This window comes from Macrobrachium rosenbergii, chromosome 44 (assembly GCF_040412425.1).
Source record: "Macrobrachium rosenbergii isolate ZJJX-2024 chromosome 44, ASM4041242v1, whole genome shotgun sequence".
Lineage (NCBI taxonomy): Eukaryota > Metazoa > Arthropoda > Malacostraca > Decapoda > Palaemonidae > Macrobrachium > Macrobrachium rosenbergii.
In genome coordinates this window covers 26,988,390-27,132,568 of record NC_089784.1, presented here as the reverse complement: position 1 = coordinate 27,132,568, position 144,179 = coordinate 26,988,390, and the positions used below count along the sequence as shown (strand labels likewise).

Genomic DNA, 144,179 nt, shown 5'->3' with positions numbered 1-144,179 from the left:
TTTACAAAATCAAACAACTTATGGTATTGCTACAACTATCTACATTAAAGTACTTGGTGACTTAAATCCACACATCTCCCTCATGGAATTCAAACTGTAGATAAATTTGGTGCACAAATAGAGCTAACTGATAAGAGTAACATGTGATGAGTTCCAGTGCAGATGATACCAACAACATTTTGCAAGCATCCATACCACTATGTCATCAGTTGCCATCTTTTGATACATGCATGTAACATAGTATGGCATGTTTTTAATAATTCATATTCTAATGAATCATCACCAAATAAACTGCACATAAGATGCAGACTAGGGGAAATACACTTTGTATGCCTGAAAAATTCCATCATTCAAAGTTTTAAGATATAACTAACGACACTATAAATTCTATTAAAAATACTGCAGATAAGTGCATCCCAAATCCTCTAATAATAAAATCAGTTCCATGGTAGTCAGAAGAATGAAAAGAACTAACTACCAAACCTTCCATTAATGTTGCAAAATCTCTGCCACTTATACCCAACATACTGCCTTCTCTTATTTCTTTTTCACTGAATTTTCCCCTACCAGGGGAAGAATAGTTCAGTAGTGCCATTTCCCAATAAGTGGCTACCTTTACCCCTGTTGCATTAACAGTTGTCAAAAATGGGCACACCCCTGAGAACAAGCTTTTACATTAATGTTCCCTTTTGCTTGACCACACCAGGTATGCTAATTCTGTGGATCAAGATTATAACTGTATTAATATTAGGTATGTAGCTCAAACAGATCACTGAGACAAAAAAATACATGGTTGCTGAGGCATACTGTCCAATTTCACCCTACTTCACATTATAAAAGTAATCCAAACTATGCTTAAGTATAAGCAAGTTATCAGAAGAAAATAAAATGTAGCTGGTAAAAGGTGTGAGCACCAAGCTACATTGGAACCTTGGTTTTCGTAAGTAATCTTTCCAGAAAGTCTGACGAAAACTGAATCATACAAAAACTGAAGCAATAATTCCTGAAAGAAATAACGCAAATCCCATTAATCCGTTCCAGTCACCCAAAAAATATTAACAAAAAATATACATTTTATAAAGAATAACTATAGTTTTACTTACAGAAAACAATGAGGAATAAATATAAATGACAAATGAAATGGATAACTGAACATTAAAACATCACTTTTACTGAAGACTCTTGTTGGTGTATGGAAGACAGTGGGGAATAGAGAGGGAGGAGGAGTGGTTATTGTTTGGAAGGGGAATCCCCATCCATAAGGACTTCAGGTATCAAGGCCCTATTTGGGGTTACCTCCCTTCTTTGTTTTTTACTGGCACTAGGCTGAACTTGAATCACCAGACCCATGTTGCACAAAACAGATTTGCCTAAAATTGAACAAGGCATTGTCATTGAACATGTTGCAGACATGGCTTGCAACAGTTTTGTTAGGGTGATATTACTCCAGAAAACTTTGCAACTCACGCCACTTTGCACACATGTCCTTAATCACTGAAGAAGGCACATTATTCCCTCTCTCTTCCTCCTCCTCCTCCTCTGATTCCTCATCTTCCATCTGCTGCTGTTCCAGCTGATGGTCTTACAGCTCTTCAGTTGTAAGCTCTTCCCTGTGGTCATCCAACAACTCTTCCACATTGGCCACGCATACGCCACTTTCGAACTTTGCTACAAGTTCTTTCCTGAATTCAATCGTGTTTCTCATCTTCTTCATCGAAGGGCTGACACTCAGAACTTTCTATGGCCCCATGGTGACTTATTTAGCAGTCGCACTCAATCAAAAAGCGCAAAACACAACAGATTATTACAAACTGTTTCGGATGAACGTGTGGGGTGATGCTCACTCAACGAAAAACAAAGGCAGATAAAGTCATGAACGCTTGGTTTGCTTTGTGTGGCAAGAGGTCAGGCAGACAAGTTTGGGACAGAGCATTTCCAACCGTACAATAACCGAGTGGATATACGAAAACTGGGACAAAATTCCGACGAAAAAAGTTGACAAAGCAAATCGTACAAAAACTAGGACATACAAAAACAGAGGTTTGACACAAATGTTGATGAAGTGTGGAATTCTGCACAAAGCAATGAAATCACAAACTAACATGAAGCAACTAGACTACAAAAGAGCTAAATTCTCAGTGATCAAAAGGCTACTTACAGTTTACTGCATCCACGATTGGGTACTGGCAACAGTAACTGATAAATGCAGCAATCCCTCTTTTACAACTGACTAACAGAACTAAACTGAAAAAAAAAAAATTGAGAAAAGTTAAAAATTAATTCATAACAAGTGGTGTAATGATCCTCTGATAAATAAAGGCTTGGGAACAATGAACAGAATTCTAAACTTCACTGTGGGTTCACAAAAAAGTGAGTCATATGATTGAGACATACCTAGGAATCCATATGTCACAGGTGTGGTGAGACTGCCTCTGTTTGAGACAAAATATTGGTGAACCTAGGAACATTCTGGACATAAATAAAGGCATGTGTATGATCAATGTGGTTGTGATGAAAGCGTTTTAATTCCCAAACTCTGTGGTTAACAAAAAGTAAAATTTCAGTGGACCATTTCAAGCCAGTGAAGGCATGTAAATACACAGAACTCAGGAGTATTTCCTCATGAATTCCCCATACAGGATCACAAGAGCTTCAACAAAAAACTGAAGGAAAACACAGCAAAAAAATTATGTTCAACATAGCATATTCAAAACTTTTATTTGCATAAACTTTTACTTCATAATCATAGAAATATATAATTGATTTGTGGTAAGTAACACACAGTGAATAAGATTCTGGTATATAACATACCTAAACTATACCAACAAAGCTGCTTAAGTTTCTTCATAAAATGAAATACTATTATACAGCCTTTGCAGAGGGATGGTCAAAGTTTAAATCTTCACATACTACAAAAATCACATTCACCTCACAACACAAGAGATATTTAGTACACATATAATACAGGCTGCACTACAATAACACAAAATGGCATTGCACACTTCCTATGTACAGATTATAAAAATGAACAATAATTAATCATGTAATCTAATATTATTTAATGCCCTTAAATTCAGGTTTCATATCTGATCATGTTCATATTATGTACTATACATGGTCAATTACTGTACTATTACAGTTACCTGAACATACATATACTGATTTGGTTTTATATTGTATGTCACTGTACTCAAGGCAATGGAAAACTTTTAAACCAATTCTTGAAAAAAAAAAATAATAATCAGAATTATCAACTTAAAATGATCAAGTTTTCTTATTGCTTTCAAGTGCAGTTCCCTGAACATTTTTGCTAAATTCTAAAACATAAACTAGTGTATTAATCTTAGAAAAGTATCTAACATAAATTAATACTGTTTAAAAACTTTTGTTTGAAATACAAAACAAAAAATTCATTAGTAAAACCTGTTGAGTATCCACCTTCAGAAATCCATTGCTCAGGCAAATTTCCACTAAAGCCTTAAAAAACTAGTCAGCACAGTTTCAAGAACTGACAGTACTACATAATTCAAGATGCTTATTTGACCTGACAACATTTGGAAAGATAATACATTTCACAACTACTGTAATTATACCATTCAGGATGCAGACTTAACTTGTAATAGGTTTCACAAATAAACCAGTTTCCTTGGTTTCACAAACAAAAAATCTTGTTTCTCTGACTTTGACATACTACACCCCAAATTCATGATACTTTGAAGAAGGCACACTCGGCAACATTTGCAGATCAGCTGGATGGTATGCTGGTTTGGCTGTGTAACACATATTTGAGTGCCAGGAGTCTTGCACACATTTATGGCAAGTGTTGATCAATCATGGTAGAATATTACATTCAGTATGACTCTTCACCAGAATACTAAATGCTAGTACAACGTCTGACAAGAACAGTGCCAGCACTGAGAGTGGTACAGCTGGTAAGCATAAAGCTTGAAGAAGTTGGTTCTTAAAGTAATAATGAACTGATTAAATATTAAAAGGGCCAATAATATTGCTAAGGCACTAAGGCTTGTCTAATTGACCACATCTATATTCCTCCAGAGAAAAAATTCCACAGTTGCAACATGGCAGACTATCATCTTCAGCTATTAAAAGAATTACACAGCTACTTACAGCATCCTTGAAGAACACAGCAAGTATCCTTTTCATTCGGGCAGACGATATGAATAGAAGGCAGGCAGGCATCTCTACTCACATGATGATGTATTACTACCTTTGTTAAATGATTGCATGAGTGACCTATATTACAATAAAACCTTTGCTGCAGGTCATAGCTTGTGCAGAGATTATAAGCAGCATACTGATGTCCACTTTTAACATCAAACGGCACCGCAGTAAGTGCATATGGAGTTGTCAAGTTCATGGAGATCCTGCAACAAAAGATTCATGGCAAAAGACCTTTCTGAGCGATGTCAAACATGACATTCATTATCCATGAAGAAACTGCTACTCCAAGGTTTATGGGAGTCAAAGACATTACCACCCTCGAGTTGCTTTCCTACACAAAGGGCAGTATAAAAGCTAATGCTCCTTGCTATCATCTACAGAATCCAGCCCATTCAAGGTATTTTCAGGCAGAATCTTCACATCAACTGCAAATCTAACTCTCGAGTCAAAAACAAATCAACCACCATAGCTATTGGATGGGTAGGTTTCACCAGCAACACAACATCTGATAAAGCTTCCAGTCATCTCAAGGCCATGAAGCACTGGTGTGAGAACATCAAAATGTTCTTACCTCCTTTAGCCTAGGAGAGTGCATTATCCTAAATACCAAAGGAAGACAACAAGACAGTCCAGACCCTGATGGTTACCCTAACACCAACTAAAGGAAATCTGTTAGATCTTTTCAATTGAGGATGCATTCAACCACACTAGATGACTGAGATGAGCTACAACCTTCAATGATTATTGCAGGGTAAATGTGGCCTCAAGTGTGTACATGATCTTGTAAGCTTCCCTAAATTTTAAAAATGCTCTCAGGTTACTGTACAAGACATTGCAGATCTACTTGAAAGCCATGTGAGACACTAACCAATGTGAACTAGATGATGACTGAGCAGGAGCAAACTGTAGAACACAAAGAGTTTCAAAATAACTGAGGTAGAACTCTCCACAAGTTGGTCAAATGTCTTTGAAGCGTCCTTGGGTAATTTTAGGATGCCACTAACTACATAAAGTTGACCGTAACACTTCCTAGAGTTGTAATACAGTGCCTTCCCTCAATGAAGTTCTATGGATCTAACAAATCTTATCAGGATGATAAGCAATAAAAAGCCAGCAGACAACTACCCTCTCACTCTTCAAGCCATTTCCTCCTGTCCATCCCTCTTTGTCAACTTCCTACTCATCTATACACCCCAATTCCCACTTCCTTTTCGACAATGGCTGAAGGATTTTCTCCATATAACTGTAATTTGACATCCAGACATGCTGGATGTCAGAAATCCACCAACTGACAGTCCTCAACACATCCTTTTTTAAGAGAGCCTGATGCTCTTGAAAATGAAGAAAATAATAAAACTATAGCAAGAGAGAATTGTAGATAATTTGCCTGGACTGGACACTGACTGTGATGAGTACAATTCATTTCAATATTTTGTCAATTTTTTGCTTATTCTTAGTTGAATATATTGCATAATTATGTTCTGTTTGGTGTTTCATGTAAAAAAAAAAAAAAGTATTTAAATGTATTTACAGGCCCAAATTTATCAATACAGGCCAACGGGATGGGCACTTCCCATGACTTAAGAACTTATCCCTACATTTTACATCAAATGTGGCTGGATATACAAATTTTGGATATACAACTGGATATGACGAACACAACCAATCACATACCAAGGTCTGGCTGTAAACTAATTCTTCAAAATATACCATAATTAAATCTTAACCAAACCGTTAAACTTCATAAACTAATAACACATAAATATTCTAATACTAACATGTTTCTATTCTACCTCCTTAAATTATTGCACTACAAAAATAATTTTTAGATTTACATTATGCATTAAGTTGAAGAGAGAGAGAGAGAGAGAGAGAGAGAGAGAGAGAGAGAGAGAGAGAGAGAGAGAGAGAGAGAGAGAGAGAGAGAGAAACTGATTGATTTATGCTCATGAGGCAGGAAACATTTGCATCACAAAGACTGAAAGAATGTCATAAGAAAAAATGCCTATCAAAATTAACTTTTTATCTCCATGTTTAAAGAAAATCTAATAAACATTTAGTTACCACTACAGTTATCTACATTTGTAGCATAAAATAAATTGTATTTGAAATCAACTCGGGTCAAACTTAACTATGGGTACCATCATTTTGAACAAAATTCTGGTTGAAGAAAACATCTCACCACTAGTACTACTGATGAAAATACCCAATTTGCACCCCGTAAGATATAAAGCTTCTCTTACAGTTTACACACTCTAATGACCTAAAATCAAAGAATACCATTTGTGAACAGCAAAAGTTATAGTAAATTTTAAATGAGTAAGATATGATCATAATCCAGTCTAAATCAGCATTCAGTCATGTCTGCTGGCACAGGAACAGTAAAGCAAATCATTTTTATTTACTCCGCACTTTCAAAAACTGTCACATTCAAAACATACTCTGAGTATCATTAACACACATGCAAACTGTTAAGGGCGAAGGCAAATTCTGAAAACTTTTAATTATTTCTAGTCAAAATGTACTTCACAGTCCTGAAGAATCTTCAAGTAACATTTCAAAACATTTAAGGCATTAAACTTCATTACCATTTAATAATAGCCCCATTGACTATTTGCATATTCTGATAATACAGAAGGTAGTACAAGTGCAAAAGGTGGGTAGTAAAAGTGAAAACGATAGATTAAGATGAAAGCTGAGGCTATTCAATTATTCTAAATTGAGTTCTGTACTGAACCCAATTAGTTCAAAGAATATACAATAACAAGATATGACCTATACATAATTAAATGACCTGATGCAAAACAGAATATCTATTAAATAAAAAATATCTTCCGAGCTCAATCCCTGATACTGGTAAATTCTGATTAATGTTAGAAGAATAAATTCTTATAACAGTCTAAGAAATAATTTTGAATTATATTACCGCCTCTATATTTTATGAATTGCAGCTTGTCAGTGACGTAGAAAATTTGTTTATTCTCTACATCATAACTCCAAAAGTGAATAAGGCAGAATGGCAGAGTCAAACAGTGCTTTTCAGTGTGAATTCAAAGGACAATGCATTAGTTTTATATTTTTCCACTATATCAAATGAAAACTGAACACACTATTGACCTTAACAAATTAAATGCCACAAGCTATACAGCATCTGTAATCTCTGTGCTTTTGTGTCAATGACCTTTGGTGTTGACGTAAGAGTCTTCTGTCAAGTCAATCAAACTCGGCGCTTTTTAAATCACTCTTTCACTACTTTTGAACAACAAATATGTGAACCAATGCTTTAATGGAGCAATCTAAACAGCCATTCCCATAATTTTTTCACCACTCTGGCACTACAAATATAGGAAATCTAATCCTTCAGGCCAGCCCTATGAGAGCTGAAAGTCAGCTCAGTGGTCTGGTTAAACTACTTTACTAATAATAATAATAATAATAATAATAATAAATTCTGCTCAATAAACTCTTGCTAGGGAGTTACTGCTTATAGTGCCTTGCGTGACACACTGTACAGTATATGGTAATGAAATTCCTTTGTAGTAATCTTTTGGCCCACGCTGCATTGCTTTCTGCTTCTGACTCTTCAACAATGCCTGTCTGGTCTCTTCCCACTTCTCAGTCCTTCAGCCTTGCCTTACTTCAATTTTCAGCTCTCATTCAAGTACAAAGTCTTTGGATGAGCCATCTGAGTAAAGATGTGGCCTGATAGTCTTAATGCTCTCTTGTACTATATCATAATTAATAAGCTTTGCTTGTAAGGAAATCTATGAAATACCTCCCAGTCAGATGATTTTTAGAACTTTCAAAAACACTGCTGAAAATTATTCAGTTACAATATCTACATTAAAACTTCATACAAGTTTGGTTTCTGAATGAGAAATCAGTACAGCAATCAATTTATACAAGGCCAAACATTTATTTTTATGTCTCATAATTTGTATTGATTTTAATGGAAATGTTTAATTATTCATACATGTTAAAATGAATATTTTATGACCATAATAACAAGCAAAAAGCCCTCCATATGACAAAAATAAAAAGGTGGTTATATTTCATAAGTATGAACAAAACAGCTCATGTTTCCCTTACAGAACTCTATAATTCCATGTTAAATAAATTACTGTATAGTATAAAATGACTATGGGAACAAGATTAACCAGACAGAATACAATAAATACCCAAATTAATTCAAGACCTCTAATGCGTCCCTCGCAAATTTCACTCCCATTTGCGGTTTTGTTAATCTACTTTACATCAACAACACCACCATAGATTTTGGGAAGTTTTCAAGGAACAATCTAAACTGAAACAAGCAGCATTTCATTGTTCCTGTCACTTGGTTAGCCAAGTGATTCTAAATTAATGTCTGTGGAGCACAATAATAAAATGGGCTATAGAAACGTCAAACACTTTTGAAATCTGTACTAATAGAGTAAAGCCAATGACACTGATCGTACAAGCCAAGTGTACAAACCACTGTTTCAAGTATTTTCATGTAACAGTAATTTCAGGAAAGGCATGGTTAATGAATAACTACCAAATATCTGAAAACTGTAAGGAATTTTCATAATTCTCACCCAATTCATAAAGCATTGCTGGAATTTTAAAGAACACAATCAACAAATTTAACCATAAACACCATGAGTTTATTAACACTACTTTTAAAATTGTTTCAATGATGCCAAGAACATTTAAAAGAAACATTCCCTAAAATGTCAGCAAAATTTTCCTGAATCCGCTAAACATACTTTGAGTAAATGTGGCAATTTCTTCACATAATTTATGTGGAATACTATGCAGTGATAGACATATTTTACTTCCTTTAAATTTTGTGAACCATGAGATTTTAAGAAATAACTTATAATGGTCAGTAGAAGAACCTGTGTATGATCATGAAAACGAATACCAAATTTGTCATAATTACCTTTTGTCTTCTTTCTTAATATAATCAGAGTAATTTACAATACAGTCACCACCCTACTTATGAACATTCATGTTACAAACATTCAGAGATACAAACAGACAGGGTCACAAGTTAAAATTGTTTGGACCAACCCCCTTTGCCAACCACAGGTTCAAAGTTTGTTCTGCACGCCTATTCTGCTAATAAGAATATTTTGCAAAGAACAGAACACGAGGAAGAAGAACCTGTTCCTTTATCCCCTTCCTGATTATCCCGAGTAGTCTCGTGATTAACCACCATGTAGTCTTCTTACAATAACAAGAGCACTCGTTCATACTCGTAAAATATTCCTACTTATTTCTATCTTCCCACTTTACCTCGTTCTTTGATGAATTCTCATTTTTCTTCATTTCCTCTCCCAACAGGAAAAGTTTAGTTCGTATTTTCGTCAATAGATGGCAGTGTGCACTGTTTACTTTGTGAACTTCCAATGTTAGACACTGCTCCTGCAAAATTCTCTCCAAGTTAATAATTTTCAAAGCATGGAATAAATACTAAATTTTGAATGTTGAATGAGCCTGAATTTTTTCATCTTCTTTTTACCTTTCTATCATCCAAAGTAATTCTTTATAATACTGCATGATTTAAAAATACAGTGAAAATAGTATAATCTCTGACTCCTGAGTTAACTCGGGAACGTAAACATCAACAAAATTATACACTACATATTAAAAACCAACATATTAAAAACCTACTTACGAACAATTCAAGATATGAACACAGTCTGGAACTTAACTCATTCGTAAGTCAGGTAGTGACTGTACTGGAGTAGCTAGGAATCTGAGATATGCTGCTTCAAAATGAATTTCCTTTAGATTTCTAATTCCAAAGAACAAAATATTCATCCGTAAGTTAAAATTATCCAAAAACAACTCCTCACACCTATAAAATTAAACAAGTACTGCCTTAATAATCCACTGACATTTAATAAACTCCCTGAGCATTTCTGGTAAAATAAAGAATACAGTAGAAAGGTACCAAGATAAATGGAAATAAATCTTATGGGGTAAAATAAACTTTCACTACAAAAAGAGAGGATGGTACTGTTTTTTGCCCAGTCTCTTTCTACACATAGGACACTCTTTCTTTTTCTTCAAAGCCTCTTGCAAACAATCAGAACAAAACACATGACCACACACTGTTGAGCATAAATTTCGGGATGAACTTTGAATGGTTTTTACAGAGTCTAGGCAAATAGTGCATGAAAAAGTATGTTCTTCTGGTGATGGTGGCCTAGCTGTATTCATTCCTGAACTTGCAGTTGCCTGTGGAACAACACCAGTAGAGGATTTTGAGGTTGATGGCAAATCTAACATGCCTGAGATACCAGGATTACTAACATTACTAACATGCTCTAAAACTGTGCTCGGACAAAGAACATTAGAAAATTCACATTCAGCTTGCTGACCACAACTGGACTTATTCATATGCTCAGATTTGCATTCTTGGTTGTAATTTCCATTAGATGTTGAAGGATTTCCTACGTATGAGGGATGAGCAGTATCAGTACTACTACTAGGAAACCCTTGTGACTGGCTACCATACGAACCAGACAACTGTGTTAAAATACTCTGCAATGAGCTTTCCCAAGACTGGCTACTAATTCCACCTGAGCCTGTATACCACGAACTTTGAGAATGGTTTTCAAAGGTCGTATCAACTTGACTACAAGAGTTAGAATTAAAACCAGTATTATAACTAGTACTAGGAGTATGTGTTGACTGAAGAGTGGCTATGAAATCCACCAGGTCAGGTATCCTATTCCCAGAAGTGCTCGGAGTGACAGCTTGAAATGCGGAATTAGGATGCGTTGACACTGGGCTCTTGAAGTCAGTAGAGAACCCCTCAGTCTTCTGTAACAAAGAGTCCAAGTCGTTCATATTCAATCCATCATATGCAAGACTTGATGATGATGATGTATGACTAGTATTGGTGCTTCCATGCAATGGCACCCCTGAGGGAAAACCTGAATAAGAATTATTTGTAGTTCCCTTATGTAATGATAGCCCACTTGACATACTCATGTCTAATGGTGTATCAGAAAAGGGAGTTCCCACTTGTGCAGTTCCACCTAGTAATGAATTTGTGTCTCTATTATCAAAAGCCGACATCACTACACTAGTGGTACTTCCTGTTGACATTTCTGCACTGGAATGTCCACTTGGTTTTTTTTCATATGGCATACGTTGTCTATCATACATGTTAGCAAGGTCACTTGGTTCTACAGATGATGATTGCCAAGCTGCTTTCGGCAAACTGGCATACGACTCTAAAGCTCTCAACAAAGAAATCGTATCATCCTCCTCTTGTTTTACCGAAGCTCCAAGTGGGTTTGGTTTTGAAGTATTACCTATAAAAAAAAAACAAATATTAAGACTGGGTAAGTTTAGTGATCGGAAGCCCAAATGCCTGAACTTTTCACCAATAACCAAATTTCCAGTGATGACTTTTTCTCAAAATGCAATTTCCACTTGCAATATTTTGCTATATTTTCATAACTGAACATTAAAACTTACTTTAAAATGCCTAAGATCACAGCATACAATTTCTATATGTCATATATTACTGGTAGCAAGGTAAATGACAATGCAATGTGTCTTAAATGTACTATGATTCAATCATACTATAAGAGTATTTATATGGTAAAAGTAACATAATAACCAGGAATCAACACTACACAGAAATCACGAGATACATACTAAAATACATTTTTATGGAGCCCATGGGACAATACACAAATATGAGAGCTTTTAGAAACTGAAATTATTTTTTCAATACAAATCCAATATTTTTACATAGCCTATCCATGCATCTGTGCAAATTCCACATATACTTTCAAAGCAGAACAATAACATCATCAAAGTCATGAGAATTATATATTCATCTTACAAGAACTGGGGTTTTACTGAAAAATAAATCTCCTTTTTAAAACTGTCATTTCTTTCACCAAAAACTCATTACTTTTACCAAAGTAGCAACTTAGGAGGGTAGATTCTGAGCTGCTTGACCCACACTTAGCGAAAATCTTCTAAAGGACCAAACTATAGACAGGACAAGCTCTTGAATTAAACATGCAACCTAAAAAATCTCAGAGGACTAACAAGAAGGTTGTGGTTTTGTTTAACCTCCATGGGAAAGCAAGGACGCCCAACACTGGCTCATTGTGTTCCAAGAAATTTCCACCAGAGCATCTGCAGGAGCAACATCAAACTTGAGAAAAACATTTCTGTCTTACAGGGTGTTTTGGCTGTTTCTCTAAGCTAACATACCATAAATCCAGCTCATATCACTACAAGAGGCTTCATCTTGCTGTGAAATGAATAAACCATTTCTATGTTCACCAGAGTCATTTAGACTTCTTCCAGCTCATCTCCAAATCCAGCACACTTGGCTGGGGTAGCAAACTCTTTGCACTTCAAAGCAGGAAGAAGAGCGTGATGCCTGGCTGGGTCATAAAGACTGCCTTAAGATCCAGTCAAATGAAGAGGTGTGAGACACCACATGTGACTGGAAGCAAAACAGCTAGTGGAGTGGCAATGGTTTACAAGTGATGAGAGTCTCTGTGACAACTGGTATAAGCAGAAGAGTGGTGGGAGCTAGGATCATGGGTTGAGGCAGATGTTCCTGGGAACCAAAGGGTTATCAGAGCCAGAAGCCTCATGTTTGATCAAAGTGAAACTTCGGAGGGAATGATATCAATAAAAATTGGTAAGATGCTAACATCAGGTCTACTGGTACTAAGAGTGCAGGTTGAGGGGACAGCAAAATCTTGACTGTGACTCTTATGAGAAGAGTTATCTATGAGAGGCTGATGGGCATACTCGACCCAGACAAGAGTACCACAGCAAATGAATCTCTATCAATACTAGCCATGATGCTATGACAATGCTTAACTATGAAACCTGTACATCTGTGCAAAGATATGAGGGCAAACAGTGAGGGCAAACAGAACCAAACATACACCAAATTTACATAAACTTGCATGAAAGAGGCAACTAAGGGAATTAGATCAAACAAATGTATACACAGTAAACTATAAATATTAAATACAAATTCAAAAATGCTGTAATGAACAGAAGCAGGTGTCACATTGGAAACCATAGCAAAGCTGACACCTGGGCTGCAGCTGAAAACTGGATGTCAAGAAGACTCAGAAAGCAAGCAGCATGAAGCAGAAATATAAAAAGCTATAACTTGGGAGAGAATACTTGTCCATGTGAGGAGGACTCTGCAGCCTGCAGCTGGAACCAGGCAAAATAAAAATGCAAACGCAACTGGGCACACAAGACAAAAAATAGGAGATTGAAAGATAGATTTAGTTCTTGAGAAGAAACTGCTAACAAAATGCTGCATGTAAAAGAGTGGTAGAACACAAAGCCAAAGGCCTTAAACAGGGCATACTCTACAAGGAAGACTCAGAAGGTAATCACATGGAAACAGGAAAGCAGTAACCAGGAGGCAAGGCAAGATCACTGCTGACAATAGGATGACAACAGGTCAGCAAAGTAGAGTTGACTGCAGGAATATAAAAAGCTATAACTTGGGAGAGAATACTTGTCCATGTGAGGAGGACTCTGCAGCCTGCAGCTGGAACCAGGCAAAATAAAAATGCAAACGCAAAGTGAAACTTCAAGGGGTGGAGGATCAGCAGAAGCAAGGATGGCATTTGGAGGCAACAAAAAGAGAAAAGCGGTTTTGGGAAACCTTGGCTGGACACCCTCAGCTGTCAACAAGTTAGCAGACAGACAAAATTTGATAAATTTAACTCCCAAGGACTGAAAGGAATGTATGTGCCTGTACCAGCCTGCCTGACCACTTGATGTTTTTTCTTCTAAGGTGGAATGAGATGTCTGGAATTCATAAACAACACAAAAATAGGCTGTTACAATAACACGTTTGTGATGAAAATTGTATGCATAATACAAAAAAACTGGTCCAGGATGGGCTCCTGCCTTTTGGAAGGGTGCCACTTGGGGAGGAGCAATGATGCTATTTTTCAATAAATAGCTGCCCTAGAACAATCACCTGGACATATACTTAACCGTTATGTCTATAGAATAGACAAACTATTGTGGTAAGGCCCAATGCTGAAGGGAAGGTTTAACTTATTTGTCACCTTTAAGTAAATATTCTAAGCATAAAAAATTTAAAAGCTGGTGTCAGCAGATGGTGCAAGTCAGATAGGAATTATGCCTTACATACAAATTCTAATTTGTAACCCTAGCACTGAAACTTGAATGAATGGCAATTCAATCTTTATTTTTGGTCTGGTCACAAGAACTATTACAAAACACGGATTACCCATATATGCATATTTTGAATCTATTCTATATAAATTTGTTAACCCTTAAACGCCTGTTGGACGTAGCAAACGTCGACTAAAATTGTCTGTTGAATGCCGAGTGGACGTAGCAAATGTCGACTACAAAAAATTTCAACCTTCGGTCAACTTTGACTCGACCGAAATGGTCGAAAAACGCAATTGTAAGCTAAAACTCTTACATTCTAGTAATATTCAATCATGTACCTTCATTTTGCAACAAATTGGAAGTCTCTAGCACAATATTTCGATTTATGGTGAATTTTTGAAAAAACTTTTTCTTACGTCCGTGTGATAACTCGGCCGAAAATTTCAGAAATTCTTTTGTCATTTTGTCGTAATTTTTGCACTGTTATATATTAGCCGTTACATAAAGTTTTATATATGAAAATGTGCGCAATTTCATGTACAATACAACAGAAAATAACTCATGGTTGTAGCTTTTATCAGTTTTGAAATATTTTCATATAAATCACGATAACTGCCAAAATTTCAACCTTCGGTCAACTTTGACTCGACCGAAATGGTCAAAAAACGCAATTGTAAGCTAAAAATCTTACATTCTAGTAATATTCAATCATTTACCTTCATTTTGCAACCAATTGGAAGTCTCTAGCACAATATTTCGATTTATGGTGAATTTTTGAAAAAAACTTTTTCCTTACGTCCGCGCCAGAAATTCTTTCGTCACATTGTCGTAATGTTTGCACTGTTTTATATTAGTCGTTACATAAAGTTTTATATATGGAAATGTGCGCAATTTCATGTAGAATACAACAGAAAATAACTCATGGTTGTAGCTTTTATCAGTTTTGAAATATTTTCATATAAATCACGATAACTGCCAAAATTTCAAGCTTCGTCAACTTTAACTCGATCGAAATGGTCAAAAATGCAATTATAAGCTAAAACTCTTACATTCTAGTAATATTCAATCATGTACCTTCATTTTGCAATAAACTGGAAGTCTCTAGCACAATATTTCGATTTATGGTGAATTTCTGAAAAAAAAAAAAATTTTTCCTTACGTCTGCGCTGCGTAACTTTCGGCCGAACATCTCAGAAATTCTTTCGTCATGTTGTTGTAATGTTTGTATCGTTTACATTAGTCGTTACATAAACTTTTATATATGAAAATGTGTGCAATTTCATGTAGAATACAACAGAAATTAGCTCATGGTTGTAGCTTTTATCAGTTTTGAAATATTTTCACATAAATCACGATAACTGCCAAAATTTCAACCTTCAGTCAACTTTAACTCGACCAAAATGGTAAAAAAACGCAATTGTAAGCTAAAACTCTTACATTCTAGTAATATTCAATCGTTTACCTTCATTTTGCAATAAATTGGAAGTCTCTAGCACAATATTTCAATTTATGGTGAAATTTTTAAAAACATTTTCCACGCTCTTGCTGTAACTCGGCCGAACATCTCAGAAATTCTTTCGTCTCGTTGTCGTAATATTTGCACCGTTTTATATTAGTCGTTACATAAAGTTTTATAAATGAAAATGTGTGCAATTTCATTTACAATACAACAAAAAATAACTCATGGTTGTAGTTTTTATCAGTTTTGAAATATTTTCATATAAATCACGATAAATAGAAAAATTTGACTTTCGGTCAACTTTAACTCGACCGAAATGGTCGAAAACTGCAATTGTAAGCTAAAACACTTACAGTCTAGTAATATTCAATCAATTAGCTTCATTTTTCAACAAACGGGAAGTCTCTAGCACAATATTTCGATTTATGGTGAATTTTTGAAAAAAAAAAAAAAAATTTTTACGTCCATGGTTATTTAATTCATGCATCATTTTGTGATAATATTTTCTCTGTGTTGCTTTGATCGTTTTAAAATTTGTTATATACCAAAATCATCGCAATTTAGTGTACAATACAACTAAAAAAAATTAAGTCATTAGCTTTAACCGTTTTGCTTGCAGCGCGATTTGTATACAATTATATAGGAGTTTTTTTTTTCGCTGTCATATATTCCAATATTTATATATGATAATATTTTTTTTCATTTCTGATGGTTGCATACTAAACTTCAGGCAATGACAAAAAAAATTTGCCAAAAATTAACTCTTAATCTTAAAAACTAAGCGTGCTGTGATTTTTTGAAAAAAACTTTTTTTCTGCTTCGGCGCTAACTCACCGAACGCCGCAGGCATACAGGAGACGTTTTTGTAAATAGGGCTTCGGCGTTAAAGGGTTAAAATACATTACTCATTCAATTACACTGGCTACTGCACTATTCGTGTATAATACCTAGCTTTGCATGCCATAGTATTTGCAATAAACGCTCCCTTTTAATGGAATCACTGATGGTTAGTTATTTGCTGCTCGTGCAGCTCAGTTTCTTATCAACATTATCAATAATAAACTGCACCTACCTGCTATGAAAGCTAAGTTTTCTTAGATTTATAAACTTTTTTGGGAATATTTGGGACTGCATCCTTTCAATAGCTATCATTACTAATAGCTTACATTATGCCACTGTTGGAGATGGCAAATAGAAAACACTATATGCTCTCCTATAATAAAGCCTCTGGGTTTAAAAGATTTTTAAGGCTGGTTTAGCAGTCATTTAATCTTACCAGATGCTATTACTCGAATTTGTGGTAAATATTAAAACTAAACCAAGGTCAGTTTATAATTACAGTAATATGAAATAAAGCTGTTGAGACAAACCTATATTCCATATTTTTATTTGTGAAGATAATGAAAGATGTCTTGGCTAGGGGGAAAGAATATCAGTTTGGGAGTACACGAACAACAAATGAGACGTATAATTGCCTGATGGGGAAACCATGCCCCCTTATTTAGTCCAACAACTCAACTGTCAGATATAGGCCTTAAACTTGACTACAGCTCTGAATTTTGCTGTCAACTGAAATTCTGACATTTAGGCAAAGTCATTTGCCTCTATACCATATCAGTTACTAGATTTGTATATGTAGAGATGCATGTCATGATGGGTTTGGCATCTTAAGGCATTCATAACAGGACAAGGAGGGGAAAATGCAGCACAAAAAAGTAAGAAGCACCTAACTAATTAAGCTTATGCTAATTACAAGTCCACAACCTCAAAAGCTAAATTACAAATGTGAGAAAATTATAAAAACACTTAGTACCATTACCAAAATCTGCAGCAGACTGATGCTGAAACTGGGAATGTGTATAACCCGTGTTATCTGTATTTGGTGGCAAAAAAGTGAAGGATGAATTGTCTAAGTACTCCCGCTCCTGATGCATCCTCGAAGGCTCACAATAACCATTTTCCTCATTGCTTAAGTCTACAACTGGTGCAGCAGAGGCTTCGGACTGCACAAGGCTCTGGAAAAATATTCACAAAAATATTCATATTAGAAATGGCTAAAGGACAGATGAGCAAATAAAATTATTGCAAAAATTAAGTTGCAAGGGTAAAAACACTCAGTACATCTTACCAAATGCAGTTCCAGAAAAGCAAAGGCAGATTTTTTTTAAACTAACCTCATTTTTCAAGAATAACTTGGCATAATAAAAAAAAACAAAGACTGGCAATAATAATCAAATACTCTAATTATTCATAAATACAACACAATAATGAAAGTGATTCTGTACCAGTAATATTCAGGTACCAAAAATTGCATTATACAGTATTCTAATATTTTCATTATTCCCATTCCAAACCTCCTGAAATGTAAATTCTTACAGGAACCTCTTAATGTCCCAAGGCAGTTACATAACAGCTAACTACAATAGTCTACAAAATTAAACTTTTCCAAGCCTACATTTGCTCTCTTTTCCATGCCAGGGAAATCTGCTAAACAAGAATTCATATACTTCGCTAAGACAGGTTAATTTCCTTCCAAAAAATAAAGTTAAGGCTTACATAAGATGGGAAATAGGACTACACAAGATTAAGGACTATATTATAAATCATGGCACCTACCAGCAAGAAAATTTAAAAATCACTACAGCCATTAGCAATACAGATTTCAACACCCAAAATTAGGAAAAATTACACTATAGCCACGAAATAATCTGAAAGTTCAAGAAAAACCTTCTCTAATATTATAGAAAATGATAAGCAACAACAGAAAACTGAGGAGTGGAGATGATAAAATAAAATCATGGTAAATAGCAATACAGTACTGTAACTAAGAATGTATATGTTAAATTAATAAATAAAGACCATGCCTGTATACAAGTCAAGGAATATAAATTTTCATACTACTGTAAAATTTATTATTTGGATAATTACCTGCTGCTAAAGACAGCTTATATCTCCGCGCCGATAGGCGAGTCGGCATTCGAACAAAAGATCAAATGGCTGCTCAGATGACTGTCTAGTACACCTGTTCTCCACCAGGTGTGTTTTGAATGTTCTAGCTCTTGTCAGAATTCTCCTTGACAGCCAACTAAGTTGCTGGGAGGCTGGGTGGGTCTTCTTTAACAGTAGGTAAGTATCCAAATAATAAATTTTATTATGAATATTTTTATAATTTGGGATGAATCTTACCTACTGTTAAAGATAGCTGATTCCCACACTGAGAAGAGGATGGTGGTAGTGCAGTTAGACAAAACTGGCTCAGCCAATCAAGATAAAGGTCTCTTGCATGAAACCCGAAACATTCTTACCTCACCTGAATTCCTTTCTGGATCTTACTGCACCAGAAGTTGAAATCCATTCAGGGAACAAGGCTCAAAAAAATAAATACTTTTGTGATATAAAGGTACGTTCCTATGCAATGTATGTACCTTCATGCACCCCAAAATATTAAAACCTGGAATTTAAAGCAAAGAGCCTAGCAGATTGCTCTTTCTTTGATTCAGGGAAAGACTTGAATTGCTAATAGTAGTGGACTAAGGGCTTTACTGTTTTCTAATGCAATTCTGCAAACTTAAGGCAGTGAGTGGCCAAAACCAAATTGCACTTCAACTGCCTGCATTATGTAGTCCCATCCTCAAGACATTCTAGGTTTTCTAAAACCACAAAACAAAGATTAACTTTGCCTCCTCCAGGCTTAACCTTTGACAAAGACATGTAAGTTTTCTAAAATCACAAAACAAAAGGTTAACTTTGTCTCTTCCAGGCTTAACCTTTGACAAAGACATGTAAGTTTTCTAAAACCACAAAACAAAGGTTAACTTTGCCTCTTCCAGGCTTAACCTTTGACAAAGACATTTAAGTTTCTTAAAACCACAAAACAAAAGGTTAACTTTGCCTCCTCCAGGCTTAACCTTTGACAAAAACATGTAAGTTTTCTAAAACCACAAAACAAAAGGTTAACTTTGCCTCTTCCAGGCTTAACCTTTGACAAAGACATTTAAGTTTTCTAAAACCACGAAACAAAAGGTTAACTTTGCCTCCTCCAGGCTTAACCTTTGACAAAGATATCCTAGGTTTCTAAAATCACCAAACAAAAGGTTAACTGCCTCTTCCAGGCTTAACCTATTTAAGTAAGTTTTAATTGCCCCACCACAACAGAGAAGTATTTCCTCTTCTTCACCACCAAAGAGGTTAAATTGGAATTCTTACATTTCACGGAAAACTTTGCTTTATCATCATTCTTAGCTCTAAGGCAAAAAGGAGAATGCTTGCGATAAATTACTCTTTTAACTGCCGATAGTGCTAAATAAAAGTTTCGTAGTAAATAACCCACTGGAACTCATTCCAGAGACTCAAAAGAATCTGCAGATAAAATTTGGACCTCTGGTCTAAATTCCAGAGTCGAGTTCCCCTTAACCCTCACAATCCGGGCTAAAATACGCTTATGTAACATCTGAGACCGGGCTAAAATTGACTATTGCAAATTGGAGAAAAATACATATCTATGGAAAGGTAATAGCATGCACATGAACGTGGAACAAAAAAAAAAATTAAAAAAATTTTTGTACTTACCAGAGCGAGTTGATTATAAAGTGCTATAAGATGGATGAGCGGGAGACAGCTGACTGAAAAGAATTGGCCCGGCAAGGCCTTTTGTTTCCACACGCTCACAAACAATACCACGCAAAATAATGAATTCTAAAAGTTTGCACTTGTATACAACAAATATAATACAATAAAAGTTATTTACATGTAAGTTATTACCCGTAAAATGCAATGAAAATGAAACATACCCATAAATGTAAAAAAGTATATAAAAAAGTAATACTCAGGGAAAAAGTTATAAAGCCTTATATTTCTGCCCTTATCATTATGAAAAATATTAGTATTTATGAAAGACCCGTAATGTAATATGAAAACCCGTAATGTAAAGTAAAAGTTATTGAAAGTGAACAATACCCATCAAGTTATACCCATAAAATGCCAAGAAATTGAAAATATATATCGTCAATGTATGCCAACACATTTTCGACTCAATGAAAAGCTCTCTCTCTCTCTCTCTCTCTCTCTCTCTCTCTCTCTCTCTCTCATCATAAAGACTGTCAAGTGAATAATGTAAATGTAAAACAAAGTTTACTTGAAATAAAAAGTTATAAATTATTACCCGTAAAATGCAATGAAAATGAAACATACCCATAAATGTAAAAAAAAGTATATAAAAAGTAATACTGGAAAAAAAAGTTATCGAAAAGCCTTATATTTCTGCCCTTATCGTATGAAAAATATTAGTATTTATGAAAGACCCGTAATGTAATATGAAACCCGTAATGTAAAGTAAAAGTTATTGAAAGTGAACAATACCCATCAAGTTATACCGTAAAATGCCATGAAATTGAAATATATATCGTCAATGTATGCCAACACATTTCTCGACTCAATGAAAAGCTATCCATCTCTCTCTCTCTCTCTCTCTCTCTCTCTCTCTCTCTCTCTCTCTCTCTCTCTCATATAAAAGACTGTCAAGTGAATAATATACCCATAAAAGAAAAAGTGAATTACCAGGTAAATAAAAAACAAAGTTTACTTGAAATAAAAAGTTATGATAACATGTATTTTACTTGTATTTGCTCTCTCTCTCTCTCTCTCTCTCTCTCTCTTCTCTCTCTCTCTCTCTCTCTCTCTCTCTCTCTCTCTCTCTCTCTCTCTCTCTCCTAGAATTCATTGTAGCTGTGGTATATTTTGAAGCATGGCAAACATAGACCCACGCCACATGTTGGGCACCAGGTTGTGACCAACTTCCTCCGTCTTTCCTCAATGTTCTTTGTGTTAGCACATACGTGGCAGGTCCTCTGGCTCAGTTTTCCCTTTTGGGTTTCGGGAAGGCGGTCCAAGAAGTGGGTCTGGCACCATTGTCTGGGTGCCAGACGAGGCGCTTTCTGGTTGCTCGACAAATTTTCCCTTGGCTGTTCTCTGGAATTGGCCATATTTCGTCAAGAGCTGTTTACACGTTGAGTGAAAAGTAGCGCAGAGAAATTGACTGTTTTGTATGGAATTTGTACAGGTTATACGCATTCAGCATACAAACGTCTATGATGTGGAATAGGGCTTTCTTGTACCACTTCATTGTTCTCCAGTGCATGCCACGTATCCAATTTGCATATCAGATTTATCTACAAGACGCATGTTTTTCACGTAGTCCACAATCACATCTGGTTTTGTAAATGGTTTCACGTGTTCTGTAGTCCTGTTTCCCAGTGGATATCATTTGCCCAGTGTGAATCCCCGACAACAGATTGAATTCCTTCCGGTCCTTCCATTTCACAAGGAGATGATGAGCTTTCTTTCTGAAAACAGCCTCACCTCGTTTGATACCCTTTGGGAATTTGGGCATTCCTTTTCTATTGTCTCTGACCGTGCCAACCAACCCGGTGTTGTTGTCGTGGAGATAAGTACTTAGCCCCGGGCTGGTGTAGTAGTTATCAGTATACAGGATATGGCCTGCATTCCAATAGGGATCCATTAGCGTCTTCTAACGGCCCCTGAATGCCCCAAGGGATCATTAGCTGGGATGTCTAACGTCTGTCCCTGTATAAATGACAATGTCAAGAACATATCCCGTTTTACAGTCACAAATAACATATATTTTTATCCCAAAACGATGTCTTTTTGTTCTTATGTATTGCTTGAATATCAGTCTACCCTTGAATAACACTAAACTTTCATCCACAACAAGTTTTTGGAAGGGATAAAAATATTTTTGAATCTTTCCCATACCATTTCCAAGACATCTCTTATTTTCCACAGTCTATCATTACTATTTCTATCCCTCATCTCATTGTCTCAGAAATGCAAGAACCGATATATATCCTGATATCTGTCACGTGGCATGAATTTTCCATATATCGCGTATATATGTATGCATCTGTTGCCCAGTAATCCCTCATACGATGCTTGATGTATGAGGCATTAGTAACGTGAGAGCCAGGAACACTATCATTTCTTGGAGACAAACATCTACCCATTTCTTCATCTTCGATGTACCAGGAGGCCTGTCACGTGTGAGGAGCGAGTGATACCGATTGGTTTCATCGACCATGACTTGCACTATATCATCGTCGATGAATTTCCGAAAATAATCGGATTCTTCACTCATATTAGGGTCGAGGTCAAAATCTAGCGTCACTCCTGCTGAACCACCAAAAACATAATCATGAGGAACGAAATTACGCCCATCAGTCCACCCATCATCTTCTGTAGCCGCAGCCGACCCATGTGTTCGAACACCACGGCCGCTTCCCCTTCCCCCCGATGAACTGCGAGAGGAAGAGGATCCCACCCTCCCCCGTTGCCTGCGGCGTCGGCGAACGGACCCTCTGCCTCGGAGAATGTCTTCTTCATCATCAATTATTTCAGCTTGATAAGCATCACTGTCATCACTACTACTATCAGTTTCTTGCTGACGATATGTAGGATCATTCAGTTCCTCATCACCACTTTCATCAGCCCATCCCAAGCCTTCGAGAACGTCGTTCTCGTAATCAGACTCGCTCCCATAGCTATCACTATCGTGGAATTCTTCCAACAATTTCAAAGTTTCACTGATTTCTTTGGTCGTTAGGGACCTCTTTTACTACTAATTTTTTCTTACTAGTAGAAGGATCACTGACAAAAGTATCACTATCATCCGAGACGCTGTGGGCGCGCACCAAGACTGCGAAGTGCTTGGTTGGGGTCAGAAGAAATGATCCGCGACCCTCCATGGCCAATGCTTAGGGACTACTGATCGCTCTCATTCAGCTCTCAGAGGTGGTGTATGGTGATCTATGGGTTGCCAATTTGTCAAAAATACTCTAGAGGTGTGACTTGAGCAGAAAAATTGCGCCAATTCCATTCAAAACATTTGGCGTGGCGATTGAAATCTTTCAGGAAAGATACCGGACTCCGCCACAGAGTTAATTTAAATCTTTCAGGAAAGATACCCGGACTGTGGGGGTTAACGGAAGAATGAGACGCATCTACCGAGACAGGTAGAAAGCCCAAAAATCATTTGCTCTGAGACTACTAGGGCTCTCCTAGAGTCGTTAAGCAATTCTTGAACTTAAAATTTGCTCAATACTTCCTTAAGAGTAGTTAGAGGGGGAGAAAGGTCTATGAGTCTGAATCAGGCCAAACTTAAAAGCACAACATCCACTGCTCAAGGCTGAGGGCCCTCAATAGAGTACTAATTAACTGATCGTTCCTGTTCATCTGCATGCTAAGTCCACATTTGAACACTCCTCTACTCCCACAGCAACTGCCAAACTTGCAGATGTAATGGCCACTCTGTAAGTAGTTTTGTTCTCCCTGAATCCTCAACCGCAAAAAACATTGTCCTTCCGCAGAATGAACTATCAGACCAATATCGTTGTTCATTTTACTTAAAGAAGCAATCCTTCCACTATGACTTAGTTTCTGACCAGGGATAAACCTAGCAGGCATCTTCGATGGTCTTTCCACCACCCTGACGTCTTGTCAGCTTTACCAGGTGTAGTGCTGACCATTCTATGGTGTATGGAAGTGTAATGACACTTGTCAAAATTCTTTGTTTCGTGTCACATGAAAGAGGGGAAAAAACAAAAGCTGGATGTAGGCTTAGGAATAAAATAGTCGACTCTTAGTTTCAGCATCCCTCCTACACAGAAACTTGAGACAATGATGGTTCTGGATTACTTACAAGTTTAATGAACATTAGCTGTAAGTTGTAATCTCTTATGCTGAGACCATGTTTTGTAATTGAGCCTGATTACTCTAACAGATTCTCCAGTGAGGCCATGTTTCCTAACAAAGAAAGCCCTTACCGCATGGGAAGCTGCCTTAAAGGCTAAAATTCTTCAAGAAGCAAGTACCTATTTGTCTTTGGCAGACAAGCTTGCAAGTTGCAAGTATCATCTCCACATCACCAGATAAGAATGAGGAGTTAGGGAAGTCAACTGAAAATCAATAATGCAAAGAGACTGAGCCAAGTGAAACAATAGATCCTTGGCCTTTGGAATACTGTTGGCAGAGTTGGCCAACTTGATCCAGTTGACTCAGTAGAGAAGAATTCTTGCTCCTAAATTCAACATCATCTGCCTATAGATAAAACATTCCCTGTGAATACTTATAAAGGTGCTGTACAGTATATGAGCCAAAACAAAGAGCCTTGAACAGCAGTATCTTCTCTGTAAATACATCTTGAAGGAACTGTGTGACTGAGGATGTAATGGTAGGAGACAAATGTCTCCTGAACATTCACAAAAACATCTGATCCTTCTTTTGGAAAGTCACTAAAACCACGCTGGAAAACCCAAAAAACATGTCGACAGACATGTAAAGTTATTCAGTCCCAATGCATCCAACACTGGGCACCAATCTCTGGTTACTTAAACAGCTAGGAAAAAGTCAGAGGTAAAATCCTGTGAATTACCGCCTGTTCCATTTCATTCTCTTTAATTTACAACATCCTACTAAAGAATTAGAAACTTCTGCTGAAAAGGACAAAGGAACAGTTATAGGAGACTAAACCAATGGAGGGTAACCTAAAAGGAATCAAAACTCTCCTTCAGTGCCTCCATCACTTAACCCCTTACCAGACTAACCCAAGATATCTTGTGATCAGTGTTCTAAAAATTTTGAACTTACCACAAGATATCTCGTAAAAATGTTAAATGCTAATATAGGACTAATACGAGATGTCTCGTGATCCACAAGGTTGTTTTAAGGCTTCTTCAAGATATCTCGTGCTATATCATATGTTTGGCAGTGGTACTTGCTGCTGGAAGTCATGAGTTATCGAGAATGACTTTTTGTTTTTTTTTGCACTGACTACACATCATTGGTAGCACTTCAGTGGCCATCCTGGTCGTTTGTTTGTTTGTTTTTTGCTTCTTTTCGCCTGTTTTTAGGTAAGTTTGGTTGTTTTATTTGACATCTTAGACTCTTTATATGTTATATTATTGATTTACTACGCTGACGTCGTGTCCTTTGTTAGTCGCGACCATTTTGTGATACGTCAAGGGCAATTTTTTTTTCTTTTACGATGACGACGCACTATTACTAGCTCTCCAGTGATGACTTTGAGAATCTGTTTTGTTTCTTCTTTTTGACTGTTTTTAGGCAAGTTTGGTTGTTTTATTTGTCATTTTACACTGTTTATATGATATATTATTGATTTATTACATTGATGTCGTGTAATTTGTTAGTCTCTTGACTTTATTTATTTATTATTTTAGCCAAGTTATGGCAAGTTACCATGAAGACAGTGATATTGAAGAATACTGATCTTGAAACTGAAGAATACTGATCTTGAAACGCCTACTTTCAAAATTACTAAAACTAAGCATACGAGATATCTCGTGATAGACCAAAATAAGTATAATTTGTACGAGATAACTCATTGATGACCATAAAAAGGTCTCAAATTGAGTTTCTAAAAATCACTATTTTACATAAAATAATCATAATTTTATGCTGAAGTTACGAAGCATAGTGTCTAAACAATTTATATTTTCAATTAATTAAATAAAAATTGGAATCTTTTTTGACAAATTATGTTAAAAAATAGGTCCTTTAAGGGGTTAATGTTCTGCTCCTAAGTCTCTCCAAGCATGCCAGGGGGCCTGCAATTGGCAATCTACCAGAACCTGAGGGCTGAACTGATCCCCAAAAGGTACAAAATAAGACTTGTAACAATATATCCTCCCTTATCACCTAAAGCTCTGCAGCATAAGCCTTTACTACAGATAGGAGCATAAGCGTTCTCACTTCTTCCAAACTGAGTCAGCATAATCATGAGAATATTAGCCTGTATCATCAGAAATGGGTTTGACTGTGCAAGTTAAAAACTAATCTCTCTTCCTCACTAACTCCCACTGGCACCAAAAACACTTAAAGCTGGCTTCCCAAACTCCCTAAGCTGGAATCTCAAACTCTCTAAGCTGACACAGAGAAGAGCAATTATACAGTACTGAACGAAAGTTTAATAAAAGACAAACTTCAACAATCTAAACTAAGACTCTGTTTCAGCATGCCCACAGCACTTGTCTGTCTCGAGTTTGTCTCTTCAAAGGAAAGAGATACAGAAAACTGAATCTTCGACCGAAGATGGTTCAAGTTGCCAATTAAGCACCTGTATCACAATACGTGGTGCTCCGCGACTTCATAAAAAACCAGAAGACAAGTCCCTGCAGACTTAAAGGTACCTTTGTGCACCAGAGTATGAGAAAACTCACAAAACAAGCTCCAACTGAAGGAAAAAGCTTGGATTCTCTTTCTCCAAACACTTTAAGGGCGGCGAAATACTTGAAGACAATCGAGACTTATTCTTTACATGGTCTCTTTCCTCAACTAAATGAGGATACAACGAAGCACAACGCTCCAGCAAACGCCGATCACATGGAAAGAGATCCACCAATTCAAACCCTTCTTCCGCCAGAGGCCGACAGCGGGAGAAAGGAGGCGACATAAGGAAACAGCAGCAGAGTACCTGCATTGCATCCAAGACTCGATGAAAGGGAGACGGAAACACAGTCCGAAGCGACTCAGCTGAGTCCACACTAGTCAACTGAGCGAAAGAAAACAAGGCACCAAAGAAAATGGGAAATGTTGGGGGGGGGGGACAGGAGAGGGGATACAATGATTCTCCCACCTCGTCCGAAAGTGAGTCAACAAATTTGAGAGCATTCTCATATGACACATCCTTAGAAAGCTGAGTAGCTGGAATAATATCTAGCTTGGCAACAACAGTAGATACTGTAACCATAGTAAGTTTGGAAAGAGAAACATTAATCGAGATTCGCCGATAGCCAAAGAAAAAGCATGTAAAGAATGAACTAGTGCATTCCAATGGAGAAAGAGGAATAGGCTAGCAGACAAGGATTTAGAATGAGCAAAAGATGAAGAGATTGGTTAAACAATTGACTTGGTTGACATAACATCAGAATAAGTACAACTTACTATTTTAATAATAAAACTGTCTACTGTATACCTATAGAAATTAGTCCTATCGATGCTAACAACCTCATACCATGTGCCAATGACAGTAAAAGTCGCACACGTAGCAAAAATTAACGTTTCCCAAAACGATCTTTCTGCTAATGCAATACTGTATACGAGACTCAGAACGTGAAAAACGGAGAGGTAGGTGACAGAGGGCACAGAACCACATTGCCCCAAGAACCAACCGGTTCCCTGGCAGCAGACTCTTCCAACTGTCGCAGGGCAGTCCTAGGCTCAAGCTACAGAAAAGTGAGGGCACAAACACCTTACCTCATAAGGAACGCGAAATGATCGCACACTTGGTGGGGGACCTGCACTGGTTCCCTAGCCAATTCAGGCAAACCTTGTACTAACCAACACAAGGTTTACGTCCAGTTCTAAATTCTAAATAAGCTTTCCCTGAACCGAAAGGGGAGCAGAAGGTGGAGCTAAGATTAAGTCTCGGTACTAACTAAAGCATTAGCAAAGGGAAAGCCTGGACTCAGTATGGATAACTACAAACAAAGGACCTGGAGAGGGGGGAGAACTGACGGGTTGATAACCTGACCTAACTTACTGCTTTTGCTTCTCCAGAAGAAATGACAGGTTGATAACCTGATCTAACTAACTGCTTTTGCAATCTATCTGCTTCTCTTCTCTTCCTATACTAATGAACTTAAGCAGAAAGTCCTTCAAAAATCCCTACTTCCTCACATCTATTCTCAAGATTACACTTTATAACATTGCAGCCAGAGTAGCAATGTGTATCTCCTAAAAACTCAACATCCTGCTAACACAGTAATCATTCCTACAGAACCTGATGTTCTTAGCCATGATTCCAGTGAAGGCATCCTAAGAAAAATAAATGCACAGTACCTAATACCAGCAACCAGCCATGAAACACCAACGAGCGCCTATACACACTGGCGGCAAGGAGAATTCTGTCAAGAGCTAAAACATTCAAAACACACCTGGTGGAGAACTGATGTGCCAGACAGTCATCCCGACAGCCATTCAATCTTTTGTTTGAATGCGGACTTGCCTATCGGAGCAGTGACATAAGCTATTTTTAATAGTAGGTAAGATTCATCCCAAATAAAATGATTTTGTTGCAAATTGTATTTGGTTTCAAAATAAAAATTCCTAAAAGTTTATTTCCTTGATATAAAAGTAATTTCACGAAAAATCCTTTACGAGGACAAAAAAATCAGTACCTACATCACAAATCACTGCAGTGTCATCATCATCATCCCCTGTGAGATCAACTGTGATGCGTGTGGCAGACTTCAGCACTTTCACGACTTCAATGTCAGGTGAAGACGACCTAGACGCAAACCTTTCATCTTCAATTATGATATCAGAACCTGATTCCCCTTCATCCTCCTGATGGGAAAAGGAATGAGAATAATACAGTACCAAAGCGTAAGCACAGCTCATAATTTCTAGGACATAACCATCTGCATGAATTACTGTATGTAGATATACAAAAACATGAATAAATGATAAACTAAATTACCTTTCTTTTTTTCAATAGCTTCACAAAAAAGATATTCTTTTCTAATATCTGAAGTTTTTCTATCAACAGAGTAAAAGTTTGGTATTCAAAAAATTCTCCCTAAACATGTTTCATTCAGGTCAGCAGTCATAAAAAGCCTGAAGAAGTGTATATGTATGTAGTAACTTATAAAATATAACCCACTTAATACCTTCCAGTATGTTTACTATGAGAAAACATAATGATACAGAATATTCATACTGTACATCAGGGTATTACTTGGGTACATCTTGACTAAAATGATGTTACTTGTAGTCTCAATTTATCAACCTTGATCATTTTTATCTGACACGATAAATAACTACACTTTACTAAAAAATAACCCTGCCCTTACTTCAACCTTTAACACTCATCATTTATGTCATACTGCAGCTTCACACACTTTTTCTTGCATTACATATCGCCATAAATAGTCTACATCATCAGGAGTCTCCTTCCATTTCTGATGTCAGACTTTTAATGTTAAAAAGCCTGGTTGCAATAGCTGATGATTCCCTTCTATAGTACATGATTCTTTTAATTTTGTGCAAGTCATTTGACTCATGTTCACACATTCTTCCTTTTGCAATTCCTTCTCTTCCTCCATTAATCAAGGTAAGATTCCTTAGCTGCCCATCTTGTAAGCAACATGATTTTCATTAATACCTAACAGTTGACCCCCCCTATTTGCGGGGGTTAGGGACCACAACCACCTGCAATAAGCTGAAATCCGCAATAAGTTGGAACCCCCCCCTCCAAAAATGCTTATAACTGCCTATTTTCATAGTTCAAACACCAAATATACCTTTAACTATCATTCTAAACCAAATATATCTTAAACTACCATCCTAAAACACTTACATTTCAGTCATCTTACAACATTACCCTTAAAAATATATGGCTTACAGCTACCTGTGAAAACTACTCAAGTTCCCCCTATATTCAGGCACAGTCATTTTCTCTCATACCGTATTCAAGCCATCCTGTTTTCTTTTTACAACGCATAGGGTAAACACTGGGAATTCACAAGTAGAGATATGTAATGTACCTAAACATTTAAATATGCATTGAAAAAAATATTAGAAATGCAATCAACAGTGATAAAATATTCTCTTGTGTACTTACTGTGTTAATCATACTTATAAAAACAGTACAGTAAATCAAGAAAGGCAAAAAAAAAAAAAAAAAAAAAAATTGTAACATGTAAATTACATATGTATGAACACACTCATTCCACGGAGTTGTGAACTTCTTGAGTTTTAATTTTGTATTTTAATGTTCATGATAAAGTAATTCATATTTCATTAAAGGACATGTATATTGAGAGAGAGAGAGAGAGAGAGAGAGAGAGAGAGAGAGAGAGAGAGAGAGAGAGAGAGAGAGAGAGAGAGAGAGAGAGAGAGAGAACTGAGGTATATTTACATCAGTAAGACAAATCAGGAAACAGCTGTTCTGTGAATTTGAGGGATTTTGCTTTAAAAAAAAATGTTAGTTTACCTCTGTATACCCATTTTAGTTTTGTGTACAAAATTAAAAATAATTCCATTAATTTATTTATTTCTTTAAGCAACTAAAAATTTATTTTCCTAATTCTTTCAGTAGTAGGCTCAATCAGCTGATTCGGAGAACGTAAACATTACAAATGGCTGGACGATCGTTTTTTTTTTGTAATTATGATGATGATAATAGATCAATATAATTATACAGTATAAATGTATTCTATAAGTGAAATAACATTTTATTGATATTTTACTGTGTTTACATTAATATTAATATTTGAAAATTAGTAAATCATTGTAACGTACATATGTATGCACACACTCATTCCATGCCAACATGAACTTCTTGGAGTTTTAGTTTCGTATTTTTATGTTTATGATACAGTAATTCACATTCATTAAAGGATATACTGTAAAAACAGTATTGATGAGAGAGAGAGAGAGAGAGAGAGAGAGAGAGAGAGAGAGAGAGAGAGAGAGTGTACAGTATTCAAGCCATCCCCATTTTCTTTTTACAGTACACAAGAGAAACACTGAGAATTCACAAGTACGAGTTAAGCACTGTACCTAAATATTTAAATACGCAAAATATTTAAATATGCATTGAAAATACATTTTATTGATATTTTGCAACACCCCTGGTATTCATGGGGGATAGGGACCTCTAAAAACATAACTGATTATTTTAATAGTTCAAACACCAAATATATACCTTAAACTATCATTCTACACAGAAAATCTTAAACTATTATCTAAAACACTTTAATATTTCAAGGTCATATTACAACATTACTCTTTTAAAATATACTGTATAGCTTACACTTAAATGTGAAAACTATTCAAGTTACCCCTATTTTCATGTACATCCATTTTCTCTCATACTTTATACTATCATCCTATACAGAATATACCTTAAACTATTATCTAAAACACTTTAATATTATTTTAAGGTCATCTTAAAACATTACCCTTAAAACTATATGGCTTACAGCTAAGTGTGAAAACTATTCAAGTTTGACCCCTATTTTCAAGTACATCTATTTTCTCTCATACAGTACTGAAGCAGTCCAATTTTCTTTATACAAAGGCAAACACTGGGAAGTTAATTACTGTACTGTATACAGTGCCTTAATATTTAATATGCATTGAAAAAAAGAATGCATTTTATTGATAATTTGCTGTTTAAATTAATATTAATGTTTGAAAATTAGTATTTCATTTTTTATCATAAAAATGTTAGTCACAAAAATAACCTGAAAATACAGCAACTGGCAAATATTTCTCAACAAAAAAATCCGTGAATTACCAAATTTTTTGCGAACAATTCAGTAATAAGTTCGACAGAAAAATCCACGAATAGGTGAAGCTGCGAATCCTGAACCGGAAATAGGCAGGGATCGACTGTATTTAGACATGAAAATAACATGAAAATACAGTAATTAGTTAGTATTGCTATACAAAAAAAATCCACGAATTAGTGAATTTTCCACAATATTTTTGAAGATATACGTTTCACAGAAAAATCCGCAACTAACTGAAGCCACAAATGCTGAGCCGCAATATAGCTGGGGTCCACTAATGCTTCAATAACGGCAATTAACTAAATACAGGTATACAGATATTATAAATGTTAATGAAAGATACAGAACTCCAACAGTATATTAATATTTAAAATAACTACAGTGGAACCTGTACCCACGAGTGTATGGGGCCACAAGTAACTGGAGGGCTGAGCACTTTTATTTCATAAAATGTCGTCCCTACAAGCAATGATTGGGGCCATGAGCAGAACCACAAGTTGAATCGTCAGTCTGGTATCACAAACTTACAAAAAATTGCTTATGGCACATTGGCAGTTAATGGCTTGTTTTCAGTATTTTGCCAATAATAAAATATATATTGAAAACAAGCCGAATTATCAGTCTGTTATCACAAACTTACAAAAAAATTGCTTACGATACATTGACAGTCAGCCTGTCAGCTGATTACAATGAGTGGATGTAAACAAAATCATAGCACCGTCCTGGTGGCCTGTCGCAGTAACACATAAATGTTGTTTAATTACGGTAAATTTCATTTAGTTTCCTTTAAAGGGGAGTGTAAATTTACATATGATTTCATACTCTATTCCATTAACACAATTTACTGAAATAATTAGGTTTGTTTTTCAATGTTTTATTATTAGCCACAATTTTTGTGCCTACAAAGTATGCTCGCCCTAGCCTACGGCCCTTAGCCTAACATCTGTAATATAGCCACATTGGACGCTCGGCAGTTTTTTGATACAGTACATTTTAAAAATGGAAAAGTGCATTTAATACACTAGCAAATATGGTATTGCTCAATCAATACTACTTATATTGTTTTTTGTGGGGGTATTTTGGGGCCAGAAAATCAATTAATCCCTTTCCCATTACAGCACTCCTTATGGGATAAAGCATTTGTACCCACGAGCTCTTCCCTCCAACCAATCATGCTTGTGGGTACAAGTATCACTGTACTGTACATAAGATGCTAGTATGCAGAACTTACCACCTTAATACCACTGTTCTCTTCAGGACCTGGAGAAGGAGAATCTTTCCCAACATCCATTTCTTCATCAAGATGTGGGAGGTTTACAGTGAAAAATGCTTCAGCCATTGTCGCAGGAGTTAAGAGGAGGGCGTAAATTTCAAAGATCCTACCCTCAGGATATGGAAGAGCAATACATTGCACATACAAGTTTCTTCTGCATACACATACACTGCCAAAAAGATGGGAATTACTACTACAATTCAAAGATCTCTGATGTTCGAACATTCACCCTTAAGGAATCGGTGACAATGGTTCAGTGTAATCTGGAGTTATTAACATCTTAATGAAATACTAGATTAATTAGGGAAAATACAGGAGCATAAAATTATTGAACTAAGCCTCATACAAATTTATCTTTACACACTCACAATGAACTAAATACAAAACCACAGAATACTGAGTTAATAGTTTCATCACTGCTCTTACCAGTTCAACTGTAGTTCCACTGCATATCAGCCTCTGCTACTCTCCTACCAGTCTGCATGCTGGCATACTTTCATTTATAAATATTTGTACAGGAAACTGTAGGAAAAAATTCTGGAATGATTCACTTTCTCCAAAGAGGGATGGCTAAAAAAAAAAACCACACACAACACTAGACCCAATCTCCATTAATCATCGACAGAATTCTTGCATTATATTCTACATACAAAACAAAACAAAACCTTGCCCAGCTTGATACCCACTAAAGGGCACCGGCTGGGGAGAGGGGGTGTAAGTACAGCGCAAAGATCAAAATTTACATACTGTATCTGGTTTTTAAAATAAATACAGTAAACCCCCCGTACTCGCGGGGGATGCGTACCGCAACCCCTCGCGAATAGCTAAAATCCACAAATAATTAAAACCCCTCTAAAAACACTTAGAACTGCCTATTTTGATAGTTTACACGAAAAAAAATCTAAAAATGCTTATACAGTATATATCTGAGTATTTTAATAGTTTTATCACAAAAAGCGCATTTAGTCATGAAAATTATATGAAAATATAGTAATTAGTGAATATTTCTCAGTGAAAAATACTGCGAATGGGCGAATTTTCTGCAAATCGGAAGATACGTTCCACAGGGAAATCCGCGAATATGTGAGACCGCGAATACGGGGGGTTTACTGTATGCCAATTTTTTACTGTCCCAAGAAAATATTTGTTTCTTCTACTTTTTTGTTGTTTATGTATCTATTCGTTTATTTCTCAACTAATTTCAAAAATTAAAAGCCACCAAAGGACCATTCTAAGAAAAAAATCTAACACAGCATTTCGAATATACTCTACGTACACAATACTTACTCAAATATGTACTGTATAAACAATTTCTTGGTAAAATAACAGGTTTCTATACAGTACCATAAAACTAAACTTTGCTTCAAGTAGTATTCCGAGTCATGGAATTCAATGACCATAGGCTAGATTTGCATCAAATCTCATCTTTAACTAAAAAATCTGGATTACCTTCATAACTAAAACAAGGTACGGTATGGTTAATTAACATACCCCATGTTAAACATTAAGTACTAAATTTACAAGAAATAATACCTTACATTGAAGGAACAGGTTATCACTGTGGTGCCACCAACATGGAAAAAAAAAAGGGGGGGGTTGGAAATTTCAAACCCTGTTATATAGCTGACTATGTACATTTCCCATGAGACAGACAAAACCATAATGAATTCTAAACATAAATTGAAGCAAAACAAAAAGAGTAATCAATGACTTAGCCTATGTAAACAAAAACCATGCATAAGATCCTCCTTTATTCACAATTAGTTTTAAAATACTGTATACTGTACATTCCTCTGCCCAGACATTCCTGCAAAATGTCATTATCTTCTGAATACTTGGAGACCTCTTTAACAGCAAACAGTCAAAGATAATAAGTAGTGCAGGCACATACAATTCAGTTTTCTGCAGTTCACTTGGAGACCTCTTTAACAGCAAACAGTCAAAGATAATAAGTAGTGCAGGCACATACAATTCAGTTTTCTGCAGTTCTACTTTCATGTAAAATGAATAAATTATCAACTCATATTCTCATGATAAACACAATTACACAGTACTGTACAATGAATCAAGCAATGCAATGAATATTTATGCACTTACAGTATTTGTACACTGTACAGCCTAATGCCTCATAAAATCGATGCTGACCATCCAGGAACACCACATTTAGCCATTGATACAATGTACGCTAACTACTTGACTATATCTGTGAGAACGTTTTCTAGGTTCCACCTGGGGACTGTAAAGTTTTACTTAAATGGTATGGGGATGCCTCAATGGCCTACAGGACTATCAATAATTAAGGCCTATCTGGTAGGAGATGGGCCATTACACTATTGCACCATTTTCTCAAAATTCCTACAATTCACATTAATCTGTACCGTGATCAAGTTTGGTTTTAATTTTCTTAGGGTAATTTATTCTTCATTTTTTCATACAAAGCTCATCACATAGAGTGATGGGTGTTTTTCTTTCCCCACTCCCGAGTACATGATCATGCGGGATGAAAGAACCTATTGATTTCGATACCCACCCATTTTCACAATACGTAATATTAATACAATCCATTCTATATCTAGCACCTTTCCATTTCTTGGAATTATGAGAATTTGAAGGCCCAGGCAAAGTGGTAATATTTGAGAAAATTCCAAAAATAAGTTACACAGTACAGCTTTATGTCAGCCCCATTACATGGCCATCAGGAATGCATCTCCCACCAGCTTGGATAACAATTTGCTCATTATTGACATTGAAAATGTTTAAATCTGGTATATTTTCCTTCCCATTCTCTATCTCTGTGTTCTTTGCAAAAAACTTCACTGTTCAGGGAACCACAGGCTCTTGGTGAAGAATATATGGTTGTTAGCTTCAGATTTTTCATAAAACTGTGAAAATGCAAAATTTCTGTACAACTTAATTCATTCCTGTATACCTCTCCTTTCCTTCTCACGCCTCCCTTACAAGGGGGGATGCATAAAAAATGCATTTTATTGGCATGAAATCTACTATTGTTTATTTGTTTTTAGTTTTCTGTAAAAGAAAACTATTGAGATGGCTTAGCCTGTCTTAAAAACTACTGAGGCTAGAGGGCTGCAAATGTGCTATGTTGATCATCCACCCTCCAATCATCAATCATACCAAACTGAGGCCCTCTAGCCTCAGTAGTTTTCATTTTGTTTAAGGTTAAAGTTACCCATGATCACGCATCTGGCAATGCTGCAATGCTATAGACAGGCCATCACCAAGCTGTGGCTGAAAATTTCAAGGGCCGAAGCTCATACAGCATTATATACTGGACAGAAAACTAGATTGTGCCTTCTTCAGCACATTTTTAACTTGTTTCTGTTATGAACAGTTTGTCATATAAACCTCTATCTTCACACCAGTTTGCTAAATTCATGTCAGCTCATAAAATCTATGAATAATCTTTTGACTATTTAAAACCAAATTTCTTCAGCAGTTTCTTGGTGGAAAGGGAGACACAAATTTCTATGCCAGTCCAGTTCAGGGGAACTGTCCTTGCCTCAGCACCACCTAAGCTCCTTCCTTTCACATATATATACTGTACTTTTTCCCTTATCCTCCATCCTTTTCCAAATGCATGTTTGTGTTTTGTTTGTCAGCACAAAAAACATGTACAGCAGGCCTACTGGTCATTCAGTATTTGGGTAATTCTAAGGAAGAGCTCCACACACAGCTATCATTTATGAATGAAAATTTTTTACTGAATTATATATAAAAATGGTGTATATAATGCAGTAAGGGCGAGATAATTTGAGAAATCCACTAAAATAATGTGGGATATTTACCATCCATTAATTATGTACCAGCCCTTTGGGGGTGAATGTAAAGACATCAACAATGACGGAGATGATCTCACATTATTTCAGTGAACTTCTCAAATTATCTCACTTCCGGTGCAATATACACACCATTTTCTATATAGTTCAGGGCAAAAATTTTATCAATAAACAATATCCCCAAGCAGAGATCTTCCTGAGAATTACTAATTGCTTTAGGACAGTACAAAGTATTATACGTAAACGACATGTTTATAAATCTATGAGTATAGTATTAGAGTATTAGCCCAATAGGCCTAATTTTTGCAGGATGTTCCAGATAGTATTTGGATAATTTGGCTCATCATTCTGCAGGGCAATTATGGGGTTCCTGCTACTCTGAAATGACAGGTACCACTGCCCCTCGATTAGGTTAGGTTAGGATTTATACCATTTTTAGCAGACATTAAGAGAGAGGATCCATGGTTTACTAGTTATGGTTAAGGATGCATTGTTTTTCTACTAAACTTTGAAAAAATTCCACCAGCTGGGCTATCCAACCAGAACAAAAAAAAATTTACCCCATGACCTAACAAAGGCCCATGATGAATTTCAATCACGAAATGAGCCTGCCCTATCCTCCAGGTACCCAAAATAAGGTCCTCCCTAGGTTGAATGTACCCTAGATTAACAGATAATCATTTATAATCATTTGCCCTAAGGCAATACGTTACCCTATTTCCGGTTCAAGAACAATGACTGTTTCCACCGTTACCAAATACAGCCTAATCATTCATACCAGCCTGATAAGGGGTATACTTTGATATTTATTGTATTAATGAACAACAATGCCTAAATACAATAGCTATTTATCTAGTATCAAAGTTTGGGTCAGGACTACCATGAAAAATTGTGACTCACTGATACAGAACGGCCATAAATTCACCTGCCAAGAGCCTGGTAAAAAAAAATTAAAGCTTAATTTACAAAACACCAACAGTAACTTTGTGTCACGAAGGAGGTCCTATTGCAGCCTCACATCTGCAATTTATCACGAAACAAAAGGAGCAGCCTTGAAAGCGATCGAGGTTCGGGACACGATCGGAAGACGTACACCCTTCTTACCCGTTCACAAGGTAAACACTGTCGGATCCGCAGACTGATCCGGGCACCCTTCTTCCTGAATAAGCATTGAGCTACATGTATGGGTGGATTTCCCTGCAACCGACGTCCGTGTACGTTCTGCACTCCGCCATCTTCAGAGGAAGGCCACAGTGCTGTCAAAATTTTATTTTAAATGGCAAGTCAATAAGACGCCGTCATTCATTTTATGAGTCATGACATACTGAAAAGAATTTCATGTAACTTTAAGAGGGCACTGCGTCTACAAAAACCTTTACCGTATTCATCACTGTTTTGCATATAATCATTATTAATTTTCCAGACTCATTTTTACTGTTTAAATTTGAGGCAGGTCACATCCAAAAGTTAAATGTGCCACTCTCTCCCTAAGGGCATGGGCGAGGGTGCCGTGATAGTAAAACACCCATGACCCCGTTAACAGCTACTGATCATGGCGAGAAATGACCGTAGACAGTAAGAATTTAGAAAGCAAAGTGCATAATATAATCACATTACTATGCCCAGAGATACTTTGAATGTCTCCGTACGAGTGTACATGACCCAGGAATTTGTCTTGGATAACTTAAGACCAGATTTAACGCCCCAACCCGTAACTGTGAATCACCAACGGCCCAACCCTCCCCTCCCTTAAAATGGTGAAATGGGCCACATTTAAGACAAGAAGAGTAAACACTCTTAAGAAGAAAATGTTGGTTTGATGAGTTCACAATAATAAGGCAATGTTAATGTCGTTAATTTAAAAATAACACAAGTGTGTGGTAGAATCACAAGACTGCCATCACTCAAAACAAAATATTATTATTATTATTATTATTATTATTATTATTATTATTATTAGTTTGGACATACTGCATCGTCCTCCTTCCTTCAGTATTAGAAAAATGTATTCAATATATCACTCCTGTTCGTAATTAACAAACGTGGTACTCAAATTAAGCTTGTACTTGTAATCACATGTACTAGAAGTGTATACAATTATTTTTTTTTCTTGAACGCATAATAACCAGTATGAGATCAGAGTTACTGAAATGCATTCATTATTGCATACAGCATGCCTATGTTATTAAGTAATAATTTCTGCACGACCATCATTAAGTATACCTGGAGTTTGGGTGTTCACATTATCACTCTAAATGGAAATAAAACAAAACACTCTGATCAAAAATATACACTTATTATGAATAAAAGACATAACAGGATGGTTGCAATAATAACATTAATATTTTGCGTCTACTTTCTTATTTAACGCATTCATATACTGGCTTTGCCTTGTTCAAGTAAAATTTAAATGTACTGAAGACTGTTAAAAAACGCGTCTGGACATGCTATACCCAAATGACTGATTTCTTGAAATGCTGCATGTCAAATTTCCTGTTAAACTATAAAAAAACTATTTAAAAAACTGGACATTCAAACGTTTACCATGAAATAATTAAAAACACTGCATTACACTGAAATTTATAATATGGTATTCAATAATAAATTAAATCTCAGAACATTTCCACTAAATCCCAAAATAGATACTAATAATTGTATAGGATAAAATATAAACTTTTCAACATCGTGTTAATTAAAATGAAGCACAATATTATAATCACAGTCGTTCAACTTAGGCCTATATGACTGCTGCCCAGTTTTTGCAGTTTGACGACCAGCCCCCATGTGCTTTTATTCGACTATTGAAACCTTCAATAAATCAGTTAGTATGCCACAATAAAAAATACCAACACATTTCAGTGAAGCATTTCGACAGCGAAATCTGCTTGGTCATAATTTTTTAAACGTTACCGACAGTAACAATTGCAACTAAGAGATTGACATTTACTTGTCAACGATTCAGCTATCATAAACGGCAATGGTGTAGACAGCAGTTAACCTTGACATAATCAATATGACGTAAACTTTTCTAACAAGAGACTATCAGCACACAACATCCGGCTAAGAAACGATGAACTTGAACCCTGCTCTCTCTCTCTCTCTCTCTCTCTCTCTCTCTCTCTCTCTCTCTCTCTCTCTCTCTCTCTCTCAAGATTATATGCCCCATGGTTGCAATTAACAATTAGTCGCCGAAGTATCAGGTATAGCTTTCTTTCCCAGCCAAGGAGGGATCCATCACATGACTTAATTAAGTGGCAAACCTGAAAAGGCGTACACACACACACAATATATATATATATATATATATATATATATATATATATATATATATATATATATATATATATATATATATAATAATAGAGAGAGAGAGAGAGAGAGAGAGAGAGAGAGAGAGAGAGAGAGAGAGAGAGAGAGAGAGAGAGAGAGAGAGAGAGAGAAATTTTCAATTGTATTTTCTTATACCTCTACCTTCTCTCATTCATTTTCCCATTTTTCTACGATAACGCTCGGGATTTGTATAACAGATGTGTTTCAATCCTTCAAAATGTCTACATATCACCAACGACAACGTTCATAACACATCACTAACAAGGAAAAATGTGGGGAACTCGAAAGATGATGCATTGCATTCCCAACCGGCAGTTCGTTGCGAAAGTCTGACACGGGAGAGGAAATTCCACTCGTCGAATGTGAACGTTCGTTCATTCCTGCCTGATGGGCATAACTATTATGGGACCCACGGGGCCCTTGGGGTGGGTCCTGGGGCGTGAGTAATGGTTCTCAGTGGGAGTGGTCTCTCTCGACAGAGCGCAGATCGTTTCTGTCTTTCTCAGAGGACAAGTGATCGTTCCTTTCAACGAGCACCTTATCAAGCAACGGAAGGTTGAAAACACCTGGAAATAGTACGTTCGTCTTACTGATACTATGGTTTGCGATTTTTCATTAAACCATATACATAAATAATGAATTTCAACCTTGGTTTCATATTTTTGTTGAAATGCTTGATAACTTAATTATATCATATATGCAAGTAAATGCAAGCTTCAGACAGTAAATAATACATTTGTAACAAAGTTAAGTATATCTTAGTTTAACCAGACCACTGAGCTGATTAACAGCTCTCCTAGGGCTGGCCCGAAGGATTAGACTTATTTTACGTGGCTAAGAACCAACTGGTTACCTAGCAACGGGACCTACAGCTTATTGTGGGATCCGAACCACATTATGACGAGAAATTAATTTCTATCACCAAAAATAAATTCTTCTAATTCTTCATTAGCCGGTAGGAGAGTCGAACGCTGGGCCAACAGTATGCCGGGCGACAGCTCTATCCACCCCTCCAACGAAGAACTCAATAAGTAGTTTTGCCGTTATGGAATGGAATGGAATATAAAACTTATGCCCAAGGACTATGAGGTTGTTCAGCGGTTAAAAGAGATAGAGTAAAAAGGTTTTAAAAGATGTAACAAAAGGAAACCCTCGCGGTTGCACAATGAATTAATTTTAGGAGAGGGTGGAAAGTAAGCTAGAAGAAAGAGAATATGAACGGACGTACAGTAAAAGGAACGAAAGGGGTTGCAGCTAGGGGTAAAAGGGACGCTGCAAAGAACCTTAAGTAATTCCTACACGGTGCAATGACGATTTTGCCCATTATAATGATCATATTTGCCTTGTCAGTTTTCGGTTTAATTCATTTTCATTTTCAATGTTCCCTAGGCTGTTGTAAACCGTCAGGAAAAAGTACACAGATTAGTTTTATTTATTACTGAACAGTTCAAGCCTTTTCGCCATATCACTATGATTTGTCAAATTTTATTTTTTCAACACTGGCAACACTTTATTTCAGAATTACAAAGGCCGAGCCCTTGCAAAGCCTCTCAAGATTAGGCGAATAAGGTTCTGATAAAATAATGGTTGAATAAAGGTAGGTCTGTCTATATATAATACGGTATCTTCGTTCCTTTCACTGGAACGAAGATACCGTATTATATATAGACAGACCTACCTTGTGTTTCTGGTGATAGAAATTCATTTCTCGCTATAATGTGGCTCGGATTCCACAATAAGCTGTAGGTCCCGTTGCTAGGTAACCAACTGGTTCTTAGCCACGTAAAAATAAATCTAATCCTTCGGGCCAGCCCTAGGAGAGCTGTTAATCAGCTCAGTGGTCTGGTTAAACTAAAATATACTTAACGTTCCTTTCACTACCACCCTGTACAGCTTTCCCTCTCACTTTCAGTGTAGTTACAAAACAAGTGGCATTATTAGCATATTGCCACTTGCAATGTTTTTTATTCAGCTTTTTTGGGGAAGGAGGTTCTTTGCAGTGGCGTAGGTGGCATTCCATCAGTGGGGTTGCCTAGGTGGGGCCAAGATTCTTTTGGGGGGGCCAAAGAAAATTACACAAAACTAATGTATCAATTCTGTAATTAGTAAAATATACTATTCTCGAATGTAGGCTATATATCCATGTGAATGAAGGAAAATAATAGTATTAGTAATTCGTAAACCTGTATTTGAAATTATAAAGCTCAATTTTCAATTAATTTTCAACCCTTACTATATGCAAATGTACCAAATACTGTAATGTAAATTTCCTTACAACCTTATATTCAACACTAGCCTAATTTCTATTATTAAATTTTAATTTTCAACTATAGTTTAGCTACAAAGGGATTTTCAACTTGGGGGGCCATTTGGGGGCAAGCATCTGACGCGGGGGCAGGGGGGAACTGGCCCTCCCATAGCGACGCCAATGATTCTTTGTGAGATTGTGCATTCATAGCCGGAAACGCCTCTTCGCTTATGCATTTGCCACTTTTATGCAACAGACCGTCCGCTTGGAAACAAACCAAACCAACTGCACACCACTCGGAGATCAGAAGGTTCTGGGAATTGTGACGTCGTCGAGTTGACATCCTCCTTGCCCAAGCGAGTATTGCAAAAGGAAGAGGACAATTGGGGTTTCCGTGAATTAGCGCTGAAGAAATGACTGAAATTGCACGACACACTCTAATGATTCTTTTGCGGTGAAAGATCGTATGGTTTGACATCACTCGCTTACTACCGTCATAAATGCAATAGTACTAACGTATCTAATCAACAGGATGTCTGCTCTTACATCTGTTATTATCTGAAACAATGAGATAGTTTGTGAAGAAACCATACGCCCACATAGTTTATAAACAAACCATTTGCATATAATAATGAAGACATATGCCCACATTTCTGCTTTGTTTGAAACAATATAATAATGAAAACAAATGCCCACATTTCTGCTTTGTTTGAAACAATGTGAATAAAATGGCGTCAGACCTAAAACTGAGCAACGTTGACTTTCAAAATTAATATAATTCCTTGATTATTTGATGAGTGACAAAATCAAAGTTATTCAAGTCAACTAAATACTTAAGGGAAGTCAAGGAAGAATTTGATTATTGTAAGATACACCATAAAATGATTACGAACTCTTCGAGCTTTTAGCGACCCATTAAATCCTCTACACATTACTGACTTCATAATTGGTCCCAACACATGAAAATCATATATTAGCCTCTTGGGCACAACTGCGGTTCAAAGACCAAGCATTATCCTTTCATAGACGAAACTTGCTATTTAACTTGAGTTTCAAATCACCCTCATTCAAGTAAACCAACAGGATTTTACTTAGCACATGTGAAACAAATATGAAATGCACACTGAATGAGACAGCATTCGCCTAAGTAGCAGGCTAGCCTGGTCTTCCGGTCCTCTCATTGTTTCCCATTATAACACACCTTTTTTTTAGCATGTACCAACAAATGTCTTTACAATGCACTTTGCACGAGGGTATGCGAAGACACTACCTGTCTCAGCTCGCGAAACAGTTCCATGAGAACCATTCCTCTGTCAACCGTTACCAAAGTTCCGTAACATATAACGGACATCATCATCCGAAAAAAAACTGCCGTAATAACTTATGCCGTTCATACACAACCGCAACGATGAGTACCTAGAAGTCAAAGGTCCCGGTTTACGTTCTTATTTCGTATTCCCCAAAACCAAGCGGGACCTCGTTGTGGAAAACAAACGCCGTAGATGTTTTTTTTTAAGTTCTAGTCGGCTCCACAATGCAAGTGACGCCTGACGGGTGGTGTAAAAACAGCGTCATCCACTTCGTTTTCCACAGATACCTTGATTTTCCTGAGTGCTTAATGACATTTCCCAAGACGTTTAAAAGCATGCACTCATTACATTTCGAATTTAACGCCATGTTTGAATGTTTTAATTATCTAGGATAATTATTAACTTGCATTATGTATCCTATTTCCAGTGTTAGCATTTTGTGGCACCATACTTTCCGAATGAAAAAATCTGCGCCTATAATACAGGATATATTACTACGATACTGCCATCATTCATACAAAAGTAACATTGCTCACCTCATTTACACAAGTATTTCTAAAACAATGATCTGATACTGCTGAGCGCTTGACCACGGCCACGGCTGTATTTTTTAATCAAATATGTAACATCCTGATTTCGTAGAATACTTTGCTTATAAATACTGACATCATAAAGCAGCACATATACTTGCAAAATATAAGGTACCAAATTTTGTCCTTTGCGCCATGTTTATATATTGTGATACATCACATCGATATAACCATGTGATGAAGGTTCTCGTGACGTTTCAAAAAAATTGCTAAGAAAGAAAAAATTTGAGACATAAGATTTAATTCATGAGAAAGGGATGAAAGAGTATGAGTGATAATGAAATATATAAAGAGGATTTGGGTGAAGATGCGCTAGGATGGAAGGAACGAGAACTGAAGGTGTAGGCTACACGAGGAAAACTTGAAGAATGTGGTCAGAGACAAGCAGGAAGTGCTTGCTGATGTAAGAGGGTAGAGTAATGGCATAGGGGCTAAGGGCAGGGATGATATTTGAGAGGTAATGAAGAAAAAAAAAAAATTCCCTGAATGATCACGCAGTACTACAAAGCGGGTAAACAAGGTAAAAAGGATAAAGCAAATAAAAAGGTGGGGTATAGTGACAGTTTAGGAGTCAATGTATGTATATATTTATCCGAAAATGGATTGGGCAATTCTGAAAAGAAGTGAATTTGCGTGGCGATGAACTGAACACACTGAAGGTATGCTGATTACCGATTGTGGAGGGCCGTAACCGTTGAGAGGCAGAGGCGAGGAACAACAAGATTGTTAGCTCGTTCAAGGTTGAAACTGCAAAGGTAACAGGAGTTAGTTTGATTACAAGCAAGGTGATATAGGTTGGTTAGTCAAGTGTGATTAGTCTTTGACCAGGGTGCGTAAAATAATTACGTTAGGGTTAAGGAAACCCTTTTAAGGACTAGGCTTAAGGGAAACAACTGTTCGATTGTTAGGGTAAAGGCGATTGTATTCTGTACAAGGGTATAACATTACTTATTATGCTGGGGAAGGTGTATGGTATAATTTTGATCATGAAAGAAAGAAGGAGAGAGAAGAATTAGCTATCAAAATGAATTGCATGAAAAATATACGTCGGGAGACGAACTGAAAGAAGAATAAATGTCAGAAAAGACGGAGAGTTATTCTGCAGTGTTGGAAGTAAGCGGAGCAAACCCCTGCATTTGACTCTTCCGTGTAAGTATATGGGGCGCATAATGTGAAAGTTTGTGTGTACTGGGAGACTAAACCTGTATGTATGTATGTATGTACTGGCCCTTGGCTATGCAATACAACTGACTCATGCATGCGAGGTGCCACATGTACCCTACTCACTTGTTTACTTTAAGGTATCCACAAAAGTCACTTGATTTGTACATGCCCATCTAGATATCCAGCCTCGGATAACATAGGAGGAAAAATAGCACAGAAAAGGATCCAGTGTACACCGACTACTGAACACACTGAAAGCTGGTACTACGAAACTCTGGTGCAACTGATTAAACCATCACAGCACTGAGTTCTTATCAGATGGATAAACCACTGGGACCTTGTTTACGGACACCTAGCAGAGGGAGAGAGTGAGGGTGGGGGAGGAGTTACCAGCTTTCATAATACAGGAGGGAGAGTCACAGACGTTTCCGTTTTGTATTCTTTAACGCAAGCTTATGTGAAAACAATTTTTCATACTCAACTGTGGTTTTACAAGGTAGCCATTGAACCTCCATTTGGAATTTACAAGTAGTTTAGCTGCTTTACTGCCTTATTTGGCAAACCATTACAAATTAAGGTAACTGCCCTCGTTTATTCTTCTGAATGCATACAGTAGTTAGATACGAACGATTTCATCTAATAATTTTCTTTCACTAGGCCACTTCTGTACTAAAAATATTTTCAGTGCTTTGTCAAATAGCATTTCAGTTATCCTTTTTACCCTTAATAATCTGTTGTTTCATATCATTGATTAGTTAAGTCACCTCCAGTTAATCCATACTCTGTAAACCTTACATTACGTTGTACAGTATTGCCTAGGCCTACAACCTCTTAAATTTTTATACCACCCGCAATAATTTAGGGTACTTAACGGTTATGGAAATGAAATTGGAACATTAAATTTAGGCCAAATGACAGGCGCTGGGACCTGTGAGGTCATTCAGCGCTGAAAACAATGTTGAAACAATTGTTAGAAGAGGATGGAAAGTAAGAAGGAAGAAAGAGAATATGAATGGAGGTATAGTAAAAGGAATGAAAGGGACTGCGGCTAGGGGCCGAAGAGACGCTGCGAAGAACCTGAAGTGATGCCTACAGTGTACAACGTGAGGTACATTGACGGCCTACCCCTACGGGCCTTAATGTTCTTGCTATGATAAATGGTGGTTGGATAGTGTATATACTAAACGTAGGACCCAAACACGATCTTGTTGTCTGGATGCTATGAGTGTGGATTTGACAATTATACGCCGTTTAACTCTCGGAATGTCTGTACACTAGTTTATGGGACAAATGAATTTGCAGTTTTCACGGAGCGCCTTCGGTGGAGTGGGACCGAAAACAAAAGGAGGCCAACTATAACTGTACTTTCGCCAAAGGTTTGGATGCACTACTACTTGGCTAAGGTTCAGTTGTATTAGCCTACTCTTACAAATGGGCTAATTGCGTATTTCACGGCCTGTTTAATCACTAAAGCACAATACCTATATAAATTTTTCCCCAAAATCTGACTGAATTCAGGGCAAGATCTTGCACTTTCTTAATAAATCGGTATATTATATCCTATGAGTATTTATTGTTTTATTATAAAGTTGGATTTACAAATTGTTTGTGTATAATATTTTTTTCTAAATATAACAGCCACACGGTTTCAACGTCTTTCCAATGAGATGGGTCAACATTGCATTTTCTGGAGGGGAGGGGGGATTTGTCTTTAACCTACTAACTTGCTTTACTCATATAACTCGTGAACAGACAAAGCTCCTATGCCTTTGCCTGTTTATGGAAGGAGGGGCTGCCATTATTTTCCTACTCAAATTTTTTAACAGGATCATTCTTGGCTCTGTATCAGTAACTACATTGCAACCTGGCATGCAACTATAAACTCTGGTCTTAATTTATGTGAATTATCAGTAACTAAAGTACACTAATTAGGCTAAATCGCAATCTAGTCATCAAGGGCCATTCCTAAAAAACTGAACAGTCTTCGTGTGAATATACTGAATCTATTCAAGCTAAAACAACAACATGCCACCAATCTTACCTTTTATCTCAACATTTCCGTACGTTCGACAGCTGGGCTACTGACTTCAACAGAAGGCTAATAAGTATCTATCAGTTGGTACCCTGAAGTATTATAACGCTGTTTTTTGGGCAAAATTGCTCTCGTTGCTTTTGTATAGAAACAATCAAATTATAATCGGATCGGTTATTAGCTTTCCCCTGTAAAAGTAAGAGAAAGAAGGCGTCCACGTCCAAGTAGCACTGCTACACACTATGTAATACTTTACAACCAGAGATGGTCGTGGCCCATTAACTACTGACCATGCGCACTGTCTCGGTCAGTCTCGATGCAACCCTCGTTCTATTAAAAAAAAAAAGTATAGAAAACGAGAGATAATTTTAACAGTAACTCAAGTTGACTTCCATTTTCTATAAGCAATAGAATTTTCCGGTTGGTTTTCTCTTCCTTTCAAAAATTTATTGTGATACAGTCAAAGTAACCCGAATTTTGGTAAATGTAAAGGAGACGGTCACTCGTATATATCGTAATGTTTCGGCTATACAATGTAGAAAATTGTGTATATAATTGCAATAAAGGCGAGATGAATTGAGAAATTTACCAAGACAATGAAAAATTCACTGTCTTTTGGCTATATTTTTACTTTAATCACTGAGGGGCTGGTACTAAACTGTCTGCGAAGCACAAAGTCCCGCGGAGCGCCCGTCATGTTTAGTAGTATTACATAAGCCACTCGAGGGTTAAAGTGAAAACAGCAAAAGACGGCAAATTTCTCGTTATTTCGGTAATTTTCTCTGGTTATCTCACCTGTGTTGCATTATATACACCATCTTCTATATCGTTTAGCCAAAAACTTAAATCAATAAAGGATATCTTCGTGCGGTCTTTACATTTAACCGTATTTTGAATTCAAAACTCATATATAATCAGCGACCACAAAGAATGTACATGAAAAATGAAGTGTTTTTTTTTAACAAAATTTCCAAGAACTGTTGACAACTATTAGCCCTACAGTAAAGAGGACACAAACAGGTGGATAAATAAAATGCATTGATGACAAAAGGAAACAGAATACATAATAGCTATCTGCATTTTTTTTTACTTTTAAGAGTTGCAGGATGAACAAATTATGAATACTCGTCGTTCATAGAATTAGGGCTTGGTTAGCCAACCAGGTCCTGGTGATGTCATCCTCCAAGTGCGGAAATTCGTAACGTCACCACATCCCGTGATAGACAACTTCATCTACAGGCTCTAGTATAAGACCACGCAGAACCTCCAGCAATATTTCCTGTACCAAAAGTATAATTATTTCCCCACTTCATGCATTATTGTACTTTTTTCCTGATTTTCTTTGCCTTCTTACAGATCTTTGACCTAGTAGGCTTACTTCCACTTCCTTACCTATTTTTCTGACTAACTGTCCCTCATCCCTCTTCATCACATGCCTAGATCATCTTAATCTTCGAGATCTCATAATTATTTATTTGCCAGCCACTTTAAATCACATTCATCAGTGACGCTCTCCTTTGTACTATGACCTTCCTACCTTACCTTGGCACTCTGTAGGCGCACCCTTTCAAAATTCTCCATTTTCTTTGCTTTGTTTACTTTACATTACCAGTAGTTCAGCCATCTCTTCGAACCAAATATAAAATTTAGGCCAAAGGTCATTTAGTGCTGAAAGGGATATTGAGAGCAAAAGGGTTTCAAAAGTGTAAGAGGAGGAAAACCTAGCAGTTACACTATGATACAATTGTTAGAAGGTGGAAAGTAAGATGGGAAAAAAGAGAATATGAGCAGAGGCACAGTAAAAGGAACGAAAGGGCTGGATCCCGGCGCCGAAGGGATGCTGCAAAGAACCTTAAGTAATGCCTGCAGTGCACTGCACAAGGTACACTGACAGCACTGAGCCTACTGATCCTCATTTCTTACTGGCTTCTCAATACACTTGATTCGACACTACTTAAATGACTGCCATGACAACCACACTTAATAATACATTCCTTCTGTAATATATGATCAAGCATTTACGTGTGGAAACACACACTATAACTGCTATTGTATTACCTGAAAGAGGTTTTTATTATAAATGCTGATAAAACAAACTAAATATGAGCCATACAGTGGTATGGATATTCCTTCAATATGATTGTGACCCTCAAGAAACAGAATGTTCTTCCACCATAACATGCTGCTCCTCCTCACTCCCTTCCCCCATTTGATCTTTAGACGTTGAAGATTTCTTACTCCATAGACGAAAGGCAGCATTAGTTATAGAGATTTTAAACAGTATTATGTAATGTTCTTTTTCTGACTTACATGGTTCCACACTACAGTACAGTGACCTTAATCTGGGAATCCACTCCATACCTCCTCCTTCAACAAAATTCTTTGGTATACATTCCTTATTCATTTGAGAAAGAACATGAAAAAACATTTTCCTGTTTGATGACAGATAAGAGGGAACTTTATTGAAAGTGATAAAACTGGGAAGTAAACATACATGATGAACCTATAATCATGAGATAAACATTTGAAATAGAAGGTTTATCAACAGTTGGAAAATCAAGCAAAAGATGAAAAATCTGATACTGAATTTACAATAATTATATCTTAATTCTAAAGTTATTTTGACTATGAATATATCAGCTGCAGGAAAATAATACATCAAAATGTCTGAATGACAGTACTGTGTATTCTATGGTTAATTTACAATTTTTTTTTTTAAACAACTTGAGAGACACATGCAGGCTACATAAGTGCAAGTGGTACCCAATTTGCATAAAGTAGTGCACTAATAAAACGTCTGTGTTTATGCATCTTTTTTCACAGCTCCATAAAATTTTGGAGACACCATCATAGCAGGATTATCTTCAACGCTGCTCTCAGACGAAACACGATACATGCGGTTACGTTCCATTCGAGCTTTCAGGTACTGTTGGCGTTTCTTAAATGCTTCAAAAGGGTTGTAATGGTAATTAGGATTCTGGCGTTGGTGTTCTTTCTTCAAGTTTTCTGCCTTCGTTTGCCATTTTAGTTTCTGCAAGTAAACAATGAATGGATACTGAAGTATGGTCAAATACAAAACACAATCCCTATTGTTGGCAGGAAAGTATATTACAATGCATACTGTACCAACAAGCCTTTCTCTCTCCCTTAATACTGAGTCAGAGTACCACTAAAAAAGACAGCTCTCATTTACAAAAAATAAATTGTTTGTGCCGGACTTACATAGACCAACCATGTGGTTGGTCATTATCTATGCACAGCAACTCTTATCATTACAGCATTACCATTTAGTAGTTTAACCAGACCATTGTTAAAACAGAAAGACTGTAAAACATCTTCATGTTGTTAAGAAATTCATGCATGATCCTCAACAGGGTTAACACAGGTAAGGGAAAGAATCAAGGGAAAAATAAGTTAAGTAGCAAAGATGGCATCACAATAGGAAGGAAACATTTCCTTTTAATGCAGGGTATTTCAATACAAATACTGTAATGAAATATGAATGTGAATGATTATGAATGACAAATATCCCCTACATTACATCTGAAAAAATACATGCCAACGATATTTAGAAACTTAAAGTGAACTTTTCAACAAAAGTAATTTTAATAAAACTAATAAGTCACATTCATAGGCTCTCAAACGATTTGCTGAAGTATGTGTTCTTAAATGAGGTGAAAACTGAAGCTAAATAATATTAAAGTAGTTAGACAGTTAGACAGCTATGTGGGAAGAGATAAATGAAAACTAAAACAAAAGGCCTTATTCAACACAAATTTGAAGAAAACAAGAATAAGAAGATAAAGGAATTAACAAAGATCTCCAAAAATGGTCACTGATCAACAATGAAATGCATGTAACAGTTAAATGGCCCAGCAAGATTTTTTCACTGGATGTAACTGAAAAGTACTTTGATACAAAGCAAGGCTATCAATACATTATATCTTTAAGAGAAAAACCTTGTACCATAATGTACTACAATTTTTAAATGAATAAGCTAATGTATCAATACTGTATATAAAATGTGTTCATTCATCAGAAGGTAACAGTTCCAGAAGAAATAAGAATAAGATGATATACCAGAACGTGAAACAACTTCAGAAGGTATGAGTGAATGTCACCCTCAAATGAACACTATCTTTTTTGAAACATGAAATCTGGAACAATACTTTTGGGCACTAATTAAAAAATAATGATCACAGAATATTACAAACCACTTACTACAAAAGCAGAAAATGTCACAAGCAAGTGCCCTTCAAAAGACAATGGCCCTTCCCAGTAACTTGATAAAATCGTCATAATATCACCTTATCATCAACCATATCATAGCAACTGATCAATGCTCCCACTGTGCTTCAGTCAAACCCCTAAAGAAATGTTAGCAAATACCAACAAAAGGAAACTAATAGAGGATAAACTACTATGGTATACTTAAAAGCAAATGCAGTTTCTGCCATTCACTGATTAGCATAATGTGACTTCTTAAAAAATGTCTCTTGAAGCAAAAAATCAGTCTGACAGTCTGCAGGATTGGCATCACAATACTACTTTATTTGTATGCAAACCAGCAAACTAGCTTCCAACATTATTCATCAAAATGGAATTGGAATCCAAAGTGGAAAACTACACTTACTTCTGATGGTGACAAAGTCTTCCACATGATACCAAGTCTTTTCAATGTTGCTTGATAATGTTCTCCTGGATGATCATCAATAACTTTCTTTTTCATCTCATTTTGAAAGAGTAAATATGGATTCAAGGGGCGCTTCACCTAAAAACAAAATCAGCAAAAAAAAAAAGGTACATTTCAAATAGTCCTCTGATGATGAAGATAGGCCTACTAGAGCTTAAAGGATTTTAAGTGTGTTTCAACAATATACAAAAATTTACACAAGAAAACTGTCTAATCCTCATTATTATTATTATTATTATTATTATTATTATTATTATCTGAAAAACTCTAAAAGTTCTAGGCTGTCTTAGAAAATTTTCAGGGTCCAGAAGGCATGGAAAATGTACTAACCTTACAATCACATTAAAAACTCAAATGACATTGGAAAGCTGTGATAATGCCTTAAGGATAAAACTGACATTTTTATAACAAAATAAATTCTTATATATAGTTACCAAGTAATTACATAGCTATTAGCTTCTATTAACCGGTAGCTAGAATTTTTGAAATTCACGGTAGCGCTAATTTTGTTTTGGCTAGGCGAGTGACCCTGCCACTTTTGGGGTAAGAGAGGAACCAGCTTAGCAAACAAGCTCAATATGTTTATGCCTTCCAACCATGTGAGGGGAGAAGGGAGGGCTTTGATCATGTAATTACTTGGTAAGTATATATAAAACTTTATTTTATTATAAAAATATCATTTTCATATAAGCTACTTACCAAGTAATTACACAGCTGAATCCCACATTATAGGAGGTGGGATGCATGGGTTATCTATCCTAATACATTAAAATTAGTAATGTAAAAGAAATAAAATGCTTGCTGGTTCCTTACCTGTTGAGAGAGCTGCTACCAGAAGGTACTGCCTCTGGATGGCCTCATCTCAACACAGCGGCGTGGCAGTGCAGCCGGGAGTCGCCTGCTACATAGTGGGATTCCTTTGTTGCAAAGGAGTGTCCGATTGCACACAAAGAATAACCAAGTTGCCCCTGCCCTGGGCACAGTACCAAAAAAAAAAAACACAATCGCATATAGCCATACATTAAGCATACCATTACTCAAACATTGTAGATAAAAAACTGGTGAGCACTCCAAATACCAAGTACCCCCCGGCTCCCCTACAACTCGACACCATGAATCAAGGTGAAAAAATAGGAAGGATGAAAGAAACTTCCTACACTCCTTCTCCCAACACCATACCAGTAATCGAAATAGGACCCAAGATATCGCAATTTTCATAGACAGTTTCAATGTCATGCAAATAATGAGCTGCAAACACCGATTTGCATTTCCAAAACGTTTGTATAATGGAGGCAGTAGACAAATTATGCCTAAAAGCCAGGGACGTGGCAATTGCCCTCACTTTATGTGCTTTAATTTTCACTATGGGCAACGTATCCTCGTCAATATGTGAGTGCACCTCTAGAATTAGATCCTTAATGAAAAATGCAAAGGCATGTTTCAAAAGAGGGTGAGAAGGATCCTTTAGTGAGCACCAAAGGGTGCTCGAGGGCCCATGGATCTTTTCCGTTCTCAGTAACTAGTATCTTAATGCCCTTACGGGGCATAGGGTTCTCACTATTTCCTCCGGACCTAGAATATCTAATAAATTTTTAATAATGAATGAGCGAGGCCAGGTTGGTAGGGGACTTTAAGGTAAATGAGCAAACTGCATTACCTTGGGAGAATCCAACCTTTTTATCTATGGTAAAGCGTGAAGCTCACTGACTCTCTTGGCAGTCGCTAACGCTACTAGGAACCGTCTTCCTAGTAAGGTCCCTTAAGGAGAGAGATTGCAAAGGTTCAAAACGTGGTTGCAACAGCCACTTCAGTACCACGTCTAAATTCAGGTTACTAGCTTATATATCTTCTTTCTGTTTGGTCATATCAAACGACTTGATAAGATCAGAAAGATCCCTATGAGAGGAGAGATCTAAACCCCTACGTCTAAAAACAGACCTCAACATTGCTTTATGGGCTTTAATGGTTGAGGTGGAAAGGCTCCTGGTAGACTTCAAATATAGGAAGAAATCACCTATTTCTGCTACAGATGTCTTAGAAGACGAGATGTTGTTTCTCTTGCACCAGTCACGGAAGACTGTCCATTTGGCTTGGTAAACTTTGCTTGAGGAATGTCGTCTACAACGAGCAATTGCGTCTGCAACTGCCTTTGAAAATCCTTTCGCTTGCACCAATCTGTAGACAGTCTGAATGCGGTTAGAGCCAGAGTGGACAGTCCTTGATGGAACCTTCTGAAATGTGGTTGTCTGAGTAGACTGGGTTTTTGAGGCAATAGCCTCGGAAAATCCATGAGAAGTTCCAGCAAGTCCAGGAACCATTCTTGGGCTGGCTAGAATGGGGCTACTAACGTCATCTTTACATTCCGATGATTCCGGAACTTGTTTAATAACACTTCTCTCACCATCTTGAAAAGGGGGAAGGTCCACCTGTTGCCCAAGCATGTGGATCTGGCGCTGGTGAACAATACAGGGGGAGACGATGGTTCTTTGTGGTCACAAACAGATCTAGAATCGGCCCTCCCCACAGCTTCCACAACTCTATGCAAACGAGAGGGTCTAGAGTCCACTCCGCGGGGAGAACTTGTTTTCTATGGCTGAGTTTGTCTGCTAAAAAGCTGAATTTTCCCTGAATAAATCTGGTTAGGATCTGGGTTCGATTCTAATCCGCCCAAATGAGAAGGGCTCTTGCTGCTTGGCAAAGGGAGAAAGAATGAGTTTCCCCTTGTTTTCTTATATAAGATAGAGCCGTGGTGTTGTCCGAGTGGACGGACACTGTCTTCCCGGACACCTCCAATGCAAATGCTTGCAATCCCCAGTGAATTGCTATCAATTCCTTAACACTGATGTGCCACTTCATCTGTTCTGAAATCCACAGACCTGAAACTTTTTCGTCTCCCAGGAGGGCTCCCCAACCTAGGTCTGACGCGTCTGAATAAAACACCAGGTCAGGGTTCAGAGGGAGAAGCGATTTCCCTTGACAGAGCTTGTCTCTTGAATTCCACCAAGCCAGTTCTTCTTTTATTTCCTTTGTTATCGAAAAAAACAAAAGAATCTGGGTGTTTCTTCCTGTTCCAATTGACTTTCAGAAAGAACTGTAAGTTCCTCATGTGTAGCCTTCCTAGAGACACTAACTGCTACATGGACGAGAGAGTCCCCAACAGGCTCATCCAACTGTTCGCAGAACAGGACTGAAGGGCGAGAAATTTGTTTATCTTCTGAAGGCAGGAGTTTATCCTTTGAGAGGAGGGAAAAACCCAAAAACTCTGAGTTTATCCTCATCCCCAAATAAGCTATCTCCTGAGAAGGAGTCAGTTGAGATTTTGGGAAATTTAACAAGAGGCCCAAATCCTGGGTGAGAAGAAGGGTCTTGTGAAGGTCCTCCGCACATTTTTCCTTTGATTGGGAGCGAATAAGCCAATCGTCGAGATACAACGAAACATTGACTCCAATCAGATGTAACCATTTTGCCATTGGAGCGAGAACACACGTGAATACCTATGAGGCCGTCAACAGACCGAAGCAAAGGGCTCTGAACTGGTACACTTTGTGCTGGAACACAAACCTTAAAAACTTCCTCGAGTCCTGATGAATTGGGACATGGGAGTAGGCGTCTTTCATGTCTATCAAGATCATCCAATCTTCCAGACGAATGGATGCAAGGACGGACTGGGGCGTCTCCATCTTGAATTTTGTTTTCTGTACATACAAATTCAGGGTGCTTACATTCAGAACTGGCCTCCAGCCCCCTGGGGCTTTGGGGACTACAAACAGCCGATTGTAGAACCCCGGAGAGGTGTCCTCGACTAGTTCAACTGCTTCTTTTTCGAGAAGAGCTGTCACTTCTTGGGAGAGGGCTGAAAACTTCTCAAGAGTTTGACGAGTAAGTCATCAATAAAACAGGCTTGTTGCTTAAGGGGGGTTTCTTCAGAAATGGGATTGAATAGCCTTCTCCTAGTACTTGAACAATCCAACTCTCCGCTCCTCTTGCTTCCCAATGCTCCCAAAAGTGGAAGAATCTTACCTCCACAGATGTGCAGAGGACTAGATCCTCACGTATGTGTGGGTGGTTTGTTGGAGGACTTCTTTATTGCTCTGGGGGTGAAACGGGTGTTTCCGCAAGGTCTGGGGAAGCCTCTTTGTCTGCCTCTACCCCGAAGGGGCTGGGGTTGAACATGAGAAACTGTCCTACAGGGGAAGGCTGGAGACTCTCTAGGACGTCTCGTTGATTGCGAGGAAGTCCTGCGTAGACTTCTGCTGCAGATCAGACGCAAACTGCAGCACAGTCGTTTGAGGGGAAAAGGTGCTTCTTGTCCAAGGTGAGAGGAGGAGCGCAGACTTCTGGGAGGGAGTAACTCCCTTCGAGGTGAAAAAATGAACACCAAAGCTCCCTTTTGTTGAGGAATTGCAGCCTTTACTGCAATACCTAACACTTTGAGGGCCCGAGTCAGACATGCTAACAAGTAGAGTCAAAGAAAATCCAAATAACTGTCAAAATCAGTAATACTAGTCTTCAGAGAAAACCTGGCACTAACTAACTGTGCCAAAAAGGCTACCATAAAGCCAATACTTTACCAATGATCCAAGATCAAAAGAGAAGAGAATTCCAAAAAAACCGCTGCTGCCAATCACTGTAACCACAACCATCAGCCAGCATCAACATATTGAGCTCGTTTGCTAAGCTGGTTCCTCTCTTACCCCGAAAGTGGGCAGGGTCACTCGCCTAGCCAAAACAAAAGTAGCGCTACCGCGAATTTCAAAAATTCTAGCTGCCGGTTAATAGAAACTAATAGCTATGTAATTACTTGGTATAATTACTTGGTAAGTAGCTTATATAAAACTGTCCATACCACAAAAGGAATCAAGCAAATTTTTGTAAGCAATGTGGGCTAGACAGGGCACACCAGATGCTGTCACCTTTTGTCATGATTCAGTTTAACTTACCAGAATATAAACTATATACTAAACAGACAGCAAATTACTGTACAGTACCTGGAAGGCATCTTCACTCTAAGAAGAACTTTTTTAAAAACACTTACAAGTCAATACAGTATTCTCCACTCTGAACATAAAAATCATATAAGATACAGGAAATTTTAAGGAAAGGAAAAAAAACCATTGCATATTCTGTGAATTCAATGAAACTTGGAAAAGTAGTTAGTGTATGAGTGACAAAAGACATATACAGTATATATATATATATATATATATATATATATATATATATATATATATATATATATATATATATATATATATATATATATATATATATATATATATATATATATATATATATATATATATATATATATATATATATATATATATATATATATATATATATATATATAAATATAAATATATATGTATGTATATATATATATATATATATATATATATATATATATATATATATATATATATATATATATATATATATATATATATATATATATATATATATATATATACATGCAGTGAACCCCGTATTCGCGGGGATCGTCTCACACCCCCAGCATGAATGGGTCAAATCTGCACGAATGCTTAAAACCCCTCTAAAAACACTTAGAACTGCCCATTTTGATAGCTTAAACACAGAAAAACCCTGTAAAAATGCTTATACCTGAATATTTTAATAGTTTTATCACAAAAAGTGCATTTATTCATGAAAATTATATGAAAATACAGTAATTAGTGAATATTTCTCTGAAAAATACATGAATCGGCGAATTTTCCACGAATGATGGCTAGATATGTTCCACAGAGAAACCCGCGAATGCGTGAGTCCCTGAACGTTGACAATGCGAATCTGGGGGGGTTCACTGTATATATATATATATATATAATATACATACACACACACACACACACACACACATATATATATATATATATATATATATATATATATATATATATATATATATATATATATATAAAACATATATGTATATATATATACATACATATATATAAATATAATATATATATATATATATATATATATATATATAAATATATATATATATATATATATATATATATATATATATTAGAACCAACAAAAATGAAATTTCAGCTAGAATGATGCAAAGACTTATGGTGAACACAATGGTAATACTGTATAAATAAAAAGATATAAAATTTGGCATAACTCAAACAAAAATTAAGTTATAACAGAAAATGCACAAGAAAGAATGCAACAAAAAGTAGAGATCCTTAAACAATGATGATTATGTGGAAAATAAAGAGCAAGAATGGTCAAAATGGCATTGAAATATCAATGGTTTGTACACTATTTTACATAATCATTCTACATCATGAACAACTGATGAGACTATAAAAGATGAAAATTCTTCAGAGTGAAAGAACCCTACATACTAACAATTACTATATTCTGAAAGAAATATACTCAAAATATTATGATAACCGACAGGATTGTGTCTCTCTCTTACCAGAGCAGCTCAATTCTGTTACCAGTAAGCAATGCTATGGTAAAGTAGCCATTTCACAAGTAGTACTTCAAACTGGAAGGTCTATCTAACATACAGTAAGTTATCAAGTCCTAGGTCGGAAAAGGACAAACATTATTCAGCAGTTAACATTAGCCAAGCCTGGTTCTTGGGAGGAAAGAACACTTTACAAGGAATGTAAAGTTTCAAAAAACACTGTGGAAACCAGTATCAATTAGCCTTTAAATAACCCTTCTTGTACTTACCACTATTTATATCTTTACACTGTTTATATCTTTATATTTGTAATTTTAGAGATATGTTGAATTCATGTAAATGATGTAACAAGCAAAAATGATACTTACATTACTTTTTGGTCTGACAAGTCTCTTCTCCAGAGGACATCCCGCTGCTTCCTCAGGAACAGAACATTTCACCAACAAACGTTCTTTGTGAGTGACACTGACCAATGAAGTAAGTTTTGTATCCTCTCCTTCACTACTTGATGCAACAGAGCTGTCTGCATAGGGAACTGCAATCTCTAAAGGATCCCGGTCTACTGTCTCTGTAACGGCATCTACAGGTTTCAGAGTTAAGTATTCTCCAGCTTTTCCCAAATGTTTAGAAGGTAAAAATAAAGAAGGGGCATTTATTGAGGCATTATGATTAAATTCTGCTGCTGAAAATGTAACTTCCTTCCTTGAAACTGTACCAAGAGATTGCTCTTCCTCAGTAATGCAAACACGGGAGCCATCATGGGAGCTATCGACACTTATGTCAATATCACTACATGTCTCATCTAACCGTAATTCAAATTCTGGTATCTCTGAGTTAGACAAAGACTGTGAATTATCTACAAACTTCTTAGTCTCTTGTAAGAGGTCACATCTTTCCAAGTAGCTCTTATCTAGCTCTGCTTCCTGCATACCTCCCACACAGGTACTCTTATTACAAATACTTTGTGACAAAGAAGGAGAAGTACATGTCATACCTTGATCATTATCATGAGGATCCTTTAAAGTACAAAGACTTTCAATCCCAAATGACTCTTGTATATGTAAACTGGAACCAAGATTTGTACTATAGGAACTCATAAATGCATTACTGGAAGGGCAATCACTTTCTATGGATTGGTTGCCAGTTTGAGGCAGCTCTAATTTCAGTGTCTCTTTACAAACATTTCTCTCAATCTGATACATATTTTTGTCAGTTCCTGTGCATGACTGATTTCTTATATTCACTTTACAAGGACCTCTGCAAGAACAGATATAAGATCTATTAAGCATAAACTGAACATTTGATAACCCAGTTTCTTTGTGTTTCTTTGATGTTGGTAGACTGGGTTGTTGCATATAGAAGGGAGAAGATGTATCATAATCAGGTGACGCCTCATGAGCTGAAATATCTTGTGGGCAACCAGACCTTCTAATGGCCCCTGCTGAAGTTTCTTTATTGGAACAAACCTCTTCTGTTGAAGGACCTGAGGATAATGTACCGGTATATGTATACTTGTTAAAACTATATGGCACACAATCACTGTACAGAAAATCTTAAGAAATTATTTATCAAACAATATCAAAATCTATTCAAATATCCTCAAAATATTACCATGTGGTCAGTTTCATAAAATACAAAATAACCATTTTCAAGATTAATTCCATCTGCTGCAATGTCAAGCCAGCTGAATAGCTGTTAGCAATTCTGGTGAGCAAAGAAAAGAGGAATAATTGCTCTCATCTGACCTATCACCTCTTATTCCATGCTTCCCTATATAGCTAAAGTGTATACACCATATTTAAAACAGGGTCAGGCAATTGACAATGATGTTTGTAGAGCAAAGGTTGTACTCAATGAAAACTTTTATCATACTTGTTCGATGCGTCATGCAAAATACACACTTTTGTTTTACAACAACCAGATTAGCAAAATGAGTAAGGGGTTAGATTACAGATGCTACAGCAGCTACTGGAAAGAAACACTCCACTGTGGTCAGCCAATATTCCCAAAATGTTAGGGTTATGTGGCACAGAACAAACTGTACTTATAAATAAGGTTACCATGGTATTTCATTTCTTGGTGACAATATGCAACTAAGAAACAACTTGAGCTAACTACTTGCTGGAAATACAAAAAGACATTAAAATCATGTTAAGTCCAATCAAAGGAATGCATTTGGCACAAGAGATGTCTTCTGCTATCAGAACGCTGATAACAGACATCTTCACATAAAATGAACGTGGTGAAAAGCAGGAAAAGTAAACTGTTTAAGCAACACCAAAAGACTCAACAAGGATATGGCTATTTCATATCAAGTTATCTGCAAAAAGAATGTAGAATGATAAAGCAAAGGCCTTGCTGGCATCACTTCAGTGAAATATAACTTCTTGTCATTACTTCACTGCTATATGCCGTATGTTTCAAATCTATAGAATCTGAACAACTACTTCTATGACTTGCCTCTGTGAAAAGAGGTTCTTCTCCTAGTTCCAACACCCAAAGGAAGACAGCCTTCACAGAATGTTATAAATGCCAAGCATCAACTGAAACTGAGACTCTACAAAACCTTAAATAGTTCCCATCTCATAACACCCTAAACTACAACAGGGATAGATGAGTATATTCTTAAAACTTTAGCAACATATTTTGTCTGGGGAAAAGCAGTTTCCTTTGCAAAGGAAACTACTGTAGTACTGTTTTGTCTTCCTGAAATCTAGTCCTATAAATTAAATTAAATACAGTATAAAACAAGTGAAGGCTAGCCTCTCAAATTAGCCAATCTACTTAATGGAGTCATCAAAAATACTACGTATAACCAGGATCAGGTCTCTTATGTGGGTTTTACACAAGGTGGCATGGGGGCTAGCCAGACTAAATGACTAAAATATTATAAAGGAAAAATATGTGACATGAAAAATAGCCTACAGATGTAATATTTACAGATTCATGACACAAAAGCACTTAATTCAGTGAATGACCTGATTATGCCCATCAATTCCAACTCATAATTATTCAACTTGTATTCCTAAAACTGAATATAGTCAGACACTAATGGCATGAATATAGTCAGACACTAATGGCACTATGATAAGAGTTTTTCATGCTAGAGACAAAAAAATTCAGTAAACTGCAATGATAAGTGGAATTTCTTCCTTTCCTGATTATGTACTATACTTGCATTTAAAATGCACCGGTCATCTGGCCTTGGGACCATATGAACAGAGAATGTGGAAAGCTCTTCCAGACTGAAACTTCTGATCACCCTCTGTAAACCTTACTGAGAGAAACCTCCAAACCACATGATTTCTGAGGCATTATCACAAACCAAATTGTTTCAGTAATTCTTGGTATCTTGACACTACAAATCTGTCAATATACTGAAATGTTTTGTATGTGCACTAAAGTCAAATCCTGCAACTTCTGCTCATTAAAGCAAAGTTTGTTACTGGACCTTATCTGCATATTATTGTTGGTGTGAAGTTTGCATGAAGATTTAGCAGATTTTTATGAGTGGTGTTCATGGATTCTTAAAAGGGAAATACTGTACTGAACTGCAGCTGATTGGTACACTTAAATTCCAGCTATGAGGCATAGTGTTTATGAATTGCAGGTCTTGTGGCTTTGAAACTGTTATTTGCCAAGCAACCCATGATTTGATTGTGAAAATATGGCCACAAAGCTAAGCACCAAGATACTTTTGGCCATTCAGTGCCTACAACAGTGAAAAGAGGGTATATTTAAAATTCATTATAACATTGAGAAATCCATATTTTATTTTATGTTGCACAACAATTTACTCAAATATGTCCTGTACTTCAGATTTTACTGCTTCATCAACCCTAATGCCACCAATTTTACCATGTAGAATTGTATACAATTTTATGCACCACCTTTTCTCAAAACAGCGGTCTATCAGTCATCCTCCCTCTCCCCTTAAACATGGCTGCCACTCCTGTTTACCCTTGAACATAAAAGGCAACAAGGATGGTGAATACCTGCAGCGTAAGTTGAAAGTCAAGGTATCCATGTGCTTATTTCTTTCCTATTTATACTGTTGTACACTAGACCATATTTGTTTTACATAACTAGCACACCTTGTACTAAACTGTTATTCTTTTCTATTATGTTTGTAAATTATCCCTGTATAATTCTCCTTCTAATCTGATTGTCCTATAACTGAAATGAACCACACTATGACTGCCTGGGCTAGGAATGGCTGAGTGCTCTTGAAATGACTTTCAATCCAATACCTGCGGCCATTCAGATTTTTTATTATATTACTCCTTCCTATGTTGCTGATTACTACACATGCCTACACAGGTAGCAAAAGCCTCTTCTGCTTGATGTGACTAACAAAATTTTATGCCTTGGTTATACTACTATTCAATTTTCTTTATAAGACTTTCCTCTATCTTCTACTTTTATGCATTCCCTCTATGAAGAAAATAAAAATGTTCAACAATCGTGCTTCAAAAACATAATTTATTGACAACAACGTCCACATTCAAATGTATCTACAAAATATACATGTATATTATACAACAGAGCACACCACTCTAAGAAGTCTACTATCTCATTTTAAATACTAGGGTACAACATAACAACAATGTTATCAACTTAATATTAATCATTATCACAGACAAATAAAATTAAACTTTTATCAATATGCACACATGCAAGCTGCTTGAAACATTGAATGACACCAATATAAAGAACACAATACGTCTTGAGAAAATGTAGATTGAAAGTAAGTAGATTAAGTACATAAACCTTTGACTATTATGAAATTAATACAGAGTATGCTTTTCTTTATTATACATATATGTACTGAAAACCACTGTAAGGGTAGGCACTGTTGTTGTGCTGTTACCAGCATCAAACATACCACTTACAGCCAACATCATTCCTGATCTTATTTCATCCCAAAAACTGTAATTCAAAGAGTATTCCAGCAGTCATCAACATAAACCCCCAATATGAAACATATTACCTTAGCAATTTCCATAAAATAAGTATTTTTAAAATACTTAAAAGCCTGTTTAATCTATTCAAACAAATACCAAATTTCACCACAAGATTCTCTTAAATGAAGACAAACTACTTCACAACACAAATCATTTCAAAATTAAAACAGGGATGTCAGGGATCAATTTTAATCTGGTGCACCAAATAGTAATACTCAAATATGTAAGTATATAAACAAGAAGTCTCCCACTCGATTTAATGTGTTTAACACCCATAAAAATATCAAGTCTTTACTCCTAAGAGGCTAGCAGCTAAGCCCTAATATGAATTTTAAATCAAATCCATATCACAAACTCATCACATTAAACATTACCATCAAAGGTTTAATAATAGTGACAATCATTTCCTGCACATGTTTTTCAACAAGTTTAAAATAGTGATAACCATTTCCTGAAAAGATTTTTCAATAAAAATTCTTAAAAAGTGACAACCAATTTGCAAACAGGTTTTTGCATGAGTGAAAAACAAAGAGCAGTCATTAGATTTGGCAACTTAGTGAAGATAAAATTAACACATGGAAGCTTAAAAAAAAAAATTCACCCATTACAAAAGGATCAAAAGCCAAAAATCCCTTTTCGAGTTATTGCAAACAGCAGGAATTAACTGTCATACAAGTTTTTGTCTCACTACTACAATATTTCCCTACATTCAAATTTGAAATTTATGAAAAAAAAATACTTACTAGATTTTTTGTCTTCATGCCTATGAAATGTCTAGTTTTACACAAATAAAATCAATCTTCGAATAGACGAATAAAATTTACAAAAAATACAACACAGTACTGCATCATGACCAATTCTTATCTTCCCATAAAGTGCCTAGATTTTTTCCAGCATCTATTCTACTTCTATACACTCCAAAGACCTATAATACTATAAAAATTATTTAATTATTTGCATACCTCATTTTGCTTTGCTACTAGAACAATATGGCACAAATCTGCAGAGAAACTATTAAGAAAAGATGAAACAAATCTGCAGAAAAACTATTAAGAAAAAATGAAACAAATCTGCAGAGAAACTATTAATAAAACATGAAATATTAAGATGAATTCGGGAGTTTATTAACAACTTCAAATTGTTTAAAAAACTTAAATAATTAAGCCCAGGTCATCCTTGTCACATCAACTTATGTAAGAAATCTAACATGAGTGTGTGTGCTCCGCAAAGCAAAATGGCTAAATACAATATATCACAAAAATTACACCATATTTCTTCATTCTGTTGTAAATACTAATTTATTACAACAATTTATGCAATGACTGGTATAAACAAACTTGACATCACAATTTCTAACAAAAGAAAGGCAAATTCTACCCTATGTGATACATACTATACTCATCCAAATATAATTGCCATGTCTTCGCCATGAGGACCTGATTTTCACACAGATTTCAATATTTACTCAAACAAAACACTCATATTACATAATAAACCTTTCCAAACCTTCCAAACCAGAAATATGCCTCAATATTGCCCAAGGAAATGGTAGCTATAGTAACTTCCAGGAAATCCATAGGGAGTGTAATTATACTCTGCACCTCGAGTACTTGCATCATTCATACGATTCTGGTGATCGTAACCATAACCTAAAGGTTCTTCTGACTTGTAAGTTGCTAAAGCTGCATCCGAGGGCTTACTTAAAGGATTTTCAATGACAGCTCGACTGACATTTAAAGCTGAAACAGGGTGGTTAAGTGGACTAGCATTCATAGTTGTTGATGACAGGTCTCCTACACTTGCAGTATCTCCCCGTGAAAGATCTCTCGTTAAATCACGAGATAGGTTATAAGCTGCAGTTAAGTTGGCTCCCAAAGAAGTATTTACCATCTGTGGTGCCTTGGATGCTCCAGCCCCAGAGAGTCCTGGGTGAATCAGAGAACCTGTCTGATCAGTTTGGTTAGCTGATGAAGAATCTTCATTCTGAGAGCTTTTGTTCCCTGTAAGGTCTGAATCTGTACCATCATGACTGGTAGGTACACCTGTAATATTACCAGTTCCTTGGTACTGTTTTATCAGGGGAAGATGACTTGAAGAGTTATCTGCTTCAGCATCCTCGAAAAAGGACTCATCATCATCTCTATGATTGGAATCATGCTCATAATTACCCTGATCATCATAGGACTCATTTTTTCTCTGCTTGGAAAACTTGAGATTATTATTTGCTTTGAAAGTTGCCAACCAACCATTAGAAGCTTTAAAATCATGGTAGCCTAATTCAGGAGCAATCTGCAGAGCTTTAGCCCTAAGCATACCAGTAGTGATTTTCACGCCAGCAACGACAGTCATATGTCTATACCACTGGATTAAATGTTGATTGAGTAGAGCATACTCACTCTTGCGTTGCCTCTTCATTGTCAATTTTTCACCCCTTAAAAGGCTATCACGATAAATTGTAAGAATTTCTTCCCTTCTCTTAATTATACCACTCACCTGAGTTTTCCCTATTCCATACAAATGAGCAATCTGACGCTGGGATTTTCCATCTAAGAAAGCATCAATAACTTTCACCTTCTCTTCTAGGGTTAATGTTGTTCGTGTTTGCTTCTCCCTCTCTTTTACTGGAGGCAGCGTGAAAAGTGACAAGGGATTGATGGCTGGGAATTTCAATTCCTCAGATGATTCCTGAAACTTATCAGCATCAGTCCTTTTATCATTTACTTCCCAAGTATGAGACTCTTTACCATTGTCTGTGGTACTTTTATGGGTGGAAGGTAACTTCTTATTTTCATCTGGTGTAGGTTTGGGGGACAAAATATTTTCCTTGTCCCTGTTACTCTTGGCAGCATCTTCCTCTGTAGGGAAAGGGGGGTCGCAATTGACATGAAGTTTTTCTAAAGACTGTGCTTCTGCTGATGCTGCCTTGCTCTTCAATCGCTCTAAGGCTCTAGTTACTGGACGCCCACCTGAGTCTGATCCAAAAAGAGACCTCCGTTCTTTGGCCAACCATTTCTTTCTGTTTTCATCTAAACTTCGCCTTATTTTGGCTTTTCTCCTTGCTCTTCTTAAAGGCAAGGAAAATAAAGGTTTCCTTTTTACTATGTTTCTCCACCCATTTAGATCTTGCCCTGTAGTAAGACTAATTGTGAGTGGTCCATCTTCACAAGGAACTTCCAATGTTTTTTCAACTAAAGGCTGTGATGACGACATTCCTTCCTTGTTTTTTGATGGGGGATTTCTGCTTTGTTGAGGGCTGCATTCTGAAATAGAAGGGGAAACTTTTTATGTCATGGTTCCATATATTTAATCATCAACGATTCAGAACTAATGTTAAGTATAAAATGAGTCAAGCAAGTACATGAAATCTTTACACATGCAAAAATCACACTGTTAAGCTATAACATTATTCATTCTAGATAGACTAGAACCATAACACATTAAAGTTTCCAACTTCTATGTCCAGAAAAATGTGCACACAGATACATTAATGGGTTTTAAAACAAACCAGTTGCTGTAATTGTTGGTTTTCAAAGCCATTCACAGGCTGAAATCTCTCTGAAATACCTATGAAGAGTACAGTTATTATTACATAAGTGGTTCCTCTTGCAACTAAGAGCCATTAGTCAAAATTTTGGCACCAGAAGTGAAGAGAGTGGCTGTCCTTAAGCCAGTGCTACCAAACAATTTCTTCACATTTTTCTATGTTTGACTACATCCTATATACTGTGAGTATATTTACATGTGGCGAAGTCTATGTTCCTTTCAGTGAACACAGAGGAATACTGATTTTTATAGGACTACCAATTATCCTTCTTCAAACTATTATTCCTGTCTCTCGTTTCCAGGAGTTTTGTAGGTGCAATATGCTTTTCTTGTTTGTTCAAGAGAAGAAAAATAGCTGGTATGCTTCGGCCTACTTTTAGTTTTGCAATTTCTGCACTCCTTACACTCGTGAAAGTTCTGAAGTTTCGATATCAATAATTGCGCTAATTAGTAAACGACAGGTTGATTAGTCACTAACATTAGCTTTTGTTCAGTTCTTTGCTTTGGGTTTTTCTGCACCTCCATCACATTAACATGTATGGGGTCAAAAATATATGAAACAGGCTCCCAGAACTGGAGGATAAAAATTCTCAGATGTACCAGATAAGAAACTGGTCACCACTTTGACTTAATGTCCTAGTAGCATGAGTTCCTGTAGCCTTAAGCACACCATAAGATGCCAGTGAATAAATGTAGTTATGTTCGCTAATAACAGACTGATCCATGAACATTGTGAAATCAAGTAAGTTAATCATCTTTCCATCTTCACTTCTTAAGTACGTTGATTCAGGGGGCACAACTGGACTCTGTTGGCCAGTTGTCTTCCCAGGCTTTGTCCAGCATGGAAATTGTGGAATCCATATTATTACATTCTCCAGGTTTAGTCCTGAATGTAGGTTACATTGCTGAGTAGAAATTCAGGAATCTAATATATCTAAGTGTATCACTAAGCCTTCCTATCATTTGTAGCCTGTGTTTCAGGGTAGTTAGAACTGACTAATCACTTTTTCCCCGATCTGTAAGCTTTTGGGCTGCAATCACAGCATATTTTAATAGTAATGTTTTACCCTGCTTGTATACAACACCATTCAGTTAACTTTACAACAAAGTCTAGCTGCCATGTACAATAACAGAAAAACATGCAGGATGTTTCTTTGATACACATCATAATCTTTGTTGACGAACCACAAGAAATACCAACAAGAATCTCATATGAAGGGCATGGATTTACAAAAGCAAATACTTCAAGGTCTTCATTACCAAGGGACTAAATACAATGACCAGTTTTCTGAGTTAAATTCAGCTACCAGTAACAATGTCAAATTACTGTAAAAAAAAAATTGTTAATGAGACAGTATCCCAAGCAGATACTCTTTCATTGTACAGCAGCTGAAAATTTATGTGGTTTTTGTACCATGGTTAAATTATTCAAATTTAAAAACTTTTCCAATTTAGCAGATGCACAGATTGGGATGCAATCCCAACCCCTTGGACATAGTACATGAATTCCTACTCATTAGTGACCCACATACTCCTCATGCTGTTATGCTTTCTATCATATTGAAGGACAGAACAAAGAAACTTGCATTCATCTACAAAGCTGCCAATGGCCACTATCTTCATCTTTTGAAACAATCCATCAGGATGCTGGCTTGAACTGTGTGTTTCTGATGGTGTTATGAGCATGTCCAGAATCTGTTAATTGAACTCATATGGCAACTTTAATTGAATCTGTCAAGCTGTTTTCATGTCTCTTCACCTAGTGTCAAAACTCGTCTTTCAAACAATGTTGGTCCTATACTGCAGCAAGAGAAAATATAAAATTATGCAAGTCATAAAAATGTTTAAAAACCGGCACCATCCCATATTCTATAGGAACAGGGCATGTGAAAATGCCAAAGAAATTAGCACCTGTTCTCACATTTACTCTGAAATCTGCATACTTTGGACTTTCCAGTTAAGTAGTTTTTTCTTTCCCTCTACTGACATGCTGTAGAACTCTCTTGCTCTTTCTATTTACTCCAACTTACAACCTTGCATTTTTCCAAAGTCAGGTTTATTGCTTCCTTTACAAGGTTAAACCCAACATTTTATTTGTAAACTTTTAATTTTTAAGAGACAGGTTACGGTGGTCACTCAATAACTTCTCTCCTTTTTTGTTTATAATTCTAGGTTACACATGACAAAGCCAACACATCACATTCATAATTAGACAGTCACAAAAAATAAAAAAATATATTTATAAATCTGATCTAGAAATGGTGTAAATAAAGAAATGAGGGTAACATATATCACAGAAAACACCACCACTTATGCATCACAAGGCAGCAAAAGGATCTATGACCTGTGATGCAGTGAGTAAGGGCATCTGTCTAGTGTGGATTACCGTCCACAGAGGAAGATCCACGACTTCCTATGTGTACTGATGACTATTCTTGGCTATTACATTGTTCTGAGCAGTATATACCATTAGTAAAATAAGGCATTTCTTCACTATATGGATACCTAATCAACATTAGTATGATAACAATTCTCAGTTCCATGAATTATGTGGACACTGATGTTTATACCTTCACAAACAGTCCTTCTAGTCTAATTCCAACCAAACTGTCTTTTTTGCCTTTTCATCACTATAAAATTCTAATGACACTTACAAGGTTAGACTTTTAACCTTGACAAATGTTGTAATTTTACAAAAACAAGACAAATTCTTTCATAGAAACCCACTGTTTATGACTAGCCCTTGTTGTGCCACAAAATTGTCCAAGAGGATTCAGTCCTCTTAACGAAAGAATAAATTGGCAATTGGCTGGTAAGACTGTGCATGTTTGGTTGGGGAACAAGGTCTGTATATTCACTTTGCCTGATCCATACACTTTGAGAAATTAACAGAGCCTGGAGGTGTAATAAAATTTTGTTTCTGAAAAATTATATTTGTTCCTCACAAACCCACTCCCTGTAATTTTCCCCAATCTCAAAATAAGTGAGAACTGCACTACTGAAACTCTTGAATTGATTTACTGAGACTTATGGGATCTACATATATGCTCCAAGTACTAACCTTAAACTTTAAAACCCTTTTTTCTCAAAGACATACTGGGAACTAAGTTTATAAACAGGAACCCTGACATGTATGAGTGCAATGAAGAGGTAAATACTTTGCAAACTTTTCCAGTTGCTATATTCCATGTCAGGCCCACTAAGGTAAACTGCAGATTGGGACCTACATACCATATTGCCATGGGCACTCCTATGAGCAAATAGTGTATAATAGGGAAGTACCTATCCAATAAGTGTGAAGTAGAGACAAATAAGCCAAGAATTCGCATGATCTGTTAATCAAGAAAGATAAAGCATATACGCAACTACAACTACAACGAGTAAGGTAAGAGGGAAACTTAATGCGGTACTTACGCCTTACTAGACAACTAAAAACATAATTGGCAAAACCTAAAGTTACAAGTGAATGGGATGAGGGCTACCATTTTTAGAAAATTCCAATTTGCCTGTCATTTGCTAACTATCCAGCACTTGACACCAGCAAAGAATCTGAACTTAATAGATACTATACTATATGCAAGGAATGCAATACAAGCAATCATTAGACCAGAAACAGTTGCTCTTTTCTTTGAACATAATAGAAGGTGCCTAGTTGCATACTTCTTAGCAAGATACCATCCATAACAGAGGGAAAACAATCCAGTCTGGATGATAATCACAAAAGATCTAGGGACTTTACAGGAATAAACTTTCTCAAATGTGCAGAAATAATGAGATGTAGAAATGTCAAAAAGTCAATACTGAACTGGAATGAATATGAAAAACCTTGAACTCAAGGAAAGAACATACTTTTGAAACTTTCTAGATGTATAGCCTCCAATTCAGGAGACACAATGTCTCAAAACTGTTTGTGAAAATATGCTTCTCTTCCTCAAATCTGTGATGTTTCAGATGTGCTAATGCTTGAGAGGCATTGAAACATTTGGAAGATTTATGGCACATGAAAGGGCTCACTATAACTAATGGGTCTGGGTGAAACATAGTAAACTTGTGCTTCTGCTACAAAACAAGTAGCACTTGAGGAAGTAACTTGAAATATAAAATTCTAAAAAATATCTGTTCTTTCTAAAATCTATTTCACAAAACAGAATTATACAGTACAGTATACTGAACATCCATATATCCCCTAAGTTAATTAGCATGAAATGAGGCAGAAATTAAACATACCAGGCTCAGCGGTAATTGAAGTAAAGCTTATAGTCCGTGGCTGACATAATCCCCTTTCATCAACCTGAAAATTACATCACAAAAAAAAAAAAACATTATGTCACTACTGTTATATCATACTTACATAATTCAGAATATGGGATATACAATACAACATATATGCTAACATAGTATATATATCCATATCTTGTTCTCAAACACCTATTTCCCCCTTAAAGCGGTGGTGCAAGGTGTTACCATTTCATTTACAGCTAATATTCACAAGGTGGAGTTGCTAGTCCATACCCTTTGGCATGGATTTTCAAAGGGCTTAAGTGTAAATGGCATCTGGCTTTTGTTGGCAGATACCTTCTCAGTTACTGACTACACCCAACATTTCTTTTACCAGACATCATGATATTTTATTACTAATTTGTTACATGCTCAATAACTAACTAATTTAAACTACTACTAAGTATTACATTACAGTATATTCATTATAATATGTTAGGTATGGAAAAATTATCTTCTTACCTTGGATCCCACCCGACCCCAGTCAGGATCTGTAGCAGGTTCTGAAGTTTCTTCCGAGCAGATTCCCTCTAACTGTAAAAGTAACATCATCAATTCAACAGTAATAATAAGTAAAATGTCAAGGATCATTCACTGTCCCTACATAAAAAACAAATCTGGGAAAACATTTACATGTACAGAGAGAGAGAGAGAGAGAGAGAGAGAGAGAGAGAGAGAGAGAGAGAGAGAGAGAGAGAGAGAGAGAGAGAGAGAGAGAGAGAGAGAGAGAGATACTGTAGGTACTATTTTGTGGATAACCAAAGGAGTTGTAAATAGAATATGGAGTAGCTGATGTTAGAAGATAGTATATAATTTGTACTGGTGAAGAATGAGACTGATGACAGCCTGAAAATACTTTCAAGAGAAGGCAACTGAGACTGAAAACAGATGGTTCATATAAAAACTCAACTGCTGAGTCTTCATTCCTTATTAGTTTTGGATTCCCAAGTTCTTTTTAATTTTAAGAGGTCCATAATTAAATGATCAGTATGATCTATTTTAACTTACAGTAATCATGCCATATGATGGGTTTCAGAGATATTAAAACAACTTACAGAAACAGCAGTTTTTAATGTCAGAATAAATGCAACTTTGGCTATTTTATAGGCAGCTCATCTCCCTTTACCCGCATTTGGGCATGGTCCAACATAGACTTCAGTATTTACACCAGCTTTACTTAATTTGTGGAATAATATACGGTAAATACTTAGTTCAAGATCTATTTTTTAAATACTTACCTCTCCAACATATAGCTTTTATTTCCATCCCAGCAGTAGTTCGACATGAAACAAAAAACAGAACATTCAGTTTTCTATGAATATCCATCTTCTAACCATCTACTTCCCCCACCCCTCACCAGGGGACTGATAAGTGCAAACACTCGTAGCCATTCAGTCTACTTTGAATGTGGGGTGGTAGGGAGGGTTATTTATATAATGGAGAGGTAAGTATTTAAAAAATAAATCTTAAATTAAGTATATATATATTTTTTAAATGAACCTTACCTCTCAGATTATATAGCTGATTCCTATATTTGAAAAAGGAGGTGGGCAAAGTGGAAATCAGCCAACCCTTTAAAGGCTACTTAGTAACAAAATACTTTGTACACACAAGTGTTTGTTTTAACCAGTTAATTCAATCCACAGGCTATTACTACCACCCTAGGAGGATTGTAACTTAGGTACAAGATCCTATCATGAAGGTAGCTGAGGTCTCTTTGGAAGATGCCCCCTTCAGCAGAAGGAGGGGTAGGGTTACTGTGCCGAAACCCTGCACAGCCAACGATGAATAGCTAACAAGTACATCAGTATAAAAAGTTATACTTCTAATACTCAACACTGAGTACCTCCAAGCTTTCCAAAAACGACAACCAAGTTTAAAAAGCAGTAGACCAAAAAAAAAAGGCTACCTGTCGATTCAGGACATAATATCCCCTGCAACAACCAGAGAAGTTAATGCTCTCCAATAATCGTATTTTAATCTCCGCACCATGAGGATAAACCAAAGCAAATACAAGGTTGCCATGTCACTGAGTAACTTCAATATCTTATCCAAGGATAAGTTCTTTCCAGACTGAAAAGTTGTAGCCATTGCTCACATGTCCAGTGGCTTGCCTTTCATTACTGATAGAAATTAACATGAAAGCCCTTAACCAAAGAACTAATGAAAAGGGCATTACATTCCTACTCTTTGGAAGCTCCAGTTTCCAAATAACTAAACACAGAACCTTTACATCAGGTCTAATCCTTTTAGTGCAATTCCAACAATCCTTGCAGACAGTGCTGGACCCCCAAGGGGTCAAGTTCCTCAAGCCCTAGTGACTCCAGGCTAGGTAAAGATACTGTTGTAGGTAGGTAAGGGCCCAGCCCAAAACTGTACTTAGTCCAAAATAATGCAAAGGTAATTGCCTTGAATTTTGCAAAGCTTACCTTATCTGACTAAGATTGTGGCTATCTCACTCTTTTACTATATCTAGGGCTACTGTGAAATTTCCATATAAACTTCTTTATAAGGACCTTATTCTAAACAGTTCAATGGTCGACAAAAAATGAACTGAAAACCGCATACAGATTCCGAGGTAAAGTACATAGCAGACACCTGGGAAACTCCACCTTAACACCTTGAAAAACATCTGGATGTCTTTGTCCTCAAAAGCCTATAGCCAATGCCAACATGGCCCTTTAGCCTTAAAGCCTGCTACCAAGGAGTTTTCTCATGCTCGAGAAACAGCAGAAACCTAACCATGTTGTTTATAAAGGTATCAGTGCTGGAAAAAACTGCTTAGCGTGGGACCATGACTTACACCCTGAGCACTGGTGCTGGCAGAATCTATTACTAGTAGATTCTCTCTCAGCACCGATAATGGCATTACTACAAGATCCCACCTTGAGCTCACCAGAATCATGGGCCATACCATGCAGTCTTCGGCAGCTTGTGGGACTGTGATGAAACCTTTCATCTCTCAGCTGCTTGCATCCATCAATGAAAGAAACTGGAAACCCAGCCTTCCCTAGTCACCTAGGGTGATCAATGCCAAGAGACAACTTACAAAGTTACCCTAATACACTGATGACTTCCTGAAACCTAGCAAGAGTAGGAAAGGCATTACAGTCTAGACCTAACCAGGGAACAGCTTGGTATCCCTGCCCAAGCTAGAGGACCTTGTACTGGTGAACAAAAAATTGGCAAAAAGATGGCTCCCCTTAGTCCCAAACAGGTCCATAACAGGGGATGCCCACAGCCCACTGTCCACAGTCAACATCTGGATGTTGAGCCCCTTCCGTTGCTATTACTGTACTTGACTGAGTACATCCACTAAAACTTTCATAATGAATAATTACCTCCAGTAAGATTATAACCCAGGATGAGGTTGCGTGGGTTAATTTGACCAAATAACAGAAAACGGGGAATAGCATTTACACATAGTAGTGTTCACTCTTCCTTGAACATGAACTGATTAATATCGTCTCTAACAGGCCTACACTATTTGAGTACACTCAAATTACCCTTATATGGCATAAAAGTGTCAAGCTCATTATCTTTAAATAAAGTCCCGTCTGCATTTAACAATCATGAGAAGGGAAAAGTGTCAAAATTGATATTTTTTCTCTCAACCTAAGTCAGGAACAAAAGACTAGTATCTTCAATAAAGAAAAAGCCACCATTCCGCAACAATTCTCTTACCATATCACAGGTCCTAGGACTACCAAGAGAGGGTTTAATTGCTTCAAGGGGCTTTACTAAAGACTCAAAAGGCTTTGGAAGCAAAAAAATTCTCTCTCCACTTGCAATCAATTACCACATTTCATTCAACTACGATCATATACTGTAGTTATCTAATCATAACCTTTCCCTCAGCAAAAACATATCATGAGGGTCAATAAAACTGGAATAATGCCATTATGGCAACTCTTACCTTACAGATTCTTACCAAAAGAATATAAAAAAAAAACAAAAGGACAGACCAACAAAAAACTGAGTACAATCTGTCAAACTCCTACCAAAACAGTGACAGAAATAGACTGACCACCTACGAGTAGAGTGTTTGGGTGGGGGGTGGGGGAAGTAGTATATTCAAAGAAAACCGAGTGTTCTGGATTTTTGTTTCAACCTGTTGAACTACCACTGGCGCAGAAGTAAAAGCTATATAATATTAGTTGTAAAAAAGGAATTTTTCAGATAATGACCTTGGGGAGTTTCTAAACTACTAGTCACTGAAAATGACAAAGTTCTGTGATGGAATTTTTAATAATCTTAACAGTTGAAATTTTGGGACAGTTGTACTGTACTGTGAACTATGACTGACAAGAGCTAATTGGTTTTATTAAGTGACATGACAACAAATCTAAGTCAGATTGAAATTTTGAACCAACAGGATAAACTGCACGGTGTGAACCTTTGCATCTTATGGTTTCACGTGACTAAACACATAATAAAATTAAACAAAATAAAAAAGAACAACTTGCAAACCCTTTTGCCACCCAACACTTGAACCATGGATTACAATCAACATATTTTGGTGTTACTACTCAGTTGGTATTTCACTACAAACAAAAAATAATTTATATATAAATTTTCCTTATTCACCTCATCTTCATATAAAATAAAAAATGTAAAAAATTAAAAAACATCAACTAAAATCGTTAGAACTCCATTTTAGTAATCCAGCAAAAAGAATGTCTAGAGTATATTAGCTACCACAAAAACGATGAAATGAAATAAAGGCAGTCCACGGTTACCGGTGACATCGGTTAACTGAGTTTTGGTTTTATGACGCTTGGTTAACGATGTCATCAACCAGATTTTCGGCGTTGTTAAGCGATTTTTGGCGCCAGTAAGCAGTTTATCGGTGTCAGTAGGGAGTTTATCAGCGTCAATAGGCAGTTTACTGGCACCAGTAAGCGATTTTCAGCGCCGGAAGCAATTTATCGGCGCAAATCGCCATTTTCCACATCGTAAATGCCACTTATTACCATAATTATTGTGATGTTCCAGTTAACAACAATTTTCAGTTATCGGCACTTGCCCGGGAACGGAACCCCCGCCATTAACCAGGGACCACCCATACTCATTAAATAACTCATTTTTACCTCCAGAGCATTTTACGTTTTGATAAATAATCTGCTCTCAACAAGAAGACACATAGAACCATATAAAACTCTAGCATTGTATATGTAAAATATAAACTGTACTTTGACATTTATATTATTAAAACCAAATATGGGTAAATGACATACCACACAAACTACACAGACAAAACAACAACCCAGTAAATAATACTTACAAGTTTTCTCCTTTTCCTTGATGGAGAATTTTTTTCACCATTTGGTGATGACTCTCTAGGTGACCATGGCTCATTTTTAGCCATGGAAAGATCCATTCCAGAAACCTGGGACTCCTCCTGCGTCTCCTGACTGTTTGCCTCTTGACAGGGTAACAAGCGCACATGAGATGATGGGGGTGGTTCTTCTGAGGGAGTTGCAGATCCCTCACTGTGTGAACGAGACGATTCTTTAGAACGGGTTTCTGCCATGTTATTTCCTGAAAATCTCATCCAAGAGGTTTCTAATTCTGAGGATCTACTCTGGGAGTCCCGGTACACTTGTTCCTCTGGTGTATGAGGTCCTGACTGTTCATCTGATGATCTTGAATGTCCCACACTATTATTATCTCCGGGGTGACTGTGGGATGGGGTGGTTGTACTGCCGCTAGTACTATTTGAAGAAGGTGGTGCCATGAATTTTTTTATAGAATTATTAGATCTTATTTGAGACAGTCCCTTCACTTCTAGCATATCGGCAACTTCTAGAACAGCTTCCATCAGACTCTGATGTACCTAAGAAAGTATTAAAAAAATATTGGTTAGGAGTATGTTAACTCCCTATTTTCAGCAATTAAAAATAATATAATAGTTCTAAGAAATTAAGTAAGACACTTACTAAATATTTAATAGGTCAAATAATATGCTTTTACAACTAACATTTTTTTCACAAACCCACTGACCTAAAGTTTCTAAGTTCTCTGCCTGTCACACTGAAGAAGGTATTCCCTACATGCAAATGCTTTATATGTCCACAGGCATTTCCCAACCAATAACCTCATTTTTAGCATGAACTGATATGAGGCAGCAAGACTCACTGGCAGCACTAAGAATATATGCCCTCAAATGTGGAGTTCCAGGTAGCTACGAAAACTCACTTCACATGTAGTGTAGCCTATGTTTGCTAGAATGATGTAAATGATGGGTTTGTATTAAAAAAATCCAATTTTTTTTAGATTGCATTTGTTTGATTACACACCCATCATTTACATTTGCCTAAACTGCAAGCCCATGACATCTAACTGAGAACTCATGGGTTTAAGATAAAAAAAAAAAATCCAATGCTCTAAAGGACAGCATTATAACTGTAGCCTCGATCTTCTTGGTGTGGTAGGCTTGCATTTGCAGGCCATACCAATACAATAACCAAGGCAAAAGAGAGCCATGTTTACCAGACACTGAGGTTGCTATATCATAACAGCTCCCGACATGAAGGCTGTCAATCATTAAAATGACCGAAGGAAGAACTTGATTAGCATGAAAACAAAAATCCATAGCTGAAGTTCTTTGTAACATGTGGAAAAGTTTGACTATGCCCACAACTTGAGTTACCTCAGCTCTCCCCACCGAGAAGGTATCCTAATGGCAGAAAGAGAAGTTCATTCAAGGATGAATCTTGTACCTGTGAGGTCACCATTTTCAATGAGGTGAGATGTGGCTCCTGACAAATCTGGTGACTGTAGTTAATAGATTAACGTTTCATACACATGCTGGGTTGCCTCTGGTTGGTAAAAAATGCCTCTCTGGGTGCTGTTGATGTGTTGTCGAAATCTAAAAAATCTGAGCATGCCATAGAAACATCTCCTTTTGAAGAGTTCATGAGTGACATTCTCACTGCTAACCAAAACAAGTGACTGTGTCTTCTAGCAGATCAAAGCAGCAACAGCATGGAATGAGTTATCAATAAAAAATGTAACAAAAAGTTATCTAACCATGCTGAAGTGGCCTGACAATCCAATTGTTGGTATCAGAAGAGAATACACTGAATAAAGCTGCTAGGAGGTAGGGTGACTAGTTGCGGTAGCCCTTGCCTCTTTGTAGAGACCATGTAAGGGTACATCTCCCTTTTTGGGGTTGCCTCTGTTGATTGGTCATGTCTGCTCTGCCAGTCCTTGAAGTCACTTAACTGAATAACTTGCCAGTGAACTTGGCTGTAGCTGGAGATGAATTATTAAAACACTTATGGGGCTGTCCCAGTCAATCAACTGCAGAGAATCTGATGTAATTAAAAGAATAACTGGTGGGAATGGAAAAAATCAGATGAAAAGCAGTTAATATAGTACCCAAGAAGAACTCTGAACCTTGTTCTCATCAAGACGGACATGGAAAATTAGGTTCTTGTCTACTTTGAACCTAAGGTCTGAGGGTATACATATGGGATGCTGCCAACCAACCAGCAGACATTCTTTTAATTGTTGTATGGATATGGAATGTCTAGGAATCAAGACGAGAACAAACAAGGCAAATGCAAATAATGGGTTTGTGATCAAACAACCAATATTAAATACAACACTGAGAGCTCTGACAAGAGATTATCTGGTGTAAATTTAAAATACTGAATTCACTACAGAATGTTATTTTGATATCCATACAAGAAACATTTATGTTATGCATTACCTGAGTACTTCCTTGATACATATAGTCTAGAAGACAACTCATTTCTCGAAAATTAGCTCCTCGTAACACAACCATCGGATGCTGCTCGGGAGTAATGTCAGAGAAAACACGTTGAAAATAAGCAGAGGTGGATGCTAATATGGCCTGGTGGGCTTTCATGACAAACCCATCATCAGATACCAGTGTAACATCACAAAACTGTTCTTCAAATCTCTGCAATGTAAGTACCTGAAATGCAAAAAAAATACGCTAATTAAATACTAATACAATAATGCCTTAATGAAGGTCTAAACAAGTATCAAAACAGCTGTACTAAAACATTAGGTGCATAAACGTATTATTCAAAGTAACCTTCCTATGGGAATAACTGAAAACATCTATAAATCCCTTCCTATGGGAATAACTGAAAATGTCTATAAATCCTGTCTTTTACTTTCTTTTAATGACAGTGAAGTATAATCTTTGGTCATAACCATTGACAACTTCAAATATGACATTTTTATAATATAATAAAGTTTCATATATCCTTACCAAATAATTAGATAACAATACAGTGAACCACCCGTATTCGCTGGGGATGGGTACCACACCCCCCCGTGAATAGCTAAAATCCGCGAATACATAAAACCCCTCTAAAAACACTTAGAACTGCCCATTTTGATAGTTTAAACACAAGAAAAACCCTGTAAAAATGCTTATACCTGAGTATTTTAATAGTTTTATCACAAAAAGCACATTTATTCATGAAAATTATCTGAAAATACAGTAATTAGTGAATATTTCACAGTGAAAAATACCGCGAATGGGCGAATTTTCCGCAAATAATGGGTAGATATGTTCCATAGAGAAACCCGCGAATACATGAGTCCGCGAATCGTGAGAACGCGAATACGGGGGGTTTCCTGTAGTTTCTACTTTACGCGGCAGCCCAAACATTCGAGATTCGCGGGAGCGCTCTTTTGTTCTGGGTGTAGGTATACCGCCCAGCCCACTATCGGGGAAGAATAGGTACAACGTAGCTAAAGAGCTCAATTCATTTATGCTCTCTGGCCATGAGATGGGAGGAGGGAGGGCTCCGATCATGTAATTATTTGGTAAGTATATATAAAACTTTATTTTATTATAAAAATGTCATTTTTATATAAGTAACTTAACAAATAATTATATCGCTGAATCCCACATTGATTGGAGGTGGGATGAATGGACATATACTACCCCCCAAAAAAAATCTGATATGAAGAATTTGGAATAGAACATTAGCTAGCATCTTGAAATGCTTGTTGTAACCTTACCTGGTGAGAGAGCAACGGCAGATGGGTACTGCCTCTGGTCGTAGCTCCTCTCGACCTGTAGCGGCATGGCGGTAGAGCCAAGGGTCGCCTCTACTTGAGTGGGTGCTTTGCAATGCAGGAGGTAAATTGTAGGTTGCCAAAGCTTACAATCCCAAAGGGTCACATAAATAATATGTGGATATGCCCTTGCCCTGGGCGCAGTACAATAGAACAAAGACCAGATAAAATTAACCTACACCATACAAAAATTTTAGCCAAACCATAAAATACAGATTGGTGACACTCACGACTCAGTGCTCACCAGACTTCGCAAGAAGTACAACTATCTTATTCAAGGAGAGTGGATAGAGGAAAAAGAAGGCGTTCCTTCTATCCTTCATCCCCCAATGTCATGCCGGCTGTGAAGAACAGACCTAAAGTACTGCATTTTTCGTACACCGTTTCAATGTTGTTTGCAAAACTGGAGAGAGAAAGGTTACGTCTGAAAGCCAAAGACATCGCCACGGCTCTTATTTCATGAGCCTTTACTTTACACAAGGGCAGTAAATCATCTTGAACTCCTGAATGTGCTTCCGAAATCATGGATCTAAAAAAGAATGATAATGCATTCTTGGACAAAGGATGGTTGGAGTTTTTCACAGAACACTAAAGATTAGGGGCCAATCCTCTAAGGCTTTTGGTTCTCTCAAGGTATACTCAAAACTCTTACAGGACAGAGGACTTTCTCTTGATTGGATGAACCTAGTACTTCTGACAGGCTTTTGATTGAAAAGGAGCAAGGCCAAGGGTTAGCGGGTCCTCATTCTTGGCCAAAAAATCCAAAATTAGCGAGTATACTGCATTGCCTTGTGAGAAACCTATCCTTTTATCGATGGCATGAGGCTCGCTGGCTCTCTTGGCTGTAGCCAGTGCCATCAAGAATAAGGTCTTCTTCGTAAGATTCTGAAGTGATGACAAATCCAAAGGTTCAAACGGCGACCCTGACAGCCAGTTGAGGACCACATCCAAGTTCCAAGCAACTCCCAAGGGTTTAGCTTGGTTACTAGTATTCAAATGTTTGATTAAATCACTGATGTCTTGGTTCGAAGACAGGTCTACTCCTCTATGTTTGAATACTGAACTCAACATCGCTCTGTAACTCTTGATGGTAGATGTTGTGAGTCCTTTCGATGTTCTCAATCTGCAATTCGGGCCACAGACGTTTGAGAAGAGATATTTCGTTCCCGGCACCACTTCCGAAAAACTGCCCACTTGGATTGGTAGACTGCAGAAGAAGAGTGTCGCCTGCACTTAGCAATAACCTCTGAGAGCCTTTCTTGAAAATCCTTTCGCTCTGACAAGCTCCCTGACAGTCTGATGCCTGTCAGTGCGAGAGTGGATAACCCTTGATGGTATCGGAGGAAGTGCGGCTGTTTGAAAAGACTTCTCTTCTGAGGAAGTAGCCTTGGGAAGTCCGTCAAAAGGCTCAGCAGATCGGGAAACCACTCGTGTGGCCAAAATGGAGCGACTAAGGTCACTGACACGTTGTTGTGTGCATTGAACTTTTTTAACACTTCCCTCACCATGCTGAAGGGAGGGAAGGCTTAACGTTAAGGTCGAGGTTCAACCAGTCCTGCAACATGTCATCTGTTGCCCATGCTTGCAGGTCCAGAGCCGGGGAACAATAAAATGGAAGATGATGGTTCCTTGATGTCGCAAACAGGTCTATCGATGGCTTTCCCTAAAGCTTCCACAGGTCGGTGCACACCTGTAGATTGAGTGTCCATTCTGTCGGTAGGACCTGTTTGCCATGACTCAATTTGTCCGCAAGGACGATCATCCTGCCCTGAATGAAATGGGTCACTAATTGGGTCTTGTTGCTCCTTGCCCATAGAAGAAAATCCTTTGTCGCTTCATAGAGCGTAAAAGAATGGGTCCCTCCTTGATTCTTGATATAAGCCAGGGCGGTCATGCTATCCGAATGAACCGCTACTGTCTTGTGGAAGGTTTGTGTTGCAAAGTGCTGAAGTGCCAGATGAATCGCTTTTAATTCCCATACATTGATGTGGAGGTTTCTTTCAGTAGGTGGCCATGTTCCTGACACCTCCATATCATTGAGAAGGGCTCCCCAACCCAGACCTGAAACGTCTGAGTATAACATTAGGTCGGGGTTCATTGGAGCCAGAGACCTTCCTGTTGTGAATCTGTATTCCGCTAGCCACCACCGGAGGTCCTCTTTTATTTGGGGAGTGATGCTGAAAATGAACGAATCCGGGAACAACTTCCTTTTCCAATTGGCCTTGAGGTAAAATTGCAGTACTCTTGTATGTAGCCCGCATAATGGAATGAACTTCTCTATGGAAGAGAGGGTTCCCAGAAGACTCATCCATGTGTTGGCTGAGCAGGAGTGGTGAGTTGCGAAGTCCTGGACTTTCCTGCGGCAAGTTAGTATCCTCTGTTGGGATGAAAAAGCCTGAAAACTCTGAGAGTCTATAACTATCCCCAAATATAGAATAGACTGAGTCAGGACTAGCTGTGACTTCTTGAAGTTTATTAAAAGGCCTAAATCTTGGGCAAGACGAAGAGTTTTCTGCAAGTCCTCCATGCACTGAGATCTCGAGGGGGAGCACAGAAGTAAATTGTCCAGGTACAGAGAGATGTTTATCCCCATAAGATGTAGCCATTTCGCTAGGGGAGTGAGTACCCGGGTAAAAACTTGAGGGGCCATGGAGAGTCTGAAGCAGAGTGCCCAAAACTGGAAGACTCTGTCCTGGAACACGAATCTCAGATACTTCATGGAGTCCGGGTGAATTGGAATGTGGAAGTAAGCATCTTGCATGTCGATTGTAACCATCCAGTCTCCCTGATGGATGGCCGACAAAACTGACTGATTCGTCTCCATTTTGAACTTCATTGTTTGAACGAAGAGGTTCAGGGCACTGATGTCCAGGACAAGTCTCCATCCTCCCGATGACTTGGGAACCACAAATAGGTGGTTGTAAAACCCCTCCGTGTTTATATCCTCGACTACTTCCACGGCTCTCTTTTCTAGTAGGGCTGACACTTACCGAGATAGGGCCGAAAACCTCTGTGAGTCTACCGAGTAGGCTGTTAAGCTGATGGGAGAGGTTACTAAGGGAGGTTTCTCCCTGAAAGGGATAGCATAGCCTTCTTTCAATACCTTCAGCACCCACAGCTCCACATTCTTCTTTTTCCATTCTGTCCAGAAATGGGAAAGTCTTGCTCCCACTGGAACACGGAGGACAGACATCTCATTTTCGAGGTGTTGTCTTGTTAATGGGTTTCCTAGTTGGTCTGGAAGTTCGGAGGTTGGCTCTAGGTTGGGACTGGAAACGACCTCTAGAACCTCGAAAGGGCTGTTGCTGCAGGGGCGACGACATTCTAGTAGTTGTGCTTGCAGTGGCTCGTGAGGGGAACTTAACTTAGTCCTTCTGGTGGATTGAGTGAGGAGGTCCTGAGTTGACTTCTTCTGTAGCTACACTGAATCCCATTCCAGAGTGTCCTGTGGGAACAGACTATTCTTGTCCAGGGGTGCAAAAAGAAGCGAAGAACGTTGCGATGGGGTGACTCCCTTTGTCCTGTACGAGCACCACAAATCTCGTTTCTTGAGGACTCCTGTTGTGAAGATGGCTGCTAGCTCTAGTGCGCCATCTCTTACGGCTCTATCAGCGCACCCCAGTACTCCCAGCCAGTCCGATGCGAAGTTCTCTTGAAGGGACGTACAGTCTTCTATTTTGTTGGCTAGGGGCCCCACCGTCCAGTCCAGAAAACTAAAGATCTTGAGGACTTTAAATATGTCTTTAAGCCGATGGTCTAATTCCGAGGCTGTGAAGAGAATTCTGGCAGACGAGAAAGCAGAGCAACGAGAAGTATCTATGATACTGGAGAAGTCCCCTTGAGAGGAGGCAGAAACTCCCAAGTTCTCCAGCTGCATAAGACAGATACTTCTGCCTTATCAAATGAGAGGGAGGCGAACAGAAAACCGCCTTCACGACTTCCCTCTTCTCTGCTAGCCAGGAATCCATGTGGCCAAAAGCTTTCTTCGACGACGAAGACAACACCATACGTGGCAGTCTGGCAGTACCTGGTGGTTGTCGCATCAAGTAGGCCGAATCCGGTGATAAAGGGATGACTGGAGAGAAGAACGAAGGGTAACAGACCAGGATAAACCTGAGCAGTGCCGAGCAATGAGAGGCAGGTTGCTCCTCTTCTGCAGGTTCCTTGACGGACAAAGCGGGTGATCCTGGGGGTTCCACAGTGTCTTGCACTACCGGAGTTGCTTTTGAAGAAGGCTCAACACTTTATCAAGCCGAAGTTGAAGCGGCGCCAACAAAAGATCTTGAGCAGCAGATGGAAATTCTCGAGGCATCCAACACTGGAAAATCTCCTTGCGGGATCGTGAAGAAATTAGAAGTAGGGTGGACTGTGAGCGAGGCGCCCACGACTGGATGCATGGACGTTGGGCGCTCGGCACCTGGGCTTTTGGCAATCTGACGTTCATGCTCCAAGCGGTCAAACACAGGCTCTTCTAACTTGGGATCTGGGCACCCACGAACAGGAAAGGTGGAAGCTGCGCGCTCATGCAATGGGCGCTCGGACGAAGTGCGCTCATACGATGGGTGCACTAGAGACGAAAGCTCAGACACCGAACGATCTTCAGGTTGGCGAGGCGAATCTGAATCCAAGGAAGCCCCTGGCCTTTTCAATGGCCTAGAAACTTTGGCAAAACGGTCACTGCGTTTCTTTGATGTGGGAGAATCTGAATCGCTTGAAGAAAGGGCATGCACATCCATTTGAACACCTTTCCAGCAGGGTTCTTCCGCAGCCTGGAATTGGTGGACAACAGGCTCATGGACAAACCCCACCAACCTCCCTTGGACTGCCAGTTTGCTTTCTCCCAGGCTGACAAGGGGAGTTTAGTAGGGACCTTGGTCTAGGAGTATCAGTGGGATGAACAGCCGCCACCTCCACTGACACTTCACTCGATGCTCCATTACTAAATTTGTTCATTAGGACCTTCACAGAGTTTCCAATCTGGGAAACAGTATTGACAAGTAAATTAAATTTTTGATCTACCCGTGCTTCTAAGCTGGCAATAGCACTGGGCTCAGCAGAATGAGAGCTAGATAATAGAGTGACAGGAAAAGCTGGAAGACTGAAAATGGGAGAAAAAACTGTCACAGGCATTGAAGGGATAGGCATAACATCAATATCAACTCCTGCTTCAGCCCTAGCTGTAGCTTTTCTAATTCGGTCACGCTGCAATTTGTCTAAGTGTGTCTCTAAAGTCTTCCATTTACCCTTATCCCAGTCTTCACATTTGTCACAGTTCAATTCTGGAGAACAAATCTGTTCCCTACAAGTACAACAAATGGTATGCGAGTCATATTTGGCAGAAGTGAGTCTAGTTTTGCAGCCTTTGCTACAGTACCTAATGCTAGACAAACTAGAGTCAGACATGATGGACAAAATTTCAATAGATAAGTCACAATCAAAGGAATTCCAAATTCTAGCTAAGCTAAATAGCTGCGCTACCAAAAGCAATGAGTACTTCACCAAAAACGATCTCCGACCATCAGGCATAAACGAAACAGGAGCTGCTAATAACTTGTGTTCAGTCAATAACTGGCAGAAACGAATTGAGCTCTTTAGCTACGTTGTACCTATTCTTCCCCAATAGTGTGCGGGGCGGTATACCTACACCCAAAACAAAAGAGCACTACCGCGAATTTCGAATTTTGAGCTGCCGCATAAAGTAGAAACTATAGCTATGTAATTATTTGGTAAGTTACTTATATAAAAATGCATAACAAGGATAAATTTTCTACAATATGGACAGCAAAAACAACAGTATCACACACTGATAAGAATTTACACAAAAAGGGAATACAAGCAGTCCCTGGTTATCATAGCATGACGATAACTGAAAATCGGCACCAATACCCAATTATCAGCACCGATGTGCAGAAATCGGTGATTTTCGGTGCCGAAAATTGGCAATTTTCCTCATTAGACAAGCGCCATAAAACCAGATCGATGATAACCGAGCCCACCAATAACCTGGGGCTGCCTGTAGAAGGATGTGCAACGCCATGAAATACTTACCAAACACCTGAAAACTTAAATAATTCAAATCTATAAATCACTTTTTTAAATAGGCCTTTCTTTAATCTTCTTGGGCTTACTGCTGCATGGGTTTAAGATGTTTTCAAATGCAGTGAAAAATACTGTGAGTAGGTGAATTTTCCATGGATAATGTGTATATATGTTCCATAGAGAAATTTGCAAATCGGCGAGTCTGTGAATCATGAGAATATGAATATGGGGGGGGGGTTTACTGTGCATCAATTACTATATTAACATTCAAAATTACGCACTTTGTATTTTACAAGCATCTTACTTTTCCCCTTATTGTCCTTTCTTCTTTTATGCTAGACTAACAAAGGAGTAAGGTTGGTCATCACTCTGTCCTAGGCATCTAAAATCAGTGTTTGCTTCTTTGAGAGATCTTAGGTTAAACAATTTCATGTAAGGGGCAGTCAGTGCTAAAATATAGTACTGTACAGTGTATTAACAGTAAACCCAAACGCCTGTAAGTGCACTTGGCAACTGAAATACCAGCTATTTGAAAAAAATCTTTATTCATACTTACGAGAATGGAAAAAAACTTTTTATATGTGACAAATACCAAATTCTGGAGTACAAAAAGTAGGTGCATATTTCTAGAAGCACCTATACTCTGTAATTGCTTATGAACCTATTAGTTGTTTATATTACTAATCTCACTTACTTTGGAGATGTGCTGCATGTGGTCATTCCACCTGAAACGCAACTGTTGCTCATTGCCCGTAGAAGCCATACCTGGAAGAATTACAACATTACAGTATTTTGTTTCATCAAAAATTCAATAAACACATAGAACTCAGTATATAAATGAATTCTGTGCATAACTAGCATTTTCCATTTGCCAAGTTCATCTCCTGGACTGCCAGCTTTGTAAAGGACAGCCATCTGAATGTAATCATCATTTGATCACTTTGAGAATCTATCTTTAGCATTATTACAGTTACTGGGTCCTGTCTTTTGGGCATAATTTCACACTTCCATGTCACTTCTTATCATTTTAAGCTAAAAAGTTGTACCCCAACCAGTGCCGATTCATACTAACTACATTCTTTTTCTTTTTATTTATTGTATAGTAGCAGAGTTTAAGTGTAGTAAACCTTCAAAAATGCCAACTGATGGGGGTGGAGGAGGAGGAGAGGCATTTCTTAGAAAAAGGCTTTGGACCTTTGTATAATTTTATAACAGAGTAATCTATGGCCTACTAGCTTATAATATAAACCAGGAGGAGACATACCACTATTTTACCATGGGGGGAGGAGGGCTGTGACCTATGTAAATAACACAGATAGGCAGTATTATTTTACTTTAATATTAGTACTCAATAATGGGGCTGGGGGCCACTTGAGAATGGCAGACACAGGTTCCGCCGACAAAAACAAACCTGATCTTTCCTGGAATGCCATGACCTAACCTGACCAGACCTCACCTTTCTAACCTGCATAGGATACCGTGCACTCCCCCCCAACCCACCCTCCCAAGTTACACAGAACATAAGAAACATGGACTAAGCCTCCCCTTGGAGGCAGTGTTAGAGCCTGTTCCTGTCATTCTGCAAACTACACTGTCTCAATAATAGCCTAGTATGATTTTCATATTAGGTTACGCATATCAGGGTAAAACGATGGGGCATGAGACACATGGGTGGCAGAATTTTCACTTTTCACTCGTTATTTAATTGGGGAAATAACAAAAAAATTATACCTTTAAGAAAACCTTTCACAAGATTGAAACTTCATTAACAAAATGAGCTATAAGAAACTGCCATACGAACTAAAATACGCATGTGAAGTCTTCGTAAAATAGGTGTTGAAGGCAATTTTTAATCCAATATGGCGTTCCCCCAAATACTGTGTCAAAATGAATGGCGATTGGACACTTACTTCCCAGTGCTCATTTAACGGTGTACTGAACACTAACTGAGTATATATGTAATGTTTATAGATATTACTCAAGATTTTAGTTGTAATTAGCACAATAAAAATGACATTTTTATAATAAAATAAAGTTTTATATATACTTACTAAATAATTACATAGCTATAGTTTCTACCTTAAGCGGCAGCTCAAAATTCGAAACTCGCAGTAGCGCTCTTTTGTTTCGGGTGTAGGTATCCTGCCCCACCCACTATCAGGGAAGAATAGGCACAACGTAGCTAAAGAGCTCAATTCGTTTATGCTCTCTGGCCATGAGAGGGGAGGAGGGCGGGCTCCGATCATGTAATTATTTGGTAAGTATATATAAAACTTTAATAAAATAGTTTTATATATACTTACCAAAGTAGAAACTATAGCTATGTAATTATTTGGTAAGTATATATAAAACTTTATTTTATGAAAATTTCATTTTTATATAATTAACTTAACAAATAATTATATAGCTGAACCCCACATTGAGTGGAGGTGGGATGAATGGACATATGCTACCCAAAAAACTACTTGATATGAAGGATAATTTGGAATAGCAAATTAGCTAGCATCTTGAAATGCTTGTTGTAACCTTACCTGGCGAGGGGGCAACGGCAAACGGGTACTGCCTCTGGTCGTAGCTCCTCTCGACCTGTAGCGGCATGGCGGTAGAGCCAAGGGTCGCCTCTACTTGAGTGGGTGCTTTGCAACGTAGGAGGTAAATCGCAGGTTGCCATAGCTCACAATCCAAACATGTCCACATAATCAATATGTGGATATGCCCTTGCCCTGGGTGCAGTTCAATAGAACAACAAAGACCAGATAAAATTAACCTACACCACCATGAAATATTAACCAAAACCATAAAATACCAATTGGTGATGCTAACAACTCAGTGCTCACCAGACTTCCCAAGAAGTACAACTATCCTTATTCAAGGCGAGTGGATAGAGGAAAAAGAAGGCGTTCCTTCTTTCCTTCATCCCCCCAATACCATGCCAGTTGTGAAGAACAGACCTAAAGTACTGCATTTTTCGTACACAGTACACAGTTTCAATATCCCGTAAGTAAAACATGGCAAACACTGACTTGCACCTCCAAAATGTTGCTTGCAAAATTGAAGAGAAAGACAGGTTACGTTTGAAAGCCAAAGACGTCGCCACGGCTCTTATTTCATGAGCCTCTACTTTACGCAAGAGCAGTAAATCATCTTGAACTCCCGAGTGTGCTTCCGAAATGATGGATCTTAAAAAGAATGATAATGCATTCTTGGACAAAGGACGGTTGGGGTTTTTAATAGAGCACCAAAGATTAGGGGCAAAACCTCTAAGGTTTTTGGTTCTTTCAAGGTGTATTCTCAAAGCTCTTATTGGGCAGAGGACTTTCTCTTGATCGGATGAACCTAGTACTTCTGACAGGCTTTTGACTGAAAAGGAGCGAGGCCAAGGGTTAGCCGGATCCTCATTCTTGGCCAAAAAATCCAAAATTAGCGAGTATACCACACTGCCTTGTGAGAAACCTATCCTTTTATCGATGGCATGAAGCTCGCTGGCTCTCTTGGCTGTAGCCGGTGCCTCGAGAATAAGGTATTCTTCGTCAGATTCTGAAGTGACGGTGAATCCAAAGGTTCAAACGGTGGTCCTGACAGCCATATGAGGACCACATCCAAGTTCCAAGCTACTCCTGAGGGTTTTGCCTGCTTACTAGTATTCAGATGTTTAATTAAGTCAATGATGTCTTGGTTTGAAGACAGGTCTATTCCTCTATGTTTAAAAACTGAACTCAACATCGCTCTGTAACCCTTGACGGTACATGTTGTGAGTCCTTTCGATGTTCTCAGATGTAAAAGAAAATCTGCAATTTGGGCTACAGACGTTTGAGAAGAGGAGATATTTTGCTCCCGGCACCACTTCCGAAAAACTGCCCACTTGGATTGGTAGACTGCAGAAGAAGATTGTTGCCTGCACTTAGCAATAGCTTCTGCAGCCTTTCTTGAAAATCCTTTCGCTCTGACAAGCTCCCTGACAGTCTGAAGCTGTCAGAGCAAGATTGGATAAGCCTTGATGGAACTGGAGGAAGTGCGGCTGTTTGAGATGATTTCTCTTCTGAGGAAGTAGCCTTGGGAAGTACATCAAAAGGCTCAGCAGATCAGGGAATCACTCTTTGTGTGGCCAAAAGGGAGCTACTTAGGTCACTGACACTTTTTGTGTGCACTGAATTTCTTCAATATTTCACTCACCATGCTGAAGAGAGGGAAGGTGTAAAGGTCGAGGTTCGACCAGTCCTGCAGCATTGCATATGTCGCCCATGCTTGCGGACCCAGAGCCAGCGAACAATACAGAGGAAGACGATGGTTTCTGGACGTCCCAAACAGTTCTATCGATGGCTTTCCCTACAGCTTCCACAGGTCGGTGCACACCTGTGGATTGAGTGTCCATTCAGTTGGTAGGACCTGTTTGCCATGACTCAATTCGTCCGCAAGGACGTTCATCCTGCCCTGAATGAAGCAGGTCACTAATTGGGTCTCGTTGCTCCTTGCCCATAGAAGAAATCTTTTCTCGCTTCATAGAGTGTAAAAGAATGAGTCCCTCCTTGATTCTTGATATAAGCCAAGGCGGTCATGCTGTCTGAATGGACCGCCCCTGTCTTGTTGAAGGTTTGTGTTGCAAAGTGTTGCAGTGCTAGATGAATCGCTTTTAATTCCTTTACATTGATGTGTAGGTTTCTTTCTGCAGGCGACAAGTTCCTGAAACCTCCAAATCGTTGAGAAGGGCTCCCCAACCCATATCCGAAGCGTCTAAGTATAACGTTAGATCAGGGTTCGCTGGAGCCAGAGACCTTCCTGTCGCAAATCTGTTCTCCATTAACCACCACTGAAAGTCCTCTTTTACCTGGGGAGTGATGCTGAAAAGAAACAAGTCCGGGAACAACTTCCTTTTCTAATTTGCCTTTAGGTAAAATTGCAGTACTCTTGTATGTAGCCTGCCTAATGGGACGAACTTCTCTATGGAAGAAAGGGTTCCCAGAAGACTCATCCACTCATTGGTTGAGCAGGAGGGGAGAGTTACGAAGTCTTGGGCTTTTCTGCGACAATGTAAGATCCTTTGTTGGGATGGAAAAGCCTGAAAACTCTGAGAGCCTATCACTATCCCCAAATATAGAATAGACTGAGTCGGGACTAGCTTTGACTTCTTGAAGCTTATTAGGCCTAATTCTTGAGAGAGACGATGAATTTTCTATAGGTCCTCCGTGCACTGAGATCTCGAGGGGAAGCGTAGAAGCCAGTCGTCCAGGTACAGAGAGATGTTTATCCCCATAAGATGTAGCCATTTTGTTAGGGGAGCGAATACCCGGGTAAAAACTTAAAGGACCATGGAGAGTCTGAAGCAAAGCGCCCGAAACGGGAAGACTCTGTCCTGGAACATGAATCTCAGGTACTTCCTGGAGTCCAGGTGAACTGGAACGTGGAAGTAAGCATCTCGCATGTCGATCGTAATCATCCAGTCTCCCTGATGGATGGCCGACAATACCGACTGACTCATCTCCATTTTGAACTTCATTGTTTAAAAGAGGTTCAGGGCACTGATGTCCAGGACAGGTCTCCATCCTCCTGACGACTTAGGAACCATGAAGAGGCAGTTGTAAACGCCCCCCCCGCCCTTTCACATCCTCGACTAATTCCACGGCTCTCTTTTCTGGAAGGGCTGATACTTCCCGAGATAGGGCCGAAAACCTCTGTGAGTCTACCGAGTAGGCTGTTAAGCTGATGGGAGAGGTTACTAAGGGAGGTTTCTCCCTGAAAGGGATAGCATAGCCTTCTTTCAATACTTTCAGCACCCACGGCTCCACAGTTTTCTTGTTCCATTCTGTCCAGAAATGAGAAAGTCTTGCTCCCACTGGAACACGGAGGACGGAAGACTCATTTTTGAGGTGCTGGCTTGTTAATGGGCTTCTTGGCTGGTCTGGAAGTTCGGAGGTTGGCTCTAGATCGGGATTGGAAACAGCCTCTGGAACTTTGAAAGGGCTGTTGCTGCAAGGGTGACGACATTCTGGTAGAAGTGTTGGAAGTTGTGGCTCATGCGGGGAACTTAGTCCTTTTGGTGGATTGAGTGAGGAGGTCCTGAGTCAACTTCTTCTGTAGCTCTACTGACACCCACTCCAGGGTTTCTTGTGGGAACAGGCTATTATTGTCCAGGGGGGCAAACAGAAGCGAAGACCATTGTGATGGGATGACCCCCTTTGCTGCAAACGAGCACTAAGTCTCGCTTCTTGAGGACTCCTGTCGTGAAAATGTTGCTAGTTCTAGTGCTCCATCTCTTACGGCTCTGTTAGCACACCCCAGCACTCCCAGCCAATCTGATGCGAAGTTTTCTATTTTCTTGGCTAGAGCCCCTACCGTCCAATCCAAAAAACTGAACACCTCAAAGACTTTAAAGATGTCTTTCAATAAATAATCCAACTCTGAGGCTGTGAAGAGAATTCTGGCCTACGAGAAAGCAGAACGACCAGAAGCATCTATGATACTGGAGAAGACCCCTTGAGAGGAGGCAGAAACTCCCAAGGACGGAGCTTCTCCAGCTGCATTAGACACATACTTCTGCCTTATCAAACAAGAGGGAGGCGAACAGAACACCGCCTTTCCGACTTCTCTCTTCTCCACTAACCAGGCATTCATTCGGGCGAAAGCTTTCTTTGACGACGATAACACCAAACGTGGAAGTCTGGCTGTACCTGGTGGTTGTCGCATCAAGTAGGCTGAATCGGGTGAAGAAGGGACGGCTGGAGAGAAGAATGATGAGTAGCAGACTAGGAAAAACCTGAGTAGTGCCGAGTAACTAGAAGCGGGGCTGTTCCTCTTCTACAGGTTCCTTAACAGACAATGCAGGTGATCCTGGGGGTTTCACGGTCTCCTGCACTACGGGAGTTGGTTTTTGAAGAAGGTTCAACTCTTTATCAAGTCAAAGTTGAAGCACCACCAACAAGGGATCTTGGGTCACAGACAGAAATTCTCTTGAAGAATCAACAGTAGGGAGAGCTTCGAGAGAGGCGCCCCAGAGGCTGGATGCATGGGCGTTGGGCGCCCACTCGCTATCAAAGCAGACACTGACTCCTGCGATTCCTATGAAGCAGTTGCGGTACTTGCGGACACTTGGCGCCCCAAAGATGGGTGCTCGGTGAACTGACATTGAAACTCCGAGCGGTCATACGCTGGTTCTTCTAACTCGGAATCTGGGCACCCACGGACTGGGAAGGCGGAAACTGCACGCTCATGCAATGAGCGCTCAGCTGAAGTACGCTCATATGATGTGTGCTCAGACACTTAGCGCCACAAAGATGGACTGGCACACACTCTTTTGGGGTCAGAACGCACTTTCGCACCTGAATCGGAGTGAGAATCTTTCGCTGGTGACTCCCAAAAACTACAAGAAGGGAGAGTGCTACGTTCTCTCTCTACTGCTCGCTTACGAGGCGGGGCGAATCTGAATCCAAGGAAGCACCTGGCCTTTTCAACGGTCTCGATACTTTCGTGAAACGTCCCCTGCACTTCTTTGATGCAGGAGAATCTGATTCATTTGAGGATACGGCATGCACATCCGTACGAACACCTTTCCAATGGCATTCTTCCACAGCCTGGGATCGAATAACAGGCTCGGATGAGGTGACGACTTCTCGTGGGCAAACCCCATCGACCTCCCTTGGACTGCCAGTTTGCTTCCTCCTATATGAGCAAGGGGAGTCTAGCAGGGACCTTGGTCTAGGAGTATCGGTGGGACTAACAGCTGCCACCTCCACTGACACTTCACTCGACACTACACAATTAAACTTGTCCATTAGGACCTTAACAGAATTCCCAATCTGGGAAACAGTATTAACAAGCATATTAAATTTTTTGTCTACCCATGCTTCTAAGCTGGCAATGGCATTGGGTTCAGCAAAATGAGAGCTAGGTAATGGAGTGACAGGAAAAGTTGGAGGACTGGAAATGAGAGAGAAAGCTGTCCCAGGTGTCAAAGGGATAGGCATAACATCAATAACAACTCCTGGGGAATGACCTGTACTAGCGGAAGCCTTAGCTTCGGCCATAGCTGTAGCTTTTTTAATTTGGTCACGCTGCAATTTGTCCATGTGTGTTCACAAATTCTTCCATTTCCTCCTATCCCAGTCCTTACATTTGTCACAATTCAAATCTGGAGAACAAATTTGTTCCTACAAGTACTACAAATGGTATGCGAGTCACATTTTGCAGAAAAGAGTCTAGTTTTGCAGCCTTTGCTGCAATACTGCACCTAGTGCTGGATAAACTAGAGTCAGACATACTGGTCAAAACAAGTCACAATCGAAGATATAAATCCATATTCTAGCTAAGCTAAATAGCAGAGCTACCAAGAGCAAAGAGTATTTCACCAAAGACGATCTCCGACCATCAGATGAAAACGAAACAAGAGCTGCTAATAACTGGTGTTCAGTCATTAACTGGCAGAAACGAATTGAGCTCTTTAGCTATGTTATACCTATTCTTCCCTGATAGTGGGCGGGGCAGCATACCTACAACCAAAACAAAAGAGCGCTACCGCGAATTTCGAATTTTGAGCTGCCGCGTAAAGTTGAAACTATAGCTATCTACTTATTTGGTGGTAAGTTACTTATATAAAACAACATTTTCTTGCCTATACTAGTGAAATTATAAGACATGGAATTCCCGTCTGTCATCATGTTGAACTGGAATACATTTTTACCTTTAATCCTTTGCTTTATCCTTACTGACATCACAACTGAAGCTCTACAGTGCTTATTTGATTGAAATTATGCACATTTTGTTCTTAATTCACTCAAAATACCACTTAAAATACGTGAGAATGTTTGTTTACAGTACTTTACTCCATCAAAGGAGTGAAACTGTGGCGGGAACAATTTTCCAGCCTTGTTGTCCATCTGGCTGCCACAAACATCCGAGAGCGGACGACGCATTAGTGAACTGTTTCCGACAGAAATGTAGTATTTTGTTGTTAGGACTTTTCTGAGGCATGTAATGTGTCCATATAAATGTTACCACTGACAAAAATGCAAGAAAGCTGAATATGAGAATTTGACTACAATTGGTACGAGAGTTAACCCTTAAGGGACGGCATAATTTATCAATGTGCAGCACTCCAGACCGGGGAAACTTTGAGGTCGGCAAAATAAAAAAAAAATCACATCAATGGAAAGAGAATGACATGTACATGCACACTATAAAAAATAATTCTAAAAAATTTTCCCTACCTTCCTTGAGAAGTTGAAAATTACTATTTACAACCCCTTGTGGAGCCTCATTTGCAAGACAATCGTAAATTTTACCAACTTATATATGTTTTTTCTAATAAATAAATTTATTGAATTTTGTAAAATTATTATTACTGTTCACACAATATCAAAACATAAGAAATAAAAGCAGTAACAAATTTTTTGCATATTTGTTGAAAAATATTCATGTAAATTTATGAGAGGGAAGATTCAGTAACTTTTTTTTACTTTTACATGCTTTTTCGAATATTTCTTTGCAATTTTCTTTGTAAAATTACATTTACAATCAACATACTATCGTAAAAGATAAAAACAAAAAACAACTGTAACCCGTTTGTATATTTACAGGCAAACTTAAAAAAAGACTCATGTGAGGGAGAGATGCAGTACTTTCCCCCTTCAAGTCAGAAACATTACCGACGGCTGAAAAGACGTTCTGCGGCAACTGGCCCAACTCTCCAGCCAGTATAAAAGTTGCCATTAGTGAATTTATAGCATATAGAAGTATTGGCACTGCTCTCTCCTCCCTCATTCTTACCATATCAGTGGTGCATAATACTGTTTCACACTGAGGCTCAATCTGTCCACCTCCCCGATCCTGTTTTACTTCACACTGAGGCTCCGTCCCTTAAGGTTTAAGATGCCATGACATTAAACTACATGAAATAAAGGTTTTAAACCCAAAATCATTACTTAAAACACCATTATATTTGACAATACTTACACTGTGTGATATACATATTAACAAATAAAAAAAAAGATAGAAAAACACGAAAAATAGCTACATCGTAATTTCCACAGCAAAAGTGTTGAAATTTGTCTCATGAATCTGGTTTGTTCCAAGAACGAATATTTTCATATGAATTATAATGAACACGTAATACATTTACTCAAATTATAACCTTATTCTAGTGTTTAGCTGTCTAATCTTATTTAAATATTATCTAGCGCTCTAGAATCCCGAAAATTCGCTAGAGTTCCCCGTCCAAGCCCCAAAAACGCCAGCGTTTACCACTGACGTCAAGGAAACGGTGTCAGCGTCTATGGGTACAAATATTTTGCAGATTTAATGCAGGAAATGGGAAGATTGTTTGCATAAGTGACTCGGCAAGTATCGAGATGGCATCACTTGTCCACTTTTAAAGTGTTTTAAGTAAAAGTTTCGAGAGCATCATGGCCGTAAGTTAACACGCGGACGGCTAAATCTTAATGAACCTCTGTTTAATCCAAAATATGCCATTATTATGTAATTTAGTGGAAAACTGTTACTTTGATAGGAACGTAGAGGTCTTGGCGTGTTGTGTAGAGGGGGCACAAGTCTCACCGATGCTGATGGGGGCGCGTTCAAATGCATTTTCTGAAAGTGTCCAAACAACAGAGGAATGACGCAGTGTGCCACGGCCTGAGCGTTTACCCTAAGGAGACTTAACAGCGCAGCATAAAAACTCCAAGTAGCCTACTTCTCAAGAAAAGCTCCAGGGTTGCCATGCTTAGGCCTGGTACTAGCCTAGCCCCTCACAGATAAATGCAAAAACACAGGCTAAACAGCTAGCCCAAACGACAGTAAATTTCTCAAATTTGGCTATCTTAACTGTACTGCATTTAGTCCAGAAATCTTATTAATAAACGATATTTCAGCGGGAAGCTCTTCTTTGGAATTACCTTAACGAAGATGTTATATGGGAAAACCTTTCATAACACGTTCTCAAATACTTACTTAAATCAATACTGATAAATAAGTTTTCGCAGAGACTAGAAACGGAATTTAAATGTATTCGGCCCTACGAAAAATTCTTGACCAAAGCCTCAGCTGGGACTAACTTGGGCCTATCATTAATCCTCAAATGAGTTTTTACTGGCTTGACAAATTGTCATACATCTCACCCTGTCATAAGTTGTGTATCCTGGAAACGCGAAAATGAGATTCGAGATATCCTTTTTACACGTTCAAACAAAATCACTGGAGGTTTGGGTCCGCAATTTATTCAGACCTAAAACAAAACAAGAGACAATAACAACAAAGATGGCGATGGGTGTACAGTTTATGAAATCATCCGAAATAGCATGAATATATTAATATTCTTTTATTATTATTTTGTCTTTATAATAAGTATGGGTCGAGATTATATATATATTAATATATAAAGGTATTTCAAATATATACGAAAGATGATGGACCTAACAGCAGGCGGGAGATTTAAAATATTGCTTATTTTTCTTGTATATAAAAATGTTACAAAAGTTTATCAAAACATGCTGAAATAAAAATGTGACTTATTTTTTTGAAAAATAATGTAGAAAACCTCCCTATTTTATACTTAAACAAAACAAAGTGGATGTAAAAAATAAACCCGTTTTCTTTGACCATGTGACCTACATCTCATATGTACGATAATAGCTAGTAACAAACGACATCCATCTATTTTTAGGAGTTCCGGATAGCGCAGAAATAGCTCGAATGGCTTCTTAACTCTCATCTACTATTCATCTAAGTGCTATGATTTTCCTCTTTTATGAAATATCAAATAATTACACGTTATAATCTTTAAGCTGTGCTTTTCAAAATTGTAAGAAGTGTAGATATTAAATTTTATCATCGTCAGCAGAGATCTGATGTTGGTGCTCTTGAGATCTGCTAAACTTTTTCCTATGCTCTGGGTCCTAATTTCTTGTATGACACTTTTATATTGTGGTTGATTGTTCTATATCTGACCAAATGATATGTCATATAGGGCTGTGTTCTTTCCTTTTTGTCAGTAACTTCACCTCAGCGCCTTCACTTCTAGCATATCTTCTCATTGGAAATTTTCTCATCTGAGGATGGGGGTTGTTATTCCAGCAAGTTATATATGTCACACAAAAATTCAAAATATATTTTCTAAATAATTCAAAGCGCATAAAATATATATATATATAACCTAACGCTTCAAAGAGAAAAAATAGGAACTGACTTTTGCTCCCTACATCTACAGAGTTGTCGAAACCAAGGTCTCATTATTCAGGTCTGTTGTTGTTCCAGGACCGTCTTCTCCGGGCAAAATTGTTCAATAGTTTTCCCTTTGTTTGTCAGTCTGTGAGTCCTTTCGGTGTGTCTGACGCACTTACCTTTTCATCGCCACTCTTCCTCCTTCAAGGTTGGAGCTACTTCCATTATCTAGTGGGTAGGGGGAGGGGGAGGGGGAGGTGGTACCACTAATCATGCTTCTTGTTTAAAGGTTCCTTCCTCCAGAAAAATGTAAAATAAAAAAAATTAGTTACAAAACTACACCTCTCTTCTTATTAAATGAACAGCAGTCCCATTCATTTTTGGTACCCATTAACTCATTTTTCATTACAATTTTTATGCAATGGATTCACCTCGTGACACGTATATTCAAATTGACAAAAACATTTGTTGTAATGAAGGTGAAGACCGTTTATCTATTTAGGTACTCTTTTCAGTCATGCAAAAATAAGTAGTACCAAATAACAGCTGAAATAAGGGAAGGAAATCATTACCATAAGGGTATTCCTTCCCAAGAAAGGGAAATAAGGGCTTTGAAATATAGTTATTATTTGCAGTTTTTGTGATTGTTATCAAAAGTCGTTGAATATATTAAAAAATCAGTGCGCAAGCCACAGGATCTACCTTTCCAGTCAAATTGGTGGGTAGAATGAACCTACAAGACATCAGTATTTCTAGCCTTTGTGCAGCTAAATCCTTAACTTGGATGTTGAAATCCATTCCAAATTAGTCTAAAATCGATGCCCTTATATTCTTGAAGAATTTCATCTTAATGAATTAGTCTTATTCGTGTATATTCTTAATTTATATAATGAATTATCTTCCATATACTTATTATATATATATATATATATATATATATATATATATATATATATATATATATATATATATATATATATATATATATAATTTGAGGATATGCCATAGAGCTCTCTCAAGCTACATCTCCAAAACGATGACACATATCAGAAAACGAAAACAGATAACTCTTATTTGAATGTATGAAGACCATTCTTATATTATGACGTTTGTTGATATCCGTGTTGTTGATGTCCTCTGGGAACCCCTGACACTGTTCGTAATTTCAGTTTTCGTCTTATTACGGTTTCTGTGACGTAGAGACGTCTTATGTCGAAGTATAGGATATTCTCCCCTACCAGGGCGACAGGTTAGTGAAGTTCCGTGACCTCGTTTGACCCCTGGGGTCGCCAGATGACCCTTTTCGAGATGTTGTTAACTTGGTGTTTCCTGAATTTCTTTCCAGGTGTTTTGTTTTCCTACTGGTGTTGAGGCCATTGTAACCTTGAACAATAATTCCTTACGGGTTTGAATACTGAATGAATGGATTTAATTTACAGCTCGACCTTTTAATTCCCTTTAGAGTTTATTATTTTTTGTTTTTGAGAGCTAGGCTTTGTTGGTGGGGTTAAGACTAGACTAAAATTTTAGGGGTCAGGACCTTACGAATTTCGGGAAGGTAGCATATATGATTAATCATTTCCAATGTATTGAATCAAATAGCACCAATTGTGGAATTATGGTAATTGGGGTAATTTTTTCCAAAGGGAGTGTGAAGGTCGATCTATGGTAGGCCAATAGGCCTACCCTAACTTACATATATGGCCTTGCTGAATATCATGGCCCGTGAAGGGTTTGTGAATATTCCTTGTCCCTATCTTATATTTCCAATAACTTAAGTCATCCATTTTAACCTCTTTGAGGTCCTTATGAGACTTAGGCTAGGAAAAATAATGTAGCGCACATTCCGAAAAATAGGGCTTGCATGATTTCTTCTTATTCGTGAAGTATTAGGTTTGCAATAGTTTGAGCTTGTAAAAACTTCAAATTATCTATGAATGTTGATTTTATTTGTGTATAGGCTAGTGCTATACTACTGTACATGAATATAGAATATTTCCAGGAGTTTCATATGTATATACAGTAGAATGGATTTGGCATTACTTTCTCTTGCAGATAACTAGTAAACTTATTGTCCCCTAATATCTAACAGTAATGGAAAAACCCTTTGGGAAATTTTTTTTTATGTAGGGGAAAATGAAAATGAGTGAAACACAAGAATACATAACAGCTTAACAACCTAACTTAACTACCTGATCCTGGGGATGGAGCTTTGTCCTCCATGGAGACTCCTAAACTAACCTGACTTAGTTTATTGTAAGTTATATGTTGGAATAAAGCGATGAATTGTAACTTTGTCCCACAGGGCACCAGGTCATACTGAACCTGAGCAGGAAGGAGGCTTTGCCCCCCATAGAATGCCCAACCTAACTCATCTTTAGAGGCTGTAAATCATGGAAAACCAGTATTTTCTTAAGTACCTCAGTTATCTGTTGTTTTCCTAGCCATTATCCTCAAAAGAAATTGGCTGCGCTGTTAGCTTATCATTTCTGAAGTCAGAGGACAGTGCTGCTATAAGAACAAGAAACACGTAAATGCCTTGATAAAAATTTTACCTGTGTTCCCTGCCTTTTAAAGCACTCCTTCTTCATGACCCTTCAAATACATTCAATTTTCTGGGTGTGGATGGGTTTTTGCTTTGGAGTCGTCATTGTTGTGATCGATCTGACAGTGAGCGTAGCTTCTGCCAAACAAAGGCATTCAGCAGTTACTAATGATGACAGACCCTGCAATAATATACTGTCTGATTAAAGAAGTAAGTGTCACCATTACCAATGGAATCTATAGTTTTGATGTCAAAAGTCACATTCAGTGCATTTAATTATGATTTTAATCAGTCATCATCCCTAAGAAAGCAAATTAGGTCTGGTAACTTATTTTCTCCATAGATATTATGATAGATTTAAAATAACAATTCTTTGTTAAACCTGGATTTACCTTTGTGGGGACCAAAACACTTTATTATGAAACATTTAGTTGACTTAACCATTTTGTCATTACATCCTTTAGCACTCACATTTTCTCCTTCAGATAGGTTCTTCCCAGTACTGGTTGTTTGATTTTGTTGTAGTGCTTGGCTAGTTTTGTTTCAATGAACACATGTTCTTTTTTGTTTATGTTTTGTCATGTTTTACTTGTTACACCTGTATTCTTGTGGTGCTTTTAGGCAGGTAGGTCTGATCCATCGAACTTTATTGAATGGAGGAAAGTTATGTGGTAAATTTGATTTTCATGTAATTTTGTTCTTTGTGGTTGACATGGCTTTAGGTCACATAATTGTGCATTCTTTTATACCAGCTTATGTCTTTTGACTCCAGCCCTGAATGTCACTCTTCATTTGGCATTTTCCATGTAGCCACATGAGTTCCCTTGTTGATTTTTAGGCTGATGGAAATTCGATTGTTATTTAGTAAATCTTTAACTTTTATATCCAACAATATCCGTTTGCATTTATTTTCAACATCTTTTATGGGAATAGGACCTAATTGTCTAACAAAGGGTACAAAAGAGATACAGTACAGTATTTTTTAACCATATGATAGGCACATCTTAAGTAGGAATACTTGGAGAAAGCATGGCACTGAATCCCTCTTAACTTATTGATAATTCTGACACCACAAGTGGCACAGGTTTTTATGTTAGCATTGTTGAACAGAAGAATGGCACTGAATCTCTTCCATACTGAGGAAAGTATTACTCAGCATTGTTGATTAGAAACTTTGTTTGGGTATTGCATGGCAGATATTTGGAATAATGTTACCTCAACATAGTCACAGAGTTTTAAAGAGGAAAGAATAATCAAAAGATGTTTAGAACCATAGCTTTATTTTGAGACAGGCCACAAATCCTATTTATAAAAGGAATATGTTAGTTTTATTTAGCTGCTGTTTTATCAGCTTGTGAGAAATAATGCATTTTATCATCCCATTTTATGTCCTTCATTACAGTGTAGTTGTTTAGAAGTATTCGATTTTTAGACCATAAGAAATAACTGAAAATGGATTAATTTGACCACCAGTCAATCAACCTTGTCTTTTTTATACAAAAATTCATTACAATTTGGTTCAGAGTTAAATGGATATTGAGTCTTCTTCAGTTTTAAATGCATACTGTATCAAAAAATTTACCAGTTTAGCAGTATCAGAATGTACTCGCACAAAAACTGCTGTTAATGATAAATACAATCCTCATTATATTAAATTAATAAAACAATATTAAAAATCATCTCTCATATCACTGATCATACCAAGTAAACAAACCACCTAACAGATTACATTTTACGTTCAGGATTGTATTAATTTTGTAAAAAACACACAACAAGTATAAAATCACTGCTTTTATGTTTTTATTTATGGATACTTTGTTTACAAACAATATGTTTCAGGTATCATCATATTTTTCCATCAGTTTAGATTTTATTATTTTTTTCAGTTGTTTAGATCACCATCAAATCAGTCATGAAATATTTCACTGAAAGTTCTTTAAAACTGTGTCAGCCATTCATCTCAATCAATTCAAGCACCTAACAGAGGTGCAAAAACACACAACAAGCTTTTATGTTTTTATTTATGGATATAGTAATACAGGTATCATCATATTTTTCCATCAGTTTAGATTTTATTATTTTTTCAGTTGTTAGATCACCATCAAATCCATGAAATATTTCACTGGGATGGCGAATCAATTTAAAAGCATGAGCCATTGCCTCTGGTGCATCTTTGCCCATTTATACCAGGTGTTTTGTACAATTTCTGAATGCAATTTGAATGGTATATGGCATCTGCAGCAACTAAGTCAAATATTTTACTTATGCAAGTACTCACCCCTTGGCCCCAGTCATTGTTTATCTTGTCACCTACTTCCATAATTGTATCTAATATCGAGAGTCAGTACAGTGCACAATTTCAAGCAAACGTAAAAATTTTTGCTTTTTTTTAAATCTGCATGATTCATCTTCTTCACAGAAGAGACATTCATGAAGAAAATAAAAATATGGAACAGTACTAGACATCTCAGAAATATGTAAGTTCTGGCGTGATTTGTTGTCTTTCAGGGAATCTTTCGCACAGTTTCCTTTGGTGTACACTTCTACGTTTTCTTGCACCATTGTAGTTTTTAGTTCATTATAGAACTTTTTCCATCTTGCCATTAATACAGTCTATCAATGTTTCCTTACCTTCATCTTCAGCTACAGGAGTCATAACCTCATAAAATAGTAGTTCAGAAGTGAATCATTTAACTAATGTACACATTTTTTCCTTAGAATAGTAATTAATAGCAGGTTAACTGCCTTCATTCAAGCTACTTGAAACAAAGGTAAAGTTACCATTACATCTAGATAGTGCATAACACAAAAAACTAAAAATATTCTCTTTTAGAGAATTTAGCCAGATTAATTTTAGTGTCAACACATTTTGCTATGTAGTGAGTCCAAATTGTGATATTTACAACGTTGATTTTTGCTGTCATTTTCCAGAGATGGTAGCAAGGGTGCAGAATCATGTTATTAAGTAATCTTTTAGGAAACCAATTAGATCCATTCAGGTTCACTATAATATTTTCCTTGTTAGATTATTTTTCGTCCCTTTCGACTTGGTTACCAAGGCAACTGCTCCTTACCATTTTTCTGGCATTGTAAGAGTAAGGATCAAGTCAGGGTGTGATTCAGGCATAGTAACTTAAGGCAGTGTCATTCTCAGGAATGTTTCAGTAGCTCCTTTTTATTGGGTATTCCAGGCTAATGGCTAACATGGTCATTTTAGATCTATCATTATAGAGTTGAGAAAATTGGTGTCCAGTTTCTTTTTTGGGTACGACATGCTTTTCCCAAGGAGTCTGACTAGTACTGTACCATATCTATGTAAAAGTACTGCTGGGGGAATCCAGGGTCCCACTTCGGCAGACTTAAATGAACTTATGGTTTGGATATAGAATTGAATAATTCAGGAATCTGAATGTTGATTTTGAGAATTAACAGTTCATGATAATTCAGGAATGTGAAAGTTGATTTCGAGAATTAACGATTTATAAAATTTAGAGAAGCATAACTAAATGAAGTATTTGTCTGATGCATGTATTAGGATCAGGTTTCTTCTCAGGACGGTTTAGATGAAGTCTGATTGGCTGAAATGGTTTTCATCTAAGTTATGAAATGGAATACAGCATCAGTACTCTACTGACAGTTACTGACATTTTCTAGAGCCAGTAGGCAAAGGTTTGAAACATTAAATTTCTATTTGCTCTGATACTGAATTAAAAGTTTTCTTTTCTGTTCATTTCAGATCTTTATCTTTACACAGTTATAAAGAATAGCATTCTGCTTTCAAAGGACAACTGATGCTTCTGTGATTATTTAATTCAGAACAGTTGCTGTGTAATTGCATGGTATGAAAAATTGATACAGTCAATGAAAGTTTTTTGAAGCATCTTAACCTAATTGGTGTTGGTATTGTGTGGTAATTTTTTTGTGTGCATTGATTTTCTGTGTCTTTGTTTTTAATTTTTTAAGTTCAAATTTTAATAACCAACAGTAAATTTAAGAAAAAAGTATTTGGGATTTTATGGTAGACTAACTGTACTCATGTCTGATAGCTTGTTAAGAGAAGAACTCACAATCAGAAAGTATTTTAATGTTAATGCTACATTGATTTAAACAATTATTAAATGGATCTTAAATTGCCCTGTATTTAAAAAAGATAAACCTGCATTTTCACTGTCCACCAACCAGCACTATATTGGTGTAGGTTAGTGCCAGTAACCTGCATTTAGGTAATCTTTCTGTCTGTCCTTACCCTAAGACAAGCTATCCTGTTCAAGGATGGTTTAAGGGTAATCCTACTAAACACCAGGTAGATGGACAGTGTAACTGCTTTGTTGGTGTATGTACTAACAAACCTCTTAGCCTAAGTCATGAAGGTTGGGTTACCTCGCCCATTCAGTACCCATAATCATTGTCCTAGAACAGATGGAATCTACAGTGAGCTGTATGAGTCTTAACAAAATAATTCCATGAAGAAGCACTTGTCTTTTCACAGTCAAAAAGGACTTGTTCTCAGATAAACAGGCTGCAACTAAGTCAGATTTTCTGAAGTCTTTGTTTGCAAGGTATCAGGTATTTGTTTGGTTGATTAGAGCAAAAAGTGATCATCAGAGGGATACTTTAATTATTCCAAGACTTAACCCATGGATGAATCCAGATTTGTTCTTGAAAGACCATGTGTTGATGGTCATGCAACTACTTTGTAGTTTTTTTTATTTTAACTCTCAACCTTGGTTTTTCTGTGTGGCTTATGTGGTGTCATGTTGTTTGTATTCTAGTGTGTGGGGTCAGGTGACATGTGAGTTTCTTTTCTGTGTCCATATATGTGGGTTTTTGTTTTGAATAAATGAAAATATCAACAGTTATGTATGAGGGACATACTCCAGATGGGGACCATAAATCTGATTCTTGGTGTCTGGAAAATCTTTATTCATAATGAAGAGATCATGATGGAAGATTCTGTACTTCTTTCTTAAATAAGGGTTTTTTAAGTAAGCATACTCTAGTGAGTTTTTAGTTCATACAAAGTAAAAACTCATTAGGAAATTTATAAACAGCTTTCATGCTTCAGAGTTACACATCCATTGATTTATATTTGCATAGTGCCATTTTCCTCATCTGTTGGTCCCATAACAAATTGCATATTGGTAATTTAATTATGGTATCCCCACCTGGACAACTTGTGTTGGATTTTACAAAGTATTGGACATGTATTTTCAAAGCATGAAAACTTTCCAAATTGTTTGAGTTCTTTTTTGAGTGTTTTGCATCATATCACAGTTGGAATATATATTGGTTGTATTTATTAAACAAAGGGGAATTTAAAAGATATTATATTTTCTTGTTTGTGATTGTTATTAAGTTATCTTAGAGAAGCATTGTAGTGTTAGATGGTAGTGAACATATTGGAAATAAGTGATTTTACAATAGTATGAAAATATACTAATATCCTATTGTGCAAATATTACTCACAAGTTCTTATTTTTTTGTATCGTACTTTAAATTTTAGAGCTGAGATAGAAAAGGTAAGAGATTTTATGTTTGTTTGATGCAGCATAAGCTCTTGATAGAATATACTGTAGGTGTTACTAGGATTAGAGAACAATGGTATACAGTATAATTGTGAAGATGGACAGCCTTGTGTTCTGTATCTGGTTTGATATTCTTTACTATGTACTGAGCTTTGAATTCCCAATGCTGAAAATAGGATAAAGACTTGGTCATTATGAATATCATAGGTGTAGTTATGCTCCTCATGTTTTAATTTATGTAAGCATATCTTGGCTGGGTAGTTGCTAGTTGTAGCAGTTGGCAGTCCCTGTAGTAATCATAGTGAGGAAAGGAGAGTCATTTTTATTTTCAAAATTTCTTACATGCATTGATTAATATTTTGTACAGTTAGTAAGGCAATTTGTGGATATAATTCTTATAATCAGTCTTTGCTTTGCCTGGTTTACCTCTTACAGGTTTCATTGATTTGTGACTTTCCTGTAAGGATATGAACTTGTTAAACTAAAGCATGTTGACTTTGCTTAGCCCCCTATTTTTTTTTATCTATATTGTAGTTTTCGTTTTGTTTTGAGTTTTACCAGAGGGCTGGAGTAGGAACCTCGTTCCACATCTGCCCTTATTTGACAGGTTTTCTATGAATGTCGGAAGGAACGGTGTCGTGTCGCCTGCCATTCGCGAGCTGTCTGGGTCCCAGTGCCGAAGACTCAGACGACATTGGGTATACCAATATGGCCCGCCAGCCTGTTATTCTCAATGTGTATGATATGGTAAGGATAATGTACCTCCTGTTTATGTCAAATAAGGAAATACTGAATAGTTTTGGAGTAGTTTTGACCTTTTCTATTCTTAGACATTATGTGTCCATATGATGCACAGATCTCTATTTTTACCATTTAATATGAGGAAGGTGAAGTAAACTAAGTACATACTGTACTTCAGCAGGCAAAAAGAGTTTGAAGTAATTACCATTGATAGATATTTATAGCAGCTTACTTCTTTTGCTGTTATATTATCAACTTGACTTGCATGGTGAATAGGATGTAGGTGGTTAGCAAACTATTTATATTTTTAGGGAAAAAGTCTATAATTAGAGATATACTGTACTGGTAATTTCAGTGATGAAATCGAGTGTGTAGTTAAATGAATTGCAGCAGTATAGTTTACTGTGAGAAAAGTTTTTATTGAAGTGGTTTAACCAGACTAGTTAGACGAGTTTTTCTACACTCACAGTGGATGAAGTATTTATTTTAATGGGAGGCAGAAATGGAGTAAGAAGAGACTAAGGAAATTGGCTAGACAAGTGAGAAGAGAAGAAATGGAGTGGATAGAATATAAAAGACAAGAAGAAAAATATGTGTGGCCACAAAGGGCTGCTGCTAAAAATGCAGTAATAGTACTTGCTGTGTGTCACTTCAGTATGTCACTGGAGGCACCTTTATGAGGTTATATTTAGTTTGGCTGTGTCGTGAAGCTGTAATGAATAGCTCTTAATTGTTTAATTTGATTTAGATATAACATTTGTGACAAGCGTAATAGCTTAAGAAGTAAACATTCAAGTGCATTGAAGCTTAGCAGTGTATGATAATACTTTTTTTGACTATTAAGGCTGTTCTATGTTTATATTAAGACAGCACTTGAAGTTTCGAAGTCTCCAAAATTGTATTGCTGTTTTATCATTTTAAGCCATCAGACAAACTGGAGGTACTTTGTTTGTCTCTCATTTTTGGGTAAATGATAATAGCAGTTTTAGCACTGTGTCAACTTCCTTTACAGAAAGTAGTTTATTAGGAGCCATCACTTGGAGTGCAGATACTTTTTAAGATTCAACTTTTAGATCCTTAGTGATGTTGATGAAACAGTCATTGATAACCCCAAACATAACATGAATACATATAGTACTTAGGGTTGCAGATGATGCCCCGGTTACCATATCTGTCTTTACTCAGGGATTGCCCTGTAAGATGGTACCACTTAAAGTGTGCCTTGCTCAGCATACTATAGATACCAGAGGTGCTTGGCTGTCCCTTTGGCCCATATGCAGTACTCTCTGCCTTGTACTTTTCATCTGATCTCATTGGTCTTCTCATAGAATTGTTAAGTTTTTCAACTTGGCATGTTCCAGTTTTGGTTCGTATTTAAGAACAAGAAGTATATTTATATTCAAAATTCAAAATGTGTATTAAATTTATGGATATTATTTACACTAAATGGCTGCTTTTTATTTTAAATCCATTACCAAAGCATGTAAAAGGCTATACTCAACTGTGAATGTATAAACATAATTGATGAAAACTGAGAACTTTAGCTTTCCTATCTTTGAATACCAGAATTTTACCATTACTGTAATTGGTTAAATTGCTTTCGGTTAAAACTGCTTAATTAATTTTTTGCAAATCATATTAAAACCAACAAATACATATCTTCTTGTATGACTTTCATCTGTATTAGGTATGATAATGGTATCATGAAATCGTTACTGAAAATATAAGTATATTAATTATTGAGATATCAAATATCAGTTGTATCATCAAACATATAGCGATCAGTTGTTTTTAGTTAACTGTATGCAGTTTATATACCTATAGTATGTATACAGTATATGCCTATTCCCAATCCTAAGTCTCTTATAATAATCATCAAATACTGTGCAACAATTTTGGCCAGCCTAAAGTGATGTATTTTGGATTGTATATCATCTTCATAATCATATCCAACTCAGTTACATAGACTCCTGTGGTTATTGATTGTACAGTGTAAAAGCAAACTATCTTTGTAAGGAATCTAGTATTACACAGACATATATATGGAACTAACCAACACATGAGCACATGTTTCACAGAAATAAATTTCTGACTTACATCGGGATCGAACCCAGGTCTCTCAGATGAAAGTCAAGGGTACTACCAACTGATCTACACAGGTCATAAAAAATGTTGGAGCCTAAGTACTTATGCACCTGAGGTTTTTCTTTGGCAAACTGCTTCCTAACATACTGGCGAGTTTTACCTAACTTCCTGACCCACCTGAAGAGCTTTTTTAGTAAGCCAATTGGGAGCATTTCACTTTTTAAGCAATTCATGTACTTTATGGTTTGCAAATGGGTTATTTTCTAGCAAGATTCTAAATGTGTTTAGCATTTTAGTTAGATGGACTTTTTTACAGTATACAGTGAACCCCCTGTATTCGCGGGGGATGCGTCCACACCCCCCCGCAAATAGCTAAAATCCGCGAATAGTTAAAACCCCTCTAAAAACACTTAGAACTGCCCATTTTGATAGTTTAAACAGAAAAACCCTGTAAAAATGCATATACCCGAGTTTTTTAATAGTTTTATCACAAAAAGTGCATTTATTCATGAAAATTTTATGAAAATACAATAATTAGTGAATATTTCTCAGTGAAAAATACCGCGAATGAGCGAATTTTCTGCGAATGATGGCTAGATGTGTTCCACAGAGAAACCCGCGAATGCGTGAGTCCGCGAATCATGAAAACGCGAATACGGGGTTTACTGTATATTATTATGCTTATTCCCAGCATTAAGCAGTGAAGATCTTAAAGAAAGGAAATGTCAGGAAAAGTATAGATATGAGAATGATAGGAATCAGAGATAAGGACCAAAAGCAAAAAGCAGAAGTTGGAGATAAACTTATTTCCTTTAATTGTTTTAACATTCAGAGTTCTTGCTGACTCATCTTAGAAATGGTAGATTATGTAGGACTCCGTCAGTAAAATGAATTTTGAAATCTTGTTCCATTTTACAAATTGCCCTTTATTAATTTCTTTTTATTTTTGTTAGACATGCAGTACTGCACTGTATTGTATACACTATATATTGTATTGGTAATAAGGCTGCAGTTTTGTAATTCATAATTTATCTTTTCAGTATTGGATAAATGAATATACATCTTCCATCGGTCTAGGGGTATTTCATTCTGGTGTAGAAATATATGGCACAGGTATGTTGATTATGGAATGTTTATATACAAAATAGCTAGTTTCCATTTGTCTGTTACTTTCCACTAGGGGTATTTGTGGCATACTTTTATCACACAAAAAGTTTTGCGGTGAAATGCTTTTTATTAAAGGGCTCTTGATAACCTTATATGTGTCGATCTAAGTGTTACAGGTAAGTAGGCAGTGTAAGAACCCAAAAGAATCCTTTTGTCAGTTTCATCCTTACAAACGTGTTTGTTTTCAGTGTGAATCCTAGCTCAAGAAGCATTAAGATCTGTCTTACCTTGGAAGTACTTTGTAGGCATCTGTGAAATTTTAGTGTGGGCTTGGCCTGAAATATTGGCAGGCCATTGTAATAACTTTGATCTAGTAGGAATAGGCTAAGGTTCCTTATGTATGGTGGGAGGGGACTCTTAATAATATTGTGCTGCTGGAACCATCACTGATTTTGGTTTTGTTATGAACATACCTTAGATTTATAGATTTATATCCTGAAGTATTAGTGATTCAATCTCTTTTGGAAAGATAAGTATGTAAACCCTCCAGCAGAAATGTCAGGCCATATTAATGTGTCTTTTACAATTGCCTAAACCTTACCAAAAACATTCTTTGCTGTTTCATACTATGGTGTGTATTAGACAGTTAAGCATTTAGTTTTCAAAACATATTAATGTTCATACTACATGAAAAGTGAGGTTCTGGGTCTGTGAGGAGCTTTTGCAGTGTTGTCAGCTTACAGACAGTGTTCTTATGAATCAGAGTGGAGCACCTGTGATTCCTGAGGACCATGAAAGTGGGCTGCTTATTACCAGTGGGGTTTTGTAAAAATTAATTTGCTTTATAAAAATAGAAGTTAGTGATGTGTGCCATTTCTCATGGGATAGCAGATGACGACTATGAGCTGCCCACATTTCATGAATGCTTATACATAGTGTTATTCTGATCATTACTGCTGTTGTTGATTGGTATGTTTTAGAATTCGTATTAAATGTGTTGTTGAACAGATTTGAATCAGTGTTAACAGTCGTTGTGCCGGGTGCTAAGCATAAAAGTAAAGCATAAACAGTTCTTTGCTAGTTGTCCATTTTACTTTGTATATCATATTGAATAGTCTTATAATGTAACTTCTAGGTATTGGCAGTGAACAGCATGAACAGTTAGTGGTAAGCTCTTTGTTGGGCGAGTCGGTAGAGCTGTGGACTAGCACTCGCTAGGCCCAAGTTTGAGTCTCTGGCTGGCTGATGAAGAGTTAGATGAATTTATTTCTGGTGATAGAAATTCATTTTTCGCTATAATGTGGTTCGGATTCCACAATAAGCTGTAGGTCCCGTTGCTAAGTAACCAATTGGTTCTTAGCCACGTAAAATAACTCTAATCCTTCGGGCCAGCCCTAGGAGAGCTGTTAATCAGCTCAGTGGTCTGGTAAAACTGAGGTATACTTAACTTTTTTTGGTAAATTAGTGGCAGTGGGCCATGCAACATCAAGGTCCCAAAGAGGGTAAATACATTGTAAGACTGAAAGGCTAACTTTTCCATGCTTGAATTGTAAACAAATATTTACATTATGAGATAATGAATGGAATACTGTATGTTGCTAAGAAGATATCATCATCAAAGTAATCTGATATTTAATTGCATTAATACTGTTGTCAGCTGGTCGAAGGCAGGACAGCAGTATTGCACTTTATAAAATTTTATTTCCGATGCTTGCTTGTCGTTTGTGTGTCTTTATTGTTCTGTTAAGCTGTATGCTACGTAGTATTGCTTTGGTAATATAAATAATTTGGGATGAAGCTTACCTACTGTTAAAGATAGTTTATATCTCTGCACTGAGAGGCAAGGAGATATAAGCGTGTCCTTAACAGTAGATAAGTATGCAGATAATAAATTTTATTAAAAAATTTTGATTTTGTCATAAAGTTACTGATATAAAAGCATTGGTTGGTGGTAGGGGGATCAGATTTTGTAGTAAAAATCTGTATGCATTTTCTTGAACAACATTCTAGTATTACAACTATCGTTTTTATATCTTGCACACAGAATTTGCATATGGAGGCCATCCATTTCCATTCTCTGGGGTGTTCGAAATAACTCCAAGAGATGCAGAAGATCTAGGGGACCAGTTCAAATTCAAGTAAGTGTTGCTTATTGTATGATAATTGATGACTGGTAATAATTCCATGGACATTTTCATGAGGAAATAGAGTCTTGGTGTTGCAGTTGGTTAAGTAAATAGTGGAAGTACCAGTGGTTTATTTACTAGATAAATTACTTAAGGTTCTTTGCAGCATCCCTTTGGCCTCTAGCTGCAACTCCTTTCATTCCTTTTACTGTACCATAGCTGCAACTCCTTTCATTCCTTTTACTGTACCTCCATTCATATGTTCTTTCATCCAACTTACTTTCCACCCTCTCCCAACGATTGTTTCATAGTGCAACTGCAAGGTTTTCCTCCTGTTGCTCCTTTAAAACCTCCTTTACTCTCAGTATTCCTTTCCACACTGAATGATTTCATAGTTCCCAGTACTTGGCCTTTGGACAAAATTTGATATTCCAATTCCATTTCCAACTAGATGAAATAATGTGATACTTATTTTGCAGTTTTGTTTTCTACTTCCAAGTAATGAAAGTATTCTTTATGAAAGATTTTGTCCATTAGTGCTCTTGAATGTTGGTAGGCGTAAAAGAACTGATTCTTTGTTAGCTTAAGCATACAGTCCAGAGAATAGGTAATATAATATAGATGTGACATACGTGAATGTGTTAAAAATGAAAGAATATAAGAGATTCTTTCATCTGTATAATTTGTTGCATTGGCTGAAATAATTTCAAGTAGAGAGTAAGGTTTTGTTGCATATTTCATTTGATTTATTGTTGTAATGTTCAGTATGCATGGATCTCTTACACTGTTTATTGTATTGTCTCAGAATTGATACAAAATTGTTTATAAAATTTCTTTAATTACCGGCATGGGTATTTACCTCATCTGATGATAAGCAACCTAATTTTTTATTGATAAACTAGAATTATCTGCATAAATGCAGATGTTTTAGAAAGTTTCAGTGATTTTTCTTAAATAATGTTAAACTATGCATGCTAGATACAGTATATTAATCCTTGTTGTCAGTTATTATTAAATTCTTTTAGCTCTCCAGGTGGATGTCATGATTTATTTTGATAACTTTATTCTTAATGAAACTGGAGTGCACACATTTCCAAAGATCCCAGCCTGAGAAGAACCCTAAAAGGGTTCGGAGGTCTGGTTAAACAAATCATTTATAACTAACTAACATTTCCAGTGAGATGAAACTCATCTGTGGGTTTATAATATGAGTTGATTTTGTTAAGAAAATGTTGTTGAGTTTTCATTGCATTGTAAAACACTAGTATGACATTTATCCCATCAGTAAGTAATGTTGCTATTACTGTCTCTTTCAGACAGAGCATTCATTTAGGCCATACAGACTTTACAGAAGAGGACATCAAAAGGATAGTTGCTGAATTAGGGAAGGACTTCAGGGGAGACAGATACCACCTAATGAATAAAAATTGTAATCATTTTTCCTCTGCACTAACACAGGTGAGTCATTCTGTTAAGGGTAGGAATTTTTTTTATTCATAGGGTGTAACTATTTCAATATTGTTCTCTACAGTTGAAGAGTATACAGCTATCCGGAAAAAACCTCAGTGGTTCAGGGTCTGTGACCACATAATCTTGTATGGCAAGCACCAGCCTCTTAATGATGACATCTAAAAGGAAATGTATCGGAATTTCACTTTATGTTTCTTCAAAGGAGTAGGAATTAAAATTCTGATAGCCAGCTGTTAGTCCTTCACTCTAGCTTCATAAGTTGGTCCAAGTGAAAAAAAAGAGATCATTTGTAGGATGAATTATGAACACTTCATTCACTTAGTTGCCGTCGGCTTTGTTTAAAAAGCAGTTGATATGATAAAATGTAAATGAATAAGATGGTATGAAATGATCATGAGGGTATTTTGTGTCCATATAAACAAAACCTTCATTTACCTATGCCTGATTGCTTTGGTAAGGTAGAAAAACTTAGGGTTGAACAATAGAATAACTATTAAAACTACCAAAACAGTAAGGGTTGAACAGTAGAATAACTATTAAAGCTACCAAAATAGTAGTTACACAGTTAATAAGATTTCTGTTCAAGAGAGGGAGAGAGCACACCCCCTTCCTAACTGCCAAGTACTCTTATACCTTGTTTTCATTGGGATCAAATATATGTAGGGAGTATTCTTTGCCTAATTTTGTTTTTAATACAGTAATTCCTTATTTCCCCACTTGAAGTTGCTGGTCTTTACCTTTTTAGAATCAATGTCGTAATTAAGCTTGTAACTTTATTCACTTGACATTGGTTTCGTTTTATATGTGTATTAAATGAAATTATGAAAATAGTAACAAGACATATTATTGAGATGATAGTCTGGACTGGATGGGAATTCAAGCAGAAAATTCCCCTAGAATAAAATGAATTTATAAAACTAACATGAAACTAGTAATGATGATGATGATCATTGCAGATAAATTAGCCTACACAATCTCTTATCTCTATGTTTTTCACTCTTGATCAGTGTACATTAATTTATATCAGAAGATGTGCACAGTGTTTTATATGTGGGATTGACTACTGTTGATATTATGATTTAGGGGTGCCTTGCATTTATTCTGTCACTAGCAATAGTCAGTGCAAGTATGTACAATACAGTCATTCTTTCTTTTGTGCAGAGGTTATTAAAAAATCTTTTGCAAGTAGCAAAACCAAGTTTGTCTGGATAAAATATTGTTAGCTTCCAGTGAGTCATAAAATTCCAATTATTTCATCAGTTGATAACTAATATGTTTCAGTCAGCCTCAGTAAGTAATGGGTTGAACTGACAGTGTCATGACCAGTACTGTAGTGTGTATATACTGTATTTGTTATATGCTTGTTATTGTGGAATGGACTAACATGAAATTCAGACATGTTTTATATTTGATTATATACATTTTTCTTGTAAATAAAGAAATAGTTTATAATAATAGTACAGGAATAAGAAAGTGAAAAGTCCTAACCACATTCTGACACAGTTGGAACATTTTGTCAGTATTCTGGTCCTATTTGTTTTATTTTGAATAAATTTCTACCTTTTTTATTTTATTTAATAAACTATATTTAAATTTAAAACATTTTATGTAATGAAATTTCCAGATTATGAAGTTTCATAGAATTTCTTCTTTCAGATTTTGGTCGGGAGAGAAATTCCCACGTGGGTGAATCGCCTGGCGTATGTATCCTCATGTGTTCCATTTTTGCAACGGTGTTTACCAAAAGAGTGGCTAACTCCCGTAGCCCTTCAGCAGACAATCGAAAGGCCATCTCCGGATTCCCCAGCATCTCCACATCCTCCCTCCTCTAGCTCGTCTGGTTCAGCAACTCGCGATCGAACCCCACACTCGGTGGCTACCCCTAGGAATACAAGATCTACAACACATTCACGTAACTCTTTGTAACAAGGAATATGTGTGCTCTAGTTTTAAGTAAATTTATATAAATATATGTATAGATATATATGCATATATTTGCATACATACAGATTGGGCTTTTTGTGAAATGAGCCTCTTGACAAAAGATTTTTCTAATATTAAAAGCATAAAACTCAGTTTGATGGTTGAATAGTTTTCGTATTTACTGCAGGTGTGGCCTCTTGTTAGAGGGATTTTTGTAAAGATGTTTGCTTAGGAAATTTTTGTTGGTATCTTGTAGGGCTTCAGGTCATTGTACCAAAAGGCCAAAGAAAATATGTGATTGAATATTTTTTATTACTGGTTTTGTTAAATAACATTTAGAATTTTTTAGTGCGGTGAAGAAATAAGCCTGCTACATACTGTCAAAGTTCCATGGAGCTGCTAAAGTCTCATTAAACTGATATTAATTATAAAGTCAAGGGTCAGGTTCAAGATGATGACAATATTCCTGTCATCATCATAATCTGTGCTTGGAAAGAAATTTCAATACAGTATTATGGTTTCTGCAGCTTTCCCTACTTTTTTTTTATCGTAAAGTAAAAAGTAGTGGAGTCTATGAAGACTATAATCTGAATGGTAATTGGATGGTGTAAGATATCATTGATTGCATTTTTGTAAAATGGCTCTTATGACTCAGTCCCTTTAATTTATCAACACACCATCAGATGGTATGACATCAAGTGGTGCACAAGAAAAGATATACCTAGGCTTATTGCAGCTTAGGAAAACTTTGCATAATCATTGTTCAGTGTTTTTGGGTTGGAGTTTTTTTGTAAGGCTAATATCACAAAAAGACCTACGTATGTATGTTAAATGTATAGTTAAGAAATGTTCTCACAAGTGGATTGAAGTGTTTGGAAATGTGTTTTCAGAGTGCTTGAATGAAATGAACTGATAACAGTTTTTATATAGTTCTGTTAGATATTTTATAATCAATGTTTTTGGGCTACATATAGTTTTGATAAAATAATGAGACAGAGCAGCAGTGGCATACCTATTAAGCTCTCATAATATTGCTGACCATATGCTGTCTAATATTTATAGTCTCAAAATAGGAGTTTTTAAATGATATGGGTAAGATTGTATAGTGTAATAATTCTCAGTGTTCATTGAAATTTGTGCCATACAGCAAAAATGAAAAGGAACAGTATGTTGGTATGTTAAACATGTAAATGTATCTGCATATACTTCACAATATATAACTACATTATCCCAAGTATTATCCTCTCTCTAGGTGATTTTCTATACAAACATTCATTTATTGTACTCTTTGGTTCTTTGCTTATGGGGATATTGATGTAGGTACACATAATGTGTTAAGCGTCTGATACTAGAGCTTAAATGCGTTCGCCTTTGATAAATTCCTTTTTTATTTCCTTCCCTTCTCACTATTGTCTAATATCCTGTGCGTTGGATAAAAGAAAAATTGTGCACATTATTTGGTAATGTTTTCAATCAGGAGAAAATTAGTATTTTGCTTTAATAAGATCATTTTTAGGTGTTTCTTATTGTATTTGGTCATTTAAGTTCTGTTGTCTATTACTGGAATAATTTACAACAGAAAACTCTTAAATAATGAATTAATCAATCGTTTAAGTTGACAGATGTCAACTTACTGAATTTTCCACATTATTTGTATTGTAGTGTCAGTTTTACTGTTGTTTACGTCTTAAGTTTTGTAGATATTTGATGTAAATGGGAAACTAATGTTAGAAGCCATCATGTAAAATTTACAAATGATCTTTTTGTAGCAACACCTCTTATCACTTTTATGGGCATCTACTCATTATTTCCATAAGCATGTACTAAAATGTTGAGAAAGCATGAATTCAGATGGAAACTTGATAAAAGATTTTAGCTGGTGTATAATCTATAATTTTATAATGGGAAATTACTAGGTGCATTGACAACTCAGTATCATCGTAATGGATAATCTAGGTATGGTCTATGATCTCATACATGGCTTATTATTTGTCCTAATATTATTCATATCCTATAAATATATAGTAGTGTTTGTGGAATAATTAGTTAATTATTCTTGCTAAATGGTTTTTATCTATAATGTAAGAAATATGAGGAGAAAGTGGGGATTCAAGTGGCTTATGTATGGAGTTATAGTCTGTACATCAAAGCAGTTTTGGCAGCATTTACTGTACAGAACTGTGTACTGTATTGTTGCTGTGGATTGCCTAGTATCCTAATATAGTCACTGCTAAAGTGCTCGCTCATCTACTATGCAGTATTTGTGCATGTTAACAGAATCAAGTAAGGAATGTAATTAAAGTAAGTTTTATCTGTCGGGGTTTTCAGTTTTAATGGACTTTTTTAATCTCAAAATAGAGATTTTATTTTATTCCATATTTGCATTATTGGAATGACATTTGATTGCAGGAAAGATTCTACAGTTTCTAGTGCAGGTTGGTTGGTTCAGGTAAATCGGCCATATGCCAACGCGGGTCCTTACCCGAAAAAGGTCCATAAGGATGGTGAAGTGTTTGTGGAATAAGACACATCTTGTGGACCTCTGGCTCATCCAACCAACCAAAACCTTCTAGTTCAGTGTAGATTTGGTCAGTAACATTTTGGTTCTTATATCTCGTTTTTTGGGGAAATTTATTAGCTAAGGTACAAAATTTTGCAAGGATTTCATCCCATTATTAATGATATTGTTCTGTGCTAAGAATTTTTGATGTAAATACATGTTTGAAAGCAAAAACTTTATATTTATAGTGCAGCTCAACAGTACTTGTTATGATATTTAGGATGTACTCTTACCTTCTGCAGTATTCAAATTGATACCAGGTGAATGAGGTATGAGCTGAACTTCATTGGAGAAAGAGGGAAGCCACTCTGAACTGTGATCCCTCAAGTTTCCCCTCTCAGGTCACACTGCCAACAGATGGAGTGCTAAAGGGGTGATGTTATGCAGCTGTTACACAGGTTCAAAAAATAAAAGATTAAAAAAGAGGAAAAGAAATGGAGCTTTACATAGCTTGAGAATCTAGGCTCATCTTTTGCATGTCACTTAAAGTATTCGTATTCTTTGAAAGGAATCCTCTCTTACTCTGCACAGTACAAATGTAATTATATGAATACTGTAATTAAACAAAAATGTGCTAAATATTTAGGTACTACAATACCAGTAAAAATAAAAAGTGACATTCCAGTTTTTATATTTTAATCACTTGTTCTAGAACTGATAGACTTTGCTTAGATTTTCTCTCCGTGTTCAAGTGTGCAGCGTCTTCAGGAAGGGCTGCAACTAGACAGTACAACAGTTGCAGGAACAGACAGAAGGTTGGCTGATTCCCTCCCCATCCCTAGAGTAACCTTCCCTCCCAGTTCCCTTTCGTATCCTTAGGAGCTCCCTAAATTATATATAGATATATATGGATATTTGCTGATATATAGCAACAAATAATGTTCATCAGTTTATTTTGATACTGCTGTAGTACTTTTTTTGAAAGACTTTTTTTTCTTGTACTAAAACTGTCCATTGTTCTATTGGTAGTTATACCTTAGCCCTGCATACCAGTGTTCAGCATACTGCGTTGCTTAACTTGGCCCATTGGTGTGTTGGTTGGGGCATATTACTCATAACAAAGTGTATAAAAAACTTGAATGACGTCCATTTTGATTTAGTGTCTGGAAGCCAGGGTGATATGTTGACAGTTTTGTAGATAAGTTTAGTAACCTTTGGGTGCAAGCTTGATGCAAGGGTGTTTACTTGTACTACATAACTGTAGCTGCAGTTCAAGGGTGTAGTTATCTCTGGTGTTCCTGAATGAGAAAATTTAACTGGTTATGTTTGTAATTTTTTGTAATTCACATTCGTTGCCAAAATATTAACAATGGAACTCTGGTGTCAAGTTTGTATACAAAGTTGTTCTTAGTCTAAGCTAGTGTAATCTTAACTATAGTTTGTTTATAATTTTTGTTTGTGCAAGAACCAGAAAAATAAGTAGGATACACCTCAATAATATTTGAGGATGTCAATAGAAAAGCAACAAGGAAGGATTATAAAAATCTATATACTTTTTTGAAGCTATCTTGGATTATTTTTATAAGCTTTACATATATCTAATAATACCAAGTCTTTTTCATAATGTACAATATAAATGCTTGTTATGATAACAGTAATTTTTAAGGTAGCTTTTTGAAAGTGTAAACAAGGGCCTCCAAATCCAGTCACCACATTAAATTCTAGTGTAAGTACAGAATAGCTATATTTGGAATTCATTATCATCTAGCTTGACCAGAATCAAGTCAGTGAATTTAATAACTTGACAATTCTTTAAGGAAGTGGACAGTTCTGCTTGAGGCATAATTGTTCAAAACCAGACTGTAAAATGTTGTAGAATCATATTTATCACCACTGACTATCCTCCCTTCATTTTCTCCAGCATTTTAATCTTTCCTAGAGGAATTATGTCACTCCTCCTTTAGGAACTTTTAACTCCAGTCTTCCTTTATTGTTTTGAATAATTATTTTCTTCAAATTCCTTATACAGTACTGTACAGTATTTAAGTGAAACACCTTGATGGTGGTCACTAATATTCTCAGATTATTCAGAAGTAAGGTTAAGCACGGCAGGGATGCTTCTGCAAAGGCCGTTTTATGCTTGTGTGCATTTTTAAAGGAGTGTATGTAATGGAATGTATTTTTTGTATTGGAAGATAGGCGATATAAAGTATAAGCAAATACAGAAACTGTGTGCTTGCGAAATTCATTCCTACGTACATTTCATCACTTCTTTGCAGGAAACAGTTTTTCGTGTACATGTGTATTTCAGTTTTTTGTGTGTTCATACAGCCATTGTTAATACCTTCAGTCTTTGGAAGACTTGCTATTGTGCATATGGTTCACATCCTAAAGTGAATTCTTAGAAGAAGTAATAGGACTAAAGTGTAGAAAAATCCTAAGTTCTTTTTCATGTAATATCAACTTCTAGACCATGGCATTGGTGTCAGTATTTGAAATGCTGGGGAGTTTGTATTACGATTTCCTTTGTAGTATTGTCTTGAGAGATGCTTATCCCAGGATTAGGAGGCATAATGAGTCTCATTTCAAGATCCAAACAATACCACTGACCTTTGTCAAAGAGCCAGGACTTTTGTTGTACAGTATAGCCTTAGGAAGACTGTTTTATCATTATTTTTGTATGTCTAGTTTTTTAATTTGAATTTATGTTACCCATACTACTTTGTCTTGTATAATTAAGATGTTTTTACTGATGCTTTGTAATCAATAAATATGCTATTTTCAAAAAATAAAATATACAAATATGTCTTTGATTGTTTAGGTATAGAACCACAACTCAATCAAGGTAATATTGTGGAAGTTTGAAGTACTTAAATGATTCTCTCTTTTTGATATAGTTTAGTGATCATACTTGATAAATATTTTGTTTTACTCTTGACTTGCAGGTGAATGAATGGTGTTCACAAAGTAAACAACTCATAATCTTTCATGTGTGGTATATAGGATTAAGGAAATGAGAGGGAGTTTTCTAGGACGCCCATGACTGTAATAGGAACCATCCTTTAGTAAATCTGGAAAAGGATGAGTGTATATTTATTTGATTGCAAAGCCAATGAATCCTCTTGTTCACATGGCACACACTTACGTAACATACTTAAAAGAAGTGAGGGAATTTCTGGTTACCTTTGATCATCTCTCTAGTTAATTCCTTGCATTGCTTAACTACAAAGCATTTTATTGTTACTTTCAGTTCATGTATAGGCTTCTCACCGCAAATACCCTGTGGAAATTCCTATTCCAGTATATTTTGTGTAGTAGCTTTTAGCCTTGTTTCTTAGTTACAGTGTTTCAGCTTCACCGGATTCCTATAATTGTGTTTAGAACCATATACTGTAGTCAACTTTATTTTATGATATAACACAAAATAGAACTTAAGATCAGTGGGTGCTGCTAACCAGTTACAGTTTTTTCCGAAGCTTTATTTTGTAAGTAGCCATTAATGCCGAGCTGCTAGAATCTCATTGCAACTGTATACAGTGATGAGATTCTCAGCTTGCAGCAAGTCATATTATATGGTTAAAGAGAGAACTGCATAACTGCTGTGAATTTTTTGTTATTTTGTGATACAGAGCAGGATGTATTGAATGTTTTTTTTTTTTAATATAACTAGTAATTTTTTTATAGCTAATTGACTTTGAAAACTAAGTGGCTGTTTTACAATTTATATATTTATTTCATTTACTAGCTTCAGTGTCTATTATGTATGAAGAGTGTTTTTTTTATACAGTGTGTTCTTTGTTCTTCTTAAGTACTCATTTAACTGGAACTCTTTGAGTTGTTTACTGCAAGATAAATGTTACATGTGAGTTGTTATAGCATTTTCTAAAATGTATTTCTCTCTCTCTCTCTCTCTCTCTCTCTCTCTCTCTCTCTCTCTCTCTCTCTCTCTCTCTCTCTCTCTCTCTCTCTCTCTCTGTTGAAGAGAGTGAAATGCAGAAATCGCCCCTTTTGACTGACTCTGTTCTTTCCATGTATTTTACCTGTAAAAAAAAAGAAATTAGTAGTTGTAGACTGTATCTAGCTATACTTTGTAGTCTGAAATTGTATGCTTCCAAAACTATGAATGGTTTTCAGTGCAGGGAAAATAAAGATGTTTGTTTGTTTTTGCGTGTTTAAGTTTTTTATCACAAGGTAAATGAAATTCTCTGGATTTATATGGTTACAAGAAAGTTTTTCCCTCTTTACACTTTAATGCATGATTTTATTTACTTGTTTTGGGTCAGATTAAATTTTAAATTGTTCATCTCCCTAGGATTTTTATCACATACACTTAAGGTGAGAATACCAGAGTGACTTAACTTTAATAGCATAATATGTCACTTAGGGTTCCATTTTTAAACTGGTATTTTCTTCCTGGTATGCATATTTTTTAGTAATTTGCAACATTTATTGAAGGATGATGAAAGTCCGTTTATCGTTGTTGGTAGCTTTTAAAAAAGTTATTCGAGTAGTTACAGTAGTCTTATTTTGAGGCTGTGGGTGACTTTAAAAGCATGAAGCTTCATTGTAATTCAGAAGACTTATAATATAGGACATTTCGAACGATACTTTTAGCAGAGTATATGAAAGGATATATAAATGTATCCTTTTCTCTTTTAAGGCATTTCCCAGTAGTTATCCTTAAAATCTTAAGTAAGTGAATGTAAAATTATTAAGTCAGAATAATGCCATAATTTTTGTGTGAAAGGATATTTTGTCAATTCATCTAGACGTTAATTGGAAATTTATTTTTTTTACTGGGAGAGAAAGTCGCAGATGTAATCAAATGGTTTTTAAAGAATACAAGCAGAGTTTGTTATTATTAATGAATGACCAGAAAAATGTTGGGCCATCTTTCTTGAATCAAGGAAATGTTGAAACATCTTTCTGAGTTTTGGGCTGTCATCATATGTTAAAAGTATTCTGTTAAGTCAAAACATCACTTGGGTTTGGCAAATGTACTGATTATAGAAGTCTCTCTCTTAACACTGAAAGAATTTGTACTTACCCTGTATATGTTTTATATAAAATTTAATGATCTGTTGGTGTTTTTAAACACATTGCCTACAAATTCAGCACAGTTACACACCCCAAGACTCCTAGCACCTTGTGGGTGGGACTTCAGAGAGCAACTGCGTAGATTCTGCTCATAACTTGGTCCTAAGTACATAATCATTCTAAACTCCTATTAAATTAGTGAGATTTCAAATTTTGTCCTGCTGCTCCATCCTTCCTCCCCCTGTTAGGACTCAACCATGTTTTGTAACCCAAGCGCATAGTTGAAAGTGATTTAGATTACTCTTAGAAGATGAATGAAATGGGGTTGAATGGCATGGCTCTCTGCCCTTTGAGCTGAGTTATTGCACAGACATTGTTCAGTGAGGGGAAAACATTGTCAAACCTTTCCCTCAGAGCTAGGTCTTATATAGACGGACTAAAGGCAAGGTGTTTATTCAGATCTCGTAAGGCAGTTATTATGTGTTGGAAAATTACTGCATTTTTTCTCTTCTCTTAGTGGTCTTCTTTAGAGCAGGAGTGCATCCTGGACCAACCTTTTTGTAATATGAATACAGATTTAAGCTGTGTGACACAGTAGAACTCTCAGGGAAATGGAGACAAGTGGTTTAACTCTTGAGCCTTGTAATCAAAATGAAAGAAAATTCCTGCTGCAAATCAATCTGAACCTTTTTGACTTTACAAATGGTAAAGATGTTTAGTCCTGAAGACAAAAAAAATTTCTTCAGCAATCGTAGGAAACAAACCTCCAAGGAAGTGTCCTAGGAATCGGTATGTTTGGATGTTTAATAAACTCAAGTGTAAGTCAGAAGTACAAATGAAGGATATTTCTTCCTTTTTTAGGGAGGTAAGGGTCAAAATTACATAAAACTGTTTTGGTTCCCTGCAGTGCCAGGGATCCAAACTTGGGTGATATGAATGATAAATTTACTTCACTGAGCTCTTGAAAGTATAAAGTACAATATTACGTACTAGGATATTTTCAAGATAATAACTTGATAGTTCATCCAAACGATCTCCGTGAGTGTTGTTGACAATGAGAAGTTAATAAGTACAGCAGTCTTAAGTTCTTCCTTACTCTCTAAACAACATGAACTAAGATAATTTTGTTTTGAGGTGAGGTTTTATTCTGAGTTAATTTACCATCCTTTCATATCACTGGGTCTCTCTCGGCAGCCTTTTGAGGGACAAATCAGCTTTCTAATCCTCGAAAAGGAATTGATTTTACTCTTGCTGGGTCTTTAGTAGCCAGTAATGGAAGAGTAAAATCTACCATGGAATCAATTCTCATTGCCAACAGTCTGTGATCGCTGAATGTAGGCCTACCGAATTGGATTACATGTTGCAGGTGTCAAATTATTCTCGAGAGTGATGTCATCAAGCTCTTCCCTTCAGTTTGATATGATGGAGAAAGCTGGAAAGATTTTTCTTCTAAGGAGAGGAATTAGGAACTTCTTTCAAAGTCTGCACTTCTGTGACAAAGCACAAACTTCAGGATTCATAAAAAGATTAAAAAGGCATTGGTATATTTTATTAATCTGCTTTTACAGCAATGCATTCATAAAAGAGGTTTGCTGTCAGGATGGAGGTGCAGTTCATATTACTCAGTCTCCTCAGATGACTTGAGGAAATATCTTTTCAAGTTGCTGGTAAGAGTACCATGTAGAAAATGTACTATCTGTAGGCTTAAATGAAACAAATTTGCACCTTATATTTATTTGAGTAAATAATTCTTTAAACAGCAATTTATATGACAACAGACACACCATGATTATATCGTTTCTCTCTGGAACAAAATAGACTTAATTTAATTATATCTATTCAACTACAGTACAAAATATCAGTTGTATTTTTTTCCATTGGTCTGAGGTTATACTGGGTTTCCAAACACCAAGTGGAGGGAAGACAAACTCGTTTTATTTCTTATTATGTAATTCTGTTTACAGAGGTCTGGTTAAACAAATCATTTATAACTAAATCTGTTTACAGGGAAGGTCTCCTCCGTAATTCTATTTTATTATGGAAGTAGCAGATGTGTGGTATCTAGTAAATTAATGAGAGAAAACAACGAGTAAATTTTTATGAAGGCATTCTAACTTTCCTGGAAGCTATGATTTACAAAGGCATCGGCAAACAAGCGAGAAACACTACTCAAGATGCAAAAGTGAGGGCTTTACTTGTTCACCAAGATATAAAGAAAGCAATGAATGTGGGTAATGAGAGAAACATTATTTACCGAGAGTCATGCCAAAGAAACAGAAGAAGAAGAAGAAGAAGAAAAAAGATAATTAGGTCATGTTGCTAAAAAGTCTACTGTAAAAATGTAGTAAAGGACGTCATAACTAGGAACGCAAGAGACCCAACAGCGAGAAATATTATAACAAAAATTTTTAGTATATCTGACAGATCTGAAGAACATTATGGAATACTTGGCATGAACTGAGAGTTAGAGAACAACTTCGAAGTGGACAACAGAACCGAGCCAGATTTGCGGGGATTGCAAAGGCAACAAAACTTGGTGATGTCGATAGCAAAAGAGAATGATTATGAAAAAAATAGATCAAGCAACTTTATTGTTAGTTTCCTTTTAATTCTGTCTTCTGTGTTAAGAGGAGGCAGATTTCTGGATCATTAATTGAAAGGGCCATTTACTAATTTTTGATCAATGACAGCCAAATCTAAGAAAGTAAGGCAAACATTTTCTTGTTGAATGTTACCAACCTATGTTTTCAGCTGTCGCCCTAACAATGGGTTTTGATCAATATTATGTACTTTATTGTGGTTTTGGGGCTTGGGTGGGGGTTTGTAAAGGTAAAGATGGGAAATGGTTGGTATAGGTGAAGGGAGAGTGATCAGGAGAGAGTTCATGGCAGCTTTGGTAGAGTTGGGTTGTGGTTGTTGGGACGTCCCTGTCTGCTGTTTCGTAGGTTGTTCTCTTAGGGTTGTAAGTTTGTTTTGGAATAAGTGCCCTGTACTGAAATCTAATAAGGTGAGTTTTTGGTTATGCAAATGCATGTTATTTTGAACTACACATATATAATAATGTGACTTAAGTCTATTGTTTACTTTTTGGATGGACAGACATCAGTTGCTGTTCAACATGAACTTACTAAACACCAGTTTATTTTTTTTATTTCAGCAATATTTAGTTAAAATATAACACTCCTTATATTTTACTGTACACCAACTACACATAATGTAATGCCTAATGTAATATGAAATTTCTTGTACAGAATTGACGGATTTCTCTTAAGAGAGATGATATATATATATATATATATATATATATATATATATATATATATATATATATATATATATATATATATATATATATATATATATATATATATATATATATATATATATATATATATATATATATATATATGTTTCCTTGTATTCAAAAGCTACCAAAAGCATATGGCTTACATTAGGCTTTATACCCACCTCTTATACCAAAAGCATTGGCTTACATATAACACTTCCAAATACAAAGAGATAAGTGTATTGGCAAGTGCCTGGGTTAAACATTGAAATGATTAGTGCGGAAAAGAATGGACTGTGTTTGTCTTTATTTACATACAATGTACATAGCATATTCCTATAAAATAGTACAGGTGGGACACCTCCCTTTTAGCGAATGATTTGATGCTGAAGATGAAAGGTGTGTGGAACTGGTTCAAATGGGAAGAATGCAGATACAAATATGTGGAGTGACTGGTTTTGAATCGAATCTATTTCGAAAAGGAGACTTGTACACTTGGATGGAGGCAGCAGGTAGGCTTTTAATCGGTTGAGGTAGATGACATATTATGACTGACAGTGACTGACGACTACGAGACTTCACTAGCAATTAGAGAAGAAGAGTGGCACAGATGACAACGAAAGCTCAGTGACAACATAGCTGACTTTTTATTTAACGAATTTATCAATATCTTTTGCGTTCCTTGTGATTTCATTCGTTATTTAGCTCTGCGTAGGCATGCAAGGAGACTGCTTTCCGGCACTTGCTTGAGTGTGGAATGTTCAAATTTTATGATCTATTGAATTTGGATTCGACGTCTTGGAGGTTTTTAAGATAAAGGAAAAGGTGTTGCTGAAATCCTTATGAATCATAATAAATAACTTTAGGGAGCCTACCACCGTTCAGTCTACTCTTCACGAATGACTTTCACTCTCTGAGCAACTGTAAGAGAAATAATTATGAGTGCAGTGGTCCAACCGTTACAAAACTAATGTTTGTACATTTAGGGATGGCTAAGTTTAGTGTCATAATGATATGCTATCCAGAGAATAATATACGGCACACAAGAAAGAGGAGGTCAGCCTTTGATTCAGGCGACAGAATTTTGGATGGATGAGGCGTTGGTCATTTCACACAATGTCACGTGAGAATTCCTGAGTCCATCTTCAATGTCTGCATTGCCATCGGGGGTCGTTGCATTCCTTATGATCTCGGCGCCAACGGAGGTCTCCTGTGGCTTGTCCTCAAGGCCATTTTCGAGAGAAGTGTCCCATTTCTGCACCCCGTTACTTTGGGCAGTGTTGAAGGAAGACTCCTGCTGATTGGGGCTGCAAGGTGACCATCCCTTTGGGCTCATAATGACTTCGACCATACCGACTTCGTCTTCGGCTTCGGCGCCGCCTTTTTCCCGGTTTTCTTTGTCCTCCGGTTGCCTCTCCGAATTGCCAGGGCCGTTGATGGAAGGGAGGTCGTCCACCAGGGTTATGGCGCAGGTGTTGACTTCCGAGCTCACGCCGTTCTCGCCGTTCGTGGACCGGCTGACGGGGCTCTTCTGGAGTCGAGCCAGCACTGCCATCTGCGCATGTAGAGTCTTTTAGGGACAGAGAAAGTAAGCACTCAAAGGTCTCATTATCCTTCTGGGTTGGGATGCTAAACACGACCAGTACTATCTATGTTCGAGAAATTATTGTCGTTTTCATTAACAACGAAAAGAAGACTTTGAGAACATCAGTAAAACCAGTAATGCCATTTTACTACTGTTGTTGTCGTTATCATTGATATCAAATGCATATGACATTTTTTTGGGGGAGGGACAAATTTTATTTTGCTTTCCTTATTGAAGCTGGTATATTATTTGCCAACTTCTGATCAGCAATGCAGTACATACAAGATCAGTAATTCATTTAATATTGGTTCCTAGTTAAGTCACACATATGAAGTTGTATTCTTCTGGGAAACTAAAAGGGAATACCTTATTACAAAGAACTCCCTCAAGGTAAGTAATAAAAGAAGCCCATTTATAATAATGAATTGAATAAAATCCTTTACGGTAAATAAAGAAGAGTGCTCGGAAGAACTTACCTCACGTCGTCCAATCACACATCCGTTGCAGGCGCATAGACCTACTTTTACTTTCCCGACGTAGATTCCTTCCTTGTCGTAGGTACCTTCAGCCACGCGCCTGAAAAGACGAGTTTACCTATCTCTGAAATTTTACTAAATTAAGCAACAATCATTTGATAGTTTTTATTCAGCAATTATATGTCCAGGTGAGAAATATAAACGTAGACTAATGATATGTTGACATTGATTAAATCAATGACAGAATTCACAGGTAATAATAAGTTCAGATGTAGAAGTAAATTAAAACTTGGACTGAGTCCTTGGAAAGTCTATTCCTTAATTCCCACTTCAACGTTCGTGGGTCATCAAGCTGTTACAAAGAAAGAGCTTTGTCCATGAAAGTTCGAAGATACGGCCCGTGGCGCACGGAAGAAGATACGGCAATCTAAGAAGCTGAAAGGTTTAACGTCCTACTGCAAGAATAAATTAGAAATTTCTATAGAAATATAAGACCTCGGATTCAGGCTTATCTGATTTTGTCATTCAAAATGCCGTTGGCGCTTTTTATGACCACGTGTGGAACCACTGGTCACAAACTTTTGATCTAGTTTAATTTTTAATGTCCCTAAACATTACGAGAATCTTTTACTTCATATTTCATAGCAGTATCTGTTCGCTATTCTTATTGCTTTTTTCTTCTAACGAGTTTCATTTTGTCATTTTACAGTACTTTCCACTGATTTTCATCATAATTTTTACATTTCAAGTACCGACCGTAAGGTCGACTATTATCTTACTTTTTTTTCCCCACTTCACATAGGTCGTTTTCAGTACGTCCATTCACACCTACTTCAGAAGAAGAAGAAGAAGAAGAAGAAGAAGAAGAAGAAGAAGAATTAATCTGACTCATCTCTCCCTAAGGATGTTCACCTCTCTCCAACTTACTTTTGGGACTCTTCAAACTCCCTCTTGGCCTGCTCTCGGTTGTTGCAGCAGCAAGATCTCAAGAACCGAATCAGCTCTCTCCGGATCAGCTTATGACTTAGGCCGTAAATGATCGGGTTCATCATGCAGGATGTTTTGGCGAAGATCGTGGGGAAGGTATACCTAAAATAAAAGAAGATTGAGTTGAAGAATTATTGCATACATGATTTGCCAGCTGGATGTTTCCCCCATCATCGTAATGTTACATGAAGTTACCTCTCTTTTGACAACAGTCTGTTGTAAACAAAGTATTATGGCTGCATTTCGGTATCAGAAAATAATGATGAATGCGAATTAAGTTATTTTCTTGTAGATATACAGTTAACTATAAGTGCAGTTATTACATCTATATAGTTTGAAGATAACTACAACTATCGTCATTTGCTTAAAATATAAAGGTAGGTTCAGCAGCCATAATGTTTAAAAATCATGTCACAAATGTCATCACTGTTCTGACAGCTGTAACTAAAAATTTGCTCACAACTAGATAAAAATAAAGATCCAGCAAACGGAGGCGAGGTTGTGGATGGGGGGTGGGGGCGGGCGGGGGGGAACATAACTTGCTATTCATACAGGCCAAAGAAGTCCTCTTGAAAGGCTTCCGTGCCGCTCTGAATGAGTCGCTACTTACCAGAATACCTTGAGATCCGACTTGAAGATGGATACCAGTGAGATGATTGCATATGGGGTCCAGAAGACGAGGAAACTTACAACCATGAGGAGGTTCATCTGTTGAGATATGGTTCGTGTTCAGTGGTTCACTCATGTCAAAAGGGGTTTGTCAAGAGCATTAGCGATTTCTGACGCTGAGCGACACAGAAGTGAGACATGTGTCTGGATAATTGTCAGATATCATAATATTTCAAAACTTTGAACGAGTTTAAATGAGCAGAAAGTGAACAATGAAGGAAAAGTTTAGCTTTGATCGTAACCGATATAACGTAAGAATTGAAAGTATGAAATATCTACAAAACAACGAGTTGCGTCATTCATCTGATCACCTAGTTAAGTACCACCCTGATTTATTTTGTTATATGAGACTAGAATTCACCATTTAATGAAAACCCGTAGGACGGTTAGTGCCGTCAGTGCACTTCGTGTGGTGCACTGTAGGCATTACCTAAAGGTTCTTTGCAGCGTGCCTTCGGCCCCTAGCTGCAACCCCTTTCGTTCCTTTTACTGTACCTTCTTTCATATTCTCTTCCATCTTAATCTCCACCCTCTCCTAACAATTGATTCACAGTGCAACTGCGAGGTTTTCCTCCTAACTGTTACACCTTTCAAACCTTATTCTGTCAATTTCCATTTCAGCGCTGAATGACCTCATAGGCCCCAGTGCTTGGCCTTTGCCCAAAATTCTATACTCAATTCAATTCATTCATTTAATGAACAATACTTCACAGAAACTAATGATTACTTAAATCAATATGTTAAAAGAAGGCAACGAAGAGAACCCTTACCATCAGTACGTGCGTCTCTATCCCATTCTTGAAGCTGGCCTCACAAACGCATATGCAGTCGCAGCATTTAAAGCTGTAAGGCTGAGGAAGGGAGAGCAGTGTTAGCATTATAAAGTGTTTTGACGTTGCTTCACTAAGATTTAAGGACTGCAGATATAGGAAAATCTGAGATTCCCTCAGTTCAAGTTTCTAGAAATGTTATGCCATTCCTTTTTGGCGTTAGACTTATCTCTTCATTTGTTTTTCTAAAATAAATCGTCATCTGCCAAGCATCAGGGAGATCTTACGGAAGAGAAAGCCTCCATACTTAGGGCAAGGAAAATTGTTCTTTGTTTCTTAATATTAAATAAATTATATTGCATGATGGTTTTTATTCTTTGGTTAACTGGGGATTAGTACAAAACTATTTCTTTTTGTCTCACAGAGAAGGGCTGTCTGTTTTCCATGCCTGTAACGAACAAAATGATTCCCTTGCGCTGTGTCAACCGACCGTTGACATAGATTCGGTCTAGTGATGTCGCCGTAGCTAAAGTATAAATTATGGTAATGCTTCTCCTCTTCTGGTATGGTATTGAGACTAGGACTTGTATACTTTGTACTTTTTTTCCGGGTGGATAACAAACACCAGAGAGCAGAAGTGATAACTGGATGGTACATGTAGGCTACTGTACAGTAGGAGATATCTACGATGAAAATATGAAAACGATTGCGCCTTGCTTACTTGTATGAATTCCTCTTCGGTTTGCAAGCTGAGTTTTGGGTCCGTTTCTGGATGTCGAAGTTGCAACTTACGGCTCTTGGTGAGGATCCCGTGATAGCAGAAGACTAGCAATGCCACTTGCACGATGTAGCAGAACACAACCAAGCCTGTAGAATCGTTGCAGAATCTCTTATATAATATTCTAGTGAATTAAGTACAATTGGACAAGTACGAGTAAACGAGTGACTACAACCACCAATTACAATTTACTATTAGCCTATTAATCCTTTGATCTCATGCCAGCAGAAAAGAGCCTAAATTAGACATGTAATTTGATTGTCACTGTAAAAGTGATTGGTTTACAGGCATGGATGTGGAGGTGGTGGGTGAGTCATAGGAACATTGGATGAACTGTAGTGGATGAAAATGCAGAGGATATAGTAATACAAAACTGGCATCAGGGAGAATAATGTCAGAGAAACAGGAGTAGAAAAGAAAAAAGAAGAGGAGCGAGATAGAAAGAGGTATAATATGAGAAGGGAAGGAATGAGAAAGGAACCTTGTAATAATAGAAGAATTAAAAGAAGAAAAGATAAAGGAGAGAAGGAATGTGGAATATATGAAGGAAGAAAAATGTGAGTAACTAGAGAGTCACAACGTCAAGCGTGGATGTTGAATGTAAATAAAAGCTAGAATTTGAAGCAAATCCTTCTTACACCACATTAACTAAATTGAACTTACATTCTACTTCCTGAGATACAGGAATTCACTTACAAATACTGTATGCAATTCCGGAGGGACTTCGATCGTGCCAGTCAATGGAGCAGGAAACCGAGAAGGGTTCCATGATATATTGGGACCACCCAAAAAGTGGGGGCGCTGTCCAGAGGATGGAGTAGAGCCAGATGATCACCAGGCACTTTTTGGCCAGGTCATTCGTCAACAGGTGTCCTGTCAGGGCAACAAAATTTATCACCAGATGAGAAAATATTTCGTCATCATCAACACTCCCCACCAATGCACTGCAACGTGCAAATGTATGCACCACACACACACACACACACACACACACACACACACACACACACACACACACACATATATATATATATATATATATATATATATATATATATATATATATATACATATATATATCATAGAGGATCAATAATAGCTAGAAATTTTATCTGTTCGCTAGTACTGTACTACGGTGGGCAGTTCGATGTACGACAGCCTGTAGGTCGGCGCTGCTTGCACCCTTGAAGTGTGTCCAGCGATTTTATTCGTTCATTATTTCCATAATTGTATGTTGTGTCGCTTATAATTGCAGAAATTCTTCAAGAGAAAGTGGAAGAACATTTCGCAGGTAAGCAAAGCATACTTATTTTAATTTACCCATAAGTTTGCGCTGTTAAGTTTTTCTACGGTTTGTTTACGTCGTCCTGAAATTCGCTCCCCAAACGTAACCTTCCGAAATTTCGGTAAGACACCACGTTTGATAAAATATTTTTCGTTTTTAAATAACTCTAACGCTGCTTTTACATGCCAAAACCTGAAGAGTTGACGTCATAGACAACATCGGACAGGCCTACCTACTACAAAGAGTTCTTAATGATTGACAAAATACCGCTGGTGTAGGCTATGCATCACCGTAACATGTGTAGGCTACCAGACATTTTCTCAGTTAACGTCTTACATTTTCTGGATGTTATTGTGCAGTGGCGATTTCTTTTTTAAAATCAGAACATCATTAATCTTAAATATGACACAAAATATAAAGTAAAAAATCTTACTCGTTATCAAAAATACTTAGTAGGGGTAGGCCTACAGGTTGCTGGGTCGTGTCAACAAGTCTCATCTTTTAAGCTTATTGTGATGCATATGGGCACCCGTTGTATTTTGTCGGTCATTAAGAACCCTTTGCATAGGTAGGCCTTCAGGATGGAGTTTACGCCATTAGTTTTTCAGTTTTAAACATATAAAGACAGCGTTAGAGTTGTTCAGCAAAATGTATATTATCAAATTGCGAAACATCACTCTCGGGGGAGTATTTCAGTATGACGTAAACAACTCAGAAAATAGCTGTGATTCAATTCAAAGTAAAATTAGTTGTATTAATATGTGTAAAAATCATAGTTTAATTCATTTTTCATCAACCGATGTCTCTTAGTTTGGTAATAACACGAAAATGAAGTTTGGTTGCAAAGGCTAGACCTATGCCCTCAAACTTTCATTTGGTAAGATGCTGCATCATTTAATCTTAGTGTGCAACCAGAGAAGGTCTCTGGTGCAACTAAATTTTGAATATATTTAAGATAATTTTTCTATGGTAAATGTTATCGAATCATCCTGCAAAGGAAAATGCATGTAAGAACGGTATCAAGGAAAAGAATCTTTGCCAAGCAAACACTAGGCTCATATCTATAGATTCGGCAGGGATTTTCATTGTTTTGACCTTTTAAGAACAGTTTTATTCAAAATAAGTCAAAATTACTCTATTAGGATAGTCGTTACTTAACAGTTCTCTCAACGTATCATTCCAAAACCGTTAGATTAGGAAAAAAATGACTTCCCTAACCTCTTCGGTCTTCGGTTTGTGTACAAGACTCCGCGCATGGCTAAAAAAAAAAAAAAAGTGTTTTCAAACCCTTTGCTAAAGTATGGCACCGTAATGATTGATTATGTGTAGAAAGATAACATATTCCTATAATATATAAACTAAAGGGAAAAAAAGTAACGTGCTGCCTTAGAGTTTTGTTTAGATTCAAAGTACTAAGAGGGAAAAGTGAAAAAGAAAATGTATTCTAGACTGTTTTCTTTAATCATCATAATTTTTTGGAACGTTTTCAATGTATAGCCAATATAATTACGGGATGTTTGCCTAGATACCTAATTACAACCAAGGTCCTTTAATTATACTCAGGGAGTATTTAAAGGACCTTGACTACAACCATTGTATCATCTGTATATTCCGGCTACATGCATATTTTTAGGAGCGTTAAGTAACTTACAGTCTCAACCAGTTGTACATTGAATCCTTGCCAACTAGATATTTCATCTACTCAAATGAAATGGCAAACGCCTAATTCCCCGGAAACACCAGGCGTAAGCCTAATTCCCCAACGTGTCACGCGCTGTCAGCGATTAGACAAAACAATGGATACCATGATAAAATTACGATGAATTAAAGGGATGATTTAAACTCTTAATAACTTCAATGGATATCCAGATATTATTAGGAAAACAACGTAAGGATTCAGGGAACCTTGACAACCACAGCTCAATTAGGCAAGGACGCGAAGAAGTTTGAAGAACCACAGACCTATTACCTAACGGTAGTCAGTGAATGATAAACGTAGGCTAGTAACCGCTGAACGAATTCTGTGACGTCTTCGTAGACATTTCAACAAGCGGCGAATATTAGCCAGCAGTTATGTAACTAAACAAGTAAAAAATGCGCCGAAGTCTCTTCAGCGCAATCGAGTTTTCTGTACAGCGTGTAATCAAGGCCACCGAAAATAGATCTATCTTTCGGTCGTCGCGGTATGAGCCGCGACCCATGAATCTTTAACCACGGCCTGGTGGTGGCATGCCCTAGATCGTTGCCAGATGCATGATTATGGCTAACTTTAACCATAAATAAAATAAAATCTACTGAGACTAGAGGGCTGCAATTTGATATATTTGATGATTGGAGGGTAGATGATCAACATAACAATTTGCAGACCTCAAGTCTCAGTAGTTTTTAAGATCTGGGGGCAGACAGAGAAGGTGCTGACGGACAGACAAAGTCGGCACAATAGTTTTCTTTTACAGAAAACTAAAAAGTGTCTCAGGTTTGTGTGGGCTCTCCAGCGGACTTCACAACGTTAACTAGTTACTCCGTTAAGGGGAATTTATCTGGTGTCAGTGAGAGAATGATAAAATAGGCAAGTTCTTCAGAAGAGGCTGGTAGTATAAAGGGTATAAACAAGTTTTCTCAGCCCTTAACTCTAAGAATTTTATTTATATTGAAAACTCGTTATCATTGTTTTAATGTTAGTGAAGTTGCTGAAATTGACATAGAGAAAGATTATTATTATTATTATTATTATTATTATTATTATTATTATTATTATTATTATTATTATTATTATTATTATTATTATTATTATTCAGTAGATGAAACCTATTCATGTGGAATAAGCCCACGGGGGCCATTGACTTGAAATTCAAGCTTCCAAAGAATATGGTGTTCATTAGGAATAAAAAGAAAAAAAATAAAGAGATAAAAATGGTTTAAAATGCAAGGAGAATAGTGTTAGGGTAGTAATGAATTGCATTTTCGCTTGAAGTTCAGAAGTTCCAGTTGCAAAACATCCTCTGGGAGGCTGTTCCACAGTCCAATAGTGTGAGGAATAAAGGACCTCTGGAACTGAGAAGTTCGACAGCGAGGCACATTTACTGCATATCAGGTTGCTCACGGCAGATAAAGGTGGTCAGGGATCAATTTGAAAGATTTCAATTAAAATACAACGTATGAAAAAGTGGCAAACAAGAGACCATCCTTCGATGGTCCAAGTCATAACTGCTACTATTAGGAAACAGAAACCTACCACCACGAAACACTCATTCTAAAACACATAAATCTCTGGTAGAAGCAGAAACTAGTTTGCTTAAATTTTGTATTTTCCATTTTTTCTAACTCAACTGGCTTCTACAACTTAATAAAAAATAAGTTCGTGCTATATCAAATGAGGGAATTCAGCATTCGAGCCACTCAGGAAATAGGAAAATAAAAGAGAAAAATATGAAGCTAGACCTATGAATGTATTGGATACTAACGAACAGCTTATTGTTCATGCTAAGAGCAACAGAAAACAGAAATTCAAGAGAATTATTGGGAAACTAATGTGGGAAAAAAAGAACAAAAAAATGGAATAGTTGTGCAACTGCGTCAATGTTTTCCTTCGGGATGGGGTATAGCAGTCTCTACAATGGTTTGGAAACAAATTCCAGTATTTCGTATTTTTCTTTTCCCTGCTATGCTGAGTGGGAGTAAGTGGGGAATGTTATTATTACATAACGAAATGTAATTGTTGATAGGCATGAAAGGTTTATGATATATATATATATATATATATATATATATATATATATATATATATATATATATATATATATATATATGTACACAAACACACACACATATATATATACATATACATATACATATATATATATATATATATATATATATATATATATTAAAGTTAAAGTCCTCCTGGGCCTCTGTAGGCTCATAGGGCAGGCGCTGATCGCCTGTTTTGTAGGCCGACATTTTATTTATATATATATATATATATATATATATATATATATATATATATATATATATATATATATATATATATATATATATACTGTATATATTATATATGTATATATACATTTTGTGTATAAAATATTATAATATAATATATATGACTTTTTATCACATCACCGTGATTCATATACAATCAGTAAGCTACAAACGTCCTTTAATATCAATTCGCTCTACTCGAAATAATATATTTTCATATATGTTACCGAAGGGGAATTTTTAGTTGATAATAAGTTCGTCGTCCCGTGGGCTCGAACCAGCGAAGTGTGGTTTAAGGCGTCCACTGTAGTCCTGAGTTCTTGCCCTTCGCTGGTTCGAGCCCATGGGACGACGAGCTTATTATCAACTAAAAATTCCCCTTCGGTAACATATATGAAAATATATTATTTCCGAGGTAGAGCGAATTGATATTAAAGGACGTTTGTAGCTTACTGATTGTATAATTGTATATATATATATATATATATATATATATATATATATATATATATATATATATATATATATATATATATATATATATATATATATATATAAACGTCAGTATCATTACACAATTGTTTCAGTATAGTAATCCCAGGCCGATTTGCATCTCCCCCATATTTAGAATCTCGCCAGTCAGTCCACATTTGTCGCAAGAGAGATACGCATCCCCCTCATGCAAAGTTATCAATAGACGAACCTAATTTGATATGAAAAAGTTTAAATTCAGTCACCTTCCATCATCGAATCCTCTTGAAAAAACAAACCAAAAAAGATAAGAGAAGAACATCATTAAATTCAATTAAACAAATAAGATAAAACTAATAATATTCAGGCAACTTAGAGGCTGAGGTCATTCTTCCTAAATTTTTTTTTGTTTTTGAAAGTATAATCTCGATTGTAAATACGATTCTGATTTTCATTTTGGGAAAATATGATACGACCATTTTTGAAAAGAGACATCTATCTCCCTTTAAGGAATTCCGAATATAGAGAATTTCCTTCTCGTTTGCCAGACATATATTTTACAGTTCGTCGTAAAAAAGAATTCATAAGAACAAAACTTTTGTGTAAATTGGGGGAAAAAATCTCGTAGATAGTTTACTATTCGTTATAAAAAAGACCGTCCGGACAAAAGACCCCCCTCCCCCCATATTTGATCCCCTCTTTTTGAAATTGGAAAGATCACGTAACTGTCTGAAAGAAATATTCGTTTATTTTGTGAAGAGGAAAACAGATCAAATGAAGAGGCTTTATTGAATGCTCGAGTAGCGAGGGTAGCGGATGAAAACGTGCGGTGGAGTACAGTACTTGTTCATTAGTGATTCTTATATTACATAGTACTTTCGGATATCAAACTAAATTCATGTTCCACGAAATAACGGAGGCTCTTTTTATTAAATTCTTTCATCCAGAAATCTTTTCTGCAATTCAATTAAGTATCACTAATGAATAAGTATCCCACTGCACGTTTTCATATACATTATATATATATATATATATATATATATATATATATATATATATATATATATATATATATATATATATATAGATATATATATATATATTGTATATATTATATATATACAGTGCTGTATATATATAAAAATATATCTATATATATATATATATATATATGTATATGTATGTATGTATGTATGTATGTATGTATGTATGTATGTATGTATGTATGTATAACTGATTCACGAGGATATGGAACGTAATGAATGTATAAATAAAAATAAATGCCACGAAGAAAAAAAGAAACAATGGAGTGGTAGTTAGGAATTAATACACAACGGTCCTTTACTAGAAGACTGATGAAAAATATAAAAATAAGTTTACAAGAAAGCTTGTGTAATTGACAGGTGAGGTAGAGATATCCCTGAGGATGGGGATTATAACGAATAGATGCACCAGGAATCCAACACAGTTGAAGAATTAGTGGACCTACGAAATCGAAGATAAATCTTTTGAGAGGTTTTACAAAGTATCAGGCCGACTGGCTCAAAAGCAGGGAGGAGTCAATTAAAGGATTATACAGGGGAAGAGACAAACCAACAAAAATTACATATTTATTAAAGCACAAGACATTTTCTCCTTTTGGTAAGAGATAGCAATATTTGCGAAATGAACATTTTCAAAAAACTATTAAACATACGAATACATAGAAAACATAGGTAAGGTAACTAATTAGAAATTAAGCCAGTGATTTTATCTTTAAAGTCATTCTTGAACATTTTACAAATACAGGGTTCCAAATAATACATGCCAGGGCTAAGGTTGAAATCACAGCTGGAAGTAAGCTGTATAATTGCAGATTCTAAAAGATTTGTGAAGAGAAATCTTTCGATCTGGCAATCACTGAACTGTCAGTCCAATTGATCTTGTGTGAGTTTTCATTGGATATTTACCCAGTTTTTACAGAATACTTATGGTGCTTAATTCTCACTTCTAAATCCTTACTTGATTGACCTATATAAAAAGAAGAGAGTCCTAGCATGGAATCTTATATATTATGTTGTTGCTTTCCTTGGGACTATTTTTGATTAACATTCCTTTTAGAGTGTTATTATAGGAAAAAACAAGGTTGACATTAAAAGATTTTAACGATGATTTTATGGTTCAAAACCACTTAAATAAGGCAAGCTAAGAATGTTCTGAGGGGTTTCTTTCTCCATGTTACTTTCACTTTAAAACTTTTTGTAGGCTTTATTATAGCAAATGTCTAGTATATGTGAAGGATAACATAAATCTGTCCCTATTTTTCTTATGTATTCGATTTCTTGATCCAAATACTGTAGACTGACAATGCGCAATGCTCGTAAAAACATAGAAGAAAAAATGGATATTTTGATATTAAGGTGATGACCTGAATAGAAAAAGACATAAGTTAAGTTGTTGGTTGGTTTCCTATAAATACAAAATTTTTATTGAAATGGTTCTCTATGTACTAAAACATCTAGGAATGGGAGGCAATTGTCTTTCTCTAATTGTAGAGTAAATTTAATGGATGGTACCTGGTTATTCACATTAGAGAGTAAATCATTTACAACAATACCAGCAGGCAAAGCAGCTAAAATATCGTCAACATATCTATGCCACTTTAAAGGAGTGTAAACGATATTGGGTAAATATCGTTTTTCAAAAAATTCCTGATGCAAGTTTGAGAGGAGGGGGTAAAGGGTTGCTCATTGCCATACCAAATATTTGTTAGTAGAATTCACCATTGAATATAAACTTACCATCACAAATACACAACCTAGTGACATGATGGATTAGTTTGTCACTAAGAAACTCTAAAATAGAATCTATAGGGACTTTAGTGAAAAGAGAACAAACATCAAAACTAACAAATCCATCAGATTTACCTTTGTTTTGTTAGGTCCACTATTTCTTCAACTGTGCTGGATTCCTGGTGCATCTGTTCCTTATAATCCCCATCCTCAGGGATATCTCTATGTCACCTGTCAATTATACGAGCTTTCTTGTAAACTTATTTTTATATTTTTCACCAGTCTTCTAGTAAAGGACCGTTGTGTCGAAAGGCCTAGTAACCACTCCGTTGTCTCTTTTTTCCTTCGTGGCATTTGCCTTTTATACACACACATATATATATACAGTATATACATATATACTATACACACAATACATATATATATATATATATATATATATATATATATATATATATATATATATATATATATATGTATATGTCATTTCGTACGTTCACAGGTATTAAGATATTAGATTACAAATATCTTTTTGTGTACTATACTTCAGAAATAATTTACACCCAAGGGGGAACGATAATTGATGAGTGCTTTCGTCAACACTGCGATTTTAACCGCTGCCTGGTTTTCAGACAACAATGTACAGTGACTTTTGATGACTTGACCATTATATATATATATATATATATATATATATATATATATATATATATATATATATATATATATATATATATATATATATATATATATATATATGTATATACTGTATATATACAGTATATATTTATATATATATTATATATGTGTGTGTGTTTATATACATATATATATATATATATATATATATATATATATATATATATATATATATATATATATATATATACAGTATATATAATTATATATTATAATTATACTGTATATATATTATATACAATACATATAAATATACATACATATATATACAGTATGTATATATATATTTATATATACTGTATATATATACATACATATACAGTATATATATATATATATATATATATATATATATATATATATATATATATATATATATATATACTGTATATGTATGTATATATATACAGTATATATAAATATATATATATAAATATATATATATATAATGGTTAAGTCATCAAAAGTTTTAGTTTTACGCATTTAAAAGAAGCCAAGGTTTCTTTTTTAAATGCAGTTTCATTTTTGTGAGACATCATTAATGAACACAGCATCACAATATTTGCTTAAGAGTCAACTCTGTACCGAGAAAAACACCATTTCGAGATTACATTCAGGACCGAACTCTCTTGAGGTGCCGATAAAACTCGCGAGAATTAGCCTCGTCGATGCTTACTCGTTCTCGAGTAAATTGTGTGCGGTGAGTTTATTAGCTATAAGGAAGTTGAATAGTGGAGATAGCAGAAATGCCGGTCCCCCATTATTACGAAGAACTTACGAAATGAGGAGACGATGGTGGGGGGGTCTTGTTTCTCCGTCGAGGGTCGTAGAAGAAGAACGCCTTCAGATGTGGATTATTATCGTTACGTAGGATTTCTCTGAATAGACGCTTAGTGGGTAATTACGTCTGTCTGACGATCATCCCAGAGACTTTTGTCGTGCGGTTGAAAGATATGTTGGGAAAAAAGTCATCTTTCTAAACTGCCAAACAACGGTACTTTATTTATTTACATTTTTTTTTTTTTTGGTACAGATAGTTCTTGACACTATTTTTCGTCTGAGGTTCCCACACAAATAACGCATTTGGGCGCTTTTCTTTTTTAAATTTTGATAACAGATATAGCCGCTCCATATAAACAAATGTCTCGGATAACATGGAAAGATTTTTTCCTTAGAACAGCATTCGCCAAGTCATACACGCATGAACTCGTTAGTAAATATACTTGTCATTCTTTTACATTATGCATGCAAACCTACTGCATGTTACAGCACGCATGCATGTACATCTTTTTATTTTCGTATCTTAAGAGTCCTTATTTCAAGTTAATACTGAACAATTGCCGAGAGAGAGGCCATGCAAAACAACAGATTTTACTTCAAAACTCTGGTTCGTTAGAAAGATTTGTATGGAAAAGATGTGACCTCGTATGAAATGAGAGAGAGAGAGAGAGAGAGAGGCCATGCAAAACAACAGATTTTACTTCAAAACTCTGGTTCGTTAGAAAGATTTGTATGGAAAAGATGTGACCTCGTATGAAATGAGAGAGAGAGAGAGAGAGAGAGGCCATGCAAAACAACAAATGTCACTTCATTCTTCCGGTTTTTTAGACTAGTTTCTGTGGAAAGGATGTGACCTTGTATAAACTGTGTGTGTGTGAGAGAGAGAGAGAGAGTTTCATCAGCCGGCATTCACACATCTTGTACATACAAATAAAAATCGAACTACTAAAGAATGAAAATAAATAAAACTTACGGAATTGTGGACGGCAAACGATCACGTATCGAAAGATGGCGATGAAGACCAACGTGTTCATCTGAATCTGGAAAGGGAATAGAACTTTAAGTCTCACACTAAAAAGATTCCCTTATTTGTGTAAACTGCGCAGTCTTAGATCCTCCCTCTACAGCCACCCTCCCCTCACATAAAAAAAAAAAAGGCTAAGAGATTACTACTTATAAACGAGTAATAAATGCCAGTCGAGTTTTCTGTACAGCTGCTACAGCGTATAATCAAGGCCACTGAAAATAGATCCATCTTTCGGTGGTCTCGGTATAGTGCTGTATGAGCCGCGCCCATGAAACTTTAACCACGGCCCGGTAGTGGCCTGTCCTTCTTCGTTGCCAGAAGCACGACTATGGCTAACTTTAACCCTTTGATTACGGCCGAGATGAGACCTCACACTTACCACAATCCGGAGGGTTTTCAGACGGTAGTCACCCGTAGCATGCTACCAGACGCACGAAATCGTAAACAATCATTGTAATAGCGTTTGTATTTGTTGTTTTGCTGCAAATTAACCTGTTTTATTTATATGATAATATTGT

At 36.8% G+C, this 144,179-nt stretch overlaps 4 protein-coding genes across 19 annotated transcripts in view; 1 reads left to right on the top strand and 3 right to left on the bottom strand.

The window, feature by feature from the left end:
• Window positions 1-8,589: 8,589 nt before the first annotated feature.
• LOC136829452 (serine-rich adhesin for platelets-like) lies at window positions 8,590-48,193 on the bottom strand. 10 transcript variants are annotated; one of them, XM_067088113.1, is made up of 6 exons: window positions 47,872-48,193; window positions 33,818-33,913; window positions 33,350-33,560; window positions 29,003-29,167; window positions 17,613-17,808; window positions 8,590-11,495 (listed from the first exon to the last, which is right to left on the bottom strand). In XM_067088113.1, the coding sequence occupies exons 3-6, from the start codon at window positions 33,455-33,457 to the stop codon at window positions 10,168-10,170; spliced, it is 1,797 nt and encodes a 598-aa protein (XP_066944214.1). In that variant the 5' UTR covers window positions 33,458-33,560; window positions 33,818-33,913; window positions 47,872-48,193; the 3' UTR covers window positions 8,590-10,167. The 10 variants fall into 10 exon arrangements, with proteins under 10 accessions (XP_066944214.1, XP_066944209.1, XP_066944216.1 ...); XM_067088108.1 differs by having other exon boundaries at window positions 17,607-17,808; window positions 47,872-48,149; XM_067088115.1 differs by lacking the exon at window positions 47,872-48,193 and adding an exon at window positions 38,293-38,348.
• Window positions 48,194-50,526: 2,333 nt separating this feature from the next.
• LOC136829451 (uncharacterized) lies at window positions 50,527-98,172 on the bottom strand. Of its 3 annotated transcripts, XM_067088107.1 has the most exons (9): window positions 97,996-98,172; window positions 87,588-87,658; window positions 79,506-79,733; window positions 77,073-77,624; window positions 72,251-72,322; window positions 71,738-71,801; window positions 59,372-60,486; window positions 52,496-52,633; window positions 50,527-50,893 (listed from the first exon to the last, which is right to left on the bottom strand). In XM_067088107.1, the coding sequence occupies exons 2-9, from the start codon at window positions 87,654-87,656 to the stop codon at window positions 50,666-50,668; spliced, it is 2,466 nt and encodes an 821-aa protein (XP_066944208.1). In that variant the 5' UTR covers window positions 87,657-87,658; window positions 97,996-98,172; the 3' UTR covers window positions 50,527-50,665. The 3 variants fall into 3 exon arrangements, with proteins under 3 accessions (XP_066944208.1, XP_066944207.1, XP_066944206.1); XM_067088106.1 differs by lacking the exons at window positions 50,527-50,893; window positions 52,496-52,633; window positions 59,372-60,486 and adding exons at window positions 63,466-67,227; window positions 96,650-96,738 and having other exon boundaries at window positions 97,996-98,134; XM_067088105.1 differs by lacking the exons at window positions 50,527-50,893; window positions 52,496-52,633; window positions 59,372-60,486 and adding an exon at window positions 63,466-67,227 and having other exon boundaries at window positions 97,996-98,148.
• A 1,947-nt stretch (window positions 98,173-100,119) lies between these two features.
• On the top strand, window positions 100,120-123,222 carry LOC136829450 (deubiquitinase DESI2-like). Of its 4 annotated transcripts, none has more exons than XM_067088102.1 (7): window positions 100,145-100,286; window positions 105,319-105,421; window positions 107,715-107,854; window positions 110,974-111,046; window positions 113,085-113,178; window positions 114,483-114,624; window positions 116,293-121,867. In XM_067088102.1, exons 3-7 carry the CDS (start codon window positions 107,726-107,728, stop codon window positions 116,560-116,562), a joined length of 708 nt encoding a protein of 235 aa, XP_066944203.1. In that variant the 5' UTR covers window positions 100,145-100,286; window positions 105,319-105,421; window positions 107,715-107,725; the 3' UTR covers window positions 116,563-121,867. The 4 variants fall into 4 exon arrangements, with proteins under 4 accessions (XP_066944201.1, XP_066944204.1, XP_066944203.1 ...); XM_067088104.1 differs by having other exon boundaries at window positions 100,150-100,286; window positions 107,736-107,854; window positions 116,293-119,369; XM_067088100.1 differs by lacking the exon at window positions 105,319-105,421 and having other exon boundaries at window positions 100,120-100,286; window positions 107,736-107,854.
• Window positions 123,223-127,594: 4,372 nt separating this feature from the next.
• LOC136829449 (rhodopsin, G0-coupled-like) overlaps window positions 127,595-144,179 on the bottom strand; it is an 89,709-nt gene continuing 73,124 nt past the window's right edge. Inside the window, exons 4-11 of one of the 2 annotated variants that reach the window (XM_067088098.1) lie at window positions 143,608-143,674; window positions 133,344-133,520; window positions 132,591-132,736; window positions 131,870-131,950; window positions 131,041-131,138; window positions 130,371-130,532; window positions 129,444-129,543; window positions 127,595-128,952 (exon numbers count right to left, since the gene is read on the bottom strand). In XM_067088098.1, coding sequence (XP_066944199.1) covers window positions 128,452-128,952; window positions 129,444-129,543; window positions 130,371-130,532; window positions 131,041-131,138; window positions 131,870-131,950; window positions 132,591-132,736; window positions 133,344-133,520; window positions 143,608-143,674 — 1,332 coding nt within the window. In that variant the 3' untranslated portion in view covers window positions 127,595-128,451. The remainder of the gene's footprint in view (window positions 128,953-129,443; window positions 129,544-130,370; window positions 130,533-131,040; window positions 131,139-131,869; window positions 131,951-132,590; window positions 132,737-133,343; window positions 133,521-143,607; window positions 143,675-144,179) is intronic. The other variant, XM_067088099.1, reaches the window with a different exon arrangement.

What these genes read in the sequence shown, in the direction of transcription:
- LOC136829452 (XM_067088108.1), bottom strand. Translation starts at nt 33,457, where the DNA reads ATGGCTGAAGCATTTTTCACTGTAAACCTCCCACATCTTGATGAAGAA. An exon ending in AGAACAGTGGTATTAAGGTG is followed by an intron (nt 29,168 to 33,349) that starts GTAAGTTCTGCA and finishes TTTTCCCATCAG; the next exon opens with GAGGATGAAGGGGAATCAGG. An exon ending in TGCTGCAGATTTTGGTAATG is followed by an intron (nt 11,496 to 17,606) that starts GTACTAAGTGTT and finishes TTTTTTTTATAG; the next exon opens with GTAATACTTCAAAACCAAAC.
- LOC136829451 (XM_067088105.1), bottom strand. Translation starts at nt 87,656, where the DNA reads ATGGCTTCTACGGGCAATGAGCAACAGTTGCGTTTCAGGTGGAATGAC. An exon ending in TGTATCAAGGAAGTACTCAG is followed by an intron (nt 77,625 to 79,505) that starts GTAATGCATAAC and finishes ATACTTTCTTAG; the next exon opens with GTACATCAGAGTCTGATGGA. An exon ending in TTCAATTACCGCTGAGCCTG is followed by an intron (nt 67,228 to 71,737) that starts GTATGTTTAATT and finishes CTTCTATTTCAG; the next exon opens with AATGCAGCCCTCAACAAAGC.
- LOC136829450 (XM_067088100.1), top strand. Translation starts at nt 100,247, where the DNA reads ATGTCGAAGTATAGGATATTCTCCCCTACCAGGGCGACAG. An exon ending in TGTAGAAATATATGGCACAG is followed by an intron (nt 111,047 to 113,084) that starts GTATGTTGATTA and finishes TCTTGCACACAG; the next exon opens with AATTTGCATATGGAGGCCAT. An exon ending in GGGGACCAGTTCAAATTCAA is followed by an intron (nt 113,179 to 114,482) that starts GTAAGTGTTGCT and finishes TGTCTCTTTCAG; the next exon opens with ACAGAGCATTCATTTAGGCC.